Below are 143304 nucleotides of genomic sequence, written 5' to 3'. Positions count from 1 at the left end.
TAGTGCGGTCACTGAACTTGAGCCGGACATCCTAGAGAGTGAAGTCAAGTGGGCCTTAGGAAGCATTAGTAACAACAAAGCTAGCGGAGATGACAGTATTCCAGCCGAGCTATTTAAAATCCTAAAAGATGATGCTATTAAAGTGCTGCATTCAATATGCCAACAAATCTGGAACACTCAACAGTGGCCACAAGACTGGAAAAGGTCAGTTTACATTCCAATTCCAAAGAAGGGCAACGCCAAAGAGTGTTCAAACTACCGCACAATTGCGCTCATTTCACATGCCAGCAAGGTGATGCTCAAAATCCTACAAGCTAGGCTTCAGCAGTATGCGAACCGAGAACTACCGGAAGTACAAGCTGGGTTTAGAAGAGGCAGAGGAACTAGAGATCAAATCGCCAACATTCGCTGCATCATGGAGAAAGCAAGAGAATTCCAGGAAAACGTCTATTTCTGCTTCATTGACTACGCTAAAGCCTTTGATTGTGTGGATCACAACAAACTGTGGCAAATTCTGAAAGTGATGGGAGTACCAGACCACCTTACCCGTCTCCTGAGAAACCTGTACGAGGGTCAAGAAGCAACAGTAAGAACCAGACATGGAACAACCAATTGGTTCAAAATTGGGAAAGGAGTACGACAAGGCTGCATATTGTCACCCTGCTTATTTAACTTATATGCAGAGTACATCATGAGAAATGCCGGGTTGGATGAATCACAGGTCGGAATTAAGATTGCCGGGAGAATTATCAACAACCTCCGATATTCAGACGATACCACCCTAATGGCAGAAAGCGAAGAGGATCTCAAGAGCCTCTTGTTGAGGGTGAAAGAGGAGAGTGCAAAAGCTGGTTTGAAACTCAACATTAAAAAAACTAAGATCATGTCATCTGGCCCTATCACTTCCTGGCATATAGAAGGGGAAGAAATGGAAGCAGTGACAGATTTTACTTTCTTGGGCTCCAAGATCACCGCAGACGGTGACTGTAGCCATGAAATTAAAAGACGCTTGTTCCTTGGGAGGAAAGCTATGGCAAACCTAGACAGCATAGTAAGAAGCAGAGACATCACCTTGCCGACAAAGGTCCATCTAATCAAAGCTATGGTTTTCCCAGTAGTAATGTATGGCTGTGAGAGCTGGACTATAAGGAAGGCTGAGCGCCGAAGAATTGATGCTTTCGAACTGTGGTGCTGGAGAAGACTCTTACGAGTCCCCTGGACTGCAAGGAGGTCAAATCAGTCCATCCTAAAGGAAATCAACCCTGAGTGCTCATTGGAAGGACAGATAATGAAGCTGAAGCTCCAATATTTTGGCCACCTAATGCGAAGAGAAAACTCCCTGGAAAAGACCCTGATGCTGGGAAAGACTGAAGGCAAAAGGAGAAGGGGACGGCAGAGGATGAGATGGCTAGATAGCATCACGGATGCAATGAATATGAACTTGAGCACGCTCCGGGAGAGAGCGCAGGACAGGAAGGCCTGGCGTGCTATGGTCCATGGGGTCACGAAGAGTCGGACACGACTGAACGACTAAACAACAACAACAACAAACTCTTATCAGCTCTAGCCAGCATAGCCAATGGTGAGGGATGATGGGACTTTTAGTTCAACAGTGTCTGAGGGATCACATGTTCTCCATCCCTGTTTTAACATATCCCCTGTGACGCTGACTTTTACTGGCCCAGACTATCTAGATCAGTATCAGCTGCAGATCCAGTCAGCTTTTGAACCTGGAATGGGAAGGGGTACTATTTTGTTCTTTGACAGAAGTTCCAAATGGAGATGCTCAAGTCCATAAAGGAGAGCCTCCGAAGAGGGGACTTCTTAACATCAGTGGACCTGTCAGAGGTCTATCTGCACATCCCCATCTGGCCATCCCACCACAAGTTCCTGCATTTCAGCTATGGAGCAAAGCAATTCCAATTCAAGGCTCTTCCCTTCGGTCCGGCCATGGCTCCAAGGGTGTTCACAAAGGTCCTCCTGGCCCCAGTGGCCCCTCCTGAGGTCAAAGGGAATCTGTCTACGCCCCTATTTGGATGACATCCTGATCTGCTCCCCATCGTGGAAACGGTGCATGCAGGACACCAGCGTCACTTTCAGTCTTGCAGTCCCTGGTGTTCGTCATCAATGAGAAGAAGAGCTCCCTGTCACCCTCACACTCCTTGCTCCACCTAGTCCTCATGGTTTTGAATAAAGGGCGGAATTAAACAGGAACATAGGAAACTGCCTCCTACCAAGGCAGGCCACTGGTCTACCTAGGCCCCCAGAGTCTCAGACAGGAATCTTCCCCAGCCGTATGAGGAGATGCCAGGGATTGAACCCAGGACCTTCTGGATGCGAAACACGTCATCCTCTGGCCCTTCTCCAGTAACCTGTATTCTGCCTCATGTTACCTCAATCACCGTGCTTGTGTTTGGAGCACCTTCGCTATGAGGAATGGCTGGTGAGGAATTGCTATGAGGAACTGCTGGACTCCAACTCCCGTCAGCCCCATGGTGAGGGATGATAGGAGCTGCAGTCCAACAACATCTGGAGGGTCACAGGTTCCCCACCCTGGGGCTAAAGCATTTGGGGCTTTTTTACCAGGAAAAGAAAAGAGAACAGCAAGGAAACATAACAGAGACTTATACAATTAAGCATGGTGTTGGGAAATGGGGTAGAAAGAACATTCTTCCTCTCCTGTGCTACTAGAATTTGGGGTCACACATTGAAATGGATGGGCTGCAAATTCAGGACACACAAAAGGAACTCACGTCTTCACACAGTTATTAGAATAATTGATACTGTAATCTTCAGGCTTCATAACTGATTTAATACTATAGGCTGTCATGAACCTTTCTTAATAGATATATAGAGAGACCTCTCCATTTTATTCTCACAACAACCTGTGAGGTGGGTTAGGTTGAGAGTCAGAGACTGGGCCAAAGTCATCCAGTGAGCTTCCTGGCTGAGCGGGGACTGGAACTCAGGTCTCCTGCCTCCTAGTCCAACACTCTAACCAGTCCACTACACGCCACTGTCTGTCTGTCTGTCTGTCTCTCTCTCTCTCTCTCTCTCTTTCTTTCTTTTCTATACCGCCCAATAGCCGAAGCTCTATTGTTCCCAGTAAACAAGCTTTCAAGATCAAAACATACACTGGGTACATGGATGATTAGTGTATGTTTTGTGTGTTTATAGTAAAGTAAAAAAGAATGTACTCTACCACTGAGCTACAGGGCCCACCCTATGTAACTGGAGCGCCCAATGCCCTAAGACACCAGCATTGTGGGGCAGACAGAACTGGCCCTACCATTAGGCAGAGTGAGGCAATCGCCTCAGGTAGCAGATGCTGGAGAGCAGCAGCAGCAGCAGCCCCCTGGCCCTTCCTCCAGAGCCCCTCGCCATCCAGAGCCCTCTGTTGGGGGACTGAGCTGTGTGTCACATGACATTGTCCTGCACCCCTAAAGCAGCCTGCTCCCCTCAGGTGTGGTGGAGGACATTGTCCTGTCACCATCGCTGAAGTAAAATTCAACTGCCAGCACAGTTTGCTTTTGCGTTGTGGTATTGGGGTGGGGGGCGGGTACCTCATCCCTTACCTCAGGCAGCAAAATGCTGGGGCCAAAATTCAGAGGCGTACGAGCATCCAGTGAAGAGTGGGAGGTGCGGAGGACGTAATTGTCGCCTCTGCTGCAGCTCCCGCTCTGCATTTTTGCTAGATGGGATTTTTCGTCCATCTAGCTGGGGTGCTGTGGAGGGGGGAGGGAAGGATCCTGGAGAGGCCTGGGGATATAGCATAACCTAGCCTCTCCAGTCCCCTCCCTGCCCACAGAAACACCCCCTGTACCCCCTCTCCCAGGTTGTTTTGTAACCTTGGAGATGCCACCAGCATGGTTCTCTCCACACCAGCTGTGAGGGGGAAGGGGAGTGGCGGGGAGTGAGATTCCCAGGTCCAAGGTCGGAGCACTGTCTCCGACCTTGGATCCAGGAACCCAAAAAATCCTATGACTCCCCCACCCCACCCCACCCCCAGATGCTGCCTAGGGACCATAGGATTACTCCCTTAAACATTTGTAACTTTTTCAACATGCATAACAAAACCATCAGCGCAGAGCAATTGACCATACACACTTCGTTATAGTATGCTGACAACACCCAGCTCTATTTCCCTGTGACATCTGAATCGGGAGAGGCCGTGCACATTCTGAACCAGTGACCAGATGCAGTTATAGCTTGGATGAGGGCCAATAAACAGAAGCTGAATCCCAATAAGACAGAGACCCTGTGGGTTGGCAGTTCCGAGTTCTGGAAACTGGGGTGCTTGCCTGTAGTGGATGGGGTTGCTCGCCCTCTGAAAGAGTAGGTCTGTAGTGTGGGGGTGCTCCTGGATCCATCTTTGTCACTGGAGGCCCAGGTGGCCTCAATGGCCTGGAGCGCCCATTACCACCTTCGGTTGGTACACTAAGTACTCCTGTTCCTAACCTAACCACAGTGATCCATGCACTGGAACCTCACAATTAAGACTACTGCAATGCACTCTATGTGGGGCTGCCCTTGTGCGTGGTTCATAAGCTGCAGCTAGTGCAGAATGCCGCAGTGGCTTAGTGGTTAAGACGCTGAACTGCAGACTGGAAGGTGGGCAGGTCAGCAGTTCGAGACCCGAGTGCTGTGTGACGGAGTGAGCTCCTGTCTTCAGTCCCAGCTCCTGCCAACCTAGCAGTTCAAAAGCAAGAAATTGCAAGTAGATAAATAGGTACCGCCTCGGCGGGAAAGGTAACAGCGTTCCATGCACCTCGGTGTTCAGTCATGCCGGCCACATGACCACGGAAGCGTCTTCGGACAGCGCTGGCTCTTCGGCTTAGAAACGGGGATGAGCACCGCACCCTAGAGTCGGACACGACTGGTTGGGGACACCTTTACCTTTTTAGTGCAGAATGCAGCAGCCAGGGTGCTCACTGGGACACCTGTGTTATGTTTATGCCCACATAACACCTGCGCTAAAAGAACCGCACTGGCTGCCTACTTGCTACCAAGCCACGTACAAGGTTATATTATTGTCATACTGTTGCACAAATGTGCCTAAATTCGTTCCCTCTAGGAGGGGCATGCCAATATCCCCATAGAGACACACAGAACTCCGAGATTCAGTCCAACGCAGTTTTATTTGACAGGAGACAAACAGCGCTGTTTGGGTGGATTCTCGTGGCTACTGCCACAAAGGAGAACCACATCCTGGGCGGTTTTGGTACAGCTTATATACACTCTGGTTACATAGCCTGTTGACGTGTCTTATCAAGCGGGGCAGGAAGCGCTCTAGCTGGAACCAGTTCTAGCTGCAGATGTGGTGGCTTCGCAAGGGTGGGGGAACTCCTCTGGCTGTACGTGATACGAGACAGACCGTTGCTGTTGGTGTCATCAAGGCAGTTGATAAGACTATCCTCCCCTGGGACTTTCCACTGTAGGAGGCTGCCTGAAATGGCTGCCACTACTTTAAGATGGTGTCTCTTTGGTTATATCAATACAAAGCCCTAAACAACCTGGGACCAGGATACCGAACAGAGCACTTTCCCTTATACATACCTAGGCGACCTTTAAGATCAGCAGAGGAAGTCTTGCTAGCCATTCCAAAATGAACAGGATGTTGCCATGAAGTACCCAGATGGTAGGCCTTCTCTGTAGCAGCACCCACCATCTGGAAAACCCTCCCTCGTGAAGTTCGGGAAGCAGAAAATGTGACATCTTTTAAACACCTCCTGAAAACACACTTGTTCCCCCAGGCTTTCCCTGGGTTGTAAATTAATTACACCTCTCCATTTGACTGCTCCTTGATTTTTTACTGTAGTTGATAGTGTTTTTAATGCTGTGTTTTACTGTTGTGATTTTAATATTGCATTGAAAGATTATGAACCCCTGAGAGATTTTACTATATTCACTGGTATATAAATACCACACATAAATAATAAAATAGAAGAAAATACACATTACAGAATGGAGTAGGGAACCACAGCAGTTTACCCTAATATTACCCACTGTGCCTGGAGCCCTGTCAAGGAGAAGGCCTCATGGGGACAAATATATGGTGGGAGAGGAGTTAACTTCTTACTGCAAGATTTGAGGTTGTGTTTTTAGTGTTTTATGGCAGGAGGGAATAGGATCTTGCAGGAAGATTTACAATTCAGGCCACCTGGAGGGAGGAGGAGATGTGGGCCATCCCAGGACTGAAGGTGCCAGGCTGGGGGCCTTATCAGAACTCAAGGTCATAAACCAGCTTGGCCTGCCAAAGGGCCAGCACAGCTGGGGAAGTGTGAAAAACTCAGCTCATCCTGTTTGAGGGAAGAGAGAGGGGGCAAAAGAACTAGAATCTGGGCAGTGACTAAATAAAAGAGGCAAACGGCCACCCTTCTTTTGTCCTTTGGTTTTCATTTGGTCTGGGTAGAAGGTGTTGGAACGCTGGCTCTAGCAAAGGATCTTAGCATGAGGTGTGAGTAGCTAGCCCAAGTAGTCTTTTTATTGTTTTATTCTGTGTTGGGTTTCCAAACAAGAAATTGGTACTTGTGGGAATTCTAAATTGTACTTTGTTTTGTTTCTCTTCCCATTTCCTTACCCCTTAACTTGTAAATAAATATCTGCCTCAGACTATTGCTATTCTTTCCTGGGTCAGTGCTAAATTCTGTGGCTGCTGTTTCCTTCCCAAGGTGGGGAGAAGGTTGGGGGTTTCTCTGGGGTCTGGCTGAGCTGGCTGAGAGAGGTGGTGGCAGTGGATCAAGGAGGCTAGTAGAGCCCAGGGGTCCCGCCTTCCCTTACAACCCCCACAAAGGGAGATCCTGCCCAGATATTTAACCTGCGGCTTCCAGGTGGCTCAGCTTCCGTCATAACCGAAATGACTGCATGATACCATCCCCCCCTCGTGCCCTCCACAACATGTTATCCTTCATCCCAGTGTTGTAAAAGAGGGCTATTATGTCTGTGGGCTTACCTCCCTCTGGAGGTTTTGCCTGCAGTGCCCTGTGCCTTCTCTGTCAGTTTTTTCCATAAAAAGTGGGAGTAACTCAGACAGACCAGGTTATTAAGAATACTATCATGTTTTGCCCCTCTGCCATTCCTCTATGCCCCTGAATCTTAAAATTGGGATGTCTACTGTAATTTTCAAGTCATTCAATACGGCGCTGGAGGTCTGACTTGCCTTTTACAATCACCATGTTTAACTTTTTGTTATCCAGGCTGAGGACCAAGGCTTTAGATGCCATATTATCAATGGTGGTAAGTTTAACTGCAAACCCATCTATTTTTTGCTCGAGTGGTTTAATCATCTTGGTCCACCCCTCCCTCAAGCCTTTTACTTGGTTGGCAATCCCCTGGAGGGAGTCAGCCCCAACTTTCCTTCCCTTAGCTGCTTTCCATGCCATTGTCGGCCCTTCCCCTCCTTTCTCAGTTATGCCCCAATCAGCAACCTTTCCCCAAAATAAGAAGTTCCCCTGTCATGGCTGAGAGGGGTCCCCTGTGATATTACTGGCTGGGTCAATCCTGGAGCTCATATTTTTCTTTCTTTGTTTGTTTATTTATTTATTCCATTTCTATACCACCCAATAGCTCTCTGGGCAGTTCACAACAATGAAAAACACAAAATACAACATAAGATGCACTATAAAAGTTTAAAACTGCAGTATAAAAAGTAGTAAAAGTCATATTTTTAGTCCATATAGATCTTTTTGCTGCAGACCGAGTCACAGATCTATGCACCCATTTTGAATTGGTGGAGGCCTGCTCCCTATTCTATGTCTCTAATGTACATTCTGGGTACTTCTAGACAGTCAACTCGTACAGCTACCAATCATATGGCGTTGTGCAGCAATTCCATCTCTCCCTCCTTTGTGTTTTTTGGGGGGGAAAGTTGGAAGAAGCAGTAAGAAAACACGAGAGGGTCACAAGTGGAAGATTTTATGGACATCCCATAAAATGCTGCAAATGAGGCAGGGTGATCGCACAATAGAAGCCTCATCTGGAAACACCCTTAGACCCGTTTCACACGTAATGCTAACCTGTGGTTTATTTAACCTATGGATTGTTGAATTCTGGGGTTGTCATGATGTGAGAATCCGGCTACGCTAACTAACAATGGTTTTTTCACCATGAACAACCCAGAAAGAGAACCTATAATTTGTTGTTGGGTTGTTAACTCTGGATTGTTTAAACCATGCTGTAACAAAAGAGTGAGTGGAGGGAATGATTGACAGCTGACACCAGAATGGAATGTTGGGTAGAGCTAGTGGCAGCTGGAGAATGTCAGCTGGAAGGAGGACAGGGAGAAGTCAGGAAAGGAGGAGCTTAGTTAGCTGGGGAATGCTGGGAGTTGTAGGCCTTTTTTCCATCTAAATATGCATAGGATTGTGCCCTTAGTGAGTGAACAGAATCAAGAGACAGGGAGAGAAACTAATGAAAGTAGGTATGTGGTGTTAGGTTTTTAGAACATTATTATGATTATTTATCCGTTATTGTGTGTTCTGAATGTTGACCAGTTAAATAAATATTTATTCTTTTGAATACTTATGTTCTGGTCTGGGTGAAATTGGAAGACTGGTATATTTCACCCCATGTGCTAAGTATCTAAGGAGGAGAGTCCTATTGCTTTCTCTAAATCAGCAGGTGGTAGCAGCTGGTGTTTTGGGGAGTCCTAGGAAAAATCTGGACTCAGTGATCTCTAGGGGCCAAGGCTTTAAGGGGGACCCCTAGATTACATCACATATGGGTTGTTGTTATGTGTGACCCCAGAACTAGGGTTTGTTCATGGGTTATTTCACCAGGCCACAGAAGTGGCAGGCAAGAGAAGTAAAAAAACCCAACCAGCCTCTTTACATGTCGATACTACAGAGCTGCAAAGGCATTTGGAAGTGGGCAGAGGAGAAGGGAAACAAACAACCCAGGGACTGACAAAACAAACTGCAGTTTGTTCAGTCATCTGCCAGACAAATCCTGGGTAAACCATGGGTTAAATAAACCATGGGTTAGCATTATGTGGGATCCAGGTCTTAGTGAAACATTATTATTTCCCTCCCATATGGATTTCCTGATGTGCCATCCACTTCTTTCTCCAGTGAAAGCTTTCCCCTCACTCCGACCCCTTAAGCTGCATCTGTCTTGCATGAGTTTTCTTATGGGATTTCAAACCAGCCTTCCGACTGAAGCTTTTCTCACACTCCAAACAGCGGAACGGTTTCTCTCCTGTGTGAGTCATCTCGTGTGTGTTCAGCCGACACTTGTAGGGAAAAATTTTGCTGCACTTGGGACATTCATACCAATAGGGTTTGGCGCTGGGTTTTATTTCCTGTTGTTTGTCAAAGAGGGATTGAAGCTGCAACCGCATCCCAGACACAGAGCCATCCATTGGGCTCATCTGGTTTGCAGCCCATCTCCATTTGCAGTGCTGCCCGCTCTGGCCCTTTGAACTGGAGGCCTTCTTCATACTCGCATCCCTTGCGGTTTCGTTTGTTGATCTACGGTGTTGGAGTAAATCAACATATTTATTTTGGATCTCTGCTGGCTCCTCAGACTCACGCTCAGGCTGATCAGTCGCAACCAGCAGATGAACCTTCCCTTGGGATATGCCAGGTCTTCCCGGCTCCATCGTTCCCTGAAGAGAATTCTTGACATTATTTGGCTCTTGATCACCTGTAGGAGGGGAAAAGAGAATCCAGATTTCATCTCTTCTTGGGCCTAGCACAGCCTTCCCCCAACAGCCCTCCAGAGGTTTTTGGACGACATCTCCCAGCATTCCTGACCATTGGTCATGTTGGCTGGGAATTATGGGAGCTGCAGTCCAACATATCTGAGGGTGCCATTTTGGGGAAGGCTGGCCTTCTAGAATCCGAAGAAGGGATAAGGGGGATGAGAAAGAAAAGCTCTCCCCACCCCCATTTAACAGATGTAATTAAGCAGGACCCAGCCAGTCTGAAATTTATATTCAAGCCATAAGGTCTAGAAACATTCTTTTTAAAAAGCTGACTGCATGGAGGAGCCTATGCAAGGACAGACAGCTCCCACTCCAGACTTTTGCCAAATGCACAGAGGTCAGGGGGGAGGAGCCAGCTGGGTGCAAGGATGTTGGGGTGGAAGCAGCCAGGTGTGGGGGCATTGGGGCAGTTGGGTTTGTGGATGTTGGGGGCAGGGCCCTGCTCCACCCTCCACACGAGAAGATGCCTTATACTAAAGATGGGGAACCAGCAGCCCGTGGAGGCTCCCCATCTGGTATGTGGAGGTGGCAGCTGGTGTTTTAGGGAGCCCTGGCAAAGATCTGGAGGGTTGGGCTCTTCCTCAGGACCCTCCCCATCCCCAAGGCATTGCCCTCAGAAGGCTAGTGGGGGCTTGGGGAGGCTAGCAGGGATAGCAATCCCCCCGTTATCTCCAAGCAGTGACTGGAGATAACAGTGGGGATTCCCTGAGCACTGCTCACCCCTCCCAACTGGAAGAGGAAGCAGCGCATGGGAAATCCCCACTGTTGTTATCTCCTATCACTGGTCAGAGATAACAGAGGAGGTTTCCCCTCACTCAGGGCACCACTTGCTATCCCAGTTGGGAGGGGGAGTGGTGTGCTAAGTGCTTTCCTGGATAAGGAGCCGGGTAGAGGGGGGATCCTCCACTTGGTGTGGCTTTGGTGCACCCCAAAAGCCAGCTTCTGTGTGGCCAGTCCACACTCCACACACACCCTTCCTTCAGACAACCCTTCATCTTAAAAGCCCTTACCGAATAGGTTTCCTGAAAAAGCCGCCCTGTCGCCAGAGCCCACGACACGTATCACTTTCTCCGGTTCAGGCATGGAGAAGGCCTGAGGTTTGGGGATCACACGTCCTCCTGGAAGATGATCAGTCACATCGATGAGTGAATTTCTCAAAAATATTATTTGTTCTCTCTATTATTTCTACACTGCTTAATGCCACGGCCATAAAATAGGGTTTTACAGAGCATCATCCTCTGTTTGAAGGACTGTCCCATCAAATTCCAATTTAAAGATAAAGAACCATAAGAACTGTTGCCCATCCACAGTTAGCAGACTGAACAGGCAGCACAGAGGTCATCTTGTCACCCACCAGCATAAGAGGTATTGCATTTCTATTTAAATTATAATTTCTAAATTTGCATTCTATACATATAAATTAGACCCCAAAAAGAAAGAAACATCTCAGGATGCAAAGGTTGTATTTATTGGCTTTCCATAAACAAAATCTTTGCATTCTGAGACGTTTCTCTTTGTTTCAGGTCTACTTTGGATGCTTACCAGCCTTTGCACCCCCTATAATATAAATTAGCATATGCAAAGTTTATGCAAATCACCACCCTCTTTTTTGGTGATTCATTTCCTCTTTTGGGGGCAATTCATAAGTGGCCACCTAACCGTAAAACACCTAACCTCCCACTCCACAGAGCATCATTTCCTTCTCCCAGAAGAGGCAGCTTCCCCAAAAGGAAGACGCTTACCTGAGGAGCAGAAGTCTCCATGATTCTCCTGTGTGACTTCCCAGCACATGGGGCTTGAAATAGGATTTGGCACAGTCTCCAAAGCCTTGTCCAAAGACGCAGTCACATCCGCCAAACCCACAGCTTCCTGAAACAGCAAAAATTCCCCATTCAGACCCAGAGGGCCTTGAACTGGTCTCAAGGCACACACATCCATGTGTTTACATGAACGAATTTAGTGTAGGGGCTTCGGCCTAGTCCTCACTCAGGTGATCAAACCTCTATCTGGGCCAGAGTACTCCAGACTGGCTCTTGTGACTGAATGCTCCTTCAGACAGAAAAGTTCACTGCATACAGAAACCTAGAGTGTCAGGGAGATGGCTAAGCTAGAACCTTGATATGCTGGATTTCTACAGGGAGGGATTTTATTGTTATTTTTAGTATGGAGGAGCACTCCATCAGGCAAGTCCCCACTTGGCACCTGGAATAGTACCACCCAGATTCAGGTGTACAAAAGTTTGGAAGTCCTCCATTCAAAGCTCACCTCAGTCAGCAACTCTGTGCCCCCAGGTGAGGGGCTCTCTCACCTGTAGGGACAATCATGCTGGCCTACCTTACAGGACCATTGTAAGGATTGTAGAGATAATTAATGCAAAAATACTTTGCTAAATATTATTGTGTTCTAAGCGGGGACTTTTGAGACTCTCTGCTCCACTTCCTGCTACAGTCTCTTAGGTCTGCTGAGGCCTCTGTTTTGATTATTCCTAATTGTTACCCCCAGAGCACAGCAAGTGGCATTTTCAATGACTGCCTCACATCTGTGGGACTCCCTTCCCCTTGAAGGTTCACCGGAGCCTGAGGTCAATCCACAAAAGGAGGCAGATCTCCTTATTTTGGCAGCTTTTAAAAAGAAATGTGGGACTTGACTGGAAGTTGTAGTCTGCTTTTATTACAATATGTCTGCCTTTAGACTGGAACTTGCTCCAAGTCCTATGGACGGGGAAGGCTACAAATTTGTTTTGGCTTACAACTTCCATCTGCCCTAGCCAGCATAGCCAATGGTGACGGATAATGGGAGTTAAAGGCCAAAACATCTGGAGGGCCACAAATTGCTCACCCCTGAATTGAAATGACAAAAGGATGGAATTCAAAACACTGTTTTAAGGGAGTAAGTCACCTTGAACACAGTGGGACTTACTTCCAAGCAAACATGCATAGGATTTGTGCTGTAAATATACAATGCAGCAGCTTTTAACTATGGATCACTTACGCTTGAATTAAGTAGTATTTCCATCTTTCCTCCAAGATGGACTGCATAGTTCCCCCCCGCCCACTTGATTCTCACAACACTCCTGTGAGGTAGGTTACGGTGAAAGATAATGGCCCCGTTCACATGTAATGGCAGCAAATTGTGGGTTAATAATTAACCCATTGTTTGCCACAGCATGTACCTGGTGCATGCTGCCGCCATCTTGAATACGCAACCTCTGATTGGCCAGATCGTAAGTTGCTCTGTGACGTCTGAACCCAGACACTATGGGTTAATGGAGGATTAAACAACCCAAAGTTAACCCAACAACAAATTGTCTCCCATCATTCCCTCTATTTCCAATGTTCAGGTGTCAGTGCCGTTGCTTATTTAGCCAAAATATCACCACCTACGCCCCAGTGGGAGGTACTGCAGGCTTGGGGAAACTGCAAGAGGCACGCACACACAAACAAATCTAAGGTGAGGGGAAAGTGCCAAAAATCCCAATGTGACAGTGGCTATGTAACGCTGCCCAATGGTTGGTGGCACAGGGTTGGGGGGAGACTTAAGAAACCGTGTGGGAGGGCAATAGAACGGCATATTGCAGAGGTGGGAATGCAGGCTGGCTGGCTGGCTGGAATACTGAACGGGAGTTCACACTGCAGCATTTTATTGTAGGTCTCTCTTGTAGCCTTCTAAGAACAGTAGCTAAGGGGGCCATCACAAAAAGGGGTGGGGTCCCTCTGGCACCCCCACAATCTCAACTGTGGCTTTTTAATGGTGAGGAAAAGGCACCCTGCAGATTCTCAGAGACACTATTTTCATGTTCCAGGGTTGACAGTTAGCATGGAAAAATAGATTCACATTTAATAGCCAGGACCTGCCCCAAACAAACCCCATCCCATTAGAACTTCACATACCTCAGTCGGCCGTGCGTCAGCCACGTCTTGTCTTTCAGGAGAAAGCATCAGACTGAAGGGCTGTGGAGATGGCATTCCCCTGCCTGCGAGAGAAAGAGAAAGAAGGAAGATTAGTGAGATTTGTCCATCTTCCTATTAATGTCTCTAAATTTTAATATCTCTAAGAACTATTAAATATCTCTAAGCCATGATGTTCTGGAACTTTCTTCTTCGAGAGGTTTCGTTTAGTCTCTTCTGTGCTGCTTTTTCAAAAGCACCGGAAGGCTTTTCGATTCCAGAGGGTCTTTGGATTGTTACAGAATGTCCACAAACCACTTCTTGGTGGGAGGATCCTGATTATGGAACACTCTCGCCTGTGTTAGCCTTATGGCGCTAACATGGTCATCTTTCTGGCACCAGGTTGAAACTTTCCTTTACTCCCAGGCATTTGACAGCATATGATAAGATTTTTAACATGCCTTGAGATTTTTTATTGTTGATTGTGCAAAATTGTCTTATATGTTTGAATGCAGAGTCGGACACGACTGAATGACTGAACAACAAATTATATTGTATTTTTTGGGTTTTAATCTTTGTAAACTGCCCAGAGAGCTTTGGCTATTGGGTAGTATAGAAATATAATAAATGAAATGAAAATGAAATGAAATGAAATAAAACACCCGTGTCCCTGGGTGCCTACCTTAATGTCTTTCTGGTGCCAGGTAAAACCCTTTTTATTTTCCAAGGCCTTTTAATGTATGATAAATGAACACAAAACTGACTCGATGAAAAAGAATAATGGACACAGATCTGACATCATAGAATAGTAGGGTTGGTAGGGGCCTACAAGACCATCGAGTCCAACCCCCTGGCTCAACGCAGGAATCCAAGTCAGAGCATCCCTGACAGAGGGCTATCCAGCTTCATCTTGAATGCCTCCAGTATAGGAGAGCCCACCACCTCCCTAGGTCATTGGTTCCATTGTCGTATTGCTCTAACAGTCAGGATGTTTCTCCTGATGTTCAGCTGGAATCTGGCTTCCTGTAACTTGAGCCCATTATTCCGTGTCCTGCACTCTGGGATGATCGAGAAGAGATCCTGGCCTTCCTCTCTGGGACAACCTTTCAAGTACTTGAAGAGCGCTGTCATATCTCCCCTCAGTCTTCTCTTCTCAAGGCTAAACACACCCAGTTCTTTCAGTCTCTCCTCATAGGGCTTTGTTTCCAGTCCCCTGATCATCTTTGTTACCCTCCTCTGAACCCTCTCCAACTTGTCTGCATCCTTAACGTGCGGTGCCCAGAACTGGACACAGTACTCCAGATGAGGCCTAACCAGTGCTGAGTAGAGGAGAACTAGTACTTCCCGGGATTTGGAAGCTATGCTTCTGATAGAACCAAAGAGACACCATCTTAAAGTATTGGCAGCCATCCGAGGCAGCCTCCTACAGTGGAAAGTCCCAGAGGAAGATAGTCTTATCAACTGCCTTGTTGAAACCAACAGTAACAGTCTGTTTCATATTAGGTACAGCCAGAGGAGCCCCCCCGCCCCCGAGTAGCCGCCACTCCTGCAGCTGGTTAGAACCAGTTCCAGCTAGATCGCTTCCTGCCCAGCTTGCAAGGACAGGTCAGCCATAGAGACATGTCAGCTACGCATGCTTAATGAAGTTCATGAATATTATGTGGCCCACCCTGCATAGCTAATGAGGTCATTATACTGAATGTATATAAGCTGTACCAAAAACATCTAGGGTGTGGTTCTCCTTTGTGGCATTAGCCGCGGGAATCCACCCGAACAGCGCTTTTTGTCTCCTACCAAATAAAACTGCGCTAGACTGAATCTCAGAGTTCTTTGAGTCTCTAAGGGGATATTGGCATACCCCTCCTAGAGGGAACGAACTTAAGCATAATTTGTGCAACAAATGGCGACTCCGCTGGGACTTTTCCTCTAGTCGACCCCTGTGGCCAAACGACCTCCGACGGCAAGGAATGAAGTGCGCACCGGAAGCCTGAATTAGGCTCCGCCATTCCCCTGCTTCTTGGACGTGTGTCGACCGGCGCCGGGGACCCAAGAGGGGAAGTCCCTTTTTGGACACAGAACAAACAGTCCTCTGCTCAGAGGTGACAGGTTGAAGCAGCCGGACGTGGCCACCTCAGACGAGGTAAGAGTGTGTTTCTCTTTTGGAATTAACATTGGAACAGAGGCCAGGAGAGCCATGGGCTCTGCCTCTAGTAAATGTTCTGAGAGCACACCTCTGGGGTGTATGCTTCAACACTGGAAACAGTTTAAGGGTGATTATGGTGTTAAAATGTCTAGAGAAACTTTGGAGAAATTTTGTAACCGCGAGTGCCGTCATGGTTATTGAAATGTAAAATGTCTCAGTGTAAATAATAATTGTCCGCAGAGGTCCCCCGAAGGTTGCAGCTTTGGATGGCCTCTGTCCCCCGTCAGCCCCCGTTATTCCCCCAGCACCCGAGGACCTTTTAGCCCCCCCCCCTTTATATCCCAGCCTCCCACAACCTGTGTCTCAGGAAACTCTGGCCGAGATTCAGGTCAAGAAAAAATTTTGGGAGGATTTTTTGAAAAAGGAACATGAGGAGAGGGAGGCGGCAGCTGCCAAGTCTCGGTTAGAGTCTCTCCAAAGCCACAAATCAGACCCCCCCCCCCCCAACGACCCTGAGGCGGTGCCAAAAACATCTCTCCAAGCTCCCTTAAGGGAAGTCCTTGACTCAAAGGAACACACAGCTTGTGTGTATGTCCCCTTTACTACCAGCGACCTCTATAATTGGAAACATTAAAGCCCTACCTTCTCTGAAGATCCTGGCCAAATGGCTGGCGTCTTTGAGACTATCATTGACACTCACAAGCCCACTTGGCAAGACATGCAGATTGTCATGCGCACCCTACTGACAGCTGAGGAGCGTAGACTAGTAAAAACAAACGCAAGGGAATGTGTTTTTGAGACGGCTCGAGCACAGGGCGAGGACAAAGATAAGATTAGCGGAGCCAAGGCCATCCCTGACACCAACCCTGGGTGGTCACATGGGACTGATGTGGTGCGCAAGCAGCACGCCAGCTATGCTAATCAGCTTGTAAAGGGAATGAGGAAGTGTATTAGAAAGACAGTCAACTTATCCAAACTGTATGAAATAAAGCAGACAAAAGAAGAATCCCCAGCGGGATTCTATGAAAGGTTGTGTGAGGTGTGTTGGAAGTATACTGACCTGGATCCTGAGAACCCCGACAATCGACGGGTTCTGGTGTCCCTATTTGTGGGCCAGTCATATGATGACATAAGAAGAAAATTGCAAAAGGTAGAAGGGGTAATGGGAAAGGGCATTGAAGAGCTTATTGAGATTGCTATGAAAGTCTATGACAGGCGGGAGGGGGGAAGAGAAAGTCGAGGGGGCCAGGCTCCTTGCAATGGCCAAATAGAAGTTAGAATTCCCAAACAACAGGGGTCCAACTACCAGATGGCCTTGTTGACTTATATAGTCAGGGCTCCTGAGGGGAGTCCTGAGTGGTCATGATTCCCAGGTGTAGACCCCTCCGCCTGGGCTGAGAACAAAGGATGGGCCCGGGCAAAGACCGCAGCCCCCCTTGTTTTTACTCTAAAGCCCGGCCATGGCCCTGTCAAGGTCCGCCAGTACCCAATGAAACTGGCTACCTGAAAAGGCCTGAAACCCTTCATTGAGAAATTCAAAGCTTCCGTCTGGCTCCGTGAAGGAACTTCCCCGTACAACACCCCCATTAGAGCACTTGCTTTTCTGTCTTAGACTTGAAGGATGTGTTCTTCTCAATACCCCTCCATGAAACAGCTTAGCCCCTGTTTGCCTTTGAATGGGAAGACCCTGACACCCACCACAAGGCCCAGCTAATGTGGACAGTAGTGCCTCAGGGGCTCACATGCGCTCCTGAGATTTTTGGGTCCCAACTGCAAAGAGACCTGGCCGCCTGGAAGGGGGGCCTCAAAAAAGGTCAGGCCTTACAGTATTGTGACGACCTGTTGATCGCTGCTGAGACCCTGCAAGACTGTGAACGATATACTCGCGAATTGCTCAATTTGCTGGCCACCTGCGGGTACAAAGTCTCTGGCAAAAAGGCGCAACTCGTAAAAGCTGAAGTCACCTTTTTAGGCTATAAAATCTCAAAAGGCCAGCGCTGCCTTGATCATAGCCAAATACAGGCCATTCAAGACTACCCCTCCACGAGCTGCCCGCGTGAATTTCAGGCATTCTTGGGCCTCACTAGATTCTGTCGCTTATGGATTGCAGACTATGGTGGCAAAGCTAAGCCACTCTATGAATCCTTGACAAAAGAAGGGGTACTCAATTGGGCTTGGACCAGGGATATGGAAAGAGCTTAAACGGTCCCTAATGTCTCCCCCGGCCTTGATAATCCCAAATCCTGCCAAGGCCTTCCGCCTCTTTGTGCAGGAGCGAAGGGGGGTGGCGGCAGGTGTGCTTTGCCAGGAGTATGGGCCCTCCCCCTCGCCCTAACTAAAATCTGGAAAACACCCCGCAAAGGGATTAAGTTGTCCCCTTTCGAGCTCATGTTTGGGCGGCCACCCCGAGTTCTGCCCCCGGGACAACGCGAGGGAGCCACTTGGGAAGTGGGAAAGCAAATGTTGCGGGACCATGTTACTGGTTTGCAGTCTGTTTTGTTTCAGTTACCCCACCATGCCGTGGAGTTCCAGTCTTTGCTGCTTGACCAGACCGTCCACCCTTTCTGCTCCAGAGACCAAGTACTGGTCAAAAAGTAAAAAAAGGAGCCCCTGACTGCCAGGTGGGACGGACCCTATACTGTGGCCCTGACTAGCCACACAGCAGTAAAACATTTGGGGTGGGATAGGTGCACTCATCATACTAGGATAAAAAAGTACCCAGACCAGACCTCTGCATCCTGTCCCCAAGGAGACCCGGGGTCCACAAGCAACAACCCTCTGCCCTCCCCGACCGAGGACGCTCGAGGAGGCACAGGGCAAGATTTAGAGACGGCGTGGGACTATCAGGCTCTTGAGGGGCTGAAGGGACTTTTTCGCCGAAAATGAAGTGGCTGTGGGTCCGAGCACTACTTTCCAATGAAGTGGTGGGAGTGGGGCAATCTTGTTGTCAAGAAAGTGGCCAAACAGTTTTCAGAACCTCTTTAGGGGCAGAATATTATAAATCCATGAAGTCTATCACCTGGCTAGGAAAAAGGGTTTTTGAGGTACAACTGATTAAACCTTACACCTACTACACTGGCAGCCAGAAAAACCAGGTACCATTAGGGACCAAGGTCTGCCTCACCAAGGGAGGACAGTAGGGATTAGATCAGTGGAGCCCGCCACAGGTCCATAAAACCATCAAGCAAGTCATACAACAGGCCAGATTAATTACAAAAGCCCCTCCCAAGCTACCCTTAGTGGAAATCCCAGAAATAAAAGACCGCCCCTGGAGAGCCCGGTTAGGGATCCCAATGACAAAAGAAACTGATAATGTATGGCTAGAGTGGGTAAAATACACAGCCAAGTCCTTAAACAAATCCGATTGTTTTGTATGCGCAACCAGAAGATCCGTCGCCAAGGTATTACCTTTTCCCTTAGGATGGGACCAGCCTTCCCTCCATACTTGCATGATCCATCTGTTTCAACATCCCAATGCGTGGGGCGAAGAGAATTGCCAAGATCTCAATAAACTCTAACACCCGCCCCCCCAAAAATAGAAGGTCGCATGCTACCCCCTGTGTCTTCCATGGAGGGATGGAACCACACCGGATGCATCTACCGGTCCCTTTACATCTATTATAATCAGCAAAGGTTTATAAACTATACCCGAGATGCTATAAAGGGATTGGCCGAACAGTTAGATGCCACTAGCCAAATGGCCTGGGAAAATCAGCGTGTTCTTGACATGATGTTAGCAGAAAAAGGAGGAGTATGCGTTATGTTAGGCGGGAGATGCTACACCTTCATCCCCAATAACACTGCCCCTGATGGCATGGTAATGAAGGCATTGCAAGGCCTCACCACCCTATCTGAAGAACTAGCCAAGAATTCAGGAGTTAACAACCCCTTAACTGTCTGGCTGGAAAAATGGTTCAGTAAATGGAGACATTTAGCAGCCTCTATCCTTATCTTGCTTGTAGTGGTAGTCAGAGTTTTGGTACTGTTTGGCTGTTGCATCATCCCCTGCACTAGGGGTCTATCCCAAAGATTAATTGAAGCTGCCTTGTCAAAACAAATGCTTTTGCTTTATGACAAAGTCGAGATGGCTGACTAACGTGTTTAATGCTCGATGAAAGGCTTTTAAGGGGGGATTGATAGAACCAAAGAGGCACCATCTTAAAGTATTGGCAGCCATCCGAGGCAGCCTCCTACAGTGGAAAGTCCCAGAGGAAGACAGTCTTATCAACTGCCTTGTTGACACCAACAGTAACGGTCTGTTTCATATTAGGTACAGCCAGAGGAGCCCCCCCCCCCCCAAAGTAGCCGCCACTCCTGCAGCTGGTTAGAATCAGTTCCAGCTAGATCGCTTCCTGCCCAGCTTGCAAGGACAGGTCAGCCGTAGAGACATGTCAACTATGCATGCTTAATGAAGTTCATGAATATTATGTGGCCCACCCCGCACAGCTAATGAGGTCATTATACTGAATGTATATAAGCTGTACCAAAAACATCTAGGGTGTGGTTCTCCTTTGTGGCGTTAGCCACGAGAATCCACCCGAACAGCGCTGTTTGTCTCCTACCAAATAAAACCGCGTTGGACTGAATCTCAGAGTTCTGTGTGTCTCTAAGGGGATATTGGCATACCCCTCCTAGAGGAAATGAACTTAAGCATAATTTGTGCAACACTTCTATTAATGCAGCACAAAAGAGCATTTGCCTTTTTTGCAGCCAGATCACATTGTTGGCTCATATTCAGCTTGTGAACTACAACAATTCCAAGATCCTTCTCGCTTGTAGTCTTGTTGAGACATGTATCCCCCATCTTGTAACTGTGCATTTGGTTTCTTTTTCCTCGGTGCAGAACTTGGCATTTATCCCTATTAAATTTCATTCTGTTGTTTTCTGCCCAGCGCTCCAGTCTATCCAGATCACTTTGAATTCTGTTTCGGCCTTCCAAGGTATTAGCTATCCCGCCCAATTTTGTGTCATCTGCAAATCCAATCAGCATTCCCTGCACCTCCTCCTCCAAGTCATTAATAAAAATGTTTAAGAGCGCTGGGCCCAGGACTGAGCCCTGTGGTATGTTACTTCTCCCCAGTTTGAGAAGATCCCATTGAAAAGCATTATTTGAGTCCAGTTCTGTAGCCAACTGTGGATCCACTGGATCGTTGTTTCATCTAGCCCACTTTGAGCTAGTTTGCTCGTCAGGATATCATGGGGCACTGTGTCGAAAGCTTTGCTGAAGTTGAGGTATATTATGTCCACAGCATTCCCACAGTCCACAAGGGAGGTTACTTGATCAAAAAATGAGATCAGATTTGTCTGGCAGGATTTGTTCTTCACAAATCCATGTTGGCTTTGAGTAATCACTGCATTGTTTTCAAGGTGCTTCCAGATGGATTGCTTAATCATCTGCTCCAGAATTGTCCCAGGGATTGATGTCAGACTGACTGGTCTGTAGTTCCCAGTTTCCTGTTTTTTACCCTTTTTGAAGATAGGGACAACATTAGCCCTCCTCCAGTCACCTGGCACTTCCCCCGTCCTCCATGATTTCTCAAAGAGAATAGACAGTGGTTCTGAGAGCTCTTCTGCCGGTTCCTTTATTACTCTGGGATGCAGTTCTTCTGGCCCTGGAGATTTGAACTCATTCAAAGTACTTAGGTGTTCCTTGACCATATGCCTATCGATCTCAAGCTGCAATCCTACCCCGTCAGCCTGTACTTCGCCTTTGCCAGGGGGGTCATAGACCCTCTTTTGGGGGAAGACTGAGGCAAAGTAGGAATTGAGCACCTCTGCCTTTTCTTTGTCATCTGTTATCATTTTGCCATCCTTATTTAATAGCTGAGCCACCATTTCTTTCCTCTGTCTTTTACTTTGCATGTAGCTGAAGAAAGCTTTTTTTTTGCTTTTAGCATCCCTTGCTAACCTCAGCTTGTTCTCAGCTTTAGCCTTCCTGATGCCATCCCTGCAATTCTGTACTACCTGCCTGTACTCTTCCTTGTAGCTTGGCCTTCTTTCCACTTCCTATATGTGTACTTTTTTGTTTTCAGGTCATATCTTAGCTTTTTGTGAAGCCACATTGGCTTCTTCGGTTGTCTTCCACCTTTTCTTCTTGTTGGAATTGTTTGTAATTGTGCCTTGAGAATTTCCTTTTTTAAAAATTGTCATCAGAAATGACAATGTTCAGAAACCAGTGGGGAAACATTTCTACCTAAAGGTAATGGAACAAAGAAATTTCTTGAACAAAGGAATTTCAAACCAGATACCAAAGGTGAAATTGCTGAGGTAATCAAGAGATTCAGCTCTATTTTCTGTGTTCTGTATAAGGAGAAAGGTTTTTTCTTTTTAAATCACATTACATCTTTTAACAACTCAGTGACCTTTGTGTTATCACCCCACAAGGTTTTGTGAATGGCAATGATTAAGGTAATTATCATTGCCTGTAGTTTTTGAATTTCATTTCCCCTTGACAACAGTTTGCATAATTCTCTGCCCCCAACTCTCTTTTGTATATAGACCTGTTAATCTGAGGTTAACATCTTATGCATCTGATGCAGAAAACAGTGTCCACAAAACCTTATACCAAATAAATCTGTTAGTTTAAGGTGCCACAAAACTCTGTTAATTTATGTGGTGTTGAAGTGCTGCTTCAGCTCCATTAATTTTTATTCCTGTTTTTAATTATATATCATGCTGAGGAGTTGCGTTACTCTGTTCTGTTTTTAAAGTGGTTTACTAAAACTCTAACTGTGTTTCGTTTGCAGCAATTTTTAATTTGTATGCAACTGTTATTATTTTAACTTTGACTTGTTTTTATCTTGTAAGCTGCCCAGAAAACTTCTGAGGATAAAATACAAATAGAGGGCCATGTGAGCCGCCTTGGGCTCCTTGAGAGAGGGTATAAATGCAATATAATAATAAACAGAGGAAAAAACAGAGGGTATAAATGCAATAAAATAATATTTCTTGTGGAATTTTGGATTCTTTTTTTTCTCATGAACTATCACTGTCCTTATTTACTAGGAGGAGAAGCGTCAGTTTGTTCAACCTTGTATAAGCTAATTATGGGCTCTTATCTCCTTGTATAAGCTAATTAAGGTAGTTATGAGCTCTTATCACCTTGGATAAGGTAAATCAAATTTATGTATGTGCACAGTCAATTTGCCAGGATACAGAGAATAAATTTTTGTATCTCTGGAATTCGTTATAATTGCATTGTTACGGCAGGTCTATGACCTCAAAGCTCCAATGTACAAGTTGCCATTTGCTGTGTTGTCTGTCTTGTTGTTTGGAATTAAAGTTGTTTGGTAGAAGAATAACTGCAGAACTACCCCTTGGTGAACCGGAGGAACACTGGTATTGGCCAACTGCAAAGCTTGCAAGCAAGAATTCTATATTTCTCTTTGGACTAAAGGAACTATCGGTTATATTGTTCTTACGTTAAATAGATTACTTGTGCATTAAAGAACATTTGCTGTATTGTTCTGTATAACCGTGAATCTAACTACTGCAGGGGTAGACCACTTATGGCCCTCTAGCTATGTGGCCTACAGCTCCCATGATCCCCCACCATTGGCTATGTCAGCTAGGGCTGATGGTAGTTGTGGACCAAAACATCTGGAGGGTTGCAAGTCACTCACCACCGAACTAAATACACTGTTGTTCAATTCAAACCTTTGGAAGCTTTACTCCAATGGAGCCCCACAGAACCCACCTAAAAGGATCAGGTGTCATGGAAGGCCAGAGACTCTGGAAAGCTCTTGCCAGCCAGAGGAAATTATGTTTCTAGTAAGTCAATCAGTCCTTACCCATCAAACTGCTTTCTCCCCCGTCCTTCCCCTTGTGATCCTTTTCCTTATGGATCGGTCTCTGAGAGTCACCTGATGAGGCCCCCTCCACCTCCAGCAAGCTCACAGCCGTCTCCTGCAGAGGTCCCTGAAAAAACATTAAAAGGTGCTGAGATGGAAAGAGGTCTGGGAGTATGATTGCTATGGAGCATTTTTTATTTTTTTATTACATTTATATCTCACCTCTTTTCCTCTTGCAAGGAACCCAGGCAGCTTACATGATCCTCCTCCTCTCTAGTGAGGTCAGTTAGCCTGAGAGTCCGTCCCAAAGACACCCAGTAAGCTTCATGGCAAAGTGGGGACTAGAACCCAACTCTCACAAGTCCCAGTCCAATACTCTAACCATAGCACCACACTGGCTCTCACTGGACAGAGGCCTCATTTCTGTCCTTCCTTTCCTCTGAGCAACTCAGGGGCTGGTCTCTCATCCAAGTACTTATTAGGCCCAGTTCTGCTTAGCTTCACCAAAGTTGCCGTATCACATGCCTTCAGGCTATGCCTTGGGCCCCGCTCTGTTCCTCCCTCAGTTCTGTTGCTTTCTGGGCACTTCTGACTCTTGCAAAAGTTCCTCAGGACTTAAAGGCCATGTAGACCTTGGGTACAACTAGGGCTGGCTCCAGGTTTGCGGGACCCCTGGCCTGGGTGCTGTTTGGTGGGGGGCCCTCCTCTGTTGATGGGCAGTGCCAGCAGGCACAACAACACTGGATGGCTGGGCGTGGCTATTTTAATTTCCCATAATGCACCAGTGATGCTGCATTAGGAGCACTGTGGGAAATTAAAATGGCAGCTATAGCCAGCAGCATGAAGTACTGGCCAGGAAAAAAAAATTAAAAAGACACCCGCACCCCCATCCCTCCTAGGAGATGTCAGCGGTGGGCCCCACCAGGGCTTTGGGGCCCCACCAGATACACAGGTTTTCCTTATGCTGGCCCTCCAGATGTTGTTGAATTGCAACTCCCATCAGCCTCAACCAGCATGGCCAATGCTGGGGGATGATGGCAGTTGCAGTTCAACAATATTTGGATGGCCACATGTTCCCCAGCTCCGCTTTACTTAGTATATATCCTGATTAGGGCTGCCAATTTTTATTTTTTACTGGCAGAGATTTGGCAGGCAAAGTTTTCCCCATCCCTTTATCTCTACGCCAGGAAAAATCTTAATTTATAGACACTTCGTTTTTTTGAGGGAGAGAAAGGCCACGTTCGCCTGTCACTTTAAGCCAAAAGATATGGTTTAATACTGCTGGTTCACACAACCCATTCACCCACCTCCCTACCGCATGACACGAATGGTAAACTAACAAAAAAGAGGATAGTTTTTCATGATGTCTGAACTCAGGCTGGAATTATATTTCCGTTCATCCAAACAAACCAAGACTCACAAGAACAACAAACTTTGGTTTTAAGCTGGTGTACAATTCTGGCTTGTTTGGGTGAACAAGCAGCTACCCATTTCCTGGTTAGTAATTTTTGGCTTAAAGTGATGCACGAACGCAGGCACGGCGGCAGAGGCAAAAAGGCACGGGCACACCCCCATGGTGGGTCAAAACAGACATTCCTAGAAAGTCGTATCTAGCAGTGATGTCTTTTTTCCTTTCTTTTTTTTTTTCATGTTTGCTCTAATCTAGGCACAGAGGGCCTGCTCTGGACCTTAAAAGCCCCCCTACTCCCATGCTAGGGTACTAATCCAGATCAGGGACCCTGACCCTACGCTAAGGAAAAATGGAGAGAGAAAACAAGACATGGCTGCTAGAAATGAATTTAAAGTAACATCTGTTTTGGCCCTGAGCCTGTGTGAAGAGAAGTAGACTTCGTCAGAGTTCTTTCCTTTATTCACCTCATCTTCTCAGGCCTGTTTTTCTGAGGTAGATAAGAGGCGAACTTTGACAGACATTTTGGGCTGGTTTGGACTATCCTTTTGGAATGCCTAGCATGTAGCACGGAGACAGAGCTTTCCACCCCTACTGTCCACGTGGGAACGGCAAATCCAAAGACAACTCCCCAACACACACACAAGACCCAATGAACGTAGGCCTCAGTCCTGCAGCAGATACATCAATGTCTGCACGTGTGCATGTATGTGTGTGTGTGAGCCTCCCACAACCAGACGTTTTGGAGTTCAACCCCCATCTTCCACAGCTAACATGACCAACAGTCAGGAACGCTAGGACCTGTAGACCAAAACATTCAGAGGGCACCAGGTTAGGGAAGGTTTAAAGAGCCCTTTGCCCCATGTAATTTTTCTCTATTACATTTCTATACCACCAGATAGCTGGAGCTCTCTGGGCGTTTCATAACAATTAAAACCATAACATGCAAGATAAGATGTCCAATAAAAGTTCAAAACTTGAAAACTGCAATAGAAAATAGAAGTAAAAACCAAAATAAAATCTAGCAGCAATGCAAAGATTTAAAATACAGTAACAGATTTAAAAACAACAGAAACTGGAAGACAAAAAGGCCGAGGTAAATAAGGTCTTCACCTGGCACTGGAAAGAATGTAACACAGGTGCCAGGCGAGCCTCTCTGAGAAGCTCACATGGGCTAGTAAAATGCCTACGTTGAATAAAAAAAGGGTGCCCCTCCCTGGGACAATAGGTTACCCTGAGTGTGGGGAGGCAGGTTTAGTGCCTGTCCCTAATATAGCAAGAAAGACTCACATGGCATCCTTCAGTCTTGGCCTCCGGATGGCCCATCAGGAAGTCCTCCACCAGGGCCACAGCTTGGGAGCAGGTGTCCGGCCCTCCTGCTCGGATCCAGCCCTGGAGTTCCAGCGGCAGGCTGGCCAGGAACTGCTCTAGGATCAGCAGCTCCAGGATCTGCTCCTTGCTGTGTCTCTCCGGCTTCAGCCACTGGTGGCAAAGCTTCTTGAGTTGGCTGTAAACCCTCTGTGGATCTTCAGCCTCCTGGTAGCGGAACTGCCTGAACTGTTGCCGCTGCATTTCCATTTGAATGGCCTCCCTTTGTAAGATGGCGGCCTTCAGCTTCCCGTAGTTCCCCTTGTCTCTGACCTCTAGTCTGCTGTAGACCTCCTGAGCTTCTCTGCTCAGAGCTGGCAGAAGCCGGGCTGCCCACTCTGCTCTGGGCCATCGGAGGGCTTCGGCCACTTGCTCGAAGGAGGCCAGAAAAGCCTTGGTGTTGTCCCACGGTTTGTGTCTCACTGGTGGCAAGTTCCGCTGTCCTGGGCGAGAAGACTGGAGTGTCCTCAGGAGCTCCTGCTGTTGGGCTTCCCAGAACTGTTGCTGCCCTTCAAATTGTTCCCCTTCCAGCTCTCCCGCCATTGCGGATCCCAAATGGTCCATCCTCCATTCAGGCAGAACCAGAGGGGGGACTTCTCTTTGTCCCTCTCCTAATTCAAAGATACCTGCCAGAACTTCCTTCTCCATCTTCAACCCTGCTCTGTAAAAGTGATGTCCCTGTTGGTGGCTTGGATCCTGGCTGAAATCTTGGCTCCTCAAATCCTTGTTCTCCAGAGAAACACAGAAGATGGGGAAAGAGGCTGCTCCTGCCTTTTTGAGCTGACTTCAGGTCAGGTGAAGAAGCTGGCCCTGCCTTGAAGTTAACAGGTCTTCTCCTAGCAGCACAGAACAGCTCAGTGGCCAAACCTGTGAAGCATTTATATATCCAAGGTTATTCCCTGGGGGTAGGGGGTGAGACTCCTGATTTGGACATTGGCTGGCTGGCGGGCTGGCGGGCGGGGGCTCCCATGGGTGGAAGAAGCAGCAGGGAAGAGGTCTTGTAAATGTGATAGGCCACCTCAGATAATTATCTCCATTTCTAAAGACAAATAGAAGTAAATCCAAATTAATTAGGTATTCCTCACTATGCTCCAACCCAAGGATCCCATGACTGACAGCAAAGATATTACACCTTTCTACAAGATTTTCACAATAGCCAGGTGTTGCTGGTGAGCTGGGGTGGAGGAAAGGAAAAAGAAACAGTCCTAGTTACAAAAACAAGGAATCTTGTGACACCTTAAAAACTAACAAATTTATTCTGGCATAAACGTTTAATGGACATTGTTCACTTCATCAGATGCAAGGTTTCCTGCATGATTACATACCCTCCCACAGGCAGAAATACTTGGCTACTTGTAAGCACCCAAGTACTTTTTGCAAACAAACAAACAAAAAACCTCGGGTACTTGTAAGCATCCAAGGACTGATGGTAAAGGGACTAAGCTACCTCCAGGATCAGAGGCAAAAAGAAACAAGAAAAAAAGATGCAAATGAAGTAACTGCACCAAAGATGGGGGGTGGGGGGTGGGAGAATCCTGCTGGATCAAACCGAGGGTCCATCTAGACCAGCATTCTGGTCACACAGTGGCCAACCAGCTGCCCACGGGAAGCCCACAAGCAGGGCATGAGTGCAACAGCACCCTCCCACCCATGTTCCCCAGCAACTGGTATACATAGGGAAAGAAGGTGCATTTGCAATGAAACATGTGAACAGTGGCCAGTAATTTCTGAAGTGCCCCGTCTCCCACATGGCAGTGACTTAGGATGTTCAATTTCTGTGCGTCTTCACCAGCTGTTGCCCAGAAATTCTGGCATGGTGCAAAAAGTCTGGCCACAATCGCAACTCTCTCACCACACTCAGTACAAAAGGAAAAGAATTGTTGTTCTGCTGCCCCAGTCGGGCATTATGTCATTTTGTGATGTTGCCCCCCTAGGCTTTGCATTTACAATTGCTTTAGTTTACCCTTTATGTATCTGTTAGCAACTGATCAGGTGTTAATGCCATGCATTGATTAGTTGTCCCTAGGAGGATTTTCTATCTGGTTTGCACCAGTTCTTCCTCAGTTGGAAGAAACCTCCCTCAGGCCTGGTTCTTTGCTGTTGCTCTGGATTTCAACCTGAAGGCCTGGCTTTATATTGTCTTTTCCCCTGATCTGTCCATTTCATCCTCTCATCTCATCCATCCACCTCATCCATCCCTCATCTTTCCACTACTAAGTATTAATTCAGTTATTAGTTCTTGACTGTTTATGTTATGTTAAATAAAGATGAAGATTTGAGTTATACAAAAATGGATGAGATGTGAGTTTAACTGCCTGGATAAACATACAGCCTGACATCATAGAATCATAGAATAGTAGGGTTGGAAGGGGCCTACAAGGCCATCGAGCCCAACCCCCTCCCCCCACATGTGTTGAGGCTACAACAATCATGTCCTTGCATACTCTTATAGTGGATGAAACATGAACAAGTATGACAATACAGTTAATGCACAGCTAAACATAGCTCAGAATAGGATTGGTACAGCCTAATATGATCCCTGGACTGCTGTTGTCCATTTTCTTTCAACCAGAGACACGAGGCAATGTCAGCTATTCCAGAGATTTATGCTGGGTGGGATTTTGTAAAAACAAAATCTTTCGTACTTCTGAACATTTTTAGTTAAATTTTAAATGCCAAGTTACTTTAAATTGCAATCATTTACTATTAAAATACATTTTCATGTCATTTCTTTAAGTAAATGCATTTAATTATTGAAACAGATTATTAAAAATGCCCTCTCGAATTATTTTAAAGAGCCCTGCCCCACCCATTGAAAATTCCTTTTAAAAAGCGTCAGTTCATCACTTAAGAGCAAGAAGATTACACTGTCAAGTGGGAGATATTGTGTGTGCCCCCCCCCTTTGGTGCAGTTACTTCATTTGTTTTTTTGGGGGGTCCCTCAGGATTGTGCAAATGGGTTCCTACTTTCTCTTAGTATTATTTCCCACCACCCTCCTGGCCCTTCGCAAATGCGCACAAATTGGCTTATGTGGTCTTACATTGTCAATTTCCTTGTATGTTACATGCTTCCCGTGACTGATGAAACATACTAGGAAATTGACAAGGCAAGACCACATACCCAGCTGAATCTGAACTGTTATGCACTTGCGAAAGACCAGGGAGACGGAAGACCCCATTGGTGTACTCTTTTTTTAAAGTGGCAAATGAGTGATGGTCCTTCCAAAGTGCGGATTTGGCAGCAGTGGGAAGGGGAGTCACTGGCAAGGGAGGCCATGTTCTCTAGCAACTGGTGTACATAGGCATACCGCCTCTGATACTGGAGGTGGCTATATGCTATCAGGACTAGTACCCATTGATAGTCTTCTCCTCCATGAATTTGTCTAATCCCCTTTTGAAGCCATCCAAGTTGGTGGCCATCACTACATTTTGTGGAAGTGAATTCTATAGTTTAACTCTGCACTGTGTGAAGAAGCCCTTCCTTTTATCTGTCCTGAATCTCCCACCAATCACCTTCATGGAATTACCCCTTTGGATCCTAGAATTAGGAGAGGGAGAAAAATGTCTCCCTATCCACTTTCTCCACACCACACATAATTTTGTACACCTCTGTCATGTCTCCCCTTACTGCCATTTTTCTAAACTAAACAATCCCAGCTGTTGTTTCTAAACTAAACAATCCAAGCTGTTGTAACTTTCCCTCATAGGTTCAGACATCTCTAAGAGGTGATAATAGAATGAATTGCAAAGCCTCTGAGTTCCCCATGCCATTAAAAGCTCAAATCCTGAAATCATGTCATCTTTAAAGGCCAGCTTTTCCCCCAGTCGGTTGGACAGAAGTCCTATTATTATCATTATCGTTAGCATTTTTACCTTGCCTTTCCTCCAGGGACCCCAGGAAAACATACATGGTGCACCCCCATTTTATCCTCCTGTGAGGTAGGCTAGGCTGAATGATATTGACTGGCCCAAAGCCACCCAGAGAGCTTCGTGTCTGAGTGGGGACTTGGATCTGGGTCTCCCCCAACCTTGTTCCCTCCAGATGTGTTGGACTGCAAATTCCCTCATTCCCAGCCAGAGAGTGATGGCAGTTGCAGTTGGGCAAGGCAGCTCTAACCACCACAGCACCCCTTTACACAATTTTTACCACAGCAAGATCTGATTGAAATAACCATCTTTAATAAAGGTTTAAAAGAACCCAGTCAGAATGAAATTATTTCATACAAGGCTTACCTACATCATTCAGAGCTGCAGCAGCAGAAATCCTTATAGGTGCTTCTACAGAAGTAAGTCCCCTCAAGTTCAATGGGTTTTACTGCCTTAAGCATGCCTTGGAATGCAGCCTAAAACAATTAGCATCACAAAGGATAGGTGTGGGAGATATAAAAGCAGCGGAGAAGACCCTCCTACCAAGTAACAATGGAGAGGAATAATGGGTGCTGATTTGATAATGGAACATTTAGCAGGCAATCGGAGCTGAGCTCAGCTGCCCAGTATTCCCCAGCGCATCAGGCCAGGTTTTTTTTTAATGGTACGGGTTAGGGAAGGTGTCAGCAGTGGCCCTAGCCAGGGCAGTGGGCTCCTGGCCACTACCCAAGCATGCTGGGTTGTGATACCAGCCCTGAGAAGAATGACTGCAACTTTGATCACAGAATGCTTTGCTGGTTTGATCCATTTAAGCCAGGTGTGAGGAACTTGTGGCCCTCCAGAAGCTTTGGCCTACAACTCATAAGAACGTAAGAACAGCCATGCTGGATCAGACCAAGGGTCCATCTAGTCCAGCTGTCTGTTGATACAGTGGCCAACCAGCTGTCAACCAGGGACCCACAAGCAGGGCGTGAGTGCAACAGCACCCTCCCACCCATATTCCCCAGCAACTGGTGTACATAGGCTCACTGCCTCTGGTACTGGAGGTAGCACATAGCCATCAAGACTAATAGCCATTGAACTCCCATCAGCCTAGCTGGCCTAGCCAATGGTGAGGAGAGTTGTAGGCCAAAATATCTGGGGGGTCGCAAGTTGCCCACTCCCAATTTAAATGTACAGCTTAAATCAGCTGGTCAAGACTGTATCTTCCCTCCAAGAAAAGGCATTTGGGCCTTTTTGGTTCAGAAGAATGGCAACTGGAGGAGGGAGAGATACTCAAAATAGAGGTTTATAACCATTAGCATAGTGCAGAAAGATATTGGAGCTGTTCAGATAACACGCTAAACCACTCAGCGGTTGAGTGTGGGTTGTTGTTGAACCATGGGTTAGTGTTGTCTGAATCCAGGACATTTTCCACAGCATGGCTCGTTAATCACCCCGAACCACCCAACAACAATCCATGGGTTCTCAAGGCAGCTTGTCTGAGAAAGATAAGCCACACTGCATGGTTATCAAGCTACCCTGCAGAAAATGTGCTGGATTCAGACAACATGCTAATCCATAGTTCAACAACAACCCACACTCAACCACCGGGTGTGGGTTCTGCGAACCCAGTCAGGGAGAGGTTTCTCTCCCTTTCCCATGTTAGAACTTGGGGGTCATCCAGTGAAGGTGAATGGTGATTCAGGGCAGACAAAAGTATTGGAGAAGGTAACTTGGGTGGCCAGGTGTCCTATTTCAGAGCAGTCCTCTGTTTGAAGGGCTGCCAGAGACTGTCCTCTCTTTGAAGGCCTCTCCTGTCCAATTCCACTTTAAAGAGAATTAAGCATAAGAACTGTTGCCCACAGCAGGCTGAACTGGCAGGCAGGCATGCATGGTAATAGGTTGTTTTAATTTTGTCTGAATGGTTAGTATTTATATTAAAATTTTGGACATAATTTTATTTCAGCCTATTTTGTTTTGGCAATTGTAAGTGATTAAGGACAGAACCAGTTTATTGGTGTTTGAGGCAGGCATACAGGTCATCTGGTCACAGTCTTCCCCGGCTATGATGAAATGTTATTTAAACTGAAATACAATACAATAGCTATTTTGGAATTTGCACCTATACATATAAATTAACATATGCAAATCACTGCCCTTTTTTGTCCTCTTGTTTGATGATGGATTTCCTCTTTTTTGGCAATTCCTAACCTAGTTAGTATTCTGCCACACCCCACTCTCAACTTTCTTATCTTCCCCAATCTTCAGTACAAAAATAGAGAAGACTCTGCTTCTCCCCCTCCCCAAGCAGACACAGAGAGCTTGGAAGACTGATTATTCTCTCTCTCTCTCTCTCTCACACACACACACACACACTACATTTATATCCCACCTTTTCCTTCAAGAAGCCTAAGGCGGTGTACCTGATCCTCCTCTCCTTTACTTCACAACAACCCTGTGAGGTAGGCTAGGCTGAGAGTCAGGGACTGGCCCAAAGTCACCCAGTGAGCTTCATGGCTGAGTGGGGACAAACTTGGGTGTCACTTGCCCCAGTCCAACACTCTAACCACTACTCCACAGTGGCTCTTATAATAAGAGACAAGAGATTGTCTATGGTAAGAAATGGGCTCTAAGCTCAGGGTTGGAGAAGTGCAAAGAGGCTTCTACTGTTTTTTTGGGGGGGAGATGCTAGGGAACTTTGGGGAGCAGAAGGGAGGGGTGTGTGGTGAGCACAAATGAGGGCTGGCTAAGAAGCCAAGCTAATGCCTGAGGGGCCCCTAAGCTCCAGCCATTTATATTCCTAACTGCAAATCTAATTGTCCTCTCTTAAGGTAGAAAAAGAGATTAACACCAAGGAAACATGGGTTGTTCCCAAGATTTATTAGGCGCCTTTCCAAAGAGATCAAGGCAACATAGAAGAATTCCATACAAGAAAAACGGGTACACAAGTAGCACTTAACTCCTTTAAAACTACACAGGATTGATAGACGTCTCCCCCACACTTGTAGGACAGGATATGAGAATATGGGCACGTTCCATTTATCATATGCGGTGATCATGTGTGCAAGTACGATGTTATCGGGGGGGGGGGGCGAGAATCTTCAAAGGTTGGCCATTGGTCATGGGCTCAGATATGATCCATGCTTAGCGCTCTTGGCCATTTCTGACCATTGGCATTATTATTCTGATAAAGGTTTGATCACATACTGGGCTGGATCCAGGTTTAGGTGCATGCAACTGGACTAGTTGAAGCAGAAGTCCCTGCCCCCACCTCCCCATAGCAGCCCCCTGAAAATGCTACAGAGAGGCAGGAGGCCCCGCTGAATGCAGTGGGGGACAATGCTTGAAAATCAGATGGAGGCACTGTCCGTGAGTGGAGCTCTATTCTCTATTAATTGGTAACATCGAAGACGCAGGGGAAAATACACATAATTTGAGAACACTTTGAATTTTCTTGCTGATGTGGATTTCCTGAGGTGGATTTCCTTGCCTGGCTATGTGAGAGCTGCTTCATACCATACATTTTCCTAAACATGTACCTTTTTTTGCATTCACAAGTTTGCAAAACAACTGTACTATGATTCTTTGATATCTAATTACAGTCAGTCTCTTGTTTAATGCTCCGGTTCCCCCCTGTGTGAATTTTCTGATGTTTAACCAATGTATCCTTCCTAGAGAAACTTTTCTCGCACCAAGAACAGTGGTATTTCACTTCTGTATGGATTTTCTCGTGTCGAAGCATATTCTGTCTCTGATAGAAGCCTCTTCCACACTGTGAACATTTGTAGCGTCGATCACCGGTATGGAGTGTTTGATGTCTATTGAGTGACTCTATCTGATTAAAGGTCTTTCCACACTCAAGGCATTCAAATAATCTTTCATGACATTTCTGATGTTTTTTTATTGTACATTTCTTAGTGAAACGTTTCCCACACCTGGGGCATTCGTATCTTTTCTCCCCACTATATTCTTTCTGATGTCTTCTCAACGTACTATTCAAAGCAAAGCTTTCCCCGCGCTCAGAGCAGTCATACAGTCTCTTCTCATGGTGACATGCCTGATGTTTTATAAATGTACTACTGCTAGGAAAATGTTTCTCATCCTCAGAGGATTCGAACTGTTTCTTCCTAGTATGAATTTTCTGATGCTCAATTAACTTATCTTTCCGACTGAACACTTTCTTGCACTCCATACATCCATAGGGTTTTTCTCCTGTGTGAATTCGCTGATGTCTTGCGAGGTGAAACTTGTTCTGGAAGATTCTCCCACACACCTGACACTCAGTTTGCCCAGTATGAATCATCCAATCGTTGGTAAGTCCTGTGAAGCGATATATCCTCTCAGTCTTGGAGGAAAAGAAATGGAGGGCCTTTGTAGGACTTGTGGCATTTTTAAAATGAGTGTGATTTTCTACAAGGCCAGTTGGTTCACTGTATTCCTCTGCTTGTTTCTTTCTCCATGGAGAGGAGGCAGATTCACATTCTTGCTCATGAACCTCAGCCACCACAGAAATGCTGCCTTGGGATATTTCTGGTGATTTATTCTGTCTCTCTCTTTCCATCCCAAGAACGCTCCTCCTTGACTGCACCTGGTTGCCCATGACTTCATCACCTACAAGTTAAGGGGAAAAAGCAGGTTGATGAGGCTTCAATGCAATCTGTTCCCAACCTTGCCAGGAACAGTGGCGAGACAAAATTTATTTTATTATATATTAATTTATTACATTTCTATAACTGCCCAATAGCCAAAGCTCTCTGAGTGGTTTACAAAGATTAAAAACATACAATATACAGAGATTAAAAACCATTTACATAAAAAACACATGAACAATGTACACAAAAGAAACATATATCTAAAAGAACTTCAAACAAACAATCTTAAAAGCAAACAAGCATCACCATAAGACATTCCAGGATAGATTGGAACTTATCACATGCTGCCAAATGCCTGGGAGAAGAGAAAGGTCTTAATCTGGTGCTGAAAATATAACAATGTTGGTGCCAGGCGGGCCTTGTCGGAGAGATCATTCCATGATTTGGGGGCCACCCCACCAAAAGGCCACCCTTTTCATAAACCTTTGCCATAAACCAATAGTAATCTTGAGTTCTTAGTAGAAGTATTGAACCTCTCTTTCAGCCTGGGGGCTGAATTCAATTTTGGAGAAGCTTTGGGGGGCCGCATTCCAGTGATGGCTGAAGGCAAAAGGGATGGGACCCAAAATACTGGGATATTTTTGCTTAAAGCTCCTATTGCCACAAACAAAGGAGAAGTATTTCAACCTGAGGTGGGATCACTCAGGTGGTGGGTGTTACTGGAGGGTGATGGGAGGGAGGGTTGGTAGGGAAAAAAGGACTGTAAGAAAAAGAAATGGAAATTCATGCAACAATGTCCAGGATATGAGAACATTTATTCATGTTTAATCTGTACAACTAGCGGACACTGGTGATTTCTTGATATACTGTTGTTTTGTGATATGAAACTAAAAACTAATAATTATTAAGGAAAAAAAAGAATGGGGGTAAAAAATACACAAACGCTGGGAAACCACCAGACGATTGTCAGTCGGGGGAAAGGGCAGGGAAAGGCAGGGTACAAATTGAATAAATTAGTGTGTGTATGTGTGTATATATGTATGTATGTATATATATATATATATATATGTGTGTGTATATATATATATATATGAATGAATATATATATAAAAGAGGAAGTGTGTCTGTCTGTCACCGTCATGGCACCAAGACTGAAACCTAGACACCTGAAACTTGACATGCATACTAAGGGGATTTTCGGGGTGTGCACCCTGGGGTTATTTTGTTTTTTAAAAGGCAATGCTTTAATTAATGGAGGGAGCAATCCTATGGATGCTAGTCAGCAGCTAGATTTATTTATTAATTAAATTTCTTAATCACCCATCTGGCCAGTCACCCAGCCACTCTGGGTGATGTACAGCAGTACAAACAGTAGATGGCCATAGGATAGGCTGGTTCGCGGAGAACCAACCTCCACCCCCTCCTGTGCTGCCTCGTAGGCAGTGCGGAACAGCCCTGCACTCGGAAGAGGAGTGCCGAGCGGAAAAAACAGGGCGTCCCTGGGGGCGTGTTGGGGTGAGGAAGTTGGAAATGCTGGTATGACACATCCTACATGTTGTCCGGCTGCCACTTCCCGCGCTCTGAGGTCCCACGGCTAGACAGCCGAAATTGGCTGTCTAGCTGTAAATGCAGGGCAGCTGAAGTGCGGAGGGGATGATCCCCTCCATGCTTCTCCTGCCCTGCATTGGATAGGCGGCCGCCTACTCCGATAGGATTACACCCTTAAATGTATCCATGTGGTTGAAGCCTGCAGTAACACCTTTTGCCACTAGGGGCAGACTTCCCTATGCACCACATAGCTTTGCAGTCCATTTATTCCTTTATTATGTATTATTAACATTTATATATTGCCTTATCTACTAAAAAGTCAACAAGGGGGTGTACAACAATTTAAAACAATAAAACCCCGCAACAGTGAAAACAAGAACATTAAACATTGTAAAAACTTTTTTTTTTAAGGCTAAACTCAAAAGCGGTGTCTTTACACTCTTTCTAAAGGCTGTGGGGAGAATCCAACTGAAGTCCTATTTAGAGTAGACCCATTGAAATGAATGGGGCTTAAGTTAGTGATGACTAACTTAAGTCCCATTCATTTCAATGGGTCTGCTCTAAGTAGGACTTCAGTTGGATTCTACCCCAAGAGAGAGGGGGGCAATCGTAATTCTTGAGGGGGCACATTCTATATTTTGGAGACAACACAGGAGAAAGCCCTTTCATGTGTGCCCAACAAATGGGCTTCGGTGGGTAATGGCACCCTGAAAAGGGCCTCTCTTGCAGATCTTAATACTTGGGCAGCTTCAGAGTGAGACAGGCGGTCCCTTAGATAGTCAGGTCCTAAGCCATTTAAGGATTTAAAGCTTAAGACCAACAGCTTGAATTGGGCCCAGAAAGCAACTGGCAACCAGTGAAGGTCTTTCAGGACAGGTATGATATGATCACAGTACCGTACACTGGTTAGCAGTCTAGCTGCTGTATTTTCCACCAATGGAAGCTTCCAGACGTTCTTCAGGAGTAGCCCTACATAAAGCGCATTGCAACAGTCTAAATAGTCTAAAGTTTGAAGCCAGGGAAGATTAGTAGGCTGAGGGACCGAGTTATATGGCTTCTTCTCCTACTGTGGGACAACCCGTTCTCAGGAAAAAGGAGTGGACAGACCCCTCGCTCAGGGGGCTATAGGTGTGTATCATGGCCATGTCTAGGGATGCCAGTGGGTGTGGTACAATGTGTCCAACTCTGACAGCTGTGTAGGTTTGCTTGAAGGATTCGCTGTATCAAACAAAGGGCTATTCCAACGGGTGTGAAGTTGGGTCTGTTTGCTAGTGTATGTGTGTGTATCTCTCTCTCCCAACATGGGTTGATTCTGAATTCTACAGTTAGGAGCTTTTGTTCCTCTCTTATAGCTGTCCACTTTCTCCACACCATGTGTAATTTTATAAATCTCTGTCATGTCCCCTCTGCTTAACTGCTTTCTCCCCTCACCTTGGAGAACCACTGCCATTTATTCATTTTACACACACATGTGTGTGTGTGTGTGTGTGTGTGTATATATATCTTGCTTCCCAACAAAATTTTTGAAATGGTGGACACCATTATAGAAGACAATCTTGACTTAGATGGACCCATGGTCTATAATTCAGCTTAAGGCAGCTTCACATGTGCCTAAATAACAGAGAGGTTCATCACATGAAGCTGAAATCCCACATCCTTACCAGGTCTTTCTGCTTCCGGTTTCTTTGTGAGATTACGATGGGCTCCTTTACACAGGAGGACATGTGATTTGAATTGAAAACGGTCCTTTCTCAGCAATGTTCTATATGGTTCATTATACAGTGCCACCTAGTGGCTGTATTATAGTGCAACGCCATCATTATACACTGCCGATATCTCGCATTAACATTTCTTATCAGCTTATCTCCAATCTTTTAAAAAGCAGGATAAAGCTCAAAATGCGAGGGAGATGTTCTGGAGGTTGATGACGCCATGTAAAGGACCCACAAACTTCTATGAGTGACCAATCACAAGCATGCAATAAAAGCCTTGTGTAGAAATGCTTAGAATAGCTTCAGCTTAAGTCATTCACTAGTGGTACCAGCAGAGAGGGAGTGACTTAGGTACTCAGCACCCGACTACAGTGCCTGGACATTGGGAGATAAATCCAGGGACTATTTCAGACTTCTTACCTGAGTTGCTGGATGGAAATGCCTCTTTGTCCCAGGTGGTGCTCTGGATGAACAACCCTTCTTTTGGTTCCTGCTGGGTGGAGGAGATGCCAAGTGTGGGAATGAGAAGCCCTTCTTGGATACGGAGAGAGAAAAAACAGGCAATCAGATAGACTGAGGCTTTCCCAGTCTCAAATGTGAAATGGCCCCTATTCCTGAACTATTTCCATTCCAGCTGGTCATTATAAGAACTACTAGTTAACTTGAAGAACCAGTGCCAGAATTTGCTTGTTTTCCTCTTTCTTCCCCATCCCCCTTTCCTTTTGCGTTATATCTTTTAGAGTGTTAACCTGAGGGCAGGGATTGTCTTGTTCTATTGATTGTATGCAAGCTGGTCTAGGAGCCTTTTTTGCTGAGGAGCAGGATAAAAATACTCTAAATAAAGACACAAAATAGATAGACAGACAGACATGTGCCTTGTGCAAACTATACCATCTTTTAGGCATCAGGTAAAATCTGTTTTATTTGATAAAGCTTATGATGGGCTCTAATCCTGACTCTGGATTTTAATTGTTCTTTAATCTTCTTTAATACTGCTATTTCAATTGTGTTTAATTTGTATATATTTTTAATTTTATAAGCTACCTTGAACATCAGTTTTGATGAAAAGGTGTGGTATAAATATTTTAAGTAAAACAACAATACATGATTTGGGTGCCAAGCATGTTAACAGGTTATAACCTGGCCCAGGGTTCCCTAACCTGGTGCCCTTCAGATAGTTTGGACTCCAACTCAAAGAATGCTTGACCATTAGCCATGCTGGCTGGGGCTGCTGGGAATTGAAGTAAAAAACATCTGGAGGGCACTAGGTTGGGGAAGGCTGGCCTAGCCTCCCCTTGTGCCAAAGACAGAGGCAAACTTTTCTGTGACCTTCATAGAATCATAGAATAGTAGGGTTGGAAGGGGCCTACAAGGCCATCAATTCCAACCCCCTGCTCAGTGCAGGAATCCAAGTCAGAGCATCTCTGACAGATGGCTGTCCAGCCTCGTCTTGAATGCCTCCAGTGTGGGAGAACCCACCACCTCCCTAGGTAATTGGTTCTGTTGTCGTATTGCTCTAACAGTCAGGAAGTTTTTCCAGATGTTCAGCCGGAATCTGGCTTCCTGTAACTTCAGCCCATTATTCCATGTCCTGCACTCTGGGATGATCGAGAAGAGATCCTGGCCTTCCTCTCTTGGACAACCTTTCAAGTACTTGAAGAGCGCTATCATCTCTCCCCTCAGTCTTCTCTTCTCAAGGCTAAACATGCCCAGTTCTTTCAGTCTCTCTTCATAGGGCTTTGTTTCCAGTCCCCTAATCATCTTTCTTGCCCTCCTCTGAGCCCTCTCCAGTTTGTCTGCATCCTTCTTAAAGTGTGGTGCCCAGAACTGGACACAGTACTCCAGGTGAGGCCTAACCAGTGCTGAGTAGAGGGGAACTAGTACTTCCTGGGATTAGGAAGCTATGCTTCTATTAATGCAGCCCAAAAGAGCATTGGCCTTTTTTGCAGCCACATTACATTGTTGGCTCATATTCAGCTTGTGATCGACAACAGTTCCAAGATCCTTCTCGCTTGTAGTCTTGTTGAGCCACGTATCCCCCATCTTGTAACTGTGCATTTGGTTTCTTTTTCCTAGGTGCAGAACTTGGCCTTTATCCCTATTAAATGTCATTCTGTTGTTTTCTGCTCAGTGCTCTGCCCAGCTGCCCAGATTCAGTCATAATCTTCATAAGCATTGATGCACAATGCATTCTGTGTGGACCTACCCTTGAAGAGTAGATGTTTCAGTGTATTGAGTATAATATTACGCTTGGACCAGGAAGGCCTGAGGTCCAATACCCTCACTACAAAGAAATCATGTCAGACTTTGAAGCTTTGGGAAGGAAACTCAAGAACTTTGGGGCCCAGATAGTTTTCTCATCCATCCTTCCAGTAGTTAGAAGAGGGATAGAAAGGGAAAGAAAAATATTCCGGGTGAATGACTGGCTACGAAGGTGGTGCCGATGAGACAGATTTGGATTCTGGGACCACGGGCTATATACTTCCTGGAAGATGGGCTGTTGGCAAGGGACGGGTTGCACCTCACAAAGGCTGGGAAGAATGTGTTTGGCCACAGCATGAAGAACTTCATCAGGAGGGCTTTAAACTGAATGCTACGGGGAAGGGAGATGTAAAGTTGGGGGTAACAATGGACGAAGGTTCATGCACCACAATGGAGAGAACAGCTCTATTAGCGCCCAATAATAGTCTTCACAAATATGTAGGAAGAAAGCCAGACCATGAAGTACATGGTCTTCGATGTCTATATACTAATGCCCAGCGTATGGGAAACAAAAAAAACAACCTTGAACTCTTAATACAGGAGGGAAATTATAACTTGATAGGTATAAACTGAGACTTGGTGGGATGACTCTCATGACTAGAATACAGCAACTGAAGGATATAACTTGTTCAAAAAGAACAGGAGGAACAGAAAGGGAGGTGGGGTTGCACTATATGTTAAAAATACTTAGCTCTGCACAGAAATACAGGAGGATGAGCTTGGTAGCCCCATCGAGAGCATCTGGGTTAAAATAAATGGAGCAAAGAATAAGAGGAACCTGGTGGTCGGAGTCTACTACCGGCCACCCAATCAAGGAGAAGATGAGGATGAAACTTTTGAAAAGCAAATAGCCAGTGTTTCAAGGAAGCATGATGTAGTAGTAATGGGGGACTTCAATTTCCCCGATATTTGTTGGGAGACAAATTCTGCAAAACATGGCCCCTCCAGGAAATTCCTGACTTGTGTGGCGGATAACTTCCTCCTACAGAAAGTAGAGGAAGGAACTAGAGGATCGGCTATCCTCGACTTGATCCAGCAAAGCATTCTACAAAGTGCCTCATGATATCCTGATGAGCAAACTAGCTCAAAGTGGGCTAGATGAAACAACTATCAGGTGGATCCACAGTTGGCTACAGAATCAGACTCAAAGAATGCTTATCAATGGGATCTTCTTAAACTGGAGAGAGGTAATGAGTGGGGTACCGCAGGGCTCAGTCCTGGGCCCAGTGCTCTTCAACATTTTTATTAATGACTCAGAGGAGGAGGTGCAGGGAATGCTGATCAAATTTGTAGATGACACAAAATTGGGCGGGACAGCTAATACTTTGGAAGACAGAAACAGAATTCAAAGTGATCTGGATAGACTGGAGCGCTGGGCAGAAAACAACAGAATGAAATTTAATAGGGATAAATGCCAAGTTCTGCACCTAGGAAAAAGAAAGCAAATGCACAGTTACAAGATGGGGGATACGTGGCTCAACAGGACTACAAGCGAGAAGGATCTTGGAATTGTTGTCGATCACAAGCTGAATATGAGGCAACAATGTGATGTGGCTGCAAAAAAGGCAAATGCTATTTTGGGCTGCATTAACAGAAGCAACCCCTTCATGGATCACTGCCCTGTTGTGGCGAAGGGGCTTGCGTAACTCAGTGAAGCCGTAAGCTATGCCATGCAGGACCACCCAAGATGGACAGGTCATGGCGGAGAGTTCTGACAAAATGTGGTCCACTGGAGAAGGAAATGGCAACCCACTCCAGTATTCTTGCCAAGAAAACCCCATGGAACGTATCACAAGGCTAAAAGATATGACGCCGGAAGATGGGCCCTTCAGGTCGGAAGGTGTCCAATATACTACTGGGGAAGAGCAGAGGGTATTTCCAAGTAGCGCCAGAAAGAGTGAAGTGGCTGGGCCAAAGCCGAAAGGACACTCAGCTGTGGATGTGTCTGGTGGTGAAAAGAAAGTCCGATGCTGTAAAGAACAATATTGTTTAGGAATCTGGAATGTACGATCAATGAATCAAGGTAAGCTGGAGGTGGTCAAACATGAGATAGCAAGATTGAACATCGACATCTTGGGAATCAGCGAACTAAAATGGACAAGCATGGGCGAATTTAATTCAGGTGACCATTATATCTACTACTGTGGGCAAGAATCCCTTAGAAGAAATGGAGTAGCACTCATGGTCAACAAAAGGGTGGGAAAAGCAGTACTGGGGTACAATCTCAAAAACGATAGATCTCAGTACGAATCCAAGGCAAACCATTCAACATCACAGTAATTCAAGTCTATGCCCCAACCACTGAGGCCGAAGAAGCTGAGGCTGATCGGTTCTATGAAGACCTACAACACCTTCTAGAACTAACACCAAAACAAGATGTCCTCTTCATCATAGGGGACTGGAATGCTAAAGTAGGAAGTCAAGAAATCACCGGGATAACAGGCAAGCATGGCCTTGGTGTACAAAATGAAGCAGGTCAAAGGCTAAGAGTGTTTTGCCAAGAGAACACGCTGATCATAGCAAACACGCTTTTCCAACAGCACAAGAGGCGACTCTACACATGGACATCACCAGATGGTCAATATCGAAATCAGATTGATTATGTCTTTGCAGCCAAAGATGGAGAAGCTCTATACAGTCAGTAAAAACAAGACCTGGAGCTGACTGTGGCTCAGATCATGAGCTGCTCTTGCAAAATTTCGGCTTAAATTGAAGAACGTAGGGAAAACCACTAAACCATTCAGGTATGACCTAAATCATATCCCTTATGAATATACAGTGGAGGTGAGGAATAGATTTCAGGGATTAGACCTGATAGACAGAGTGCCTGAGGAACTATGGACGGAGGTCCGTAACATTGTTCAGGAGGCAGCAACTCAATCCATCCCAAAGAAAAAGAAATGCAAGAAAGCAAAGTGCCTGTCTGAGGAGGCTTTACAAGTAGCTGAGGAAAGAAGGGAAGCGAAAAGCAAGGAAGAAAGGGGAAGATATATCCAACTGAATGCAGAGTTCCAGAGAATAGCAAGGAGAGACAAGAAGGCCTTCTTAAATGGACAGTGCAAAGAAATCGAGGAAAACAATAGAATGGGAAAGACTAGAGATCTTTTCAAGAAAATCGGAGAAATCAAGGGAACGTTTTGTGCAAAGACGGGCATGATAAAGGACAAAGAAGGCAGGGACCAAACAGGAGCAAATAAGATTAAGAAGAGGTGGAAAGAATACACAGTAGAACTATACAGGAAAGATCTGAATGTCCCTGATAGCCATGATAGTGTGGTCACTGAACTTGAGCCGGACATCCTAGAGAGTGAAGTCAAGTGGGCCTTAGGAAGCATTACTAACAACAAAGCTAGCAGAGATGACAGTATTCCAGCTGAGCTATTTGAAATCCTAAAAGATGATGCTGTTAAAGTGCTGCACTCAATATGCCAACACATTTGGAACACTCAACAGTGGCCACAAGACTGGAAAAGGTCAGTTTACATTCCAATTCCAAAGAAGGGCAATGCCAAAGAGTGTTCAAACTACCGTACAATTGCGCTCAAAATCCTACAAGCTAGGCTTCAGCAGTATGCGAACCGAGAACTACCAGAAGTACAAGCTGGGTTTCGAAGAGGCAGAGGAACTAGAGATCAAATCGCCAACATTCGCTGCATCATGGAGAAAGCAAGAGAATTCCAGAAAAACGTCTATTTCTGCTTCATTGACTACGCTAAAGCCTTTGATTGTGTGGATCACAACAAACTCTGGCAAATTCTTAAAGAGATGGGAGTACCAGACCACCTTACCTGTCTCCTGAGAAACCTGTACGAGGGTCAAGAAGCAACAGTAAGAACCAGACATGGAACAACCGATTGGTTCAAAATTGGGAAAGGAGTACGACAAGGCTGCATATTGTTACCCTGCTTATTTAACTTATATGCAGAGTACATCATGAGAAACACCAGGTTGGATGAATCACAGGTCGGAATTAAGATTGCCGGGAGAATTATCAACAGATATTCTCAGATATGCAGACAATACCACCCTAATGGCAGAAAGCGAAGAGGATCTCAAGAGCCTCTTGTTGAGGGTGAAAGTGGAGAGTGCAAAAGCTGGTTTGAAACTCAACATTAAAAAAACTAAGATCTTGGCATCTGGTCCCATCACTTCCTGGTATATAGAGGGGGAAGAAATGGCAGCAGTGACAGATTTTATTTTCTTGGGCTCCCAGATCACCGCAGACGGTGACTGTAGCCATGAAATTAAAAGACGCTTGCTCCTTGGGAGGAAAGCTATGGCAAACCTAGACAGCATAGTAAGAAGCAGAGACATCACCTTGCTGACAAAGGTCTGTATAATCAAAGCTATGGTTTTCCTAGTAGTAATGTATGGCTGTGAGAGCTGGACTATAAGGAAGGCTGAGCGCCGAAGAATCGATGCTTTCGAACTATGGTGCTGGAGAAGACTCTTACGAGTCCCCTGGACTGCAAGGAGGTCAAATCAGTCAATCCTAAAGGAAATCAACCCTGACTGCTCATTGGAAGGACAGATACTGAAACTGAAGCTCCAATATTTTGGCCACCTAATGCAAAGAGAAAACTCCCTGGAAAAGACCCTGATGCTGGGAAAGATTGAAGGCAAAAGGAGAAGGGTACGGCAGAGGATGAGATGGCTAGATAGCATCACCGATGCAATGAATATGAACTTGAGCACACTCCGGGAGACAGCGGAGGACAGGATGGCCTGACATGCTATGGTCCATGGGGTCACGAAGAGTCGGACACGACTTAACGACTGAACAACAACAACAACAATAGAAGCATAGCTTCCAAATCCCGGGAAGTATTAGTTCCCCTCTTGTCAGCACTGGCTGGCCTCATCTGGAATACTGTGTCCAGTTCTGGGCACCAAACTTTAAAAAGGATGCAGACAAGCTGGAGAGGGTTCAGAGGAGGGCAACAAGGATGATCAGTGTGGTGTAGTGGCTAGAGTGCTGGACTGAGAGTCGGGAGATCCGAGTTCTAGTCCCCACTCGGCCATGGAAGCTCACTGGGTGACTTTGGGCCAGTCACACACTCTCAGCCCAACCCACCTCACAGGGTTGTTGTTGTGAGGATAAAATGGATGAGGAGGATTAGGGGGATTATGTACGCTGCTTTGAGTTCCTTGGTGGAAAAAAGGCGGGATATAAATGTAATAAATAAATAAAATAATAAATAAATCAGGGGACTGGAAACAAAGCGCTATGAAGACAGACTGAAAGAACTGGGCATGTTTAGCCTTGAGAAGAGAAGACTGAGGGGAGATATGATAGCACTCTTCAAGAACTTGAAAGGTTGTCACAGAGAGGAAGGCCAGGACCTCTTCTCCATCATCCCGGAATGCAGGACACGGAATAGTGGGCTCAAGTTACAGGAAGCCAGATTCTGGCTGAACATCAGGAAAAACATTCTGACTGTTAGAGCAATACGACAATGGAAACAATGACCTAGGGAGGTGGTGGGCTCTCCCACACTGGAGGCATTCAAGATGAGGCTGGACAGCCCTCTGTCTGGGATGCTCTGACTTGAATTCCTGCATTGAGCAGGGGGTTGGACTCAATGGCCTTGTAAGCCCCTTCCAACTCTACTATTCTACGATCCTGTGACTTAACTATGAAGCTCGCCCTGAACCAGTCACCTTCCCTCAGCCTAACCTGCTTTACAGGATTGTTGTGAGGATAAAATATATGGATGGGAGGGACCATAGACACTGCCCTGAGCTCCTTGGATAAAAATACAACCAATCTATAGAGTAACACATTGAACACCCATCAGTTTTGGGAAGATCCAAGTCTCAGTATTATGATATTCAACAGAGACCATTCAATTTCAGTTACTTAAATGTCACAGTAGGACTGTAAGAAATAGAATGCCTACCTCTAGAGTTGGTGAGCTGATAGTTTCCCTGCTTGACTTCCCAGTACATGGTGGTTTCAGCAGGATTCACTGTAGTCCATTCAACCTTGTCCAAAGACAGGGCCACAGAGTTCAAATTTACAGGCCCCTGGAAAGGAAAGCATTTGTCACACAGACCTTGTTGCTCCGGAAGACATTTTAGAGGCATAACACACATATTTGCTGCGTGTCTCCCCTTTACATCACATCCAGACCTGCTGAGAACAGCCTCAAGATCAGGGGTTGGCAACTTGTGGCCCTCCAGATGTTTTGGCCTACAACTCCATCATTCCTCACCATTGGCCATGCTGGCTAGGGCTGATGGGAGTTGTAGGCCAAAGCATCTGGAGGGCCACAAGCTGCCCATCCCTGCGAGTCTAGATTATTTTACCCATAGCCCAGCTTTGAGCCATAAGGGTGCACAGAGAAGCACACGTTCCGTGCAGGAAGAAAAGGCCTTGAGAGTCCCATCAGGGGCAGACCTAGTTCCCACAGAGGTGGTTACCTTGTGTCTGGGCTGTACCATGTCAGACTGCAGGTGGGGGGAGGGGCTCGCAGGATGGAATGCCTTTCCATATATAACTCCCTGCATGTAGAAAACTAGCACATCAGGGAGAAGGCTGGGCAAGCCTTCTCCCTGATCTGCCCTGATGTGCTAGTTTTCTATGTGCAGGATTGTTTTAATACATGAAGGAACATTCATTCATGTGACCTTGAACCAATCTCTCTCTCTCCCCCTCATGTGTGTGTGTGCGCACGCGCCGCACACACACGCACGGTAGATCAGACAAATCTTTCCTATTTTCTTCATCTAACCTGTCTTGCCCAATTAGGAAATTCTGCAATCAAATGCCTCCAAGAGAATTCTGGAATTCAAAATGAGATTCCAATGGCCTCCTGACCTGTTGCATCTGAGGTGAAGCAGCAATGCCAGGCCAATAGAGATTAATCATTGGCACCCTTTACTGATAAGAAAGGGATCTAGAGAAAGAAGGGCCTCTGCACCGTAAATCAGCATTGCAAAAAGGGTACTCTAAAACAATTAGCTTCATAACAAAGCCAGGCAGGCCATAAATAAATTAACCAGAAAGCTCATCCCAATTCGTAAAATGCAATGGATGTGAAAACAAAACAAGCTCAGAAGACAGGATGCAATCAAGGAAACATTTTGTGTCACAAACACATCTGTAACATGTCAAGGCAGGCTAAAATGTTTGTATAAGAAGTTTTTATGGTCATTTATCTTGATAAGATGCGTTAAAATGTAATAATCTTATTTAGACAAAGATTTAGGGTAGAAGTGCATCCCTAGAATTGTTAGATAAGTAACATAAACAAGTAGGAAAAATAGTTTTAACATGTTTTATAGCATCCAAAAAGCATATAAAAGAGACTCTGTACACAGGACAGCAGGAGCTGCCCTCTTGGATCAGCTCCCCTGATGCATTTGCCTGTAGAATAAGCCTGATGAGCTTGATATTGGTTCTCACTGAGAACTAGCAATTCTATTTGACTCTGCTTAGAAGCCTTGTTTAGAATGATGCTGGGTTTTTCATGTGTTTGAATGTATGCATACATAAGCTTTTGCATTTCATACTGTTATGCTGATACTTTTGTAGTTAAAGACGAAAAGACAAATCTTGTCTGAGAGAGTGTTTCTTAGAAATAAGAATTCTGTATCACCCATATTGAGAGTAAAGTATTAAGCCTGTGCTATGATGGTATCTGGTTTGGTGAGGGTTTTAAATATGTGTGGTTAATCAGGTAGCCCAGGGCAGCCTGCATACTGGTAATGTATTTTGAAAGAACCTCTGAACCAGAGCATATACCACACACATGCAAATCTACCTCACAGGACAATTTTGAGGGGGAGAAAAAAGAAATACAATGGGACAAAATATAATATAACATGGGACAAAATATGCCACACACATGCAAACCTACCTCACAGGATAATTTTGAGGGGGGGGGAAAGAAATATAATGGGGCAAAATACAATATAATATGGGACAAAATATAATATGGGACAAAAATATAATACATAGAGGGAGACAGCATATGGGGGCCATAGGATAATTTGGATTCCTGGATCCGAGGTCGGTAACAGTGCCCTGACCTCAGACCCAGGAGTACGAGCTCCCTGCACCCTCACCCTCCCCGGCATCACGGAGGGAACCGTGCCGGTTACCTCTCCGAAGTCCCAAAGGCAACCTTGGAGAGAAGGGAAACAGGGATGGGACCAGGGTGACGCTGTATGAAGAAACCTCGGGCCTCCCCAGTGTCTTTCCCTCTCCCCCCCTCTGTAGATGGCTGAAAAAGCCCATTTAGCTAAACTGCAGAGCAGAAGGCGAGGTGGAGATTGCCTCCATTGTGCCTCCCGCTCTGCAATGGCTATCCATAAGCCTCTGAGTTCAGAGGCTTACAAGTATCAAGGGCAGCTCTGATAGGACTGAACCCTAAATACGGCAAATTTTCTCACCAGAACTTCATGTCTCTCAGTCAAGCCAGCATCAGCCATTTCCTGCCCCTCAGAGAGAAAAAGTGCCAAACTGGAGTGAGCTGTTATTCCATCTGCTGCTGTGAGGGGGACAGAAGGAGGAGAAGTGATTTTTAGAAATTGGGAAGGGGAAGTACAATTTAGCCATCAACTCACCACAATTCTATCCCACAAGTAAAGCCATAACTCCAATATCTATACATATATTTATAGCATATAAATCACTCCCCCACCATAGTTCTTCTTGCTTGCAATCATCTAACACAAGTTTTTACAATGTGGATCCCCATAGAGACAATACGCCATTCATTGGCTCCTTTGCTCACTTACTGAGACCCACAGATTAATGCAGCCAGTGCTGGCTTCAGATTTTGGGAGGCCCTTGGGCAAAGTGTCCTTAAAATTAAATGTAAAACAGTGGAGTTCAAAGCTTTATTTCAGAAACCACGAAAAGCCATGCAGAATTAGTGTTTTCATTGCCTGCCTAAACGCCATCAGGGATGGGGCTAGTCTTGCTGGGATTTCAGAACTGGGGTGCTGCCACAAAAAAGACCCTGTCTCACATTTGAACAAAGTTGTTTTCACTCTTGGGGGCAATCAACGGCCACTAGTCACGATGGCTATATATGTTACCTCCAGAATCAGAGGCAAGTATGCCTCGGAATACCAGTTGCTTAGAAACTTGAGTAGTATCGCACTCACATCCTGCTGGTGGGCTTCCCAAGGGGCATCTAGTTGGCCACTGTGGGAATCAGGATGGTGGACTAGATAAGCCTTTGGTTTGATCCAGCAGGGCTTCTTCTTTTGATGTTCCCATGATAGGGATCTCACATGGAACGGGATCCACATGTAGAACTCATTGTACCATTGGTGCTACAGTGGATAGTGGAACTACACTGCAACTACAGTGGCAGTGGAATGAAGAGCAAGGCCTCCCTAGGGCCACCCCCCCTTGACCAATCTGGGAACTGGACAGTTTTACTTCTTTACTAGAGAAGGGATCTTGTTTTGCACAGGTTGGAGCAGCCCTTGGTTTGAGAGCTTTTCTACACGAGGCCGTTAATCTGGAGCATCTACTTTCAAAATTGAGATCGGAGCTCTACACAAAGAGCTTTTCCTTTCTTGCTTTTTTGCTACATAACCTGTAGAGGGCACTGTGCTATAGCAGAATAGTGCAATTACACAAGTAGGAAAATACATTTTCTTTTGCTTTCACAAATAATGAGATTTTCTAAAGGAGGCACTTATTGTGTGCTTGTCATTCCCTACTCACAGTTGTTTACAGATACTTTAGACGATATCATGACCCTCCAGTTTTGCATCTGTTTTTAAACAACACTTTCAGTGAGTTTTTTTAGAGCAGGGAAAATGTGGTATTATTTGTGAAAACAGAAAAAATGCTTTTCCCACTTGTGTAAATGCACTATTCTGCTATACCACAGTGCCATATAGAGGTTATTTAGTGGAAAAGCAGGAAAGGAAACACTCTTCATGAAGTGCTCAGAACACAGTTCTGCTACAAAACTGGAAGTAGATACAGTAGATATATAGCATCATATAGAAAACCTCAATACTCCATTTCCCCCACTCTAAAAGAAACCTGGGGAAGTGCTCTTAAAGAACAGAAGTGAAAATGGAGGGTCATGATGTCGTAACCCATAAATAACCGTGAGTACGGTATGATGAGCACACAATAAATGCCTCATATAGGAAAGCTCTGATACAGTGAAGCCTTCAAACAAACCTACACAGCTGTCAGGGTTGGACACATTGTGCCTGCCCCTTCTGAGTGAAGCCACGCTTGCTGGCATCCCTAGGCACAGCCCCTGCCATGATGCACTGCTATAGCCCCCCTGAGGGGCCTGTTCACTCTGTTCTCCTGACGGGGTGCTGCCCCACAGTAGGGGAGAGCGAGAAGCCATTTTAAAAAATTATTTATATTATATTTATATCCTGCCTTTTTTCCTCTTGCAAGGAACCTGAGGGAGGTGACATGCTCCTCCTCTTTTGCATTTTATCCTCACAATAACTCTGTGAGGTGGGTTAGGCTGAGAGCCAGTGACTGGCCCAAAATCACCCAGTGAGCTTCATGGCCGAGTGGGGACTAGAACCTGGAGCACCTGAGTCCCAGTGCAACATTCTAACCACTACACCACAGTGGCTCTCCACATAACTCTGTCTCTCGGACTATTAAACTCGCAGGGGTTCAAACTTTATCAGATGCAAAGGTATGTACTACTTAGGGAAGTCTGCCCCTAGTCACCCCCCACATGGACACATTAAAATCAATTAAAATTAAACAAAATAACTCTGAGGTGCACACCCCTAAGAGCCCCTTAGTGTGCATGCCAAGTTTCAGGTGCCTAGGTTTCACGGCCTTGGCACTACGGCACTGAGACACACATCCTCTCTTATGATAGGTTACATTTATACCCTGCCTTTCCTCCAAGGAGTTGAAGGCAGCATACATGGCTCCCCCCCCCCTTTTTTCCTCACAACAACCCTGTGAAGTAGGTCAGGCTGAGAGATTACGGCATGAGATCAGCCAATGAACGTCATGGCAGAGTGGGCTGTTTGCTATGATGTCTGAACTTTGGGTCATTGAAGGAGAAACAACCCAGAGTTTTAACCCATGGTTTGTTGTTGGGTTAAAACTCTGGGTTCTTTTCTCTTCAACAACCCAGAGTTCTGCGTTCAGATGTAATAGCAAATAACCGAAGAACGGGGTGTTCCTGGGTTGTCTAGCCAAGTGGAAGTGGACGAGTGATCAGGAGCCAGCATGCTTGTTCACTGACACACAGTCACGACTACCCATGGTTTAAACAACCCATGGGTAGTCACGATGTGCGAACTGGTGACTGACTTTCAACCTAACTTCTCTATAACTTCCCTCATGTATCTGATGAACCCAGATGTTTTGTTGCCCACAAAAGCTTATGCCATAATAAATGTGTTGGTGTTTAAGGTGCCACGAGACTCTTAGTTGAATGCAGGTGCAGATGAATGCAGCGACCTCTCTGGAAATTCCCTCATAAGATTGTTGTGAGGAGAAACGGAAGAGGGGAGGGAACACCACATATCCTGCCCTGAAGTCCTTAGAAGAAAAAGGGACTTGTGGGGTGAGGGGAGGAGAGCGAGGGATTTAATAATAAAAGCTGACCTACCTTACAGGAGTGTTGTAAGGATTACTAAAATAATATCTGTGAAACACTTTTAATGCTCTAATACTCCATTACAATGTTACTATTAATAATAACTTAATTGATCCTTACTGATTGGAATGAGACCCTCATTGTCCTTCTGTTCAGCCTTTATATCATTCTGTCTCCAAGTGGTGTCCAGCGGGGCCTCCTCAACTTTCACAGCCACCTCCTGAAATGGTACCTGAAACAGCCATTAACACCCCAGTCAGGCCAGGGGGAGCGAGCTTGAAGCATTCAGTGTTAACGCAGAAGGACTGGTCTAGTGGCCCTGCAGCCCTATGAAGCCTAGATAACTGTATCCACTTTCTAATTTTATTTATACCCTGCCTTTCCGCCAAAAAGAAAAGGCACTCAAGAAGGTGGCTAATCATAAAATCCAGATTAAAAAGAAAATCTTAATTAAAACATAGCATAAAAACAAATACATTAAAATACAATTAAAAACACAACAATGAAAGAAATAGCACCAACCAATTAAACAGCCCTTCAGCAACAGACCAGCTTACATGCCAGAGGCCTATCTGGGCTTGATATACTTTAGAGTAGCCATGAGGGAACCTGTGACACTGCAGGTGTTGTTGCACTAGGACTCTCAGCATCCCTGACCACTGGCCATGCTGGCTGAGGTTGATGGGAGCTGGAGTCCAACCACATCTGGAACGCCGCCAGTTGTCCCCTCCTGCTTTCGACCAGGGACCAAGAAGGGCCCTTTAAACATCACTCCATTCTGGTGGATCCATCCACCACCCTGTGCCCCCCAATGCAGCACTAGGTTGTATCCAAAGTTAATCCTACTTAAAAGTAGACCCATTGAAATGCATGGAACATAAGTTGGTCATTGGGTCTACTCTAAGTAGGACAAACACTAGATACAGCCCATTGATTCTTAAAATCCCATCCCATGAGAGACAGTGTAGTGGTGTGGTTAAAGCATTGGACTGGGCCTGCAGAGATCCAGGTTCTAGTCCCCACTCGGCCATGAAGCTCAGCGGGTGATTTTGGGCCAGTCACTAACTCTCAGCCTAACCTACCTCACAGAGTTGTTGTGAGGATAACACGGAGAGGTGGAGGACCATGTGAGCTGCCTGGGGTTCCTTGCACGAGGAAAACAGGCAGCTAGAAATGTTGTAGTAGTAGTAGTAGTAAATAATAATAATAATAATAATAATAATAATAATATAAATAATAGCTGACAGACCTGTGTGTATATGTGTGTGTGAAGAGTTAACCCATTCCCTGCCTGCCATTTGGGTTTGGGGCATGCATTTTAGTGGGGGCGGGGTCGCTGGAGCGGATAAAAGGCAAGAGGTGAAAAGGTTAACTGCCGCCCCTGTCTTGTGCAACCTTTGTATTTCCAGCTCCCTCCTGCTTGAATTGGCTGTCAGACAAACAAAAGGCCATCAAGCTATCTTTGAAAGCATTTAGGAAATTTCTCACCACTAGGGCTTTCAGTCACAGTTATGGTCTTATCTATTCAGCTGCCCTTAAAACGGATTTTTATTATGTAGATTGCTTCCTGTATTTTATTTGGTGCGATTACACCACCCTGCTTTTCAGGAGGAGGAAGGGCAATTTGAAAACATTTCGAGAGACAAATAGATGAAGAAATAAAGCATGGATTTATCCTTGCTTTCCTAATAATAGTCTTTGCCCCCATTTCTTCCCCAAACTAATTTTTCTTGAGTCACCCCTGCCTGCTCTTGGCCAGGTTCAGATGCAACATTCCGGATCCAATAAACTATGGAAACAAGCAATGAGTTCAAACTCTTATTCCTGGCCCTGGGCTAAGAATCCCCTGGTAGGTGCTACTGCTGACACTTTCCCAGGGCCCTTCATTCTCTCTCTCTCTCTGAAAATCTCTCTGGTCCAGTGCTTTGAGCAGGCTGGCCTGTGAGCGAGTAGCGGCATCTATTTATTTTGATTGATGTATAGACCACTTTCCTGTGTATAAAAAAAGACACCTTGAAGTGGTTTACAACATCAACGTTTAGAATACAAAATGTCCACAGTTAAAACATGGAACATCAGAATACAAAAGTCTCCCTTAAAAAATGTTTACAATGAACAAATAAAAACCATCCTAGTTAAAACACTGAAAATCAGAGAGCTAACCATCGACAAAATGGGCAGCACAGCACTGGGATTGAGCTGCGATATTAGTTTCCCACAATGCCCCTGATGTAGTATAATTCGGGGGGATTGTTGGAAACTTTAATGGTGGCTGGATTAAGCCACCTGGTGCTGCTTGTAGCACTCCTCGGTGCCCGAAACCATTAAGCAAGCCTGAGGGAGGTCTGCCAGATATGGAAGGGGCCCACCAGAGCTCATGTTGTTCAGGCTCTCCTCAGAGCTGGAGCCAGCGTGGTTTCCCCCGCTCCCCTTCCTTCATGTGTACTGTAGAGATGTCCTGGCTTCATGGGCACTCGCTTAGAATAGTAGGGTTGGAAGGGGCCTACAAGGCTTTGCTTATAGGGGCATTTGCTCCCCCTTGATTCCAGTCATGACATCATTCTGAGGGCAGCAACATCAGCTGCAGTGCTGCACCAGCTCCATCTATCCCCACTTTCAGTTTCCAGCCACATGGGCAAGGCTCAGGACAGGACAGGAGGTCATTCCTGTCTTATTAAACACGTATTAAACACAGGGGGGGGGGTGCCCTCGAATTTAACTTATGCCGCAGGAGCACCGGCCTCATGTAAAGCAAAGCAATAGCTGCAGGCAGCAGCATAACCAGGCTCCCCCACACCAAAGTAGCTCCATTCTGAGATTCGCGCCTGTGCACACCTGCCCCGCAGCTACCTCTAGTCTTCAGTTCTTTGCAACATGGGCAGGTGAGGCCCAGCCAGCTGAGGTCAGCAAATTAAACCTGGGGTGGAGATTCTATGGAGCTCAGTTGAGAGTGGCTGCAATGCAAAGGTTTGGACCTAGAAGGGGCAGTGAGGCCAGCTTTCTGGTATCGGGTGGGAGCACCTGCTTTGGAAAGCAACCCTCTCTGACTGTGACTATGGAAATCACTGACTTCCCCTCCCGTTCCACTTGGCACAGGCCCCTGGCTGAGTTAACTTTAATTTGAAGTGAACCAATGAGTGGTTTTCTAGCCCACAGGTGAGGTGAGGTGGAGGGAGAACACAGGAACTTCGCCCATCTGGGAAGGGGGGGGGGTTGCTTGAAAGAACAATCCCTGCTAGTGCCAGAATCACAAGGGAAAATTCACTCCCTATGCATACTGGCTTCTTGTGGCTTAACCCCCCCCCCCACATGCATAGGATTGGGCTGTTAAAGGTGGTATGTGAAAGCAGCATAAAACCCTATGCTTTCACTCCCAAAGGCTGGGAAATTGTTGAAAAAGAACATAAGGGAAAGAGATAGATAACTAACAGTCACATTATGAGGCTAGCCATTCCACATTTAATCCATGCTATTCTCCAGATTCCCAGCTTTCATTTCTTTTAAAAAGCAAGTCTCTACCTCTTGCAGAATTTGAGATAGGAGGCAAAATGTGCAGCCAGTATTCTGCTTATTCATTTTGTGAGAAACTAGTCAGCTCCCACCTTTTATTATTTATTTATTTATTACATTTATATCCCGCCTTTTTTCCTCTTTCAGGCGCCCGAGGTGGTGTACATAATCTTCCTCCTATCTATTTTATCCTCACAACAACAACCCTGTGAGGTAGGTTGGGCTGAGAGGCAGTGACTGGCCCAAAGTCACCCAGTGAGCTTCCATGGCCGAATGGGGACTAGAACCCCAATCTCTTGACTCCCAGTCCAACACTCTAGCCACTACACCACACTGGCTCTCTTTTAGTGTTTTTAGCTAATGAATGAAGTCACAGCAATGGTTAACACACTGTCCAGATGTGTTCATCCTTCTGGGTTTGGGGGCCTTCCCTGTTAGGAAGTAATCGCAGCCTCATAAAAAAAACAATTTAGAAATCCAGGAGTTTCCTGTAGCTGGGTTTGGACAGTAGTATGTCTACAAAAAACAAAAGGGAGCAGAAAAGACAGGCGTTCATGATCTTTCCAGTTCTCGTTAATATTTTTTTCTGAGTTTATAAGCATTTAAAAATGACAATGTATGGAGATAAAGTTCATCATTATTATACCCATATAGCAGGAGGCAGGGCTGTGGCTGAGAAAGTGTGGGTTACACAAGCCCTGCAAAGTAGCCAAGTGTTAATATTCCTATGTTTAGGAGGGTGTGTGTGTTTAAGTAGCATATAACAACTCTGCAGTGTAGTCCAGTGTTAGTGTTTTAGGGAAATGTAGATGGGGCTGTGAAATTTATTGTAGCAGCAGTGCAATTTATTAAGGGCTAGAATGGGTTGTTGCTTTAAGGGCGCAATCCTATGCATGTTTAGACAGAGAAAAGACCTACAACTCTGGGAGTTCTAGGCCTTTTCTCTGTCTAAACATGCATAGGATTGTGTCTTAAGAGAACCTGACATTTTTAGCTCTTGCAGGAGGCCCACGTGGAACCTCTCTAATCTCTCTCTTAGTGTGGCCTTGGAGCTGAGGCAGTGTGCCATGTAGCTCCATGGTGTTTTGTCATGTGTTGTAGAAATAAACCTCCTGTGAACGCACCTGACTCTATTGTGCGTTGCCTGTACAGCAGGGCCTAGCAGTGGACTGCAAGCTGAGCAGTTCACCCCACCCTAATATTAACTGTGCCCTTAAACCAAGGGTGAAGGGGGGCATAGAAAGAAGTGCGGGTTTCAGCTGTGGGTGGGAAGACATTGTCTGGACACCAGGTCTATCCACTGAGAAACAACAGAGGAGTAGACCTGGTATACAACTGTCCCAGAGGCTCTAGCCTGGTGCCCAGCCCGTCTTGCTGCTCAGTCACCACATCTGCCAGAAATTGAGGACCTGTTTTCTGATGCTAGCAGGGCTTTCTAAGAATGAGCAGCCATGCAGGAAATCTACCATTCAAAGAAAATTACGAAATTCCAAAAGAACATAGCTGCAGTTCAAAATTCAAGCAATGCAGAAGTTGTATTGTTCGCTGATGGGAAAAGTGGCTGATAACAGTGTGAACAGTAAAGTGGGTCGTCCAGGCTCCTCTAGGTCCTTGAAACCTGATCAAGCAGACTCTTCTCCTACAGCTAAAGACTCTCTGCACAGAGGCCACTGCCTCTCTCTAGAGCTGCCTCCCCCCCCCCCCGCCCCTGTACCCTTCAGACATTTCGGACTTCAGCCCCAATCACCATGGCCAATGGCATGGGATGCTGAGGTTGCAGTCCAAAACATCTGGGGAGCACCAGGTTGAGGAAGACTGTTCTAGAGAGAGTTCACCAACGTTTCCAAGATGAAGGAAATCATTCTAGGACGAGTCATGTGAAGTTGTCCATGTTATGATAAGAGCAGTAATGCCATAAAATGGCATTGGAGGGGTGTCTCTTCCTAGGTGGGGTGTGTGTCTGTGTTATGCCTCACTCCAAATAAAGTTTTGTTGGAGTTCATGATGCTTCTTGAATAGAACACTCTTCTGCATTAGTGCTGTTCATTTCCCAGGACCTTCTACTACTCTGTGTAGGCTTCTCAATGTCATGGAATGTGATGTTAAGCAACAAAGAGCACACACATGGAAAGTGCACAGGTCTGTTGTGGCAGCGTGTGCTATGTGCATAAATTACAGCCCCAAACTGTTTTGCAACTTTGCCCCCACCCACTGGAAAAATTCCAGCGGATGCCCAAGAGTAGGGCTGGTTGAGCTCCTCACTCACTCCTGTTCCAACAAAGTATACTTTTTTGGACTGGGAACGATACATCGAAACTAGGCCTGTGTCTCTCTTGTGCAGCACCTCCCACACTGCTGGCCTTAGCTCAGTGTTAAATATTTGCTATTTCTGATAACCCAAGCTAGCAGCTCTGCTGATTTGTTGGCTCACGTTTGATCAATTACCTGATACGGGCACTGAAAATTAAGGATGAAAATACTCACCTGCCATTTCCCTGTCTCAGCCTCTTGATGGCTCATCAGGAAATCCTCTGTCAGGGCCACTGTCTGGATGCCATCCTCTGGGCTGCATTCCTGTACCCTGACTTGGATTTCCGGTGGCAGGATGGTCAAGATCTGCTCCAGGATCAGCTGCTCCAGGATCTGCTCCTTGGTGTGTCTCTCCGGCTTCAACCATTGATGACAAAGCTCTTGGAGCTGGCTGTAAACCTTTCGTGGATCCTCAAGTTCCTGGAAGGGGAACTGCCTGAACTGCTGGCGCTGCACCTCTGTTTTGATAGCTTCCCATCGCAAGATGGTGGCCTTCACTTTCCCATAATCCTCTCTATCTCCAGCTCCTAGGCCGCTAACGGCCTGTTTGGCTTCTCCACTCAGAGCAGGAAGGAGCCGGGCCGCCCACTCCTCTCTAGGCCACCGGAAGGCTTCGGCTACTTGCTCGAAGGAGGCCAGAAAGGCCTTGGTATCGCCCAATGGCTCTGCTGGCTGTGGTTTTCCCCATCCCACATGAAGGGAATCCAACACCTTCAGGAACTCCTGCCATTGGGTTACCCAGCTTTGGTGTGGCCCCTCCAATGGTTCCAATTTGGCCTCTTGCCTAGTTGTCGATGATCCTGGGTGCTCCGTCACGGGTCCAAGGCAAATCCCCAAGGGGCCTTTTCCTGCCCCCTGTTCTAGCTCAGAGGCAGCAAGGTTTTGCTTCTCCATGATCACTCCTGGCTACACTCCCTGCTCTAAAATATGGACCTTACGATGGTCCTGATGGGAACTTGGCCCTCTCTGAAACCTTTGCCCTCAAAGTCCTTTTTCTCCCAAGAAACAAAGGGGGGGTCCTGGCGATGCCACCGTTGCCTTCTCAGCTGGCTGTTAGACCAAGTTCAGGAGACTGACCCTGCCACAGGGCCGCTGTAGCTGACAACAGGGCTAAAAAAATTCAGGCCTCCTACAGCTCATCCAGGAGTATCCCCTAGGGATATTCCTGGTTTGCAAGTTTGGGAAGGGTGATCTTTTACCTCAGAGGAAAAGAATGCAATGTGAAAAGCCCAAAATGGGGTGGGGGTTGCAGACTTTGAATGGGCCACTCAAACAGCCCTTCACAAAAGAAATCCTAAGGAAATAGAGGATATAAACTCTAACCATCCTTTGCAAACATAAAAGGATCTCCCTATTTCTCCAATTAGCAGGAATACTATTCCCCCCCCCAACCCTATGCAAATCAGCTTTGCTCCTACAACCTTTTAGCAAGATTCCATAACAATAGATGGTTACTGAAAGGGCAGGGAGCCCTTTCTGAGGAAGCTCCTTTTATTCTCCTTTGCAGTTCACGCTGAGGTGTAAGTGGTGCCCTGGGAGAGACATGTACAGTTTAATCCCATACATGGCTACTCAGAGGTAGACCTGGACTCTGCTAACTGGGGAAGCCATTGTGGCGGGAGTGCCTAGAAGGGTGATTTACTAGGTTAGACTGGTACGCCAGCTGCTGCCCTATCTGGAGAGGACGGACTTTGCCTGTTATCCAAGCGCTGTACAAGGGGGAAACTTTGAAGACAGTTCAGAAACTGCAGCTGGTGCAGAATGCGGCCACCCGAGTGTTGGTAGGGGTGAGGTGATTTGATCATATACCGCCTATACTGCACCAGCTGCACTGGTTATGGTGTATTTCCAAGCCCAATTTAAAGTGATAGTCTTGACCTTTAAGGCCTTAAATGGTTTGGGACCAAATTATTTGAAGGACCGCCTTCACCCATATCAGCCTGCCAGCACCTTAAGATCAGCAAGAGAGGCACTTTTTGTTTGTCCACCTGTGAGAGCAGTTAGGTGGATGACCACATGTGAGGGGGCCTTTTCTGCAGTGGCTCCCACACTTCAGGAATAAGTTGCCGGCGGGGGTCCGCCATGCTCCATCACTGCAGGCTTTTAAGAAGGTCTAGAAAACGTGCTATTTTACTCTGGCCTTCTCTGGATATGATTGCTGTTTGTTGCTATTTTTATTGCTAGGTTTGTTGCTGGTTTCTTTTGCTGTTTTATTGTGTTCTTGCTGTTTTATTTTGTTTTTATTGCTTTCAATATTGTATTGGTTTTATGTGTTTATTGTTGTACACCGCCTTGGGAGAGTTTCTGCCCTGAAAGATGGGCAAGAAATAGTTTAGATAAATAAAAGTAAGCACCATTGACTTTAATGGGATTTACTCCCCAGAAAGAATGCATAGGATAACTGCCTCAATTTATTTACCATGGGTGTAGTGTGAGTGGCTATAGTCCTGGGCAGTGTTTCCCCACATACCCCTATTGACTAGGGACTGTTTTCTGGTGCCTGTCCTGAATGACAACATTCATTGTGGCACCCTAAAGACTAATAATTTAGTTTGGCATAAGCTTTCATTTATTGGAATCCACTTCATCAGGCGCATGAAGTGATATGCTGAGTTACAGGTATATTAGACGTGATGGTGGGGATTTTAAAAAGTGAAGTCAGTGCGAATTAAAATGCAGAAAGTACAGACAGCGATAATTACCTTATTAGGGGTGCAATCCTATGCATGTTTAGACAGAAAAAAAGACCTACAACTCCCAGCATTCCTCCGCCAGCATGGCTGCCTGGGGAATGCTGGGAGCTATAGGTCTTTTTTTTCTGTCTAAACATGCATAGGATTCCACCCTAACAGAGTTAATTTTATTTTATCCCTCACAAAATTTTTACTATATCCCTCACAACCTGTGAGGTAGGTTATTTATTTGTTACATTTATATCTTGTCTTTTCTTCCTAGAAGCCCAAGACAGTGTACATAGGCCTCCTCCTTTCCATTTTATCCTCACAACAACCCTGTGAGGTAGGTTAGGCTGAGAGACAGTGACTGGCCCTAAGTCACCCACTGAGCTTTATGGCCAAGCGGGGACTAGAACCTGGATCTCCTGAGTTCCAACACTCTTGTAGAATTTTGGCAGCTTCCACTTTCATCACTTCTACACAACAAGGAAAGATACAAGATGAGCCCTGCCGTTTCAGGGTCTCAAGCAGTTAAACTTCTAAATGAATGGGTGGGTGGAAGCATCTTTTCTCGACTGCCACTTGCGCATGAACATTAATGTGCTGTGACTTGAAGCCTGACATTTCCCACATCACCACAACCCTGAAGGATATTTTGACTGTTGATAACAGATGGTGGTGAAATTCCATTTTATCAATATATCTTTAACTCAAAGAACCATTGTTCCCTTGGCTTACAAGTCAACAGAGGAAAAAAGAGTATAACCTTCAGCAATGTAACTCTTGATGAGAAGAGGGATATTACAAGTTTGTCCTTATTTTCATATATTAAATCATAGAAACAAAGAGTTGGAAGGGATCTTGGAGATCATCTAGTCCACCCCCTGCTCAATGCAGGCTCTGCAGTGTACGATGCAGCTGCAGCATCCTTGACAGATGGCTGTCCAGCCTCTGCTTAAACACCTCCAGCAAAGAAGACCCCCCCCCCCAGGCTGCCTGCTCCACTGCCCAATGCTGTGTACTGCTAGGACTTTTCTCCTAATGTTTAGCTGAAATCTCCTTCCCTGTGATTCCCACCCATTGGTTCTCGTCCTGCTCTCTGGAGGAGCAATAGAGAACAAGTCTGCTACATCTTCTGCATGACAGCCTTTCAGATATTTAAAGACTGCTCTCATGTCGCCCCTTAATCATCTTTTCTCCAGGCTAAACATACCATAAGAATATAAGAAGAGCCCTGCTGGATCAGACGAAGGTCCATCTAGTCCAGCATTCTGGTCACACAGTGGCTGCCCATGGGAAACCCACAGTGCAACACCACCCTTCCACCCATGTTCCCCAGGAACTGCTGTATATATTTTATTTATCTATTACATATTTATACTGCCCAAGAGCCAAAGCTCTCTGGGTGGATCACAACAACAAGCATTCTGCCTCTGGTATTGGAGGTAGCAAATACCATCATGCATAGTAGCCATTGATAGTCTCCATCCTTTGTCCAGTCCCCTTTTACAGCCGTCCAAATTGGTGGTTGTAGCCACATATTGTGGTCGTGAATTACATAGCTTAACTCTGCGCTGCTGTGTGAAGAAGGACTTCTTTTTATCTGTCCTGAACCCCTCACCAATCAGCTTCATGGTGTAACCCCTTTGGGTTCAAGTATTATGAGAGAGGGAGAAAAATGTCCCCCTGCCCACATTCTCCACACTATGCATAATTTTGTACCCAACTCTTTCAACCATTCCTCATAGGACTTATTTTCCAGAAACTCCCCCCACCGCGTCCTGGTCACCCTCCATCGGACTCGGTCCAACACTGACACAGTTCGTCAAGGTTGGAGGGTGCTGGGACCCTGTATTTCAAGATCCATGTTAAACTTTGTTGTTGTTGTTGTCTTCAGACACTTAAGAGTTAACGTGACCAAGAGCTTGCTCCTAGAGAGGCAAAGAAATCTGAGAAAGGGGGAATTGAATCAGTGTAGCTCCTGCCCCTTCCTGCTGGGGGGGGGGGGACAAACTGGCTTTTGCATTCCTGCAGGGAGAGAGGTGAGTTGGGAAGGAGCCTTTAGACAAAGGGAAAATGGAGTCCAGAGGAAGGAAGAGAAAGAAACTGGAGGAAAGAGATGGCTGGAGGGGAACACCGTATGCAAAGGGGGGGGGGAGAGAATGCATATAAATAATTCAAGGTCCTTCTGTACAGATTAGTTAAAACCAAGGAAACCAGAAGTCCATGCTTCATATCCAGTGTTGCCAACTGACCAAGAAAAAAAAATAGCACCAACCTATGCTTAGTGCGCTTTTTTCCTAATTAGCATTGACCCTTTTGAAAAGAAGTTTTGCTCTGCAGTAATCAGCAGGTGAAGCTTTTCACGGCATGGGAGTGAGATGTGTTCTTCTGCTAATGGCTGCGGATCAGACAGCTGGTAAAAGGACAGCTGCACAGGCTGGTTCTAAAGTTGCCAACCCTATCCAAGTTCTGTGAACTGGCAACAGTCTAGGGTTGCCAGCTTTTCAAGTAGCCCTTGATGCAGTGCCTTGTAACGTCACTCGATCTGCCGGATCTGACAAAGAAAGCTTTTTCATCACACAGCGGTCTCCTGCATTTCTTAATTCCTGTGTGAAGCAAGCTGCTGTTAAAGGTGGAGGTACAGAGGCTGGTTAAAAGTTGGCAATCCTATGTAACTAGCTTACATTTAGTTCGGCCAACTACTGTTTAAAATGCTGGATGGAGGCTTTTGAGCTGCACAGAGTTACACCCAGTGAACCAGCTGGTAGTATACAGGGGCTTATGAAAAATGACAGGTGGTGTTTTAAAAAGGCATCCTTCTTCCCAGAGGGCTTTCCTGGCAAGAATTTGGCAAGCTAAGAGAACTGAAAGGAGGAGCTGCTTGGTTCTTGTTCTTTGGGTCAGTGGCTAGAGCAGCGTTCCCCATCCCAGTGATGTTGGACTACAGCTCACATCATCCCTGACCAGCCTTGAGCCCCAGCACCTGAGCCTCAGCAAAGTCTAAAAAGCCTTTCCCCCAAATTTCTGCCATGTTGGACACAGCAAAATATATTCTGCAGCTGCTTCAAGGTGCTTCGATCTAGTGTTGCTTCATATCTTTCACTCCTGGGATTAAAATCCGATACCACAGGCCTTGAGCCCTAACACAGATGATAAGATCTGGTGACAGAGGTGAGGGGGAAGGGAGCGCCATTCCTGACAAAATCATTTTTAGTATGCGATACAAGATGGCTGGCCTGGTGATGCAAGTGGTGGGTTGTCTTTACGTGTAAACCAGGCTGTTATCTGTAATCCTTACAACAACCTTGTGAAGTGGAATTATTATTATTATCTCTCTCTTGCAGTTTGGGAACAAACTGAAGCTGAGAAAAAAAAGAGAGGCTAGTGAGCTCCTTATGGAAACCAGATTTAAACAGAGGACTTTGGGTCCCTGGATCAGTCTCACTCAGCAACTACACTGTTATTCAGTTTATTTACCACCCTTCCCCTTCAGGCAGATTAGAGCAGTACATGGGATTGTCCCATTTTCCTCCCAACATCCCTGTGAGGTAGGCTAGTCTGATTCTAGCCCAAGGCCATCCAGTAGGTTTCATGGCTGATTAGGGGCTTGAACCCAAATCTCCCCTTTCTGAGGCTCTAATGCCAATAAATCACAGTTAATGATAACCAGAACACACAGACTACTGGGCACATACATAATAAACTAACAAAATATATGTAATTGACATCCTACCTTTCCACCAAAAATGGCACTCAAGGCAGCTAAGTTCAGTTTCGTGCACTCCTGATACATTTTCCTTCTCCCGTCCAATCCTTTTTTGTGTCACGTCTTTTGGATTGTGAGCCTGAGGGCAGAGGCTGTCTCGTTATGAATTTTTGTAAGCTGCTCTGGGAGCCTTATTGGCTGAAGAGCGGGGTAAAAATACCATAAGAGTGCAGTGTTTAGACAGAAAAACATCTGACAACTCCCAGCATTCCCCAGCCAGCCATGCTTTTTTCTGTGTAAACATGCATAGAAAATGTGGATAGGGAGACATTTTTCTCTCTCCCATAGTACTAGAACCCAAAGGGGTCATCCCATAAAGCTGGTTGGTTGAATACTCGGGACAGATAAAAGGAAGGACTTCTTCACACAGTGCAGAGTTAAACTATGGAATCCACTTCCACAAGGTTTAAGGTTAAGTGTACAAAGCCCTAAACAACTTGGGACCAGGATACCTGATAGAGCGCCTTCTCCCTTACCAACCTACCTGATCACTGAGGTCATGCTTCTGGTGGTTCCACATGGACCTCTTGAAACTGTTCTTTTCCATGAAGCCTTCCTTGGTTAATCAGCCTTGGTTTTATTGGCACTTTGCTTTTTAAAGAATAATTTTAATATCATGTTTCATTCTTTTTATCTTTTGTTAATTTTATCTCTTGTGGTTCGCTGCTCTGGAATCTGTTTAGATGTGGAGCGGTATACAAATGTTGGAAAGAAAGAAAGAAAGGTGTAATGATGACCACCAATTTGAATGGCTTTAAAAGGGGGTTAGACAAATTCTTGGAGGAAAAGGCTACCAATGACTATTAGTCCTGATGGCTCTATGCCACCTCCAGTATCAGAGGCAATATGCCTATGTACACCAGTTGCTGGGGAACATGGGCAGGAGGGTGCTGTGACACTCATGTCCTGCTTGTGGGTTTCTCGTGGGCAGTTGGTTGGCCACTGTGTGAATAGAATGCTGGACTAGATGGACCTTTGGTTTGATCCAGCAGGGCTTTTCTCATGTTCTTATATTCATAGGATTGCGCCCTGAGTAAATTAAAAATAAAATACACTCTCCTTAGTGACTGTATTCTGTCTGCCACTTAACAAGTAACAACATTGTGAATAAGATCATTGAGGAGACACCCCTCCCCTGCAAAGAAGGAGGCAGTGGGCCAGATGAAACATTTGTGACCTTTCCCCAAAGAGTCCAGGGTGAAGCTTCCTTTGAAAACAGACAGACACCTGAGATGAGTCAAAAGGAACAATTGTGGAAGACCCACGCAGGAGATGGAGATCTTCTCTTTGACCCAACTGTAGTTAAAGATGAAGATGACCTTGTGAACTTTGGCCAAACTGAAGACCACCAAGGTGAGAGAAATTCCACGGGTGTCACTTAGGTTTAGGAAACCAAGAGACTGCAAACTTCCAACCTTCATGTAGTCCTTCCTGTATTCACATAACAATAATGAATCATAATAGTTGTTGGAGTTATCATCATCAACATAGTTATTAATGTGCCTAAACATTTTTAGGCACTGTGCATATATTTTCAAATGGCACAAGCCTGTCATCAGGCTTACGGTCTAAAAAGACACAATACCGAAGGAAAAAGGTATGATGAGGGAAGAGGAAAACAAGCAAACTCTGGTCATACAATTGAGTTGGGTGAGTCATCAAAGGTCATCTAGTCCAAACCCATGCCAAAGCAGGAAATCTGCTGTTAGAGCATCCCTGATAGGTGGTTGCCCAGCCTTGGAAGGTTTGAGAAGAGGCCAGCCCTCTGCCCTGTTGGTGAAAAGAGACTGCTCTGGTTGGTATTACTGCTCTTTGAACTAAAGCTGGGTGGTGGTGTATTTTTTTTTTTATTATTATTCTGCCTTTCTGCCAAATGCAGTGGTCAAGGCAGTTAACTAAGAAAAAGCAATGATAGTCATGTTTTATTTTATTTATTTATTTCATTTCTATAACTCCCAATAGCCAAAGCTCTATCTGTTGGCCTTAAGTAAAATTCTAAAACCTATATTAGTGTCATACATTTATTAGGCCAAGCAAAAGTTCACTAAAAACTGGGCAAGCTTTTAAGATCTCCAGATCTCTTCATCAGGAAAGGCCCCTTCCCCTCCCCTCCCATTCCATCTTGAGACTCTGAACATGCAGACAGTAGGGCTGTTCGCACAGCACGTATGCTGCGGCATGTACGGGGTGCGTGTGGCCACCACTTTCAATATGCAGTGCCCTCTTGGAGGTTGTTGTGTTGCGTGAACCTAGTCAGCGTGGGTTATGCGAGGGTTAAACAACCCTCGTATAACCCATGGTCTGCTTTAGGGTTATGCGAGGATTGTTTAACCCTCGCATAACCCACTCTCCTTGGGTTTGCACAACATGACAACCCCCGAGCAGGGCTTGCACATACAAAATGGTGCCTGTGGGCACCGTGGCTCTTTGTAGATTAAATTTCCCCTCTCCCATATTCCACCTCCCCCAACTGCTTTTTATATCATCTACTTGATGAAGAGATACGGAGATTTTGAAGCTTGCACATTTTTGTGGTCTTTTGCTTGGCCTAATGAAGGTAATACATGAGTATTGGTTTGGGGATTTAACAATAATAAAATACAGTTCTACAATGAAATCTTAATTCAAACAAATACATTAAAAACACAATTAAAAATACAACAATAGAAGAAATAATCACCCAACTAATTAAAAAACCCTTCAGCAGCAGACCAGCTAACATGCTTTTTCACACGGTGCAGTGCTGAATTATGGAATTTGCTGCCACGAGATGTGAGGGCCACCGACTCAGGTGGCTTTCAAAGGGGATAAGACCAGGGGTAGGGAGCCTATGACCTTTCAGATGTTGGTGGACTCCAACTCCCATCATCCCAGAGTGCAGGACATGGAATAATGGGCTCAAATTAGAGGAAGCCAGATTCCGGCTGAACATCAGGAAAAACATCAGGACTCTTAGAGCAATACAACAATGGAACCAATTACCCAGGGAAGTGGTGGGCTCTCCCACACTGGAGGCATTCAGGGGGTTGGACTCCATGGTCTCATAAGCCCTTCCAACCCCACTATTCTATGAGACTTATGATCCCTTACCATTGGCCAGGCTGGCAGAGGTTGATGGGAATTGGAGTCCAACAACATCTGGAAGGTCACAGGTTCTCCAACCCTGCATTAGACTATTTCATGGAAGATCAGGCTATTTTTTTATTTGTTTGTTTTGTTATATTTATATCCCACCAGTTGCTGGGGAACATGAGTGCGGGGGCCACTGTTTTGTTTGTTATTTGTTCGTTACATTTATATCCTGCGTTTTCCTCCAAGGAGCCCAAGGGGGCAAACATGGTCCTTCTCCTCTCTATTTTTATCCTCACAACAACCCTGTGAGGCCTGGCTGAGAGTCAGTAACTGGCCCAAAGTCACCCAGTGAGCTTCATGGCCGAGTGGGGACTAGAACCCGGATCTCCTGAGTCCCAGGCCAACAGTCTAACCGCTACAACACGCTGCCTCTCAATAATGGCTGATGCTAATGATACCTGCAGGATCAGAGGCAGCGTGCTTCTGAATACCATTTGCTAGGGAGCAACTGGAGAGGGCAACGGCCCTCACGCCCTGCTTCCAGGCTCTGCATAGGTATGTGGTTGGCCACTGCGGAAACCAGGATGCTGGACTAAGTTGGCCTTTGGTCTGATATGGTGGGGCTGATCCTATGTTCTGCAGAGATGCTGGCTTGGTAGGTGCTGTGGCTCAGTGACGCAGGGGCTCTGCACGTAGCATGTCTCAGGTGTAATCCCTGGTATCGTCTCCACCTAAATGGAGTCCAAGTAGGAGGGCAGGGAGGCAGCTCTCCCTGGAGCTTCACTGTCAGTCAGCAAAGATGCATTTGATAGATCAAGGGGTAGAACCTCAGATGTAGGCTCCCAATCCATTCTCCCTGGGGTCTCCACAGGATCATGCCCATGCCCCCTACCCCCACCCCCTATCTCCCAACCACTGACCATTTGGTGGACCCCCAGCTTTTGTGCAGGTTTTCCCCCATTCCAAAAGGTCGAAATGCCTGAAACGTTTAAATGTTAAAAAGGCTTAGTTATGGGTAGGAAGAGCTTTAAGCTAAAGCCCTGCCCCTTTGCCTCTGGCCCCACCCACTACTGGAATGCAACCCCTGAGAACTTCTCTGAAATGGAATTCGGCCCTCAGGCTGAAAGAGGTTCAGCACCCCTGAGATAGATGGACCAAAGACTTGACCATATTCAGGGCAGCTTAACATGTTTACTTTGACATCTCTTCTTATCCCATCAGGGAAGGGGTATGCGGTTGAGAAAGAAGATGAAGGTCATTCATGGGAAGCCACCAAGGAAAGGGAACTCCATGTAACCAAGGGAACAGCTGAAGGGAATGTTTCCCAAAGCCCTGGGCAGACAGAACTTGTTGAAAGTCCCCATGGCCCAAGGAAGCAACAGGAAACCTGCTTGGAGAAGAGCACAGGTAAATCCATTCCTGCTTGGGAAAGCAAAATCCCAGGCCAGGAGGGAATGTCAGAAGATCAGAGCCGAGAGACATTGAATGTATTGGGGGACAAGTCAGGACTGCCTTCATGTCACAGAGTCCAAGCTGAGGAGAAAATATACCAATGCTTATACTGTGGGAAATCCTTCAACGCCCACTTTAAACTTATTAGGCATCACAGAATCCATACTGGAGAGAAACCATATAAATGCTTGGATTGTGGCAAGAGCTTTGACCAGAAAGGAAACCTTATTGCACATGCAAGAATCCACACAGGAGAAAAACCATATGCATGCTCAGATTGTGGGAAAAGCTTCAGCCACAAAGGAAGCCTAGTTCTGCATGTGAGAATCCACACAGGAGAGAAACCCTACAAATGCCCAGATTGTGGGAAAAGCTTTAGCCGGTCAGGTTCCCTTAAAGAACATGAGAAAACCCACACAGGAGAGAGACCATACACCTGCTTAGACTGTGGGAGAAGCTTCCGGAAAATTTCTGAGCTTACAACACATCACAGGTTTCACACGGGAGAGAAGCCATATAAATGCTCGGACTGTGAGAAATCCTTCAGCACAAGCTCTAATCTTATTGCCCATCAGAGGACTCATACAGGGGAGAAACCATATAAATGCTTTGATTGTGGGAAAAGATTCAGTCAGGCTGGAAACCTTAAAGAACATGAGAGAACCCACACTGGGGAGAAGCCATATAAATGCCCAGACTGTGGGAAAAGCTTCAGGCAAATTTCTTACTTTATTAAGCACCACCAAACGCACCTTGCCAATGAAGGTATGCATGTGGAAGAGAAACCGTATAAATGCTCCGATTGTGGGAAAGGTTTTGGTGAGAAAGCAAGCCTTGGCAGACATCAGAGAATCCACACAGGGGAGAAGCCATTTAAATGCATGGACTGTGGGAAAAGCTTCTGTCTAAAATCAAACCTTGTCGTCCACATGAGAATCCACACTGGAGAGAAACCATATAAATGCTCAGAGTGTGGGAAGAGCTTCAATCAGACTTCAAGTCTTCATAATCACGAGAGAACCCACAAAGGGGAGGAACCATATAAATGCTTAGAGTGTGAGAAAAGCTTCAACAGACCATCACAACTTAAGGCGCATGAGAGAACCCACACTGGAGAGAAACCGTATCAGTGCTCAGAGTGTGGAAAAGGCTTCATTTATAACCATCACCTTGTTAGACACCGGAGAAATCACACAGGAGAGAGACCATACAAATGTTTTGAATGTGGAAAAGGCTTTAGTCTCAAATCAACACTTATTAAACATCAGGGGATCCACACAGAAGAGAAAACATAGAAATGTTTCAGGTAAGCTTTGAGCCTAATGTATATGTGAGAACCCATACAGATGTCAGAAATCAACCTCAAGAGCAGGTCTTGAATCTGGGACCTGAGTATTGCCAGGTGGATCTACGTGGCAACATCCCACTCTGGCAAAAGGATTTGGACTAGGCCTACATTTGGTCAGATCCAGGAGGACTCTTTTTGTGTTCTTAATAAAGTGGCCAGATAGAGAAGGAAGAAAAGACTTTACTTCTGTGGAGCATAAGAATATCATTCCTTCTATTTCTGATGTTCAGGCTGTGCATGCTGTTGCTTCTGCAGGCAAACACCAGCCACACACAAGAAGTTGGTATTAGTAGGCCTGGGGGTTTGCAGAAGTACAAACAATCTTTAGGGAAAAAATCAACCCCCAAACAGCCTACTGAGGACTGAGCATGCTCAGTAGCCATGGAAAAATTGAGGAGGGGGTGAACAGAAAACTGGGGAGGGAGGGGGAATGGAATGCAGTGGCTGGAATCCTGAGTAGCAGCACTCCATGCTGCAACGTTTTGGGTAGTATCCAGTGTTAGTTCTATGTAGAGTTAAAGGTAAAGGTGTCCCCAACCAGTCGTGTCTGACTCTAGGGTGCGGTGCTCAGCCCCGTTTCTAAGCCGAAGAGCCAGCGGTGTCCGAAGACGCTTCCGTGGTCATGTGGCCGGCATGACTGAACACCAAGGTGCACGGAACGCTGTTACCTTTCCCACCGAGGTGGCACCTATTTATCTACTTGCAATTTCGTGCTTTCGAACTGCTAGGTTGGCAGGAGCTGGGACTGAAGACGGGAGCTCACTCCGTCACGCGGCACTCGGGTCTCGAACTGCTGTCCTGCCGACCTTCCGGTCTGCAGTTCAGCGTCTTAACCACTAAGCCACTGCGGCCCTCTCTATGTAGAGTAGACCCATTGAAATGAATGGGAAAAGTTAGTGACAACTAACTTATATCCCAGTTATTTTTTTTACAGTATTTATATACCGCTCCACATCAGATGATTTCGGAGTGGTGAACAACTGAGGTAAAGGAATAAAACGCCAGGTTAAAACAGTTAAAACATTTTTTAAAAAGACAAATTCCAAGAAGGTCGAATTTAATAAACCGCAGCTGGTCATGCAAGGAAGGCCTCTCGAAATTACAATGTCTTCAGGAGGCCCCATAAGGAGCACAACATTGTTGCCTGCCTGACCTCAAAAGGCAGGGAATTCCACAGGAAGGGGGCCACCACGCTGAAGGCTCTTTTCCTGGTGGACTCCAGCCAGGCCCTGGGTCTATGTGGAACCACCAGGGACATGCGCTCTGATGACCTCAGTGACCAGGCAGGTTGGTAAGGGAGACCCATTTCAAGGAGTCTATGTAGGACTAACATTGGGTACTACCCTTTGTTTTAGGTCTCACTTGTTTTATTCATTTTGATTTTGGGGGGGCTCTTTGAGCAGTCTTGATTTTTTTTTAGAATCATCCATAGTGTGTATTAAGTAAACAAAAGCATTGTTCCAAATTATGTGATGTATTTGATAATTTCCGTGTCCTAATCTGTAAGGTCCAACTAACACAGGAGTGTGGCACCTCAGGGCCAGGGGCCAAATCCCTCTTTCCGTGGGTCCCAATCTGACCTTCCAGAGCTCCTCAGAAGGCCACGCCCCTTCCGGTTGCCCCACCCCTTTCCCCCAAACCACCGATCGTTCGGTGGTTTCCCGGCTTTTGTGCATTTTCCCCCCATTCTAAAATGTCGAAATGCCTCTCCTAAGGCTGATTTCCTGGCAGGAAAAGCCTTAAGCTACAATATGTTTGGGGGTACTTTTTTTTAATGTTGGCCCTACCCCCTTTTGTCTTTGGCCCTGCCCAGCACTGGAATGTGGCCCCCGAGAGCATATCCGAAATGGGATTCAGCCCTTGGGCTGAAAGAGGTTCTGAACCCCTGAACTAACAGAACTGTAATGAACTTTGAACATACAAAGCTGCCTAGATACTGGGTCAGACCACAGGTCCATCTAGCTGAATATTGTCTCCAAGGTCTTGAACTGACTCTTTCTTAGTACTGTACTGTACTTGAAATAATTTTTAGGTGGTGATATGAAGAGTTGGATGTGGGACCTTCTGCATGTAAAGGGGTGTTCTGGTACTGAGCCGTGGCCTTTCCCCTTTTAGAGGTGTGGTAATGCCACCAACGTTTCCGAGAATGTCTTCGGACTTGGGTGTGCCAGCTGTTGGACAAAGGAAGTATTTATTTGGGGAAAAGGGACTAGATAAAATTGACTTAGAGGGAAATCCTGTGGCCCCTGGACAGCATGTGGGGGGCCATAGGATAGTTCAGATTCCTAGATCCGAGAGCAGAGACAGTGCTCTGACCTCGGACTCAAGAATCCAAACTCCCTGCCCCTGCACCCTCACACTCATAGCCAGTGTGGAGAGAACGGCGCTGGCTGCCTCTCCAAGGTCAGAAAGTGATCTCGGAGAGGAGGGAAAGGGGACAGTTCTGTGGGTGGGGAGGGGAGGGGACTGCAAAAGTGGAGATATGAGCCCTCCCCAGGCTCCTTCCCTCCCCCTCCGCAGAGCCTTTGCTAGATGGGCAAAAACGCCAGTCTAGCAAAATGCAGAGTGGCATCCTTCTCTGCATCTTATGCATCCTATGCCAGTCAGCCTCCGAGGTCAGAGGCTGATGGGCATCCAGATGGGATTGCTCCCTTAGGATTGGTTAAGATGTGCAGCTCCACGTCCTAGAGCTTGTCTGTACATTACACTTTTCTCATGTGTTTCAGTTCGGGTGGTTTTTGTTTTGTTTCAGCCACCATTGAAATGAAGCCTCCGTAACTGCAACTGCTTTCACTCATTATTCCCTTGTGACCTTTTGCCTCTCTTCCCTGCTCCCCCTCCTTCTGTTCTCTTCTGCATTGTCAAGATTTAGACTGTATGATCCTCAGGGCAGGGACTTGTGTCCCCTGCCACCCTCCCTCCAGTTCCCTCACTTACATTACTCTGTAAAGTGTTCTGTACTTTGATGGTGCTATATAAATAATAGTAATCATGCCAGTATTGTCTGGGTGTTTCATGTGCTGTTTTGCTTCTTTGCTGTGATTATTATCAAGGTGACTTCTGCCTTATTGCTGTCATGGCATTGCATTAGCAGTGTGATAACTACAGAAACCTGAAGAAGGAGCTTTGCTGCAGAAGGAAAAGCCTGTTTGCTCCCCCATCCTAAATGCAGCAGCTCTCCCCATGTCCCACAGAATACAAAGGATGTGAAATTGATTGGACCAGCTGATCTAGTAAATTTTGTTGTTGTTCGGTTGTTCAGTCGTGTCTGACTCTTCGTGACCCCATGGACCACAGCACGCCAGGCCTTCCTGTCCTCCGCTCTCTCCTGGAGTGTGCTCAAGTTCATATTCATTGCATCGGTGATGCTATCTAGCCATCTCATCCTCTGCTGTCCCCTTCTCCTTTTGCCTTCAATCTTTCCCAGCATCAGGGTCTTTTCCAGGGAGTTTTCTCTTCGCATTAGGTGGCCAAAATATTTGAGCTTCAGCTTCAGTATCTGTCCTTCCAATGAGCACTCCGGGTTGATTTCCTTTAGGATGGACTGATTTGACCTCCTTGCAGTCCAGGGGACTCGTAAGAGTCTTCTCCGCCACCACAGTTCGAAAGCATTGATTCTTCGGCGCTCAGCCTTCCTTATAGTCCAGCTCTCACAGCCATAAGCACAAAAACTAGTTGGGCAAAACAAACACTGGTTAAGTTAGTGTCTAAACAAAGTCCACCAGATCTCCCAAATACTAATATATAAGTGTTCATATATTCACTCAGCAACATTGACTCCATTGCTGACTGCAGCATATGAGGACAACTTGCATATGTGAATGAGGCAGCGCAACTCAAACACAACAGGTAAACGTTTCACAGCAGTTCATGTCATTTCATGCACTTTATAGTTTTCAATGGAGTCACTTCACACATTCCATTGGCAAGACGGAAGTGATGAGAAATCAGTTTCCAGAGGGTAGCCGACCATGTTAGTCTATTGCAGCAAAAACAACAAAGTGTGTCAACCAGCCTTTGGAATATACTATACTCTGCCAAGACAGCAGCTTAGTTCACACTGAGGTGGGTAACCCTGTGTCGGGACTGTATCCTCAGACTAGCCGCCGGAACCCACCACTGAACGCCCCTCCACACAAAAACAAATCCCTGCTCGTGGCCAATTCGCACGCCTCCCCTAAGGCATTGTTCCTGGCACACAAAAAGCCACTCCTAGATGCCCCAAGCTTTCTGAATTTCGGCAGCATAATTTAGGGCAGAGGAGTCCTTTTGTTGCTGCCATTATGAACCAACAGAGGATGCTTTGTAGGGTTACACTCCTGCACCCCAGTCCTGAGAGGGGAGAACTTGCAGGGGCTTCAACGCTTAGGCAGACTTCAGTTTCCCAGAAGGAGGGCACTGGATGCTTGTGGTGTTTCTTTAACTTGCCCAAAAGACTGCACTGGAGGAAATCCTCAGTCTCTTCGTACTCCGCAGAACTGACTGGTAAGGGATCTCTGGAGGTCATACAGACTGACCCCAAGCACATAACAGTATGTAGAAGGCCCTGCACGTCTCCACTCCGAAGGACTGTAGTAGAGCTGTGGGGACTCCTCTCTGCAGAGGGCTGGGAGAACCTGCTACCAGCTACAGCAGACAATATGGGCTAGATCAGGGGTTCCAGTGGGGACCTTGCCCAGAGTTTCCCTTGTTAGCTCAAGCACTAGCAAGGGAAAGCCTGGAATTTCCCTTGCCAGCACTAATGAGGGCAAGGGGGAGTGTGCATCTGTTTGCGTGGGGGGCAGGATGGGGAGACTTGTCCTATGTGGCAACATCCCACTTTGGTAAAAGGATTGAACTAAACATACATTCAGTTTTTAAAGGCAAAACTGAAGTACTTTGGCCACATAATGAGAAGACAGGATACCCTGGAGAAGATGCTGATGCTAGGGAGAGTGGAAGGCAAAAGGAAGAGGGGCCGACCAAGGGCAAGATGGATGGATGATTTTCTGGAGGTGACGGACTCGGCCTTGGGGGAGCTGGGGGTGGCGACGGCCGACAGGAAGCTCTGGCGTGGGCTGGTCCATGAAGTCATGAAGAGTTGGAAGCGACTGAGCGAATAAACAACAACAGACATACATTTGGTAAGATCCAGGAGGACTGTTTTTAAGGGGTTTTACAGGGGGTTTTGTTGCCTTCCTTTCCTTATGTTCCATTACACAAGGTGGCGCTGTGGTATAGCGAAATTGTGTAATTACCCTAGGCTTTATCCCGCCATTCACAAATACTACCTGACTTTGTGGTTAGAAAAACTCACGCTAAAATGGTTGAAAAGCACGGGAAAGGCCCTGGAGGAGGATGACGACGTTGTGTAAAGGACCCATAAACTACCATAAGTGAGGAATCGCGAGCGCACAATAAATGTCTTGTGTGGAAAGGCTCACCAAATAATTCCAGCAATCAATTAATGAATCCATCTCAGGGGCCTGTCTTTGACTGTCTATTCTGGATGATTTGATGAAATGCAGAACAGTATAGTAGGAACTTACTGGGACATCTCCTGTACCCATTCATCTCTTACAGCTTCCTAGTGTTTGGGGACATTCCCCAGAAGGGCTGGCTTGGATAATAGGAATGAGTCAAGGTGCAATGTTTAGTCAATTACACCAGTGTGGTGCCCATCTCTCTTGGCACCCACCCGGTTCTCTGCCCCTCCCATTTTTTAAACTGGGAAGCTGGCATGTTGCAAAGCCAAGTGCTGCCCTCCAGCATCATCTTTGGTTGGATTCAAAAGAGTGCTTTTCTGTTTTGGAACTCCGACCTCTGCTATGTACTTAGGTTCTTGGGCAAGCCACTTTTCTTCTAACCTTACCAGTTGACTTCTGGAAAATGAGTGTTTTGTGACTGGCCATGCCCACCAGGGCAGCCATTTTACAAACGGGCACCCCCCCCATGGCAGCCCTTTTGTGAGCGCCCATGACAACTCTCAAAATTCCAAATGTGCCCACCAACCCAAAGATGTTGGGACCCATCTAATAGCTTAGACTTAAATGATTGAAAACATTTTAATGGTCAAAAAAGCGTCCCTGCTTAATCAGTCAACAGATTTCAAAGTCAGGTTTCCTATTAATGCAAATACTTCTAAAAAAACTGCAGGTGGCATACTCCGTCTTAAGAGATGCGTTCCCTCTTGCGAGAGTGAGAGGGGAGAAGTCTCTTCTAAGATGTCTGTATCATTTAAGAACAAAGCCACGCCTTTCTTTAGAATGATTGGTCTTTCTCAGATGCAAATTTAGTCAGTTCACAAAACATGTACAATGATAGATCATAGAACTGGAAGGGACCCTGGAGGTCAACTAGTCCTATCCTCTGCTCAGTGCAGGATCTCCAATGCAAGATGCAACTACACCATTCCTGACAGATAGCCATCCAGTCTCTGCTGAACTACCTCCAGAGAAGAAGAACCCACCATCCAGGGTGGCCATCTCTTCCCCTGGCTAAATGAAATTTAGCTGAAATCCGCTTCCTTGGAATTTCCACCCATTGCTTCAAGCACTATTCTCTAGAGCTGGGACAGGCAACCTGGTGCCCTCCAGATGCCTTGGACTACAAGTCCCATAATCTTTGGTCATTTGCTGTGCTGGCTGGAGCTGAGGGGAACTGTAGTCCAAAACACCTGGAGGGTGCCAGTTGGCTTGCCCCTGTTTTAGAGCAAGGGAGAACAAGTCTAACAGGCCTCCAGATAACTGAAGACTGCTATAAGGTCTCTCCTTAATCTTCTCCAGGGTTTTTAAAAATAAGGTAAAAGCCCTCGTAATTACAGTGTCTTTCTTGTGGCATTTCTTGCTCTTAATAATAACTGCAGTCTGCACAGGGGACGGGGACCCTCCTATTTAGTGTGGATTTGTCTTTATTTTTTAAATCGCTATACCACTTTTCTGAAAGTAATTGCATTGCTCTTTCCTACCTTAACTTTTAAGCAGAGAGTTGTTTTGTAGTGCTTCTGCTTATCCGTATGACCCAATATGTAGCAAATACAGAGTGGCCCAAAAGTAGGTATACAGTTGTTTAGAATGTTGATGGGAGGGGGAGAGAATTTTCAGTCTTCCAGTGCTGCTTTAGAATCCACTTTCTTTGTTCTTGACTCAAGTTCGCTGCCATCATTCACAATATCAGTAAAAAAAAATAACTAAACAACTGTATACCTACTTAAGGGCCTCACTCCCCTCACTCCCTACACTTAACTGATTTAACTGTCACTCCCTGTCACTCACTCTTCCCAACTGTCATTCGGACTCCACCCACACATCTTCTACTCACACATCCTCTCCCCCTCCCATCAACATTCCAAACAACTGTATACCTACTTCTGGGCCACTCTGTATAGTTAACCCACTGCCAGCAGTTCATAAAAGCAGTGATCAGGGAAACTGCTTTACTTTGGCATGATCCCTTGACTTAAAGTGGGTCATACACTAATGGAGACTAAGAGCTTCTCCACACTGGGCTTTTTATCCCGCAACCTTGCTGGGACTTCTGCTTCTGGATTCTTTGTGAGTTTAAGATCAACTCCTTCACACACGCTTCCTCTTTTGCGGGGTGGGGGAAGCTGCAAGTTCTAGATGTTTCATTATAAAGCCACTAGATTGCGCTGTGGTTATAGCGCAACTCTCTCTTTTCACGGACAAACTCAATTTGTTCTTTTTAATTACTTAATTACCTCTGTTTCAAATAAAGCCACAGAAATGGTCAGAAAGCACAGGAGAGGCGTTGGAGGTTGACAACGCCATGTAAAGGACCCTCAAAATTCCATGAGTAACCCGTATCAATAGTAGGGTAAAAGCCCCGTGTGAAGAAGCCCTAAAAGTTGGACTTTTGGAGAGCAGAAAAACATTCAGAATGGGGAAAAGGTAGGAGGAGGAGAACTTAGGAGGGGTATCTGGGGACCCACAACAGAAGACAAAATGGAGTGACTGATTTGAGGGCTTGGCTCCTCTCTTGTGCTATAGATTCTTTCAGCCCAAGGGGCAAATTCTGTTTCAGAGAAGCTCTCCGGGGCCACATTTTAGTTGTCGCTGAGGCCAAAGGCAAAATGGACAAGCTAGAATACCCAAAGTGCCAGCATATTTACACTTAAAGCTCTTATTGCCTGTAGCTAAGCCTTAGGAGAGGCATTTCAACCTTTTAGGATGGGGGGAAAAACAGCTGGAAAACCACCAAATGAAGGGTGAAGGGGTGTGGCCAGGAAAAGGGGTGTGGCCATTGGGGAATGCTGTGGGGCCAGATTTGATCCACAGGCCCGAGGTTCCCCACGCCTGGGCTATATGAAGACGACCAGCAGCAGGACGCACCTTGTTGTTGTTCAGTCGTTCAGTCGTGTCCGACTCTTCGTGACCCCATGGACCATAGCACACCAGGCCTTCCTGTCCTGCGCTCTCTCCCGGAGCGTGCTCAAGTTCATATTCATTGCATCGGAAATGCTATCTAGCCATCTCATCCTCTGCTGTCCCCTTCTCCTTTTGCCTTCAGTTTTTCCCAGCATCAGGGTCTTTTCCAGGGAGTTTTCTCTTTGCATTAGGTGGCCAAAATATTGGAGCTTCAGCTTCAGTATGTGTCCTTCCAATGAGCAGTCAGGGTTGATTTCCTTTAGGATGGACTGATTTGACCTCCTTGCAGTCCAGGGGACTCGTAAGAGTCTTCTCCAGCACCACAGTTCGAAAGCATCAATTCTTCGGCGCTCAGCCTTCCTTATAGTCCAGCTCTCACAGCCATACATTACTACTGGGAAAACCATAGCTTTGATTAGACGGACCTTTGTCGGCAAGGTGATGTCTCTGCTTCTTACTATGCTGTCTAGGTTTGCCATAGCTTTCCTCCCAAGGAGCAAGCGTCTTTTAATTTCATGGCTACAGTCACTGTCTGCGGTGATCTTGGAGCCCAAGAAAATAAAATCTGTCACTGCTTCCATTTCTTTCCGTTCTATATGCCAGGAAGTGATGGGGCCAGATGCCATGATCTTAGTTTTTTTAATGTTGAGTTTCAAACCAGCTTTTGCACTCTCCACTTTCACCCTCAACAAGAGGCTGTTTAGATCCTCTTCACTTTCTGCCATTAGGGTGGTATCGTCTGCGTATCTGAGGTTGTTGATAATTCTCCCAGCAATCTTAATTCCGACCTGTGATTCATCCAACCTGGTGTTTCTCATGATGTACTCTGCATATAAATTAAATAAGCAGGGCGACAATATACAGCCTTGTCGTACTCCTTTCCCAGTTTTGAACCAATCGGTTGTTCCATGTCCGGTTCTTACTGTTGCTTCTTGACCCTTGTACAGGTTTCTCAGGAGACAGGTAAGGTGGTCTGGTAACCCCATCTCTTTCAGAATTTGCCAGAGTTTGTTGTGATCCACACAATCAAAGGCTTTAGCGTAGTCAATGAAGCAGAAATAGACGTTTTTCTGGAATTCTCTTGCTTTCTCCATGACCCAGCGAATGTTGGCGATTTGATCTCTAGTTCCTCTGCCTCTTCGGAACCCAGCTTGTACTTCCGGTAGTTCTCGGTTCGCATACTGCTGAAGCCAGCTAAAATCATGTAGGATTTTGAGCATCACCTTGCTGGCATGTGAAATGAGCGCAATGGTGCGGTAGTTTGAACACTCTTTGGCATTGCCCTTCTTTGGAATTGGAATGTAAACTGACCTTTTCCAGTCTTGTGGCCACTGTTGAGTGTTCCAAATGTGTTGGCATATTGAGTGCAGCATTTTAACAGCATCATCTTTTAGGATTTTAAATAGCTCAGCTGGAATACTGTCATCTCCGCTAGCTTTGTTGTTAGTAATGCTTCCTAATGCCCACTTGACTTCACTCTCGAGGATGTCCAGCTCAAGTTCAGTGACCGCACTATCATGGCTATCAGGGACATTAATGGCAGGAGGTCCTTGGCAGCCTCTTTCAGTCTAATCAAGTAGCCAAGTCCAGACACAGACAAAGGGATTCTTTTCAAAGCTTTATTCCTTTTACAACTTAACAACTCTACTATCAGTGACTAGCTATGAGCAGCAGAGTACCTATGCCCTGAGTTGGAACAGTTGGTCCCCGTTTGAAGGAGAATCACTGGCAGACCCTGAACTTATGGGCTAGGGAGAGTCCCTCCCCTTTTCCCTTGGATCCTCTGGGTGCTTGCGCGCCAACCAGGCACTACGCCTCCTTTCCACGCCCTCCATTTGGCGCCGCTCCCTGCATCGGCGTCGCGCATCCAGCAAGCCCTCTTCCCGCGCTGTCTCACTCCCGGGATCGCTATCTATGTCAGGAATGCTGGTGGGAGGAATCTCTGCCAGCTGTTGGCCCTGGGAGGGATGAGCTTGCTCCTCTCCCACGAGTGGCTGCTCCACCTCAGAATCAGAACAACTCTGGGATTCTATGGGCTCAGTGTCCACCCTGACATCTAAGATCTTTCCAGTATAGTTTTTCTGTGTATTCTTTCCACCTCTCCTTAATCTCATCTGCTTCTGTTAAGTCCCTGCCTTCTTTGTCCTTTATCATGCCCATCTTTGCACAAAACGTTCCCTTGAGATCTCCGATTTTCTTGAAAAGATCTCTAGTCTTTCCCATTCTATTGTTTTCCTCCATTTCTTTGCATTGTTCATTTAAGAAGTCTCTCCTTGCTATTCTCTGGAAATCTGCATTCAGTTGGATATATCTTCCCCTTTCTCCCTTGCTTTTCGCTTCCCTTCTTTCCTCAGCTACTTGTAAGCCTCATCAGACAGCCACTTTGCTTTCTTGCATTTCTTCTTCTTTGGGATGGATTTAGTTGCTGCCTCCTGAACAATGTTACGGACCTCCATCCATAGTTCCTCAGGCACTTTGTCTATCAGGTCTAATCCCTTAAATCTATTTGTCACCTCCACTGGATATTCATAAGGGATATGATTTAGGTCATACCTGAATGGTTTAGTGGTTTTCCCTACGTTCTTCAATTTAAGCTGAAATTTTGCAAGAAGCAGCTCATGACCGGAGCCACAGTCAGCTCCAGGTCTTGTTTTTACTGACTGTATGGAGCGTCTCCATCTTTGGCTGCAAAGTACATAATCAATCTGATATCGATATTGACCATCTGGTGATGTCCATGTGTAGAGTCGCCTCTTGTGCTGTTGGAAAAGAGTGTTTGCTATGATCAGCGTGTTCTCTTGGCAAAACACTCTTAGCCTTTGACCTGCTTCATTTTGTACACCAAGGCCATGCTTGCCTGTTATCCCAGTGATTTCTTGACTTCCTACTTTAGCATTCCAGTCCCCTATGATGAAGAGGACATCTTGTTTTGGTGTTAGTTCTAGAAGGTGTTGTAGGTCTTCATAGAACCGATCAACCTCAGCTTCTTCGGCATCAGTGGTTGGGGCATAGACTTGAATTACTGTGATGTTGAATGGTTTGCCTTGGATTCATACTGAGATAATTCTATCATTTTTGAGATTGTACCCCAGTAATGCTTTTCCCACCCTTTTATTGATTATGAGTGCTACTCCATTTCTTCTAAGGGATTCTTGCCCACAGTAGTAGATATGATGGTCACCTGAATTAAATTCGCCCATGCCTGTCCATTTGAGTTCACTGATTCCCAAGATGTCGATGTTCAGTCTTGCCATCTCATGTTTGACTACCTCCAGCTTACCTTGATTCATTGTCCTTACATTCCACGTTCCTGAACAATATTGTTCTTTACAGCATCGGACTTTCTTTTCACCACCAGACACATCCACAGCTGAGTGGCCTTTCGGCTTTGGCCCAGCCACTTCACTCTTTCTGGCGCTACTTGGAAATTCCCTCTGCTCTTCCCCAGTAGTATATTGGACACCTTCCGACCTGAGGGCTCATCTTCCGGCGTCATATCTTTTAGCCTTGTGATACGTTCCATGGGGTTTTCTTGGCAAGAATACTGGAGTGGGTTGCCATTTCCTTCTCCAGTGGACCACATTTTGTCAGAACTCTCCGCCATGACCTGTCCGTCTTTGGTGGCCCTGTATGGCATAGCTTATAGCTTCACTGAGTTATGCAAGTCCCTTCGCAAAAACAAGGCCCCCAAATTAGGGATGATCGACAGAAGGAATTAGAGGTGATAAAGGAGGTGTGAGTATCTTGGCCAAAGGTCTCCATAAACTTAATGTGGCTTCCTAAATGAGGTTCTTTGTGTTGGCCATGGGTACTTCCATAGCTTTCATAAATGCTTTCATAAATGGAAGAGCCTCACAGTGAGGAATGTTCCACGGTATCTCCATTTTCACCCACGGGACCGAGACATTGCCTTTGATAATGGGAATCAGCTTCAAGATACAATTTGAAGTTAGGAACAGACCAACGGCCTTTTCTCTGTTGTCTATACCAGTGGTCTCCAAACTGGGGTGCACAAGATGATCCACTGGGGTGCGCGAGCTGCCTGATAATTGAGCAGCCTCCCACTGCCCCGGCGAGCTGCCACGGTGTGCAATGATGGCTGTGGCAGAGGCAGCAGCATGGGACAGGAGCCGAGAGGGAAGCGCCATGGCGTTTCGTTCTCAGCTCCAGTCCTATCCTGCCTCTGCCGCAGCCACCGAGAGCAACTGTGCCAGTCTGTGCCAGGTGCAGCAGAGGAAGGTGCAGTTGCCTGCTTGGCCTGGCACCAGAACAGCTGCCATCCTGCAGAAGGAGAGCAGGAAGGAGATTAACCCTTCCCACTCTCCTTTGGCAGAAGGAAGCAGAGAAGGAAGCGCGCTTTCCTCTCAGCTTCCATCCTGCCGAAGGAGAGCGGCCAAGCCATCAGTTGGCCAAGGAGCAGGGGCTGCCACACCTGTCCAGCTCTGCACAGGGAGTGTGGTTGGTGACCAGAGCAGGCAGGAGCCTGGCCAAGCGCGCCTTTCCCCTCCTTGCAAGGCGACGGTGGTGCCCTCACTCGATCCTTTGCTTTCAGCATATTGATTTATGGATTATATTATCTAGTCTTAACTAAACTAACCCTCACCAAATGGACAATAATACATATTTTTAGTGAGAGCAAGAAGGGTTTTTGTACCGTTAATAAAATAAATAAAAGATCATTTAAAAATAGTTTATTTCATCTTTATCTCATCCTTTTTTAATTTCCATTTTTTGTATGTTTTATAATGTACATAATATATTAGTACGGGAGTACATGTATATAATTTATAAATAAATATACATATATTGGGGGTGCATGCTCAATATTTTTTTACTGACGGGGTGCACAATCAAAAAAGCTTGGAGATCACTGGTCTATACATTGCCCCTTTAGAAAGCCTGTTCCTTTCCTGCCATTCCTTTATATAACTCTCTTAAGGTGGTTTGGGGACCATTTGAAATAAAAACAACAACTTTGGCAATATCATTTCGACTGAAGCTATCCAACCCAACAGGGTCAGCTTCAGTTTTCTCAATTATGTAATTTGGGTTTAATAGTTGCAATTACTGGGTTATAACTTCTGTTGACCAGCTGGTGAATATCTTTAGTGATAAGCACATACCAGTATCTCAAGGAAGAGAGCTGAAGAATCACATTAAACTTATTCTGAATAATCTGTAGGGTTCCTTAGGCACATTTACACACAGCAATGCTGATTTACTATAGATGATTTGGAGCCCCTAGCAATTCTGGAAAATGGACAGTTTTTCAGTAAGAGCTGGCATAGACTTCTCCACATTTCATAGAATCATATAGTAGAGATGGAAGGGGCCTAAAGACCATTGAGTCCAGGCCCCTGCTCAATGCAGGAATCCAAGTCACAGCATCTCTGACAGATGGCTGTCCAGCCTCATCTTGAATGCCTCCAGTGTGGGAGGGCCAACCACCTCCCTAGGCATAACTTGACAGGCATAACTTTATGTCATCAGCAAAGAGGTTTTCCAAGTATTCCTGATCCCAGAGTTTAACCCCTTTGACTCTGGCATCCTAAGATCATCTGGCCAAGGGCTCTATTGTGACAGCAAATGAGACAGGAGACAGTGGACTATTGGAGTAGATGCCAGTCTGTCAGACTGAATTACATCCTCCAAATTCTGATAAAGTTGCCCAATTGCTGCCAACCCCCCCCCCCCGTTTATATCGCAATGGTCATAACTCAAGAATATAAGGCTGTTCCAAATGATTGAAGACCTTAAAGGAATCTACTGACAAAAAGAAAATTTGTGTTTTAGCATGGGTGTCATGGTGTACTAGATTTAACCTTTTACATCTTGGAGTCCCTATATGTCTCCCAGGTATGAAATCCATTTGATCAGAATGGACATATTCACCAATAAATGAGTTCAGACATTTGGTCATTATGGCTGTAAAGATTTTTGCATTCTGGCTAAGGTGCAAGATCAGGCTATATGACCTGTTGTGGACCTTTCCCTTGCTTATGAAGTAGTATCATCCTGTCCTTCCTCCATGTATCTGGCAACTCGTGTTCCACTAGAATATCATTTACCTGGCTTAACAGGTATTTAAAATGTGGCATAATGTCATTGCAAAAGTTTTTAAAAATCCCCTTGTGAACCCATCCATCCCCTGTGGCTTTCCTGGTTTAACTTTCATTATAGCCTCTTTAATCTCCTGATCAGAGATTGGTCGGTCTAGATACACAATGTGAGGGTCTACTTGAGACAGCCAAGCCACTGTTAAGGAAATATCCAGGGCAGGTTAGGTTGAACAGTCAGAAATTTATTAAAGCACATCATGGCCATGGGAGAGACAGACAAAACTCTGTCTCTCCTAAAAAAAAGAAAACAGGATGCATTTATACAGGCTGAAAGTTGGAGAACAAAGAAAACACACTACGCATGCTCAGAAACCAATTAGTCCGCAGTAACAGCTTTATCAGCACAGCTGCATTATTACTCTTACTTCTTATCTTTAGGGATGAGTTACTTTGGTGGACAGGAATTTCCTGCTTATGAGCAAGTTACAATTACCTTCTCATGGTCAGACACATACGCATTCTCTAAATCCCATCAGGCACCTCGCCTGAACCACACTACTTACAAGGCCTAGTCAGGGCTACCGTCACAATCTCCCCTTTGAGCCTATGAGGCTCACTATCTATATTTGTATTGTTATCAGTTGTTCAATCTCTTTCTCTCTCTCTTTCTCTTCTTTTCACATTTCTCTTTGCATTCTCCTGACCATCTGGTGCAGTTCAGCTTTATGTATAGTTTTTGTATGGAATTTGATACAACATTTAATCAAAGTAATAATCACATGGAGCAAAACAATACAAACAACAATTATGCTTATTACATTGCATATCTTGCTAGGTGGCTGTTTCTGGTAAATCTAGGTAATAGGGTTTAATCATTTTAGTCTGATTTAGCGAGATTTGGATCATTGGTGTGCTTCTGTGGGCATGGACTGGCATACGGCTGCAGATCTAGCAGTTGAATATATTTAAGTCCAGTTGGATCTTGTTCACTACTTTCAGGAAAATGTTCTTTGTTTTCATATAACAAAGATGCCAAGCAGCAGCAGGATGCAGGTGGGCCACATCATGAGAATGTGCCTCTGGTGGATGCTGAGACAACTATTTCTTCACTAACAGGCGCTAGACTCACTGCTAGGCTTATGCTCACCTCACCAGCAAGTGCTTGGCTCACTACTGGTCCTTTAGAGGTGGCTATTTTGTAATCCAGAGGAGGCCAAAGTGCCAAAAGTCTAAGAAGATCACACACAATAGCAGGAAAAAGGGCAACAAGCCAGTTCCATGGTGGCAACCAGAGATGTTATTCTCTTTCCGGGTCCAAAATGACTCAGAGGGCTGATGAACTTTGTGTTAGGGCACATCTACCATTGTCTGGTCCTAGGGCACGTCGTCTCTAGAGAGCAACACTTTCTTGAGGAGGGATGCGGGGATCCAGGTAGGCTGTTTTTGTAGCTTCACAGCGGTGTGGGTGGTCAACAGCACCTGATGGGGTTGTTTCCAGTGAGGCTTAAGGGAAGACTTCTTCTGATGGACTTTCATGTACACTCAGTCTCTAGGCTAAAGGTTGTGACACTGTATTGTAGGAACGTCTGGAAGCGCTTTTTAACCTGTGAATGGAAAGCCTTCACATATTTCGCTAATCCTTGGCAATAGTTCAACACAGTCTCATCACTCAAATGCAAGTTAGTAAGATGTTCTTTAATAGGTGCTGAAGATGGGAGTCTCATGGGCTTCTTTATAAGGATCTCATGGACACTGAGCACAGTTTGTCGGTGTGAATAGCACGTTATGTTTATCAGGGCCAAAGATAGCGCACCTGGCCATTTAAGTCCAGTTTCAGCACAGATTTTGGCTAATTTGTTCTTGAAGACTCCATTCTTTTCTCTCTTTTTTTCCCACCAGCCCTGCTGGCTGGGGATGGTAGGGGCACTGGTTGAATTTGCTGTTGAATTTGCAGAGCATTGTACAACACAACTACTAATACATATTTAAAAGAACAACATTTCTTCATCTGAATGAAATCTGTATGTGAAAAGAAAGTTTACACATCTCTTAACTCCCAGTGCAGTCACTCTGGTTTTTAGGTCAGTGACAGGGCGCCGCACTTCAGGGCTGGTTATCTGAGCAAATGATGCACCTTCTTTCTCCTAGACGAGAACAGATAACAGGCTAATTCACTCAGGATTTTATAGAGCAAGTCTCAGTTAGAAAACTGTCAGAAAGTACACACGCTGCTGGCCCCCCTTTCTCTTTTGGCAGCAAAATAATTTTCTCACAGTACTTAAAGAAGCACTCCTAATCAGTTAGAAGGTACACAGTATGAAGAGCAAGTACGGTGCCTTGTTTTCGTTTCGGTTATTAACAAACTCTAAAATAATGAAAATTGCCAACTTTCTAGCAAATCATCGTACTTGTGCTATTTATTACTGCATTATTACTGCATATGATTCTTGGCAAATTCACACCTGACTTTCTGTTATTTTTCTGAAGCCAAATCTAATACACTCCCCCCTTGAATTCTCACAGATTCTATATGCAGTTGTTTATTAAACAATTAAAACAAATCATAAAATCATTGAGCTTGCTAGGCTACATACAAAGACATACAACGCAAGAAAATAACCGTAACTAATATAATAAGGGGATAAGGCACAACACACAGGGTTTCAAATCCACTGTTACCTCAGTGTACAAACATATCCCACCAGTGCCTTTCAATAAAAGTTTACACTTGCTAGGCCCTTCCAACCCTCCTATTCTATGATTCTATGAAACTTACTAGGCTACATACAGAGTAAAAAGACAAAGCAAGAAAATAACAATAACCACTACAATGGGATAAAGCATAATACATAGGAATTTAAATCCACTGTTAGCTCAGTGTACAAATGTTTCCCACCAGTGACTTTCAATAAAAGTTTACACTTGCTTAGACCACTTTAAAAATCTCATTCCCATCTCGACAGCATCACTTTAGTACATACAGCATCCCTCAACAAACATTCAGCTGAGCTTGCATTTTCTTCTTTGTGAAGCAACACTTACTGGTACACACAGAAGGTTGGGCCTAAGCTACGATATATGTTCAGACACATTAGCTACCTCAGCCAACACTCACTCTCTATTGCTGGTCACACACAGTCATTGCCTCTCGATTTTTACATGGGAGAAGCTGCTGGTATTGTAGCTTATAGGTGGCCTATAGCAGCAGTCCCCAACCTTTTTGGCACCAGGGACTGGTTTCATGGAAGACCATTTTTCCACAGACTGGGGGGGGATGGTTTTGCTGTCGGACTTCCAGCCGCTGGGATGCAAATGGCGTCCGCTACGCAGACGCCATTTGCATCCCTGTTCTTTGCAGTAATAGGCTACGTAAAGATTTACGTAGCCTATTACTTGCATCCCAGCAGCTGGAAGTCCGCCAGCAGCTGGAGCCGGCCGGCAGTTCCGCGACTTGCCGCAGAGCGGAGCCGGCTGGGGCCAGTGAGGATTCCAGGGGGGAGGGACGGATCGCCTCCCCCGCCCCGCGGACCCAAGGTAAGGGGGTTTCGCACACCCCTATGGCCTGGTTCCTAACAGGTCATGGCCCGGGGGTTGGGGACCCCCGGCCTATAGGTCAATCTGTCCAGCAGACCCAAAGGACAGGCATTTGATGACTAGGAGGAGTAAAAAGCTCCCACTCCCACATGGCAGGAACAATAGGCACAAATACAGATATAAAGACATTTTCTCTGAAAGCAAAAACGAAGTTACTGAGTACATTAAACATATTATTCACATTTATGCATCTTGCTTGATTTAAATCAATGTGGCACCTTCACCCCTTAGGGGAATGACTCAATCGATTCTACCCTTCTTATCTGCTACTACAAGGTGGAGGAGGGCCACGGGCGCTATGAGGCGGCCATCCGGGGAGCGCCACAAATGGTCAGTGTACTGAGAACAGCCAGTTAGTCTCCACTTTTCTTTTTCAACATTTGGGCCTGATTTTGGAGTTGTGCAACATCTTCAGAAGTTGTCATGGGAGACTGGTTTACTGCTGAAAGGAATAAGGCAGTAGCCTTAGCGAGGGCAGAAAGTTCTGCTACTTGAGCAGAAGTACAGTTAGGCAAAATACTGTGTTCTAAGTGCAGGCAGCGTATCTCTTCAGCATTTCTTTGTCAAGACCCATCTACAAAATATACGTAATCTACATTAATCAGTGGCTCATCTGACAAGTCTGGACGTGGCTTTGCTAGATGCTCAGCCACTTCTAAACAATCATAAGGGATACTTCCAGAAGGATCAGGCAGCAAAGAAGCAGGATTTAGAGTGGAACAACATTGCACTGTAATACGACTGCTAGAGAGGAGCAAAATTTCATACCTGAAGAGGCATGATTGAGATAGGTGCACAGTCTTTGTTTTAAGTAGAAGAGCTGCCACTGAGTGAGGTACACAAAGAGTTAAAGGAGAACATAACCATATTTTCAGAAGCTTGAACCAGGAGGGCAGAAGCTGCAGAATCAAGGAAAGTACCATAATATGTTACTAGTAGTTCTTATTTCCATGCTTTTAGGTAAGCACACTAAGAGCACAAGAATGTTTTTTTCATAACAGAAGAGAGTGAACGGAATAATTAGGAAGCCCAAGTTGTTTTAGAACAAGGCTTGTTTTGGAGCAGTGGAAGCAGATTCAGCTTCGGAAGACCAGGGAAGTGGCTCAGGAATATTTAAATATACACCGTCAGGGAACAAAGATAGCGCAACCAAGTTTACACAAAAGGTCTCTGGTCAATAGAAAGAAACAGGTGTTGATGAAGTTTCAAGCCTCTCAGCTGTCTTAGAAGTTTTGAGGAGGAGGGAGAAGCAGCTCAGAGGTGTGAAGTGTTTCCATCCGCTAGCTAGGCCAGCGAGGACACTTATTTTTCTAATGCTCAACTTGGCTACAGAAAAGTGGCAGCAATGCTAGAATATTTTTTTCCAAAAACGTCTTTAGATGATCCATGTAGTCTGCTGTAGTTTCACTTTTGTTTTGTTTACAATTGATCTTTTGTTTCGCCTAATCAGTTTTCTGCAAATATCAGGGATTATTCCTAGGCGTCTGATGCACGCTTGGTAAGATCAGCTGGTTCTTGATTTGGCCACTTTGCTTGCTCCTTTAATCTAGTGCGCACTTCTTGGGACAAAATAACTTGCATGACTTGGTTCATGCCAGCCCAATTAGGATTTTAAAAAGTGATCACTGTTTGCAATTCTTCTCAAAATTTCTGTGGCTTTTCTGATGTTTCAAAATTTGACCTGGTCTTTCGGTTTTTCTTGGGAGTTCTTAAGACTCCAATCCCCAGGACTTAGGTGACCTTTCTGACATCTCAACATAGCAATCAAAGAATGCATTCTCATTGATGCTGTGCCACCTTGGACTCTGAGATTCCAAGGCTCCCTTTAAATGCACAATTCTGTCCAAATCAAGCGTCCCAACCAAGGGAAATTGTTTGAACAGGTCGAGTTCCATTTGTCCAAAACTTGCAAGTGTTAGGTCCATAATTCCTGTACATATACATTGAAGGCATCCCTTTTGGGGCTGCAGAATTTCTTTGGAAGAATCTGACCCTGTCCTCAATTCACACAGGAGCACGCAGGAAAACAATCAGGAGGTCTCCACAGGTTGTGAGAAATGAAAGGTGCTGCCAAATTCCAAGGTACAGTCAGAGACTGACTCTCACTGAACTGGAGGCACAATCAGTAACTCACGATCAATGGAACTCATACCATGGCAGGGAGTGAAGGAAAGGTCAGGTCACTCATTGCAATCTCCATTCATTCAGGAATGATTTATTCAGGAGGTTCGTGCCTTGCTGGCCAGCTCATTCCATGGAGAGAAGGAGGAAAACTCACTCACACAAGGTTCCCATGACTATAATTTGCCCTGGTCCATTTTACCTCAATTCACACAAGGCAACTCTCATTCACCTGACGCCATATCCCATGAACCTCTGTAACCCCCCTCCCCCCAAAAAACTTACCAAGTGCTTAAATTACTGTCTCTTTAAAGGTGGTATCCTGTCAGCCAAGGCAGAATCATCCCATGGGCAGCCTCTCACTGAGTCCCAGACTTAGAGATTTTAAAAGGTCTCTTACCTTGGTGCACACTTCTGGGATGTTCAGTGAATGGCAATACAAATTGGTTTGATTCTCCTCAGCATTTGGGATCCGAGTCATGGCACAAAATTGTTAAGGAAATATCCAAGGCAGGTTAGGTTGAACAGTCAGAAATGTATTAAAGCACATCACAGCCATGGGAGAGACAGAAACTCTGTCTCTCCTAAAAAAAAGAAAACAGGATGCGTTTAGACAGACTGAATGTTGGAGAACAAAGAAAACACACTACACATGCTCAGAAACAAATTAGTACACAGTAACAGTCTTCTCTGTGGTGGCCCCCACTCTGTGGAACTCCCTCCCTAGGGAACTCCGCCACGCCCCTCTTTAATGAGCTTCTGCCATGCATTAAAAACGTGGTTGTTCAGGCAGGCATTTGGGGTGGGTTAGGGTATTTTTTAGAAATATGGTGTTTTTACTGTAGAATTTTATTGTTTTAAACTGTTCTATTATATACTTTGTACATCGCCCAGAGTGGCTGGGTGACTAGCCAGATGGGCAATTAATAAATTTAATTAAAAAAAATAAAAATACAATTATCAGCACAGCTGCATTATTACTCTTACTTCTTATCTTTAGGGATGAGTTGCTTTTAAGGATGATGGATAGGAATGTCCTGCTTATGAGCAAGTTACAATTGCCTTCTCATGGTCAGACATATACGCATTCTCTAAATCCCATCAGGCACCTTGCTTGGACCAAACTATGCACAAGGCCTAGTCAGGCCTACCTTCACACCACCAAGAGAGTTATCACATTCCCCTCCTCCTCATTTTCAGCCAGGCCGTGGGTACAGATATTCCGGCATCTACTCCAGTTTTCCAAATCCTCCACTGTTTGGACAAATAATTTCCCTGCAGCATCTTGGTTGCATTTTAAAGTCCCTTAATTTATTGACTCCAGCTAAAGTGAAGCTCCATGGCCAAGTTAGTGGTGCCTTCAATTTCTGACAGTTGTGAAGACATGCTGGTCAATTTCAGGTCTAACCAGTGAAGCGCCTTTGACCAAATTTCCCATAATTCACTGCAAGGTTGCTGGAGTAGCACCAATATATTCTTGTCTTCCTGTGGAGCGAGGCCACCCTTGGAGTCCTAGGGGGCCTGGATGGGCCTGGTGCCACATTTGTTACACTCATCCTGCTAGATGAGAGGGGTGTATCAGGGGTTTCCTTTGGAGGGAAATAGTTCTTTGTATCTCTTTCAGTGACCTAGTCAAGTCTCCCTTTCTTTCCACTTTGCAATTTCTCAAAACGAAATGAATTACATCTGCATTATGAGTCACTAAAGGTATATAAATGATAGGTGGAAGTGAGAGCAAGAAACTTATGTGTCCATCTTTGATCAATCGCAAGCCCCCCCTCACGCCGTCTGGTTTTGACTCTAGAGCCTCCACTGTCAGCAATTCACCACTCAATGTCCTGGCACAGATGATCTCCAGAATGTTAAGGATCACCACAAGATTCTTGTGGTGAAGAATCTTGTGGGGTTGGACTCGATGGTCTTATAGGCCCCTTCCAACCCTACTATTCTGTGATTCCCACGGGCTGGTACTTGGAGAAACACTTTCGTCTTGGCCTAAGAGGTCCAGTTGTGTGGGATTGAGTGCTGGGATAAAATCCTGGAATCCTCATGCACAGGTATCCTAAAGCACCTTTGATGTATTTCTCCATGGAATCCCCTAACAGCTTAGCTAGGCTGAGCAAAATGGGTCCCAGTATTTGCCACAAACACCATACCACCCACACTGTCCAGTAAAGGACATTCAAGCTCGAAAGCAACAACAAATGGGTCCTGCAACAGGTGTGCTGGGGAAAATCACAATGTGGTAGAGAATGAATATTTTTCTTTCATACACCCAACCCATTCTACTCAGGTGATGGAAATCTCAGTGTAGTGGGGAATTATTTTTTTTCTCCTCATTCATCATGGTGCAGCTCAAAATACAGAAGAAACTTGAACTCTCATGCAATTCAGTTCTGCCCTAGTGTCACAAAAAACAGCGTAAGGATGGTAAGATTTTCTAGAACAGGGCTCCTTCTCATTGTTTAACCCCTCCTTCCAGCGACTGATATAAGCTACAAACAGGCTTGTGTCAACGCACAAGAGGATTCATCCAGCGTTACAGTACGTCTCAGATGTTTCATAAGGCAATACAGGACCAGGACAAGGCGAGGCACCTTTACTGGTCCCAGGTCCTCCATCCTCCCCATCTGGCTTTGGGCCTGAAAGACCAAGAAAAGTGTGGGTGCATGGAAGGTAAGTTGTAAGAAAGCACAATTTGTGACATTACAGAACATCATCACTGATCATGGGCAGATCAGGTAAGGCATGAGCCTCAGATTCCAACCTTCTGGCTCTGTGGAGCTTGAACTAACGTGTGAAAGGCTTAACCCTGGTCTTAAAAGCCAAGTTTATTGATCACTGAAGAGGCAGTGTGATGTAGACGGGGACTTGGGGGATCCGGGTTCTAGTTGCCACTCAGCCATGAAGCACAATGGGTGACTTTAGGCCAGTCACTGACTCTCAGCCTACCCTACCTCATAGGGTTGTTGTGAGGATAATATAGAGAGGAGGAGGAATATGTGAGCCACCTTGGGTTTCTTGCGAGAGGAAAAAAGGATATAAATATAATAATAGTAATAAAAATACTGGCTGAAGCTACACAAATTGGAAGCTAAGGAGGACACCTGAACAGACATGCCCTGTGATCGGTGATGATGTTGTGCAGTGTCGCTCTGAAGGATCGGCGGGGCTCGCTGTCTCTTACCCAGAATCCAGCAGTCCCATCACAGCATTGCCAGGGCGCGCCTCACCCTTCCAGATGCTGGGCTCAAGGGGAGCGGCTATGCCAGGGCAGCGGCAAGCAGCGGCAGTGCGAAGGAATAGTGACGCCAGCCCGCACGTGCTCAAGGCTTATGCTGATCACTGTGATAAGATTCACCGGGGGGGGGGGCGGGGGAAGCGGGCAGACACTGGATAAAAAGTGGGAGAAAGCGATAGAGAGGGAGGAGGTGGAGAAGAGACGTGGAGACAAACAGACAGCAGGAGCGAGAGCTGCAAGCCAGGAGCAAGAAACAGCGTCTTACCTGGGAGATGTCAAACTCCGCTCCTCAGGGGCTGCCTGCTCTACTGGGGAGAGAAGACGTCTACCCCTCTTCCTCCATTGCCCCTTTAAGAGCAAGCTCCAAAAAGGCTGCCCTGGACTTTCCTGCTCAAGACGGGAGGAGTCAGCGTTTTCCCCAGGAAAGGTACTGGGATATGACAGCAGAGAAAGACCGAGCAGCTGTGAGCGCTGCATTTGGCAGAGACAAACTCTGGGGGGATTTTGTGTCTGCCAGGCATCAGTCCTTGCCGTAGGTGAAGGTGGAGAGAATTCTCCTAATGAATGAGCCAATTGGTTTATGTTCTGTTTGAAGACTACCAGTGTTGTAACTAGGAGAATCTTTCTTATTAAACTTTGGAGTTCAAGCATATTTCTAGCTGCTGTGTCTCTGATGGAGTGAATGAGCCAAGGAGGCTTTGAGGTGCCTTTGCCCCCAGACCTGCTCACAGTCACAAATTGTGCTTGCTACAAATTAGCAACCGCCCTCCTGCCAAATGCAGCACAATACTTTCAGGCCCAAATTCAGATGGGGAGATTCAAGGAAGTAGCAAAGATGCCCCATGTTGTCCCTGTCCTGTGTTGTCTTATGAAGCATTGGAACCTTAGAGTTCTGCTAGAGGAGTCCTCCTGTGAGTTGGCCCAGGCCTGCTTGTGTAGATCAGTGGCGGTTATATAGGAACATCGAGTGTTGTCTGACCTCGTGAAGTCACATTTCATAACTGCTGCACATAGAATCCACTAGATTTCCTCTGCAACACAAAGTACGTCTGAAAACAGCAGTAAACTGGCAGCATTGTAGCTTTAGAATGATACAGAGCATGCATGACATAACTTTGACGGCAGTTGCTGCCATAGACTTTAATGGGGCAGGAAACCCTTAACAACTCTTGACTCACTGCTTCACACCTCACCAAACCCATGAAGTTTACCCTTCCACAGTAAGCTTGAATAAAATTCATCAATTTTCACCAAAGACGGGCAGAAATATATGGTCAAAAAGTGGAGTTTTGCCATTTCTCTCATATGTGACTACTTTGATGTTGAGTGAAATGTTTCTTGTGACTGAAACCCATTCCACACTCCAAGCATTTATATGCTTTCTCACCTGTGTGAGTTCTTTGATGAGAAGTGAGGGTTCCCTTGTGACTGAAGCTGTTTCCACACTCCAGACATTGATATGGTTTCTCCCCTGTGTGAGTTCTTTGGTGAGAAGTGAGATTTGTCTTCTGACGGAAACTCTTTTCACACTCCAAACAATGATATGGTTTCTCCCCTGTGTGAGTTCTTTGATGAGAACTGAGAAGTTTCTTCAGACTAAAGCTCTTTCCACACTGCATACACTGATATGGTTTCTCCCCTGTGTGAGTTCTTTGATGTTCAGTGAGAGAGTACTTGCGAGTGAAGCTTTTTTCACACTCCAAGCATTTATATGGTTTCTCCCCTGTATGAGTTCTTTTATGAGAACTGAGGTACTTCCTCTGACTGAAGCTCTTTCCACACTCCAAGCATTTATATGGTTTCTCTCCTGTATGAGTTCTTTGATGACAAGTGAGATTTCCTTTCTTACTGAAGCTCTTTCCACACTCCAAACAATTATATGGTTTCTCACCTGTGTGAGTTCTGTGATGCTGAATGAGACATAGCTTCAGACCAAAGCTTTTTTCACACTCCAAGCATTTATATGGTTTTTCACCTGTGTGGGTTCTTTGATGACAAGTGAGATATTTCCTCTCACCGAAGCTCTTTCCACACTCCAAACAATGATATGGTTTCTCCTTTGTGTGAGTTCTTTGATGATGAGTGAGAGTTATCTTGTGATTGAAGCTCTTTCCACACTCAGAACATTGGTATGGTTTCTCCCCTGTGTGAGTTCTTTGGTGACAAGTGAGATCTAACTTTTGTCTGAAGCTCTTTCCACATTCCAGACATTTATATGGTCTCTTCAATGTGTGCATTTTGCGATGAGCTTTAACATTAGATTCACATTTGAACATTTTCCTACCCACATGTAACTTATTATTTTCCGATGTTTTATGTATTTTTTCTTGGATTGTGAGATCATGGTAGCCATTGCCCTGAGGAGCAAAGGAATTCTTCCTCATATTGACATTTACTTCAGCTTTCCTTCTCTGCTGTTTGCTATTTTTATATTTGTCTCTTTTCGGTGATGTCCCACGTGGTTCTCTCTTATTCTCCCCTTCCCACCTGTCTCCGTCTGGAATGTAGACAAGAAATTGGTAAAAGCCCGAGTTAGCAATAGAACCTCAAATAACTGACCCCCCTCAGTTAATGATTTCGAAAAAAGGAAGAACTGAAAAGAGTTTGATGGGGTGTTGTTCTTACCATGTGTGTAACTGCTTCTATTGACTGCCATTAGCTGACTACTGGAGTTGTACAATACATTTGATTGAGCCCTTTCAGACCTGGGTTCAGCTTTCAGCTGAGAAGTGAAATGCTCTGAGTATTCTCTCAGCCCAGCCTACCTCACAGATATGCAATCAGGCTGCTTGTCAGTAGGGCAGGTACTGCAGACTCTAATGAAATTTGGCAACTGTGGAAATGGTTCCTTTTACAAATCTTTGCTTGTGCCAAGGCGGGAAAAGTAAGGACAAAATCATCTTACCAGATAGCCCTACAGGTCACTTATGTAAGGTCAGATCTGGCATTACCAAGTCAATCAAAACTGCACATATTCAGAAAATGTTCAAATTTGCGGTGGGCAAATGCTAACGCAACCATACATGCATAGGCCAGTCCTGCAGGGATCTCCCCAAGATGCGAAAAATACCAGCTCAGGTGCTAGACCAGGAATTGCTTAGCCTTTCAGAAAAGAGACACCCTCGAATAGCTGCAACCTCAGCACCTCTGTCAATGGGCACCTATCCCAAATCGGCCACTTTTACTTTTTACGTGGCTCTGGCAAGAAGTTGTCCAAACCCCATCGTTTCAGACCACCACAACAGCTCCATTCACCCTATTTGGACCAGTTCCACTGTGGGATCACACTACTGAAACTATCTTGGTCTCCTGGGCAGCCCACCGCGGGCAGATTCCATCCGCTTTTCAGAACATGGCAAAATCTGGAGTTCTGTTGCGCACAGACAGACAGAAGCAGATCTCTTTCCCCTCCCTCCACCTCAGCTAAGGAGCATGAAATCTGGGTATCAGGGTGTCTATGTGTGAGGAGGGAGACTAAGGGAGAATCAGCTGGCTTTTGGTTCTGTAAACTAACTGCATTTTGCAGTGCTGGCTGCCTCTTGAGAAACCTCCCTCTCTGGCTTCAGCACAGCTGATATCAGGTTCTGGGATTCTATGATGTTGCCGTTCTATATTTGTATTTGCTGCAGCTCTCAATGTTTCCTGACAATTTGAGTACTGGGTACTGGTTGTTGTTTTGATGTTGTTGTAGTTTTCTAATATTTTATACCGTTGTCTCACCAGTATTAGCTCCTCTGTGGATTGTTATTTAATGGAAAGGCAGGATTATAAATGTTTTAATAAATAAAAATAGTCAGATCCTGGAAGACTGGAAGAAGTGATCTGGAGGTGCTGAAACACAGAATCAAACTCCACTTGGTCCCTGCAGGGCAGGCCTTCAACTATGCTGTGAAAATGGGCCTGTTCTGAGCTGCCTTTTCTTAATCAGTGTTTTGATGCTGCTGGTTTTTGAGACTCTGAGCTGTGCGAATGTGTCTTGTGAACATTTTTGTGGTATGTCTGAGGTCTGTGTATTTAAGCTGCTGTCATAAAATAGTGTTTAATCATTTATTTATTTAGTATATTTCTATACCACCCAATAGCCAAAGCTCTCTGGGTGGTTCACAAAAATTAGTAGTTTTAATAAAACATGTAACTTCTTTTCTTTTTGAATACTGCCTTCTGAGGGCTGTGTACTAAAAGGCAGCCTCAAAATGCTCCATAAATGAATTAATACAGGATATCTGCCCAAAATGGTAATATTATCTTCCTCCTCATGATTCAATTTGGAACACGATATTATCATTAAGTAGGCAAATAAGGAGCCTTACCGAGAGAGGCCACGATCTCATAGTTCTCCTCCATGGTTTGTCTGTGCAGGGCTCTCTGGTCAGGATCCAGCAGTGCCCACTCCTCCACCGTGAAGCACACAGCAACCTCCTCAAATGTCACCAGAGCCTGGAAGAATAAAGAAAATGTTTCCTTCAAAGGATAACATAAAGTGAGGTGGCCGGGCCTTATCCTGCAGGACTGAAACCTCCTTGCTGTGAAAGCCAGTTGATGGGGGAACAGGAGCAAGAAACAGCTGTGGCCCTCCTGTCCTGCTTGTGGGCTTCCCAGGAGGCATCTGGTTAGACATTGTGAGAACTAGGATGCTAGACTAGGTGGGCCTTTGGTCCCATCCAGCAGGGCTCTCCATAGGATCATAGCTTTACCAAAAGCAAACAGAAGGAGAGCGATGTATTCTGGCCCTGGGAGGTGAGCAGGGGACGGAAGCACCCAGGCTGCTCCCTGCCTGTCTCCCCAGTGAACCTTCTGCCTACCTGATATGGTTCCACTCCGTCACAAAGGAAAAGAGATGGTGGAGTACCCATTGCCAGCGTCGTTCCAGCCCCTGTGGGAGACAAAGATGATGGGAACTCAGTAGCGGATATTTGTCTCAGAGATTGAAATTACCATCCTAAACTCCTCAGAAGTATGCCCCTTGGAACATAATAGGACTTATTTCTCAGTCAAATGCACAGAATTGCATCTGAAGTGATGCAAGTCAAAGTACACCTGGGCATTACAAGAAGTCTTATGTTTCATTTGCATTTTGAGAGCTCAGTTTGGTAAAAATGCATATTTCCCCATCTGGGCTCCTGACCACAGATCAGACTCTTGGTTTCCTTTATAAAGTCTCCAAGTGTTGAAAATTAAATATAGTTTTGGTTTGTGGAAAAAGCTGGAGACAAGAAGAACAAAGGAGAACATAAAAACAGACCAAAGATCTCTTACATTCCCCGGAGAGCGAGACCAGGGAGCTGTCTTCACGAGTGATTTACTAAGAAGTTAGAGCAGTCTGAGTTCGTTTGCGGCAGATGACATCGTCACCAATCTGCTGCTAACCAGCCTTCCCTCTTGAAAAGCCACATTTTCTGAAACTCTTTTTACTCCAACATTTTTACTGAAAGCGGCTCCCTGGCGGCTTTACCACAGTGTGCCATGTCCCCGCAGCATTAAGTCCTTGTTGTGCCTCTGTGACCTGGCAGTGACATTGTCAAGGCGGTGAGATGCCGTTTGCTCTTGTTTCCCCAATCAAAGTTGTTTTTCCCATATCCTTCCCTTCTATGCATGTGTACTTGGAAGTAAGAAATAAATCTGTGCATGTTTACCTGTAAGTAAGAAGTAAATCTCGCTCCCCCACAGTGAATCTTTAACATATTCCAATGCTGGATGGGACTCGCTGTAAAGCATTCCCCTTCTGTGTGTGTTTACTCAGAAGTAGGAAATAAATCTCACTCCCCTGCAGTGAATCTTTAACAGATCTCAATGTATAGGGAGCCACAGTAAATCGCTGAAGTGTTAAACATGTAAAGGGTTAAAAGTGTACTTTATTAAACTCGTCCTAAAGCGCTCTTTTGGTTCTCCATGAAATCACTATCTCAATGCTGTGTTTCTTTGATGTTCTGTAGTTTCTCTGTTGTTACGTAAAGTTGTGGTAGCGATCATTCGAGATCATGGGAGCTTGTCATCTCATTGTGAGCAGGGACAAGGAGAAGGGGGGTACAAAGGGGGCTTGGAAGCAAGAATTCCCTGGCGGAGTGCTGGAATGGGGCAAAATTGAGAGGCTGGGCTGCTTTCATGAGAAGCCTTCAGATGCTGTACTCCAGAATTGGGGCTTTTGGCTTCTCAAGGCAAAAGTGCGGACATTGGGGAAAAGGGGGGTGGGGAGATAATATAGCAGCTGAAGGAGGCCTTCAGAATTGTAAATTAGTTGCTCTCCAGTCATAATAACATAGTAGCAAAGGGGAGCCGGGGGGGGGGGGGGGGCAAACAAGCCTCTCTCATTCATTGAGCAGCCCCTGCTAGTCTGATGACATTCAGTTCTGCTTCCCCTACCCCACCAGGAACTATGTTCCTTTCAAGCGCTGTGTGACTCCTGAAAATCAGATTTTAATGGTACTGTACACTTGGCTTCTCTTGCTTCGTGTGTCACTGATGGACCAAAGCTGATTCCATGAAAATCTGGGTAATACTCCAATGCACTTCTCATTCTGTTCTCATGAAGATCCAGCCCCCACCCCCCCGGATGAAATATAGCCATCCCCAAATTAATCCTTACCCTGCAAGGCAGCATGTCCGTCACCCTCCTGCCTAATCGCCCTTTGTGGGGGGCTCTGTTTGGGGTCTGAAGGAACCTTCTCTGCAGCAGGGAAGTCAGGTCCTACGTCTGCAAACAGATTCTTTACCTGAAAGAGCAATAAACATCCAAGACATGTAATGAGGAGGAGGATTAGAAAAGGAATGAGACAGTCAAAAATGTTTGAGGTGAGATATGGGACATCTCTCCTTGGGTGATTTCCAGAATGGGTTGGGCAGTTAGTAGAGAGTTTTAGTATGTCCCCTATGATATTACATGTGTATATCTATATATTAATACAGAGCATGAATTTTTGTTCACTCCATTTTGACCCCTAAATATTATCTGATCGAGTTTGGAATAGTCTCAAATTAAAGCTGCTGATACCTAGATTTGCAGAAAAATAATCGCAGCCCCAAAAATAAATTGACAGCTTCACAATTATTTATTTATTATTAAATTTATTAATCGCCCATCTGGCTGGTCACCCAGCCACTCTGGGCGATGTACAACGTACAATAAAACAGTTTAAAACAATAAAATTCTACAATAAAAACGTTTTCTAAAATACCCTAACCCACCCCAAATGCCTGCCTGAACAACCACGTTTTTAATGCACGACAGAAGCTCATTAAAGAGGGGGCATGGCGGAATTCCCTAGGGAAGGAGTTCCACAGAGTGGGGGCCACCACAGAAAAGGCCCTCTCCCTCGTCCCCACCAGTCTAGCTGTTCTGGCTGATGGGACAGGGAGGCCATCCGAGGCTGATCTTGTTAAGCGGCCTGTCTGGTGCTGCTGGAGGCGCTCCTTAAGATAGGCTGGGCCGCAGCCATATAGGGTTTTAAAGGTCAGAACCAACACCTTGAATTTGGCCCGGAAAACAACTGGTAACCAGTACAACTCCTTCAGCACTGGAGTGATGTGATCTCGCCGGTGGCTGCCTTTAATCAGGTGAGCCGCCACATTCTGTACCAGCTGCAGCTTCCGAACCGTCTTCAAGGGTAACCCCACGTACAGCGCATTACAGTAGTCTAAACGAGAGGAGACCAGGGCATGTACTACCGATGGGAGCAGATGGTCAGGAAGGAAGGGGCGCAGCTGCCGTATCAGATGGAGTTGATACAGCGCTGTCCGGCTCACAGCTGACACCTGAGCCTCCATGGACAGCTGGGAGTCCAAAATGACCCCCAGGCTGCGGACCTGGTCTTTCAAGGGTAGCCGTACCGCATTCAACACCAGGTCAACATCCCCCAGCCTCCTCTTGTCCCCCACCAAAAGTACCTCGGTCTTGTCAGGGTTCAGCTTCAGCTTATTCCTCCCCATCCAGCCACTCACCGTCTCCAGACATTTAGACAGGGATTCTACGGCCAACCTTGGTGAAGATTTGAACGAGAGGTAGAGCTGCGTGTCATCCGCATATTGATGACACTGCACCCCAAACCTCCTGATGATAGCCCCCAGCGGCTTCACATACATGCTAAATAGCATCGGGGAGAGGATGGAACCCTGTGGGTGTCTCCAACGCCCAACCCCTCCAGGCGGTCCAGGAGGATACCGTGGTCAACGGTATCAAAAGCCGCTGAGAGGTTGAGGAGAACAAGGAAGGAGCATTCGCCCCTATCTGGAGCCCTCCTCATATCATCTACCAAGGCTACCAAGGCGAACAAGGCCGTTTCTGTCCCATGTCCAAGCCTGAAGCCCGACTGAAATGGGTCTAGATAATCAGTTTCTTCCAAGTGTTAGAGTTTATAATAATTTAACAAATTGTTAAATTAACAAATTAACAATTAACAAATTGTTAAAGTTTATAATAATTTGTATCATGGAGCTGAACAGGTACACAATACACAATCGCATGCATTCACTATTGATGTCTAAAACTGGGGAAAAATAATTACAACTAATTTTCATGAACGGAATGTTGATAACTACATGTTAGTTTTTAATTTAGACTTCTCAGTTCTCACTGTACTGGGATTCAATTAGCTTGCGATGCCGAACTACGTATCCTCCACCATTGCTAATGCTCCCCACCGTTGCGATTGCAGGTCGTGCTCCGTGCGAACAGGAATATTCTTGAGAAAGGCTGGGGGTCTGTACTCCACTGAGTACATAGCCTGGTACCTCCCAATTGTAACTACGATGCCGTACTTAACACTAGTACGGGTGGTGTGGGAGACCTTTTTGCTGTTGAGGTCCATGCTACCTCAATCAAAACCTGTTGCAGGGTTTCCCCCCACCACATTCCAACAGTGGACGGGGCCAGAGCTAAAAGTGGGTGGGGCCAGAGCAAAAATGGGTGGTGCTACAGAAGTAACTCTTAATTTTGTCCAGGGTGCAACAGGGGGGAAAAAAGGCATTGCCATGCAAGATAGCATCACCGATGCAATGAATATGGACTTGAGCATGCTCCAGGAGAGAGCGCAGGACAGGAAGGCCTGGCATGCTATGGTCCATGGGGTCACGAAGAGTCGGACACGACTGAACAACAAATTCTCCTTCCCCAACATGTGTGAGCCCCGCTTTGTAGTTGGAAGGAATCAATAACTGTAGTTGGAGTAAATAATATCGGTAACCTGCAGTGGGGCCAATGAAGGGGTGTGGCCTTGGAAGAGCCTGAAGGTCTGGATTGGGAGGCCTGGAGGTCCATATTTGGCTCATGGGCCAGAGGTTCTGCACCCCTAGCTCTACTGCATGCTACAGGATGTATGCCCATGGTGTTGAACCTCTTTCAGCCCAAGGGCTGAATTCCCTTTCGGAGAAGCTCTTCAAGTGGCAGACAGAGCCAAAGGCAAAGGGGAGGGTCCCCAAATACCAGCCTATTGTAGCTTAAAGCTCTTAACTGCCGGTCACTAAGCCTTAGGAGAAGCATTTCGACCTTTCAGACTGGGGAGAAAACTCCACAAAAGCTGGGAAGCCACCAAACAATCAGTGATCGGGGGGGGGGTGCCCCCAGCTCTGTATTGTATTAAAGTATAAGAAATGTATATGTGGGTGGAGAGATCTGCTAGCCAGGTCTGCTGTAGCTGGATCCTCACAGTCTGAGATGAACTAGTAGCGACTTTCCTTTGGGCGGGAGTTTTTCTTTACCTTTCGGCCCAATCAGCAAAGAAGCAGGAGGTTCAGGAGACCTGGGAGAGAAGACTGTTTTTTACCAGGCCTCGCCCCTCTTTATCCAGCATCCACCAATAATTCCCCACTGGACCTAACCTTCATTTGTGACAACCTCCTTATTTCCTGTGGACTGTGAGTTGTTGTTTCTCTGTTGTTCCATTGAAAGAGACTGTTCAATAAAGAACTGTTTGTTGGATTTAAAGAGAGGCTTGAGTTAAACTGGTTTATTTATTTATTTTTATTTATTTATTTACAATATTTATATACCACTCCTCATCAGAAGATTTCGGAGCGGTGAACAACATGATAAGAATAAAACAATGATTAAAAGAGTTTAAAAAGTTAAAACATTTTTAAAAAAGGCAAATCCCAATGAAGTGGAGTTCAACAAACCACGGCTGGTCATACAAGGAAGGCCTCTTGAAAGAACGTCTTCAGGAGGCGCCGGAAAGAACACAGTGTTGGCACCTGCCTGACCTCTAAAGGCAGGGAATTCCACAGGAAGGGGGCCACCACACTGAAGGCTCTTCTCCTGGTGGACTCCAACCGGGCCATAGGTCCATGTGGAACCACCAGGAACATGCCCTCTGATGACCTCAGTGACCGGGCAGGTTGGTAAGGAAGGAGGCGCTCTCTCAGGTATCCTGGTCCCAAGTTGTTTAGGGCTTTGTACACTAGTACTGATACCTTAAACCTAGCCCAGTAGCGAATAGGCAGCCAGTGCAGTTCCCTCAGCAAAGGAGTTACACGCTGAAAAGGGGCAGCTCCCGACAACAACTGAGCTGCTGCATTCTGCACTAGCTGCAGCTTCCGGACCAGCCTTAAGGGCAGCCCCACATAGAGCGCATTGCAGTAATCCAGTCTTGAGGTTACTAATGCCTGTACCACCGTGGTCAAGCTATCCCTGTCCAGGAGAGGCTGTAGCTGGCGAACGAGCCAATGCTGGTAAAAGGCACTCTAAGCTGCCGCGACCACTTGGGCCTCCAGTGACAATGATGGATCTAGGAGTACCCCCAGACTACAGTCCTTATCTTTCAGAGGGAGTGCAACCCCATCCAGAACAGGCAATGAGCCTATCTTCCGGACCCAGGAACCACTCACCCACAGGGCTTCCGTCTTGCCAGGATTCAGCTTCAGTTTATTGGCCCTCATCCAGCCCATTACTGAGTCTAGGCACTGATTCAGGACTTGCACAGCCTCTCTTGATTCAGATGGCACAGGGAGACAGAGCTGCGTGTCATCAGCATACTGATGGCATTTAGCTCCAAATCCCCTAATGAACGCTCCCAGCGGCTTCATATAGACGTTAAACAACATTGAGGACAGGATGGTACCCTGCAGCACCCCATAGCTCAATTGCCAAGGAACCAAGGAATAGTCACCCAATGTTACTGTCTGAAATCGGCCCCATAGGTAGGACCGGAACCAATGTAGCACAGTGCCTCCAATACCCATCCCATGCAGTCGATCCAGGAGGATATCATGGTCAATGGTATCAAAAGCCGATGAGAGATCGAGCAGAATTAACAGGGTTGCACTCCCCCTGTCCCTCTCTCGATGAAGGTCATCCATCAGGGCGACCAAGGCTGATTCAGTCCCATAACCAGAACGAAACCCAGACTGAAATGGGTCTAGATAATCAGTATCCTCCAAGAGTGCCTGCAATTGGTTCGCCACAACCCTCTCAAGTACCTTCCCTAGAAAAGGGGTGTTTGTGCCTGGGCGGTAGTTGTCTAATACCGTTGGGTCCAGGGTGGGCTTCTTCAGGAGTGGCCGCACTACTGCCTCCTTAAGGACAGCAGGGACCACCCCTTCCCGTAGGGAGGTATTTATCACTCCCTGGACCCACCCCATCATATCCCTTCAGCTAGCTTTTATTAGCCAGGAGGGACAGGGATCAAGAGGGCACATGGTCGGTCGCATTATTGCAAGCATCTTGCCCACATCATCAGGCCATAACAACTGGAACTGATCCCACAAAATCGGGCAGATGGTGGCATCAGACACCTCGACTGGTACTGCACTAACAACAGCATCAAGGTTGCTGCGGAGACAAGTGATTTTGTCCTCAAAGTGCGATGCAAAAAGGTCACAGCGGGTCCTCGATGGGGCCAGGGCTCCATTTACTGGGGAAGATGTTAACAACTGCCGGACCACCTGGAAGAACTCCGCTGGACGGCTACTTGAGGACGCAATGGAGGCAGCAAAATAAACCTTCTTTGCTGCCCGCACTGCCACGCAATAGGCACGATTATGCACTCTAGAGCATGCTTGGTCATCTTCGAGACTTCGAGTCTTGCACCATTTGCGCTCCAGCCGATGTCCAGCCTGTTTCATTGACCGCAGATCCCCAGTATACCAGGGAGTAGAACGGGCTCCACAGTGCCAGAGAGGGCACTCAGGTGCGATCAAGTTGATGGACCTCTGCATCTCACTGTTCCACAGTGAGGCTAGGGCCTCGGCTGGATCACCAGCTCTCTCCACTGGAAAATCCCCAACAGCATTCAGAAATCCATTGGATTCCATCAGTCTCCTAGGGCAGACTATCCGAATAGGTCCCCCACCCCCGCGGGAGGAGAGTAATGCTGTAAGTTCAAATCTCACCAGGAAATGGTCTGACCATAACAATGGGGATACTTGGAGCTCCCCAATCTTCAGACTACCCATCTCAAAAGTTCGAGCAAAAACCAAATCAAGGGTGTGCCCTGCTTCATATGTTGGGCCAATGACATACTGAGAGAGCCCCATGGTTGTCATGTAGGCCATGAAGTCTTGAGCTGGAACTCTGGAGACAGCCTCAGCATGGAAGTTGAAGTCACCCAGAACCGTCCTGGGTTCCTCCAACACCACACTTGCGACTGCCTCCGCCAGCTCAGTCAGGGAGGATGCTGGGCAGCAGGGTGGGCGGTACACCAGCAGCATCCCCAATCTGTCTCTATGGCCCAACACCAGGTGCAACCCCTCAAGGCCCGCTCCAAGCTGGAGTGGTCTCCTGGTGATAGAGATGGAAGTTCTATGAACCACAGCAACTCCCCCCGCCCCCCGGCCCTCCAACCTATGTTGGTGCTACACTGAGTACCCAGGTGGGCAGAGCTGAGTCAGGTTGACTCCACCCAGCTCACCCACCCAAGTCTCAGTGATACATGCCAGGTCGGCCCTCTCATCCACGATTAAATCTCACCTGCTGCTCTTCCGGCTTCCTGTCCTCTGCCTGGCTCAGGAGGAAGCCTTCTGCCAGGGCCACCGCCTGGGAACTGGTCTCCGCTCCACACTCTCTCACCCAGCTCGCCATCTCCACGGGCAGGACAGTCAGGAACTGCTCCAGGATCACAAGGTCCAGGATTTGGTTTTTCGTGTGTCGCTCTGGCTTCAGCCACCGACGGGAAAGAGTGTGGAGATGGTTGCAAACCTCTCGGGGCCCCTCAGCCTCCTGGTAGCGGAACTCCCTGAAATGCTGGAGCTGCACGTCTGAGCTGACCATGTCCTCATCCAGGACCTTCTGGACCTTTCTTTCCCAGAATTCTGTTCTGCTCCCAGTCTTCACAGCATCAGGGCCTCTTCCTGCTTCAGGGCCAGCTGAGACTTTCTCAGCCATCTTTGATCCGTGTTCCAAGGAAGCCTCCAAGTGGGCAAAAGAAACTCTTCCTTCTTCTGTATCTGGGCAAAGATTGCCAAATGAGCCAGTGCTATTAAGGGTCTGTAAAAGAAAGACATGGTTCTGTTCAGGAATTAATCATGTCAGGGCAAGATGAGACATGCAGGACTCCAGCTAGCAACTAGGTCTTATCCTAGAAGGAAAGGCAGACAAATTCCAGGACTCAAAGAGTTGTTTGAACAAGAGCCTAGCATGGGTTATTTAACCCACAATGAGGCTGCAGTCCGTGCGAACACACTGTGCGGCCGCCATTCTGAATAACCCTGCTCAGGGGTTGTCATGTCATGCAATCCAGTGAGCGGGGATTACGTGAGGGTTAAACAACTCTCTCATAATCCATGGTCTGCATAACACTACAACCTTGAATGGGAGTTCCATATGCAACCTAGTGCCCACGGGCATAGCAGCTCGTCATCCAAATCAGGTCACTGAGAAACTAGAGACCTGAGGCTGCCCCTTTGCCTGAGAGACACAGACCAAAGTCTTTCATTTGCTTGACAGTCAGAAGATGCAACCCCCCCCACACACATACACACAGGTCCATCTCTAAACGTTCCTCCCCCACAAGCAAACTCCCCCTCTCCATCTTCCATTGAGGCCCTGCCCATTCCTCATCCAAAGCCCCCAGACACAACCCTTCCCCATGACACCTTCCGCTGCTGTCATGTTCTCCTTAAGCCTCTCTTACACAAAACTCCCTCAAAGTGTTTAAATTAGTCTTGTCACCCATAAATTCTGCTGAACACATAGTTTTTAAAATTAGACATATTTTGTTTTATATTAAATACCCTTTTAAAAATCCTCAGCATCTGATTCTCCCTGATTTTCTGAGGCAGAGGCTCCATTCCTATCCATCACAGCTAAGAACTGGAAGAACGACAATCTACTAATCTTAGAACTTTGGTATGGCCACCTATGGGCAGTCATCCTAGCTGAAAGACTCACTAGCTAAATTAAGGAATTATCAGAAAACAGGACTCAAGACACTTTTGCCAGCTCTTGGTTCTGTTTCCTAGGCTACGTTAGAAAGGAAATAAAATAACAAAACCCACCGAATATGCATGACGCTCTCTGGAAATACTCTTTTAGATGAATAAACTTGATCTACTTTCAATCATTGATGAAACATATATTGTCTCTGATTTGCTGTAAATTGCCCCTCATGTTTGTTAGTTTGTTCATTTGCGTAGGTATTATTCTTAAAATTTAATTTAAAAACATCACATCTAAGAGCTGCCTAACTGGAACAGGTTAAAAGTCCAAACAAGACAATGTCCTGCTTTTGATGAGACCACAAGCTTTATGCCCCACAGCAAATGGGATTGACTGGTTTTGCTCTGTTGATCTTTTTTTCCAATCTCTTCTTTTCTGTATAGGCTTTTTAGTGCCTTTCCCCCCCATTTTTCTCTCTCCTTAATAATAAGAACAATAATAGTTATTGTCTTGCTTGAATGGACTCCCCTCCAAGCATTTCTCTGTCCTGCATCACAAATTCATGCAACAAAAGTCTGGCCTGAGAAATTTTGCTGCCTGTAGGAAATGCTCCCCCCCCCCGCCGCCCCAAACTCGGCCAACATGGCACTGGAGGCAAAACAACAAAAACCCCTCTACAAGCACTTCTCCCCCTGCCTGGCAACAAAAATACAGTAAGGCTCAATTAAATAAGAAGCATTTTATGCCTTTTCTGGTCCTGAAATCAGCTGTCTGAGGCAGCTGCCTCACTCTGCCCAGAGGGAGGGCCTGCTGCACCTGTGTGTACTGGGGGTGAGGGGTGGGGATCAGCTCATCTCCCTCAGCCCAGCTTTGGTTTCTTCTGAGAGTCCAGTCAAGGGGGGAACCTGGGGGCATCTCAGCCACATGCGGAAATGCACCACAGGACCCATGTAGGCGGAGGGGGGAAACTGTGCCCGGTTAAGGAGAACAATGATGTCCATCAGTGCGCCGTAGTATAATCAATGAATCGGCCTGATTGACTGACTCAACACTGCAGTTCTTTTTTAACACCCCCCCCCCCCATCAAAGAGGCCCAAGAAGATGAAACAAAGAGGCTCTCAAAACTTCTGGGCGAATCCTACATTTTATCAAGTGCTCCGGCCACCTCCCTATGGGGTGAAATAGGGGGAGGGTCCAGCTTGCGCTTCTCAGCCCCTCCAATCAGCGGACCCCTCCTCCATCTTTGCTCTATATCGAATTTGGGCATCTCCCCCCCCCTCCTCACCCTCCTGCACTCCATGCCCCACCCCTCCCCTGCAGCCCAGGGACCCCCTTCGCCCCAGTGCACAAGGCAGGGGTCTCACCCGCTTCCACACAGGAGGCACCGACGCAGCACCCGGAGGAAGCTCAAAGACCTCTTTTCTCTGGACCAAGAAGGAGGGACAGGAAGGGGCTTGGGGGGGGAGCATTTCCTGTGGAGGACAGAACCCCTCCCTTCCTCCCCAATTCAGTTCAGTTCATTTAACCGTTAGAAGGCCAAACTATAAAATCCCCTTTCTCGACCTCTGGAAGCAGGGGGAAGGACTCATCATGCGCTCAGCCGGTGTGTGTTTTGTTTTTGCTTGCAAAACGTTGCTTTCTGTTTAAAGGGTGTTCTTGCCAGGAGGCTCAAAAGGCCACAGGAGCTTCCAGAAGTCAGCCCAAGCCTCTGAAACCAAAAGGAGTGCGGGTGGGGAAACTACAGTGCAATCTTATATGCATCTACTCAGATGTAAGCCCCATTGAGTTCAATGGAGCTTACTCCCAGGTCAGTGTATAGCAGCCTTCCCCAACCCAGTGCCCTCCAGGTCTTTTGGATATCATCCAGCACCACTGACCATGCTAGCCTGTGCTGATGGGAGTTGCAATCCCAAACGACTGGAGGGCAGCAAATTGAGGAGGTTTGTGTACAGGAAGGTTTGTGTACAGCCCTTGTTCTTATGGGAAATAAGAACTACAAGCAGGCAAGGGCAGTGTTGTTGGAGAACTTGGGAAAGAAGGAACTAGAAAGTTAGAAAGGGTTTCTGGCTCCCAATTGTTTCACAGAGAGAGAGAGAGAGAGAGAGAGAGAGAGAAGGTTGCAGTATTATGCACACATACTTGCCAGATTTATACAAGTCTGTGGTGTGACCACCCTTAGCTTAGAGGTGAGTAAGGGGAGACATGATAGAGGTGTAGTAAATTATGCACGTTGTGAAGAAAGTGAATAGGGAGACATTTTTCTCCCTCTGTCATAATGCAAGAATCTGAAGTCATCTCATGAAGCAGAATGGTGGGAGATTCAAGACAGATAAAAGGAAGTATTTCCTGGCAGCACATGTAAGACTATGTAATTCACTAGCACTAAAAGGCCACCAATTTGGATGGCTTTATAAGGGATTAGACAAATTCATGGAGGATAAGGCTGTCAATGGCTACTAGTCCTGATGACTACATGCTGCCTAAAGAATCAAAGCAGTATGCCTCTGTAAAGCAGTTTGTTGTTGTTTATTTGTGCATTCGCTTCCAACTCTTCGTGACTTTATGGACCAGCCCACGCCAGAGCTTCCTGTCAGCCATCACCACCCCCAGCTCGCCTAAGGTTGAGTCCATCACCTCCAGAATGTCATCCATCCATCTTGCCCTTGGTCGGCCCCTCTTCCTTTTGCCTTCCACTTGCCCTGTCTTCTCATTATGTGGCCGAAGTACTTCAGTTTTGCCTTTAATATCATTCCCTCAAGTGAGCAGTCTGACTTTATTTCCTGGAGTATGGACTGGTTTGATCTTCTTGCAGTCCAAGGCACTCTCAGAATTTTCCTCTAGCACCACCATTCAAAAGCATCTATCTTCCTTCCTTACGGTCCAGCTCCCACAGCCATAGGTTACTATGGGGAATACCATTGCTTTAATTATGTGGACCTTTGTTGTCAGTGTGATGTCTCTGCTCTTAACTATTTTATCAAGATTTGTCATTGCTCTCCTCCCAAGAAGTCAACGTCTTCTGATTTCCTGGCTGCAGTCAGCGTTTGCAGTAATCTTTGCGCCTAGAAATACAAAGTTTGTCACTGCCTCCATGTTTTCTCCCTCTATTTGCCAGTTATCAATCAAGCTGGTTGCCATAATCTTGGTTTTTTTGAGGTTTAACTGCAACCCAGCTTTTGCACTTTCTTCTTTCACCTTCGTCATAAGGTTCCTTAGCTCCTCCTCGCTTTCAGCCATCAAAGTGATATCATCTGTGTATCTGAGATTGTTAATGTTTCTTCCAGCGATTTTAACTCCAGCCTTGGATTCATCAAGCCCAGCACGTCGCAGAATGTGTTCTGCGTACAGATTGAATAGGTAGGGTGAGAGTATACAACTCTGCCGTACTCCTTTCCCAATCTTAAACCAGTCCGTTGTTCCATGGTCCATTCTTACCGTTGCTTCTTGTTCAGTCGTGTCCGACTCTTCGTGACCCTATGGACCATAGCACGCCAGGCCTTCCTGTCCTGCGCTCTCTCCCGGAGTGTGCTCAAGTTCATATTCATTGATGCTATCTATCCATCTCATCCTCTGCCATCCCCTTCTCCTTTTGCCTTCAGTCTTTCCCAGCATCACGGTCTTTTCCAGAGAGTTTTCTCTTCGCATTAGGTGGCCAAAATATTTGAGCTTCAGCTTCAGGATCTGTCCTTCCAATGAGCACTCAGGGTTGATTTCCTTTAAGATGGACTGATTTGACCTCCTTGCAGTCCAGGGGACTCGTAAGAGTCTTCTCCAGCACCACACCCTTGCTTACCGTTACTACTTGGTCTTACTTGGTCTTACTTGGTCTTACTGTTGCTACTTGGTCATTATACAGATTCCTCAGGAGGCAGACAAGATGACTTGGTATCCCATACCACCAAGAACTTGCCACAATTTGTTATGATCCACACAGTCAAAGGCTTTAGAAGAGTCAATAAAACAGAAATAGATGTTTTTCTGAAACTCCCTGGCTTTCTCCATTATCCAGCGGATATTGGCAATTTGGTCTCTAGTTCCTCTGCCTTTTCTAAACCCAGCTTGTACATCTGGCAATTCTCGTTCCATGAATTGCTGGAGTCTACCTTGCAAGATCTTGAGCATTACCTTACTGGCATGTGAAATAAGTGCCACTGTTCGATAGTTTGAGCATTCTTTAGTGTTTCCCTTTTTTGGTATGAGGATATAAGTTGATTTTTTCCAATCTGCTGGCCATTCTTGTGTTTTCCAAATTTGCTGGCATATGGCATGCATCACCTTGACAGCATCATCTTGCAAGATTTTAAACAGTTCAGCTGGGATACCATCATCTCCTGCTGCATTGTTATTAGCAATGCTTCTTAAGGCCCATTCAATCTCACTCTTCAGGAAGTCTGGCTCTAACTCAATGACCACACCGTCAAATCTATCCCCGATATTATCCTTCCTATACAGATCTTCCATATATTCTTGCCACCTTTTCTTGATCTCTTCTGCTTCTGTTAGGTCCTTGCCATCTTTGTTTTTGATCATACCCGTTTTTGCCTGGAATTTACCTCCGATGTTTCTAATTTTCTGGAAGAGGTCTCTTGTCCTTCCTGTTCTATTATCTTCTTCCACTTCCGTGCACTGCTTGTTTAAAAATAATTGCTTATCTCTTCTGGCTCATCTCTGGAATTTTGCATTTAATTGGGCATATCTCCCCCTATCACTATTGCCTTTTGCTTTCCTTCTTTCTTGGGCTACTTCCAGTGTCTCAGCAGACAGCCATCTTGCCTTCTTGGTTTTCTTTTTCTTTGGGACGTTTTTGTTGCCGCCTCCTGAACAATGTTGTGAACTTCTGTCCATAGTTCTTCCGGGACCCTATCTACTAAATCTAGTCCCTTAAACCTATTCTTCACCTCCACTGCATATTCATGAGGAATATTCGTGAGCTCATATCTAACTGATCTGTGGGTCTTCCCTATTCTCTTTAGCCTGATTCTAAATTGTGCAATAAGAAGTTTGTGATCTGAACTACAGTCAGCTCCAGGTCTTGTTTTTACCGACTGTATAGATGTCCGCCACCTTTGGCTACAGAGGATGTAGTCAATCTGATTTTGGTGTCGACCGTCTGGTGAAGTCCATGTATAAAGTTGTCTTTTAGGTTGTTGGAAGAGAGTGTTTGTTATGCACAGTGAGTTGTCTTGGCAAAATTCTATCAGCCTATGTCCCGCTTCATTTTGTTCTCCCAGACCAGGCTTGCCTGTAATTCCAGGTGTTGTTTGCCTACCCACCTTAGCATTCCAGTCTCCTGTAATGAAAATAACATCTCTTTTTGGTGTATTATCTAGTAGTAGTAGTGATCCTCATAGAACTGATCTACTTCTGCTTCTTCAGCATCTGTGGCTGGGGCGTATATTTGGATCACTGTGATGTTGGGTGGCTAGTTATCCACAGCAATAAGCCACCCTGCCTGGGTTCCCACAACACTATGGACTGTACTGTTGAGAGTAATGATGCAAATCCATCTGGCACATGAATGGGGGGAGCGGAAATAAGCCACTGTGGCTTAGTTCCCCTCTGTGATCATGTGAACGAGGTCAAAGGGTCAGGAGACCCTGCTGAATATGGTGAGCTGTGGTGTGGAGGGGATAGGGGATCCTTACATCTCTACAGCTGCAGCCTTTCTTCCACAGGTGCATCTTCCAGATCAGCCAAAGCCCTGCCTTCTTCTGCCAGCAAGCTGGTAAATGTGGGGTGACTTCAATCTTCAAATAAGCGTCCCAAATCCAGGTCAAGCAGGGTGGATTCAACACCGTCCTGCTCTTGAGCCAATTCTGTAAGAATGTTTCTTTCCAGATTGATGACCACCTCTGCCAGGGGTCCTCCGGTAAGACCAAGAGACTGCAGCACCACCTGGTCTAGATCTATAAAACTGTGCCAGGTGTGCTGCTGCATGGCACTTTTTGGAGTAACTAGCAAATTGCACAACCACATCCCAAGGCTGGTCTGCAGTGTTGCATCTTGGGACCAAAGTGTAATGTGCCTGTCAACATTTGTGTTGCTGATGGGCAGCTCAGGGTCAACTTCAGCCAGCCAAGCCTCCAACAGAGTTATCACATTCCCCTCCTCAATTTCAGCCAGGCTGCAGGTACAGATATTCTGGCATCTACTACAGTTTTTCAAATCCTCCACCGTATCCTGCAGCATCTTGGTTGCATTTTTAAGTCCATCAATTTGTTGATTCCAGCTAAGGCTAAGCTCCATGGCCGATTTAGCTGTGGCTTCCATTTCTGACAGCTGCAAAGACATCCTGACCAATTTCAGGTCTAACTGATGAAGTGCCATGGAGCAATCTTCCTGCGTTTCACAGAAAATAGAGAAATAGTTCTTTAAATCTTTTTCTGGGGCCCAATCAAGGCTCTGCTTCATTCTGCTTTGCAATTTCTCAAAAAGAAATTGATTACATCTGCCATGAGTAGGTATAAGTATATAAATGATGGGTAGGAGTGGGAGCAAGAAACTAACACATCCATCTTGGGTCTATTGCAATCCGTGACCTCCTACGCTGACCAGTTTTGACCCTAGAACCTCCATCATCTGCAATCTGGCACTCTACATCCTGGCACAGATGTTTCCCAGAATGTTAACAATCACCACAAGATTCCCACAGGACTGTAATTTTGGATTGGGTGCTGGAATAAAATCATGGAATCCTAATGCAGAATATCTTTTGATATTTATTTATTTATTTATTTATAACATTTGTATCCCGCCCAATATCATTAATATCTCAGGGCAGCGTACAGATAAAACCAATTTAAACAGTGTAAAACAAATAATTTAAATAGCTAAAAATATACTAAATCATGCTGGCTGGGGGATGCTGGGAGTTGTAGGTCTTTTCTCTGTCTAAACATACATAGGATTGTGCCCTAAGCTAGCTAATACCAATTTAAAATCTAAAACAATAAAACAGTCAAAACACTGTACAAACTCGGGGAATCCAATTAGCCCTCAAAGGATTTGGTAAAAAGCCATGTTTTAACTTGATGCCAAAATGAAACCAGTGTCTGTGCCAATTGGGCCTCCAAGGGGAGTATATCCCACAGCCAGGATTCCACAGCAGAATGCATTTCTTCATTTGATGTATTTCTTCATGGAATCTCCCAGCTGCTTAAACAGATTGGGCTGGGCAATATGGATCCCAATATTTGTCACAAACTACACCTTACCACCCACCCTGTTTCATTCAGGAATTTCAACTTTGAAAGCAACCACAAATCGTACCTGCAGCTCATATATTATGTTTTAATATACCTATCAAACAACAGTATGAACTTCAAAAGATATCTGGTCTCTCTCTACATCGTTCTGGAATTCAATATTTGGGAGTTATAATAACTAAAAATCCAAATCAAATAATACAAGGAAACTATAAACATATAACCAATTGGATAAGAAACAAATTAAAGCTTGGGAAAAACTCAAACTTTCAATATTAGGAAGAATAGCATCGGTAAAAATGACTATATTACCAACATTTCTGTTCCTATTTCAAACTATACCAATTATGCCCAGAGTATCTAAATTCTCATTCTGGCAAAAAATGATAGAACATTTCATATGGGAAGGGAGAAAAAAAATCGAGATTCACCAAAATGACTATGTGCAATGCAACAGACAGAGCTGGCTTAGCAATACCACATTTAAAATCATATTGAGGGGATCAGGGCGGTGGTGAACGCCTCCCTTGAGGAGGGAGTGATGCCATCAGCCCTCAAGGAGGCAGTGATAAGACCGCTCTTAAAGAAGCCCTCCTTGGATCCCCAAGTTCTGAACAACTTTCGCCCAGTCTCAAATCTGCCATTTTGGGGCAAGGTGATTGAGCGGGTGGTGGCGGTGCAGTTGAAGGCACACTTGGAAGAAACTGATTATCTAGACCCATTTCAGTCGGGCTTCAGGCTTGGGCATGGGACAGAAATGGCCTTGGTCGCCTTGGTAGCCTTGGTAGATGATATGAGGAGGGCTCCAGATAGGGGCGAATGCTCCTTCCTTGTTCTCCTCAACCTCTCAGCGGATTTTGATACCGTTGACCACGGTATCCTCCTGGACCGCCTGGAGGGGTTGGGCGTTGGAGACACCGTATTGCGGTGGTTCCGGTCCTTCCTCTCTGGCAGGTATCACAGGGTAGCACTGGGAGAGGAGGTTTCGGACCCATGGCTACTTACTTGTGGGGTGCCACAGGGTTCCATCCTCTCCCCGATGCTATTTAGCATGTATGTGAAGCCACTGGGGGCTATCATCAGGAGGTTTGGGGTGCAGTGTCATCAATATGCGGATGACACGCAGCTCTACCTCTCATTCAAATCTTCACCAAGGTTGGCCATAGAATCCCTGTCTAAATGTCTGGAGATGGTGAGTGGCTGGATGGGGAGGAATAAGCTGAAGCTGAACCGAGGTACTTTTGGTGGGAGACAAGAGGAGGCTGGGGGATGTTAACCTGGTGTTGAATGGGGTACGGCTACCCTTGAAAGACCAGGTCCGCAGCCTGGGGGTCATTTTGGACTCCCAGCTGTCCATGGAGGCTCAGGTGTCAGCTGTGAGCCGGACAGCGCTGTATCAACTCCATCTGATACGGCAGCTGCGCCCCTTCCTTCCCGACCATCTGCTCCCATCGGTAGTACATGCCTTGGTCTCCTCTCGTTTAGACTAATGCGCTCTACGTGGGGTTACCCCTGAAGACGGTTCGGAAGCTGCAGCTGGTACAGAACGCGGCGGCTCGCCTGATTAAAGGCAGCCGCCGGCAAGATCACATCACTCCAGTACTGAAGGAGTTGCACTGGTTACCAGTTGTTTTCCGGGCCAAATTCAAGGTGTTGGTTTTGACCTTTAAAACCCTATATGGTTGCGGCCCAGCCTATCTTAAGGAGCACCTCCAGCAGCACCAGACAGGCCGCTTAACAAGATCAGCCTCGGATGGCCTTCTCTCTGTCCCATCAGCCAGGACAGCTAGACTGGTGGGGACGAGGGAGAGGGCCTTTTCTGTGGTGGCCCCCACTCTGTGGAACTCCCTCCCTAGGGAACTCCGTCATGCCCCCTCTTTAATGAGCCTCCGTCGTGCATTAAAAACGTAGTTGTTCAGGCAGGCATTTGGGGTGGGTTAGGGTATTTTAGAAAATGTTTTTATTGTAGAATTTTATTGTTTTAAACTGTTTTATTGTATGTTGTACATCGCCCAGAGTGGCTGGGTGACCAGCCAGATGGGCGATTAATAAATTTAATAATAAATAAATAAATAAAATAAATAAAAATATTTTGTGGCTTTTCAAATCAAGCAGTTGGTACACATAATAAGAGGAGACACACATATACAATGGGTAAGCATGGAACTGCATGAAACTCCACGCCTTTGGAATAATGTTTTTTAAAGTGAGAAGTACAAAAGAGTTGCAAAAAATTAAAAACCCTTTTCTTGCAAATACTCTGAAAGCTTGGAAATATTGGATTAAAGAATGTATCCCGCGTCCATCACCAATTAGGCCAATCTTATACCACCCCACCCCTTCATGGATCACTGCCTTGTTGTGGCGAAGGGGCTTGCGTAACTCAGTGAAGCCATAAGCTATGCCGTGCAGGGCCACCCAAGACGGACAGGTCATGGCAGAGAGTTCTGACAAAATGTGGTCCACTGGAGAAGGAAATGGCAACCCACTCCAGTATTCTTGCCAAGAAAACCCCATGGAACGTATCACAAGGCTAAAAGAGATGACGCCGGAAGATGAGCCCCTCAGGTCGGAAGGTGTCCAATATGCTACTGGGGAAGAGCAGAGGGTATTTCCAAGTAGCGCCAGAAAGAGTGAAGCGGCTGGGCCAAACCCGAAAGGACACTCAGCTGTGGATGTGTCTGGCGGTGAAAAGAAAATCCGATGCTGTAAAGAACAATATTGTTTAGGAACCTGGAATGTCAGATCAATGAATCAAGGTAAGCTGGAGGTGGTTAAACATGAGATGGCAAGATTGAACATCGACATCTTGGGAGTCAGCGAACTCAAATGGACAGGCATGGGCGAATTTAATTCAGGTGACCATCATATCTACTATTGTGGGCAAGAATCCCTTAGAAGAAATGGAGTAGCACTCATAGTCAACAAAAGGGTGGGAAAAGCAGTACTGGGGTACAATCTTAAAAATGATAGAATGATCTCAGTACGAATCCAAGGCAAACCATTCAACATCACAGTAATTCAAGTCTATGCCCCAACCACTGAGGCCGAAGAAGGTGAGGTTGATCGGTTCTATGAAGACCTACAACACCTTCTAGAACTAACACCAAAAAAAGATGTCCTCTTCATCATAGGGGATTGGAATGCTAAAGTAGGAAGTCAAGAAATCACCGGGATAACAGGCAGGCATGGCCTTGGTGTACAAAATGAAGCAGGACAAAAGCTAATAGAGTTTTGCCAAGAGAACATGCTGATCATAGCAAACACTCTTTTCCAACAGCACAAGAGGCGACTCTACACATGGACGTCACCAGATGGTCAATATCGAAATCAGATTGATTATGTCCTTTGCAGCCAAAGATGGAGAAGCTCCATACAGTCAGTAAAAACAAGACCTGGAGCTGACTGTGGCTCAGATCATGAGCTGCTTCTTGCAAAATTTCGGCTTAAAATGAAGAACGTAGGGAAAGCCACTAAAACTTTCAGGTATGACCTAAATCATATCCCTGATGAATATACAGTGGAGGTGAGGAATAGATTTCAGGGATTAGACCTGATAGACAGAGTGCCTGAGGAACTATGGACGGAGGTCCGTAACATTGTTCAGGAGGCAGCAACGAAATCCGTCCCAAAGAAAAAGAAATGCAAGAAAGCCAAGTGGCTGTCTGATGAGGCTTTACAAGTAGCTCACGAAAGAAGGGAGGCGAAAAGCAAGGGAGAAAGGGGAAGATATACCCAACTGAATGCAGAGTTCCAGAGAATAGCAAGGAGAGACAAGAAGGCCTTCTTAAATGAACAATGCAAAGAAATCGAGGAAAACAACAGAATGGGAAAGACTAGAGATCTCTTCAAGAAAATTGGAGATCTCAAGGGAACGTTTTGTGCAAAGACGGGCATGATAAAGGACAAAGAAGGCAGGGACCCAACAGAAGCAGATGAGATTAAGAAGAGGTGGCATGAATACACAGAAGAACTATACAGGAAAGATTTGAATGTCCCTGATAGCCATGATAGTGCGGTCACTGAACTTGAGCCGGACATCCTAGAGAGTGAAGTCAAGTGGGCCTTAGGAAGCATTACTAACAACAAAGCTAGCGGAGATGACAGTATTCCAGCCGAGCTATTTAAAATCCTAAAAGATGATGCTGTTAAAGTGCTGCATTCAATATGCCAACAAATCTGGAACACTCAACAGTGGCCACAAGACTGGAAAAGGTCAGTTTACATTCCAATTCCAAAGAAGGGCAACGCCAAAGAGTGTTCAAACTACCGCACAATTGCGCTCATTTCACATGCCAGCAAGGTGATGCTCAAAATCCTACAAGCTAGGCTTCAGCAGTATGCGAACCGAGAACTACCGGAAGTACAAGCTGGGTTTAGAAGAGGCAGAGGAACTAGAGATCAAATCGCCAACATTCGCTGCATCATGGAGAAAGCAAGAGAATTCCAGAAAAACATCTATTTCTGCTTCATTGACTACGCTAAAGCCTTTGATTGTGTGGATCACAACAAACTGTGGCAAATTCTTAAAGTGATGGGAGTACCAGACCACCTTACCTGTCTCCTGAGAAACCTGTACGAGGGTCAAGAAGCAACAGTAAGAACCAGACATGGAACAACCGATTGGTTCAAAATTGGGAAAGGAGTACGACAAGGCTGCATATTGTCACCCTGCTTATTTAACTTATATGCAGAGTACATCATGAGAAATGCCGGGTTGGATGAATCAGAGGTCGGAATTAAGATTGCCGGGAGAATTATCAACAACCTCCGATATGCAGACGATACCACCCTAATGGCAGAAAGCGAAGAGGATCTCAAGAGCCTCTTGTTGAGGGTGAAAGAGGAGAGTGCAAAAGCTGGTTTGAAACTCAACATTAAAAAAACGAAGATCATGGCATCTGGCCCTATCACTTCCTGGCATATAGAAGGGGAAGAAATGGAAGCAGTGACAGATTTTACTTTCTTGGGCTCCAAGATCACCGCAGACGGTGACTGTAGCCATGAAATTAAAAGACGCTTGCTCCTTGGGAGGAAAGCTATGGCAAACCTAGACAGCATAGTAAGAAGCAGAGACATCACCTTGCCGACAAAGGTCCGTCTAATCAAAGCTATGGTTTTCCCAGTAGTAATGTATGGCTGTGAGAGCTGGACTATAAGGAAGGCTGAGCGCCGAAGAATTGATGCTTTCGAACTGTGGTGCTGGAGAAGACTCTTACGAGTCCCCTGGACTGCAAGGAGGTCAAATCAGTCCATCCTAAAGGAAATCAACCCTGACTGCTCATTTGAAGGACAGATAATGAAGCTGAAGCTCCAATATTTTGGCCACCTAATGCGAAGAGAAAACTCCCTGGAAAAGACCCTGATGAAAGACTGAAGGCAAAAGGAGAAGGGGACGGCAGAGGATGAGATGGCTAGATAGCATCACGGATGCAATGAATATGAACTTGAGCACGCTCCGGGAGAGAGCGCAGGACAGGAAGGCCTGGCGTGCTATGGTCCATGGGGTCACGAAGAGTCGGACACGACTGAACGACTGAACAACAACAACAATACCACCCCAAATTTTATTTTATGGAAAAAATAAAACAGTTTGAAAGTTAGGAAAATAAGCAAATACTAAGAATAATGGACTTGTTTACAAAAGGAAAGCTTATTGATATAGTTCATTTAATAGAAAAAATACAAGATCTTAAACATAATTGGTTCCAAGAATTTCAAATCATTTCATTTGCTAACATGATACTAAAGAAGGTCCTCCTAGAACATTAGCATTATTTGAAGGTTTATGCATAGCAAAGACAAATGAAACAAAAAACAAGCATCCAAACTATATAAACAGATTATAGAAGCACAATTTAATAAACAAATTGGTGTCAAATTAATATTGGAAGACAACCTAGATACTGTAATATCTGAAAATAACTAGAACAAGATATGGTCCTCTCCCACATATAAAATTATCTCAGCACAAATAAAAGAAAATATACTGAAAACGATTTATAGGTGGCACTGGTATCCTGTTGGACTCAACAGAATCAATACAAAAATATCTCTACTTTGCTGGAGAATATGTGGAGAAAAGAGTGCCCTATTGCACTTATGGCTAAAATGCCCCAAAGTAAATCATTTTTGGAAAGTTGTAGTTGATTTGATAGATGTAACAACTAATCAAAAGATCACTGTGTGGCAAATTGCTATTATTACATGTTTTTCAAAAGGATAATTAATCCCTGCTGCATAAGACTTAATTACCATTTTACTTGTTGCTGCAAAGATGGAAATAGCTACAAAATGGAAATACTTGGAAAACCTAACTATAGGTGGTTGGATCAACAGAATATGGAAGACTGCAGGAAGAGATAAGTTAACAAATAGATCTAGAGCAACAAGAGGAATAAATGAGAATGACACCTTTGAAACTATGACACAACTTTATTACCTTTGCAAACAAAACAGACTCTCCATACGGACCTCCAGAGCATCTAAAGAAGTTCTGGATAAATCCCTTTTAATATATCAAAGACATCACTGATATACCGGATCCCAAATCTGGGTGAATGAATTTTACTGGGTTTTTTGTGATGATTTGTTATTACTGTAACATATGTGTACTTTTAATAAAATGTTACACACACCTACACACATACACACACATAGTATTACTCCAGCAGTACGGTAAAGCTCAGATGTTTCATAAGGCAACACAGGACCAGGACAAGGTGAGGCACCTTTGCTGGTCCCAGGCACTCCATCCTTCCATCTGGATCTGGGTCTGAAAGACCAAAGAAAAGTGTGGGTGCCCGGAAGGTAGGTTGTAAGAAAACACAATTTGTGACATTGCACATCATCACTGATCATGGGGCAGATCAGTTAAGGCATGAGCCTCAGATTTCAATTTTCTCACGGTGTAGAGCTCGAACTAACATGAGAAAAGATTAACTCTGGTCTTAAACCGCCAGGTTTATTGATCACGGAAGAGGCAGTGTGGTGCAGTGGTTGGAATGCTGGACTGGAACTTGGGAGATCAGGGTTCTAGTTTCCACTCGGCCATGAAGCTCATTAGATGACTTTGGGCCAGTGACTGACTCAGCTTAACTTACCTTACAGGGTGTTGTAAGGAAAATATGGGGGGTGGGGGAGGACTATGTAAGCCACTTTGGGTTCCCTGCAAAAGGAAAAAAAAGGTAGGATATAAATGTAATAATAATAATTAAACGTTGGCTGAAGCTATACAAACTGGAAGGAAAAGGATGTTGTGAAACGTCAAAAATTATGCTTGATTACAAATTAGCACCCACCCACCCCCACCAAATGAATGCACAATCCTTTCAGGCCCAAAGTCAGATGGAGAGGTTCAAGTGCCTGAAAACAGCAAAGATGCCTTAGAATTTTGCTAGAGATGTGAGTTGACCCATGCCTGCTTGTTGCGTAGATCAGTAGCTGTCATGTAGGAACATGTAGTGTTGTCTGACCCCATGAAGTCACATTTCATAACTAAAGGAATAGGCATTGCACATAGATTCCACTAGATTTCCTCTGCAGCACAGAATCCATCTGAAAAGAGTGAGTACCAGCAGCACTGTAGTTATGCACAATGTATCTTTGACAGCAGTTGCTGCCATACTTTAATGGGGCAGGAAAACTTTAATAACTTTTGATTCGCTGCTTAGAATCTCACTAAACCAGTGAAAGGCTCCCTTCCGCAGTAAGCCCAAAGCAAATGCATCTGTTTTCATGAAAGTTCGATGAAAATATATGAGCTTCTCAAAAACTGGAATTTTACCATTTCTCCCATGTGTGATTTCTTTGATGTCAAGTGAGATGTTTCTTCTGACTGACGCTTTTTCCACACTCCAGGCATTTATATGGTTTCTCCCCTGTCTGAGTTCTTTGATGAGAAGTGAGGGTTCCCTTATGCCTGAAGCTTTTTCCACACTCCAGACAATGATAGGGTTACTCCCCTGTGTGGGTTCCTTGATGTTCAGTGAGAATACTGCTGACTGAAGCTTTTTCCACACTCCAAACAATGATATGGTTTCTCCTCTACATGCATTCTTTGATGCTGAGTGAATTATTTCCAGACTGAAGCTCTTTCCACATTCCAAACAATGATATGGTTTCTCCCCTGTGTGTTCTTTGATGTTTAGTGAGAGAGTACTTCTGACTGAAGCTTTTTTCACATTCCAAGCATTTATATAGTTTCTCCCCTGTGTGAGTTCTTTGATGCTGAGTGAGATGTTCCTTCTCCCTGAAGCTGTTACCACACTCCAAACAATGATATGGTTTCTCCCCTGTGTGAGTTCTTTGATGAGAAGTGAGGGCTCCCTTATGCCTGAAGTTCTTTCCACAATCCAAACAATGATATGGTTTCCCCTTTGTGTGGGTTATGTGATGCAAAGTGAGGGTTCCCTTATGACTGAAGCTTTTGCCACACTCCAAACAATGATATGGCTTCTCCCCTGTGTGAGTTCTTTGATGAGAAGTGAGATTTTTCTTCTCACTAAAGCTCTTTCCACATTTCAGACATTTATATAGTTTCTACAATGTGTTAATTTTGCAATGATCTTTAATATTAGATTCAGAATTGTGAGTTTTCCTACATGTCTTGAACCCATTCTTTTCCTGTCTTATGTATTTTTTCTTGGATTGTGATATCATGGTAGCCATTGCCCTGAGAAACAAAGGAATGATTCCTCATATTCTGATGTACTTGAGTTTTCTTTCTCTGCTGTTTGCTGTTTATGCATTTGTCTCTTTTCAGTGACAACCCACATGGTTCTCTCTTTTCCTTCCCTTCCGATCTGTCATGCCCTGGAATGTAGAGAAGAAATTGGTAAAAGCCCGAGTTAGCATTAAAACAACTAATTGAGCCCCGTAATAATTTTTGTAAAAAGGAAGAACTGAAAAGACTTCAATGGGATGCAGTTCTTGTTGGGAGTACTGCATCCTTGTCTGCAAGTTATTGGAATGGGGCAGTGTTGCATGTAGTTAGTTCATGGGAATTTTGACCACAGCTAGCTTTAAGATCTCTATAGTGTACAGTGTGGTTTCCTGAGATTTCTTCCTTTGGCTCCTTCCCTTCCTTCCTCCCCACTCTCTCTCTGATTTCCACATGTGTTTACTCTCTCGCTCCTGCCAGTGTAATGGATCACAAAATCGATTGCACAAATTCCTTTTGAAACTCTATGCTGTACTGGCATTGTATATGCAAGAATACTTGTGAGTAAATCTGTTTTCTTTCCTTCATTCACAAAGGATGTGGTCTCCTTTATTATTCTAAGCTAGCCCGTGTGCATGTGGGACTGGTAAATGCTCATTCTGTTTTGCCTTTTGTTTTTACTCTGCTAATTGCCTAACAGGAGGCATCATTACTAAATAATCCTGTCCGTTCTTACCATGTGTTTAATTGTCTCTGTTGACTCCCCTTAACTGACTGTTGGTGTGGTAAAATTCATTGGATTGGGACCATGGAGGCCTGGGTTCAGCTTTCAGCTAAGAAATGATACCTACTTTTGTTTCTGGGCCAGTTACACTCTCTTGGCCTAGTCTACGTCACAGACTTGACCTAGTCTCTTGGCCTAGTCTACGTCACAGACTTGCTATCAGGCTGCTCGTCATTAGAGCAGGAAATGCAGGCCCCATGAAATTTGGCAACCATGGACTTTATTCCCTTCACAAGGAGGGAACAGTAATGGCAAAGTCATTTTACCTGATAGTCCTACAGGCTACTTACATAAATTCAGATCTAGCATTACCAAGATAATCAAAAGCTGTTGGACCGGTACTATCCTGGGTCCATGCTACTGAACCCTCCTTGGTCTCCTGGCCTACCCACGATTGGCAGGATTCCACCTGCTTTTCAGAGTGTGGCAAACCCTGGAGTTCTGTTGCACTGAGACAGAGAGAAGCCATTCTCTTTCCCATCACTCCACGGCAGCTAAGGAGAATGTAATCTGGGTGTCAGTGTGTGAAGAGAGAGTGAGGTTTGAGAGAAAGAGACTAACAGCTGGGTATAGGTTCTGTAAAATGACCGCATTTTGGGGGACTGGCTGCTGGGATTCTATAATAGGTCAGTTCTATGTTTTCATTTCTTGCGGCTCTTAATGTTTTGTGACGATTTGTTAACCGGATGCTGACTGTTGTTTTGATTGGTATTTGATGCTGTTGTGGTTTTCTAATCTTCTGTACTGATTTCTCACTAGCATTTGCTCCTGTGTGGATTGTTGTTTAATGGAGAGGCAGGATTATAAATGTTTTTGTAAATAAAAATAGACAAATCCTGGTAGATAGGGATGTGGAGGTGCTGAAATATGCAATCAAACTCCACAGGGCCCCTGCAGGGCAGGGCTTCATCTATGCCTTGAAAATGTGCCTGTTCTGCCTTTTCTTAATCAGTGTTTTGATGCTGCTGGGTTTTGAGGCTCTGAGCTGTGTGAATGTGTCTTGTGGAAATGATTATGTTATGTTTGAGGCCTCTGTCTTTAAGCCATTGTCATAACATAGTGTTTAATCCACTGGTTTTTATTATAACTTAACGTAACTTCTTTTCTTTGTGAACACTGCCTTCTGAGGACTGCATGCTAAAAGGCAGCCTCAAAATGCTAAATAAATGAACAACACAGGATATCTCCCCAAAATGGTGATATTCTCTTGATATCATCATGATTCAATTTCGAACCCGATACTGTTATTAAGCAGCCAAATAGCAAACCTTACAGAGAGAGGCCATGATCCCACAATTCTCCTCCATGATTTGCCTGTGCAGGGCTCTCTGGTCAGGATCCAGCAGTGTCCACTCCTCTTCCGTGAAGCACACAGCAACCTCCTCAAAAGTCACCAGGCCCTGGAAGAAAAAAGAAAGTGCTTCCTTCTCGAGGATCACTTAAAGTGAGGTGGCTGGGGATTACAAAGCAGGACTGAAACTTGCTTGCTGTGAAAAGCAGTTGCTGGGGGAACAAAAGCAAGAAACGGCTGTGGCCTTCCTGTCCTGTTTGAGGCTTCCCAAGAGGCATCTGGTCAGCCACTGTGAGAAACAGGATGCTGGAGTAGACGGGCCTTTAGTCCCATCCAGCAGGGCTTTCCTTAGGATCTCCTTAGTTCTGCCAGAAGGAAACAGAAGGAGAGAGATATATTCTGGCCCTAGGAGGTGAGTAGGGGATGGAGGCACCCAGGTTGCTCCCTACCTGTGTTCCCAGTGATCCTTCTCCCTACCTGATCCGGTTCCACTCCACCACAAAGAAGAAGAGATAGCTCAGTACACATTCCAGGCATTGTTGCTGCCCCTGCAAAAGGCAAAGATGATGGGAAGACAGTAGCATATGCTAGTCCCAGAGACTGACATTACCCTCCTAAACTCCTGGGACATAAGCTCTTGGACCTCAAAAAGACTTAATTCCCAGTCAGATGCACAGAATTGCACCTGCAGTGATGCAAGTCTAAGTACGCTTGGGTGTTACAAGATGTCTTGTCTTTAGTTTCCATTTTAACAGTTCAGTTGGGTAAAAATGCATATTTCCCCATTTGGACTCTTGGCCACAAATCAAACTGTTGATTTCCATGTATAAAGTCTTCAAATGTTGAAATTTAAACATAGTTTTGGATCGTGGAATAGGCTGGAGACAATCATCTTCAACAGAAAAAAAAAATCAGGATAGGGGACATAAAAGGAGCCCAAGGATCTCTTACATTCTCCAGGTTGAAATTCAGCCACCTCAAATGAATCCTTACTCAGCATGGTGGCATGTCTGTCCCCCTCCTGCCTGATCCCCCTTTGTGAGGGTCTCTGTCTGGTGTCTGATGGATCCTTCTCAGCTGCAGGGAAATCAGGTCCCACTTCTGCAAACAGACTCTGTGCCTGGAAGAGCAATGAAGATACAAGAGATGGAATGAGTAAGGATTAGAAAATGAATGAAAGAGGTAAAAATGATGAGGTATGGGACATCTTTCCTTGGGAGATTTCTAGAATGGGTTGGCCAATTAGTACAGAGTTTTAGGATACCCTCCCTCACATTCTTGTCCTTTTGGATGAAATGCTCTCACCTGCTGCTCTTCCTGCTTCTCCTCTTCTGCCTGGCTCAGGAGGAAGCCTTCTGCTAGGGCCACCGCCTGGGCCCTGGTCTCCGCTCCACATTCTCTCACTCAGCTCACCATCTCCCCTGGCAGGATGGTCAGGAACTGCTCCAGGATCACCAGATCCAAGATTTCTTTATTAGTGTGTCACTCTGGCTTCAGCCACCGGCAAGAAAGATTATGGAGTTGGTTGCAAACCTCTCGGGGGCCCTCAGTCTCCTGGTAGCAGAACTGCCTGAAACACTGGAGCTGCACATCTGAGCTGACCATGTCCTCACCCACAACCTTCTGGACCATTCTTTCCTAGAATTCCCCTCTGCTCTCGGTCTTCACGGTATTAGGGCCTCTTCCTGCTTCTGGGCCAGCTGAGTTTTGCTCGGCCATCTTTAATCCATGTTCCAAAGAAGCCTCCAAGTGGGCAAAAGAAACTCTTCCTTCTTCTGTATCTGGGCAAAGATTGCCAAACGAGCCAGTGCTATTAAAAGTCTGTAAAGGAAAGACATGGTTCTGTTCAGGAATTATTATGAAGCATGCACGACTCCAGCTACAACTTGGTCTTGCCCCCAAATTAAAGGCAGATAAATGCCAGGACTCAAAGGGGCTGTTCGCACAACAGCCGACCGTGGGTTATTTAGCCCACAATGAGGCTGTGGTATGTGTGAACGCACCATACAGTCACCATTTTGAATATGCAACCTATGCAATCTGGGTTGTCGTGCACTCACCCTCTCATTCATCTGCATGGAATTCTGTTCATTTCCCTGTATGCAATTCCTGGTTGACTATGGCTACCAGGCTAGTACTTCAAGCCAACCCTGTCGATATCCCACCTTTCCTCCTCTAAGGAGCCAACCGTGGGGCCCACAGCTCTTCCTAGTCACAGCAGGAGCCATCTTGGAGCCAATATGGCTGACAGCTGAGCCTGAGGGAAACCTTGTCATGTTGGGGCTAAAAGGCCTGACCCTAATCAGTGCTTGCAGTTACTGGATTAAACACAACCTTGAATTGCTGGTTCTTAGTTGGTCTGGTACACTCTGACAGAAATGTTTTGAAATATAGCAGACCTTCTGTGTAGAAAACAGATAAACATGTTGTCCTTGGCTTCTAGGCTGAAATGTTTAAGAGGGGGTGGGATGGAGGCAGTGATACATGATCTGTAGCACAGCCTTGTGCTGGCTTTTTTTGTGTGCAACTTGGGAGATAAAATTTAAGTTCGCTTATACCTAAATATTTCCGACTCTCTGAGAGGAAAAGAGAAAGGCAGAGAGAAGAATGGAGAAAGCTAATGTCTGGCATCCTCTCAGACACCTGCTTCTAAATCCCTCAGGAGAGAGGAGGAAGGAGAGACAGGGAGAGAGAGTGGGACAGGAATTTATAAAGGATTGTTACCTTCCTCCACGTTGTCTCAAACCATGTATATACTTATCTTTGTAAGTAAATGTTCTTTGTTTTTTATGTACATGAATTTGGAATCCTATTATATCTATGAGGCTTCAGAGTAAACTAGAAGTGACCCTCTTTGGGGCAGAAAAGAATATTTTATTGTTATATGTTATCATCCCATTTCTATCCCTCCCTTTCTCCACTTGCAAGGAACCCAAGGGGACAGCATGGCCCTCCTCCTCCTCTTCTCCATTTTATCTTTGCAACAACCCTGTGAGGTACGGTATGCTGTGAGTCCGTGACTGGCCTAGACTCACACAGTGATTTCCTGGCTGATTGGGGACTAGAACCCAGATCTCCTGAGTCCCAGCCCAACACTCTAACTACGGCACCACACTGCCTCTGCTTGATTCCTGGGTAGCAGGCCTTAAGCACTGACAGTCTGGACCTTCCCCCAAAAGCATTAAAATGCCTCATGCACACTCCATCCATTTTCTTCTTAAAACAAGCCACTGAGGTATCTTAAGGCTGAGAGATAGTGGCTGGCCTAAGGTCACCCAGGAAGCTTTGTGGGGGCTTGAACCTGGGCCTACTGGCTGCTGTTCCAACATCCTAACCCCACACTGCCAAACTAGCGAGGCAGAGCAACTTAACAACACAAAGAACCTCTTGTCACTTCCCTCCAACACTTTTCCAAGCCCTTCCATGTCTCTCCAAAAATACAACTGCAGAACTGGGGGAAAATGCTGATGCTAATGACTGTAGTAATATGGCCTAGAAACTGGAGATATTCTTCCTGGTCAGGGAAACAGTCAAATTCTCCCTGTTTTCCCTTCAATTCTTCGAAGCAATTCAGTATTTGGGCGGCGAGGGGAAGCAGCTTGCATGGGTTTCTAATTTTTTTTTTGGCAAGCAATCACTAATTGTCGAATTTCTGGAACTACCGCTTAGTACTTACGAAAGGAAAAGTAACAAATTTATGTTGTTATAAGATACATTATGAACACGTATTCAGGGAAAAGGGGGCTTCCTTCAGAAAATGGAAGTCTTGCTAAGGGAGGAAAACAAAAGGGAACACAAGCTTGCACAATGGCAATGCAAGCAGACAATAAGAGGTGCAAGAAAATATTTTGAAGAGCATATCACTAACAACATCAAGGCCAAGAATAAAGAATTCTTTAAATATATCAGAAGCAGAAAACCAGCTAGGCAGGCAGTTGGACCACTGGATGACAATGGAGTTAAAGGAGTACTGAAGAAGGACAACGAGATTGCAGAGAAGCTGAATGAATTCTTTGCCTCGGTCTTCACTGCAGAAGGTATAGTACAGATACCTGTGCCTGAACTGGTGTTTCAGGAAGGGAGCCTGAGGAACTGAGGCAAACAGTGGTGACAAAAGATGAAGTTCTCAACCTTATTGATAAATTGAAAGCAAATCTCCGGGCCGGGATGGCATCCATCCCAAAGTTCTCAAAGAACTTAAATATGAAATTGCTGATCTTCTAACCAAAATATGCAACATGGCCCTAAGATCAGCCTCTGTACCAGAGGACTGGAAGATGGTCAATGTAACACCAATTTTTTAAAAGAGATTCAGGAGGGATCTGGGAAATTACAGGGTGGTTAGCTTAACGTCTGTTCTGGGTAAATTAGAATCATAGAATCATAGAATAGAGTTGGAAGGGGCCTACAAGGCCATCGAGTCCAAACCCCCTGCTCAGTGCAGGAATCCAGGTCAGAGCATCCCTGACAGATGGCTGTCCAGCCTCATCTTGAACGCCCCCAGTGTGGAGGAGCCAACTACCTCCCTAGGTAATTGGTTCCATTGTCGTATTGCTCTAACAGTCAGGAAGTTTTTCCTGATGTTCAGCCGGAATCTGGCTTCCTGTCACTTGAGCCCATTATTCCATGTCCTGCACTCTGGGATGATGGAGGAATGATCCTGGCCTTCCTCTCTGTGATAACCTTTCAAGTACTTGAAGAGCGATATCATATCTCCCCTCAGTCTTCTCTTCTCAAGGCTAAACATGCCCAGTTCTTTCAGTCTCTCTTCACAGGGCTTTGTTTCCAGTCCCCTGATCATCTTTGTTGCCCTCCTCTGAACCCTCTCCAGTTTGTCTGCATCCTTCTTAAAGTGTGGTGCCCAGAACTGGACACAGTACTCCAGATGAGGCCTAACCAGTGGTGAGTAGAGGGGAACTAGTAGTTCCCAGGGTTTGGAAGCTATGCTTCTATTAATGCAGCCCAAAATAGCATTTGCCTTTTTTGCAGCCACATCACATTGTTAGCTCATATTCAGCTTGTGATCGACAACAATTCCAAGATCCTTCTCGCTTGTAGTGTTGTTGAGCTAGGTATCCCCCATCTGGTAACTGTGCATTCGGTTTCTTTTTCCTAGGTGCAGAACTTGGCATTTCTCCCTGTTAAATGTCATTCTGTTGTTTTCTGCCCAGCGCTCCAGTCTATCCAGATCACTTTGAATTTTGTTTCTGTCTTCCAAAGTATTAGCTATCCTGCCCAATTTTGTGTCATCTGCAAATTTGATCAGCATTCCCTGCACCTCCTCCTCCAAGTCATTAATAAAAATGTTGAAGAGCACTGGGTCCAGGACTGAGCCCTGTGGTACCCCAATTGTTTGAAAGCATTATTAAAGATAAAATTAGTAAGCATATAGAAGGACAAGCCGTGCTGAGAAAGAATCAACATGGCTTCCGCAAAGGTAAATCCTGTCTCACTAAGCTTTTAGAGTTCTTTTTAGAGTTTTAGAGTGTGTCAATAAACATGTAGACAAGTGTGATCCAGTGGACATTGTTCACTTGGACTTCCAAAAGGCTTTTGACAAAATCCCTCACCAAAGACTCCTGAGCAAGCTTAGCAGTAATGGAATAAGAGGCAAGGATCAGTAACTCGTTAAAGAACAGAAAGCAGAGAGTAGGAATAAATGGTACATTTTCCCAAAGGAAGGAAGTAAACAGTGGGGTCCCACAGGGATCTGTATTGGCACCAATGCTTTTCAACTTGTTTATAAATGAGCTGGAATCAGGACTGAGCAGTGAAGTGGCCATGTTTGCCGATTACACCAAATTATTTAGGGTGATTAAAACAAAAAAGGATTGTGAGGAGCTCTAAAAGGATCTCTCCAAACTGGAAGAATGGGCATCCAAATGGCATATGGGGTTCAGTGTAAGCAAGTGTAAAGTGATGCACGTTGGGGCAAAAATCCCAACGTCAAGTATAACCTGATGGGATCTGAGCTAGCAGTGACCGACCAAGAAAGAGATCTTGGGGTTATGGCGGACTGCTCGATGAAAATGTCAGTCCAGTGTGCGGCCACTGTAAAAAAGGAAAACTCCATGTTAGGCATAATTAGAAAAGGAATTGAGAATAAAACTGCCAATATCATACTGCCTTTATAGAAATCTATGGTGCGACCACATTTGGAATACTGTGTATAGTTCTGGTCACCATACCTAAAAAAAGACAGTGTAGCGCTGGAAAAGTGCAGAAAAGGGCAACTAAAATGATCAAGGGGCTGGAGCATCTCTCCTATGAGGGAAGGTCACGACAGCTGGGATTGTTTCGCTTGGAAAAAAGCAGGCTAAGGGGAAATATGATAGAAGTGTCCAAAATTAGGCTTGGTGTGGAGAATGTGGATAAGGAGACATTTCTCTCTCTCTCTCTCTCTCTCTCTCTCTCTCTCTCTCTCTCAAAATACTAAAACACAATGGGGTCATCCCATGAAGCTGATTGGTCAGGACAGATAACAAGAACAGCTTCTTCACATAGTGAAGAGTTAAACTGTGGAATTCACTACCGTGAGATGTAGTAATGGCCACCAATTTGGATGGGTTTAGCAGCGGGGTAGATAAATTCCTGGGGGTGAAGGCTATCAAATAGAAATGCAATACCTTTCACACTAGTGGGTGACCAGGTGACCTGTGTGTTGCCTGTTCAGCCTGCTAACTATGGATGGTCAACAGTTCTTATGGTTCTTTATCTTTAAATTGGAATTTGACTGGACAGTCCTTCAGATAGAGGATGATGCTCTGTAAAACTCTATTTTATGGCAGTAGCATTAAGCAGTGTAGAAATAATAGAGAGAACAAATAATATTTTGAGACTTCCAGACTTAATTCACTCACTGATGTGACTGATCATCCTCCAGGAGGACTCGGGATCCCCAAACCTCAGGCCTTCTCCATGCCTGAACCAGATAAAATGATACACGTCATGGGCTCTGGTGATAGGGTGGCTTTTTCAGGAAACCTATTCGGTAAGGGCTTTTAAGATGAAGGGTTTTCTGAAGGAAGGGTGTGTGTGGAGTGTGGACTGGCCATAGAGATGCCGGCTTTTGGGGTGCAATGGTGTCCCATCATATGTATTTAGGCAGCTTTCCCCAACCGGTTGCCCTCCAGATGTGTTGGACTTCAACTCCTATCACCTCCCAGCCAGTATGAGGAAAGCCCTTGTGCACCAAAGCCACACCAAATGGAGGATCACCCCTCCACCTGGCTCCTTGGCCAGGAAAGCACTTAGCACACCACTCCCCCTCCCAATTGGAATGGTGAGTGGTGCCCTAAGCAAGGGGAAACCTCCTCTGTTATCTCTGACCAGTGATAGGAGATAACAGCGGGGATTTCCCATGTGCTGCTTCCTCTTCCAGTTGGGAGGGGTGAGCAGTGCCCACTGTTATCTTCAGTCACTGCTTGGAGATAATGGGGGATTGCTATCCCTGCTAGCCTCCCCAAGCCCCCACTAGCCTTCTGAGGGCAATGCCTTGGGGATGGGGAGGGTCCTGAGGAAGAGCCCAACCCTCCAGGTTTTTCCCAGGCCTCCCTAAAACACCAGCTACCACCTCCACATACCTCATGGGGAGCCTCCATGGACTGCTGGTTCCCCATCTTTAGTATAAGGCATCTTCTCGTGTGGAGGGTGGAGCAGGGCCCTGCCCCCAACATCCACAAACCCAACTGGCTCTACCCCAATGCCCCCACACCTGGCTGCTTCCACCCCAATATCCTTGTGCCCAACTGGTTCCTCCCCTCTGACCTCTGTGCATTTGGCAAAAGTCTGGAGTGGGAGCTGTCTGTCCTTGCATAGGCTCCTCCATGCAGTCAGCTTTTTAAAAAGAATGTTTCTAGACCTTATGGCTTGAATATAAATTTCAGACTGGCTGGGTCCTGCTTAATTACATCTGTTAAATGGGGGTGGGGGGAGCTGTTCTTTCTCATCCTCCTTATCCCTTCTTCTGATTATAGAAGGCCAGCCTTCCCCCAAACAGCACCCCCAGATATGTTGGACTGCAGCTCCCATAATTCCCAGCCAACATGGCCAATTGTCAGGAATGCTGGGAGATGTCGTCCAAAAACCTCTGGAGGGCTGTTGGGGGAAGGCTGTGCTAGGCCCAGGGAGAGATGAAATCTGGATTCTCTTTTCCCCACTTACAGGTGATCAAGAGCCAAATAATGTCAAGAATTCTCTTCAGGGAACGATGGAGCTGGGAAGACCTGGCATATCCCAAGGGAAGGTTCATCTGCTGGTAGCAACTGATCAGCATGAGCGCGAGTCTGAGGAGCCAGCAGAGATCCAAAATAAATATGTTGATTTACTCCAGCACCGTAGATCAACAAACGAAACCGCAAGGGATGCGAGTATGAAGAAGGCCTCCAGTTCAAAGGGCCAGAGCGGGCAGCACCGCAAATGGAGATAGGCTGCAAACCAGATGAGCCCAATGGATGGCTCTGTGTTTGGGATGCGGTTGCAGCTTCAATCCCTCTTTGACAAACAACAGGAAATAAAACCCAGCGCCAAACCCTATTGGTATTGTAGCAGCCATGTCAGAGATCAGACTAAGTAGACTCATGTTCTCGCTGAGCTGGCATGATTTAGCAAGAACAGCAATGTGGAAATTCCCTAACTTATTAACAGGACGAGGTCTCTCTGACTCTGGCATAGCATGTTCCAGTCCTCTGCTTGGCTTGCATATTACTTGGCTACATATCAAGGTCTTGTTCTTTGCTAATCATGCCCTATGACCCATTTTCATAGACCACGCAGCTAGAAACAGTGAGAGAAGGGGTGGGGGGAAACTGCTTGTTGTCATGTCTATAAAAGCTATGTGTTAATGTACCTCAGGGCTTTTGGCTCTTTAGAAGAGATTCCAGCCTTAAGCCCGCGCATTAAATAAAAAAGAATCTCCTTTTCCTTCACTCCGTGGTCTCTCTGACTCTGATTTCTGCTACATAAATGGTGCCGTGACTCAGATGTGGCAGGCTCTGAGCCAGACAGGTGGCATTTGCCTGCTCTTAATCGCCGCACCAGGAAGACGAGCTCAGCGCACGCCTCCCTTTCTTGGCGCCATCGACCTTTTTGTTGGATGAACGGGAGAAAGCCTGCGCTGGGACCGCCCGAACGGCAGCGAGCAGCAAGAGAACCTTAGGAAGCGGAGGAAGGAACTTGAGCCCTGCCTGTATCGCAGCTGCAATTGAGTTGAAACCCACATTGGAAGCCTTCAGGAGAAAGGCAAGTATATGGAGTAAAAGAGGGCCCCGCCTTTAGGGAGAAAGGCCACTGGGCAGAAAAAAAGAGGGCCCCGCCTTATGAAGAAGGTCAGTGTTGGCATACGTATGCAAAAGAACCTACTCCTTGCGGGTAGAAGGGGGGCCTGATCACACCCCCGAGCGGGCGCCAATACTCAGCACAGCCAGTACTCAGCAGGAAGCTGAGGAAGCTGGGGAAGCCGCTTTCTGCTCTGGTAAAAAAAGTGGGGAAAATGGGTGGCAGGGACATATGAATGCAGTGGAGAGATTGATGATTGTGTGAGTGGCTACTGCGGTTTCTGACACATACCGTTGACCGTCCGGGTGCCCAGGCCAGTAGCAAAGTGCGTGATGTGTAAAATCCTCTTGTGTCGGCCAGTGAGACCCCTTACTCACTGACCAATTCCCATTCCCTAATTGTGTCTGTCTTCAATTTAGGAGGGAGGCTATGGGTGGTGGGGGAAGCAAACCTTGCACCCCCTTGGGATGTATGCTAGCAAATTTTAAGAAAGGTTTTAGTGGAGATTATGGGGACCCCCCCATGAATCCTCAACGGTTGTGGACTTTGTGTGAAATAGAGTGGCCGTCTTTTGGTGTAGGATGGCCTACTGAAGGCTCTTTGGAGCCCAGCAAAATCAGCCGTGTATATGCCGTTGTGGTTGGGAAACCTGGGCATCCCGACCAATTTCCCTACATAGACTCGTGGGATTCTATAGTCCGCGCTTCTCCTCCATGGCTAAAGAAATGCCTAGAATCCCAGGCCAAAGTTTTGGTGCTCAGAAAAGAAAAATTGGCCAAGAAATTACAACCAGTGTTAGAAGCCCCGTGTGAGGATCTGGCAGAGCTAACGGCGTTTCCACCTGCTTATGCCCCGCTTCCACCACGGGCCCATGTTACTGTAAGACCGCCCCATTGAGATTTAGATCCGGTGGCTCCTGAGCCCATGCCATCCCCCCTCCACAGAGGCATTGCCCCTCACCTTGATTTAGAACTGTCACCATCAGTTTCAAGCCCCACCAGCAGTAATTCGCCGATTTCAGCTACGGTTCTCAACTGCCAGATATTACCTGCCGAGACTTCCATCTCTACGAGATCAGGAGGTTCCCCCCTTACACCTCAATCAGCATTAATAAGGGAAACTGAAGAATTGAAGTGTTGGGCAGAAGATTTAGTAAAATCGGCGGTGACCCTTAGAAAGATGTGTTCCCACAAAAAAGAGGAGGCGAGCTCGTCTACTGCTCATCAGTCAGGGAGTGAAGCCCAGCCTCTGTTTCCTCTGAGGCAGGTAACTCAGATGGTTCACAACCTGGATCCCGAGGCGGAAGAGCATTATATCCCCGTCCAAGCTTACACCTATGCACCCTTTACAACTTCAGACTTATTGAATTGGAAAACCCATTATGCCTCATATACCACAAAGCCTCACGAGCTGGTGGAGCTATGCTCCAGCATTATGGCCTAGCACATGCCTAACTGGCAGGATTGCCAACAGCTGCTCTTGACGTTGTTCACCACAGAGGAAAGGCGACGAATCCATCAACAAGTGGAACGTATCGCCTTAGAAAGAGCCCCAGAAAATCATGTAAATCCCCAAGGATAGATAAGAGAGAGAGTGCCCTTAGAAAATCCCAATTGGGATCCCAACACACCAGCAGGATTAGAACGCATCACCCAGTACCAAACCTTGCTGTTACAAGCCATGAGAGTGGGAATGAAAAAGTCTATTAACATTACAAAAGTCTCTGAAGTGCTGCAAGGTGCGACTGAGGCCCCTGGAGAATATTTGGAACGTCTCCTGGATGCATATCGCCAGTACACCCCCCTTGACCCAGAAGCCCAAGAGAACATGAAAGTGGTTAATATGGCCTTTGTAGCTCAGAGTTATAAGGACATCCGAAGAAAGCTACAGAAATTGAATGGTATTGCAGGGAAGAATTTGACAGAATTATTAGAAGTCGCTCAGAAGGTGTACGTGAATTGGGACCAAGAAGAAAAGAAAGAGAAGGAGAAGAGAATGGTTAGAAAAGCGGAACTGCTCGCTGCAGCACTAGTAGGGCCGCAAGGTGGAAGACAGGGCAGAGGCAGAGGGCAAAGAGGACGTGGACGGGGGAAAGAGAGAGGAGGAAGAAGAGAATTTTTGAGAAGGAATCAGTGTGCCCAGTGTGGACAAGATGGGCATTGGTGGCGTGAATGTCCAAATGGAACCAACCAGACGTACCAGGAAGAAAATCGAGGGGGCTACCACGGACGAGGGAGGGGACAGCCATGTTGGCAACCGAATAACTGGCAGATGCAAAGAGAATCAACTGAAAGATATGAAATAAATCCCTTCACGGGAATGGCCGCAACAGAAAATCTCGAATAGGACAGACCGGGCCCCTTTAATCTTGGCCCCGGGGAGCCCTTGGTCACTGCCACTGTGGGGGGCCGAAATATTGATTTCATGATTGACACTGGAGCAGCTTCATCAGTGGTGACCTACCCAGTTGCTCCCCTCACCCATCAAAATGTGCGGGTGGTAGGGGCAACTGGTGTGGTAGAAGAAAAGTGTTTGCTGCAGCAGAAGACTTGTCGGCTCAGGAGCCACATAGTAGAACATCAGTTCTTATATCTGCCTGAGTGTCCAATGCCAATGTTAGGACGTGATTTGTTGTCAAAACTAAGAGCCCAAATATCCTTTGAAGAAGGTGGAACAACTGCTGTTGCCTTCCAAAGGCCCCAGGAAGGCAAGCTTCTATCACTCACCTATCCAAGGTACAAGAAGTACAAGAAGAGGAGTGGAAGCTACATTGGACCATGCCAGTACTCGATGAAGAGCCATGGCAGGCTTTCCATGTGCCTGGGGTGTGGGCTGAAGATAATCCGCCAGGAATGGCAAGATGTGTGCCCCCTGTTGTAGTTGAATTAAAACCAGGAGCAATACCAGTGCATGTGCGACAGTACCCACTGCCGCGACGAGCGGTGCTAGGAATTCAGAAGCACCTAGACCGTCTGTTACAATATGGTATCCTCCGAGAATGTCAGTCTCCATGGAATACACCCCCCTTACCAATCAAAAAACCTGGCACAGAAGAGTATCGTCCAGTGCAAGACCTGAGGCTAGTCAACCAAGCAACCGTAACTATACATCCGGTGGTCCCGAACCCATATGTCTTGTTAGGGTTGATTCCATCTGAAGCTACCCACTTTACCACCCTGGACTTAAAAGATGCCTTCTTCTGCATCTGACTGGCGCCTAAGAGCCAAGCTATCTTCGCCTTTCAATGGGAAGATCAATTAACTGGGAGGAAAACTCAACTAACCTGGTCCCATCTTCCCCAAGGTTTCAAGAACTCCCCCACCTTGTTTGGGGCAGCCCTAAGTCAAGACCTTCAAAATTTTCACTCCGAACCGGGGAAAAGAGTTTTGTTGCAGTGCGTAGATGATTTGCTCCTGGCAGCATCGTCAAGACTTGAATGCTGGCAAAGCACCCAGGAACTGCTACAACTCCTGTGGGAACGGGGATACAAGGTATCTCGGAAAAAGGCGCAACTATGCAAAACCCAGGTACGATATCTAGGGTTTATAGTGTCTCAACATCAGCGAGAATTGGGTCCTGAACGGAAAGAGACTGTGTGTGCCCTGCCTGAGCCAACCACTAGGAGGCAGGTGCGGGAGTTCCTTGGGGCCGCCGGGTTTTGCAGAATTTGGATTCCCAACTTTGCTGTAATGAGTAAGCCTCTGTATGAAGCTACTAAAGGTCCAGAAGCAGCTCCATTTCAGTGGGAAGAGCCACAAAGACAGGCTTTCATGAACATCAAAAAAGCGCTACTCCAAGCGCCAGCTCTAGGACTTCCTGATGTGGCTAAGCCTTTTCTGTTGTATGTGCATGAGCAAGACAATGTAGCCGTAGGAGTGCTGACACAGCAACTTGGATCATGGCAGCGACCTGTTGCATATTTATCCAAGCAATTAGATGTAGTTGCCAGAGGCTGGCCAGCATGCCTGAAAGCCATTGCAGCAACAGCCCTCCTGGTTAAAGAAGCAAATAAATTGTCGATGGGACAAGAGCTAACCGTCCGGGTTCCACATGCGGTACTCACGCTAATAGAGTATAAAGGAAATTATTGGTTCACCAATGAGCGCATGACCCAGTACCAAGCTATGCTCTGTGAAAACCCGCGTATCAAGTTAGAGGTGTCTTCCAACTTAAATCCAGCCGCGCTGCTGCCAATAGAGCCAGGAGGTCAGCCTGAGCACAATTGTATTGAAACTATGGATGAAGTTTACTCCAGCCGTCCAGACTTGCGCGATAGCCCATGGCCTCACCCAGATGTCACCTACTTTACTGATGGAAGTAGTTTTGTCCAAGATGGGAAAAAGGTATGCCGGCTATGCAGAAGTACCTAAGACAAGATCATCGAGGCCAACCCTCTGTCTGTAGGAACCTCAGCCCAAAAGGCAGAGTTAATTGCCCTCATTCAAGCCTTAACGCTGGCTGCTGGACTCACGGTCAATATTTACACGGACTCTAAGTACGCCTTCACCACCCTCCATGCCCATGGAGCATTATACCGTGAGAAAGGATTAATAAACTCAGCAGGACAAGGTATCAAAAATATAACAGAAATATCATCTCTGTTAGATGTCGTGTGGCACCCGTGTGGCACACGGCAGTAATACATTGTTGAGGCATCAAAAGGGAACTAGTGATGTGGCAAAAGGCAATCGATGGGCAGATCAAGTGGCAAAGCAAGTTGCCTTCAGAGGCGAGCAAAATAAAGAAAAAGAAGAGATGACAGTCTCAGAAGCCCCGTTGTTCCAGGTTAACTTGACAGATGTGTGTCCAACCTATACTCCGGAAGAAGATCAAATGGCTGTTGAGACCCTGCAAGCTAAGAAGATAGCCCAGAAGTGGTGTGAACTGCCAGATGGACGGATCTATGTGCCACAGCGGCTAGCTTGGAGTATTGTACAGACTGCACATAAAGCTACCCATCAAGGTAAGAGCGCCCTGGCGGCACTACTACAAAAGCAGGTCTACATCAATGGAATACACAGTTACGCCAATTCTGCGTCTGTGCGATGCATAGAATGTTCCAGAAATAACCCCAGACAAGGAAAGGGACCCCCGCCAGGAATTCAGCAACATGGCACTCTCCCTTTTGAGGCCCTGGTTGTTGACTTTACCGACATGCCGAGAGCAGGACCTTATCGCCATCTATTAGTTTTTGTGTGTTCTTATACAAGATGGGTAGAGGCCTATCCCACCCGAACTGAGAAAGCACGAGAAGTTATAAAAGCCTTAATGAAGGACTTAATCCCAAGACATGTGTAGCAGCCATATCGGGGATCAGACTAAGTAGCCTCATGCAGTCTCATGCTTCATGTTCTTGCTGAGCTCTTTCTCCCTTGAATATATTGTTGTAAGCTGACGAGACACAGGAATTCCTTATCTTGTCAAAGGTCATACGATTGTATATCTTGTTCTCTGCTGTTCTCTTCTGTTCTCTCCTTATCATGGCTACCCTATAACCCAGTTCTTGTATTATAAACAGTAGTGCTAGGAGAGGAAATGTTGAGGATTGCAACCCCACGCGGGAGGGGGAGGAGGAGCCGTTTCATATGCGTCACAGTGTCTGTAAAACGAATGTGCTAATGTAAATCGGGGCTTCTGGCTCTTTGGAAACGATTCCAGCCTTAAGCCCGCGCGTTAAATAAATAATCTCTTTTTCCTTCACTCCATGGTCTCTCTGACTCTGGGTTCTGCAACATAAATGGTGCCGTGACTCGGATGTGGCAGGCTCTGAGCCAGACAGGTGGCAGTTGCCTGCTCTTGATCGCCGCACCGGGAAGACGAGCTCAGCGCATGCCTCCCTTTCTTGGCGCCACCGACCTTTTTGTCGAGTGAATGGGAGAAAGCCTGCACCGGGATCGCCCAAACGGCAGCGAGCGGCAAGAGAACCTTGGGAAGCGGAGGAAGGAACTTGAGCCCTGCCTGTATTGCAGCTGCAATTGAGTTGAAACCCACATTGGAAGCCTTCAGGAAAAAGGCAAGTATATGGGAAAAAGAGGGCCCCGCCTTTAGGGAGAAAGGCCACTGGGCAGAAAAAAAGAGGGCCCCGCCTTATGAAGAAGGTCAGTGTTGGTGGTATACGTATACAAAAGAACCTACTCCTTGCAAGTAGAAGGGGGGCCTGATCACACCCCCGAGTGGGCGCCAGTACCCAGCACGCCAGTACTCAGTAGGAAGCTGAGGAAGCTGGGGAAGCCGTTTTCCGCTCTGGTAAAAAGTGGGAAAAGTGGGTGGCAGGGACATATGGATGCAGTGGAGAGATTGATGATTGTGTGAGTGGCTACTGCGGTTTCTGACTCATACCGTTGACCGTCCGGGTGCCCAGGCCAGTAGCAAAGTGCGTGGTGTGTAAAATCCTCTTGTGTCGGCCAGTGAGACCCCTTACTCACTGACCAATTCCCATTCCCTAATTGTGTCTGTCTTCAATTTAGGAGGGAGGCTATGGGTGGTAGGGGAAGCAAACCTTGCACCCCCTTGAGATGTATGTCAAACAAAGAAGGAAAAAGGTTTTTTTTAAAAAAGATTCAGAATAGAGAGAGAAAACAGCAAAAAGCTCAAGGTCGAGCTGAGAAGAAAAAAAGAACAAGATCTGAGGCTGTTAATTAGAAAAATGTTGCAAGACAGTCTGGCTTTTAACAAAGCGTGAGAGTGTAAGGCCGAAGAAGTAGCTGTTAGCCTAGCGCGCCAAGAGAGGGGGGGAGGAAAATTGCCCACAACGTTCTGAGTTGTGCAACATCATCACCTCGCCTAATTGAGATGAAATCCCTAAGAAATGGAAACTGAAAAGGAAGACCCAGAAGATGAAGGCAAAATAGAAAATAAAGGTGAAGAATCAGCCCCCAGAGCACAGGCTAGACCCCTCTTCGAGTGAAAAGTGTGCCATAAGACTGTCCCAAAGCAGAATGAAGCGGAGAGACCACGTTGAAGATCTCTGTCAAGGTAACCGTGTTTAGCTTTGAACTGTGTTAGAATTGCATAGAGCCTGTAGCTACTGACCATCGGCTATATGATTTCTGAAGAGCGTAACCATTAAGCTTTTGCCGTGGGATTCCCTGCAATGAAGAAATCTCACTGATTTAAGTGTCCAGTGTTACACTGCCTAAGTGTGTGTGCTGAAGAGACCGAGAAACCAGACAGCATGTTCCTGGCCAAGCCAAAATCACGCCACTACCATGCTCCTGAAAGCTGCAATAAACTGTGTAAGCTGAGAGACCCAACCTGATTGAGAAGAAAAAAAGATATTGGAGCAACTGTCTTAAAAAACAATGAGATCTGTGTAGCTGGCTGGCTGACGCTGTCAGTGATGTTACAACTTTAAATTAAAACTGTTTTCCTGTTTGAGACCCCAGCGAAGAAAGCTGATTTGTTGCCCCTGCCAAAGCAAGAATTTGGCTGCCCTGTACCTCATCATGTCCTGTTTTGAGCTTGGGATTTACAAATACAAACAAACTGAGAAGCTTGCCTTTGAAGTCCTGCAAATCACCCCACCGCCTCCCCGAAGATTAATGGCTGCCTGAAAAATGCAAGTATAAAGCTATGCCCATCACCCCCCAGCGTCCTGAGTTTCGGCACTCAGTGTTTCAGTGCTTTCGTGTACCAGGTTAGAAGAGAGAAAAAAAAGAGTAAGTTTTTAAAATGTCTGTGAGAACCTGACAGAAGTAGAATAAAATTTACAGAAGAGTTGCCCAGGTTAAAGCGTCACGGCTAGAGAGCTGAGCTGTGCCGCTCTGTTTAGACAGAGGCCTTGCTAAAAAGTTAAAGGCCCTTGTCTGTCAGAAGGGGTGTAGGGCCACACTTTCCCTTTTTAAACTGATGCAAAAGTGGAGAGCCTTTGCTGAAAACATCGCATCTTCATTGCCCAGAGCCTTCTCTGTTTGCCTCCATCATTGTCTGGGCTTTTTAGAGACACTCTGCACATGAACTAAAATTTTAAATTGTCAAAGACTTGCCATGGACAGTGCTGTGAAGCTTTTGATAAACTTGAACTCTCATCGCTGTGGACCGTGTGTCTGTGTTTGTAGTCAGCTCAGTGTACAGCAGGCTGAGTTTGATCTATGACTTTTAGATTTCCTTCTGCCAAAACTCATGCAGCATAGAGTTGCCGATGCAAAAATGGTGACCTAGAACTCTTTGCATGTGTGGGTATGCCCGTCCCTTGAGTTTAATGGGCCCTGAGCTTTCAGCCAGAAGAGCAGTATGATTGCTGGATCTGCTCCATCATGCCTTACCATGCAAAAAGTGTTTTCCATTCATTGTGTTAAATTGCAGAAAAAGTTTGTTGTGTATATTTTATGATTTCTTAGATATCATAAAATATATGTGATATTTGCAGATTAGTGTTAGTCGCAACTCCAAATGATACTAAGTGTGGTTCCCAATGGATGACAAGGAGAAAAGACAAA

The 143304-nt window shown here is 45.9% G+C and overlaps 4 protein-coding genes and 1 pseudogene across 5 annotated transcripts; 1 reads left to right on the top strand and 4 right to left on the bottom strand.

The window, feature by feature from the left end:
* Window positions 1-5119: 5119 nt before the first annotated feature.
* On the bottom strand, window positions 5120-16510 carry LOC146355959 (uncharacterized). The gene is made up of 5 exons (XM_084831065.1): window positions 16376-16510; window positions 13594-13676; window positions 11446-11572; window positions 10714-10821; window positions 5120-9642 (listed from the first exon to the last, which is right to left on the bottom strand). Exons 2-5 carry the CDS (start codon window positions 13666-13668, stop codon window positions 9083-9085), a joined length of 870 nt encoding a protein of 289 aa, XP_084687191.1. The 5' UTR covers window positions 13669-13676; window positions 16376-16510; the 3' UTR covers window positions 5120-9082.
* A 17230-nt stretch (window positions 16511-33740) lies between these two features.
* LOC146355957 (uncharacterized) lies at window positions 33741-109133 on the bottom strand. The gene is made up of 8 exons (XM_084829988.1): window positions 109013-109133; window positions 106242-106757; window positions 99930-100056; window positions 98149-98219; window positions 97657-97783; window positions 94668-95843; window positions 34267-34378; window positions 33741-34098 (listed from the first exon to the last, which is right to left on the bottom strand). The coding sequence occupies exons 1-8, from the start codon at window positions 109115-109117 to the stop codon at window positions 33741-33743; spliced, it is 2592 nt and encodes an 863-aa protein (XP_084686114.1). The 5' UTR covers window positions 109118-109133.
* Window positions 34374-72962, top strand: LOC146355958 (uncharacterized). 2 transcript variants are annotated; one of them, XM_084830922.1, is made up of 3 exons: window positions 34374-34461; window positions 65283-65446; window positions 68387-72962. In XM_084830922.1, the coding sequence occupies exons 2-3, from the start codon at window positions 65326-65328 to the stop codon at window positions 69910-69912; spliced, it is 1647 nt and encodes a 548-aa protein (XP_084687048.1). In that variant the 5' UTR covers window positions 34374-34461; window positions 65283-65325; the 3' UTR covers window positions 69913-72962. The 2 variants fall into 2 exon arrangements, with proteins under 2 accessions (XP_084687048.1, XP_084687049.1); XM_084830923.1 differs by lacking the exon at window positions 34374-34461 and adding an exon at window positions 62327-62366.
* Window positions 109134-121271: 12138 nt separating the features above from the next.
* LOC146355955 (uncharacterized) lies at window positions 121272-127411 on the bottom strand. Its single transcript, XM_084831133.1, has 5 exons — window positions 126896-127411; window positions 126542-126710; window positions 126068-126138; window positions 125573-125699; window positions 121272-123667 (listed from the first exon to the last, which is right to left on the bottom strand). Exons 2-5 carry the CDS (start codon window positions 126588-126590, stop codon window positions 123453-123455), a joined length of 462 nt encoding a protein of 153 aa, XP_084687259.1. The 5' UTR covers window positions 126591-126710; window positions 126896-127411; the 3' UTR covers window positions 121272-123452.
* LOC146355956 (uncharacterized) lies at window positions 122669-123388 on the bottom strand (annotated as a pseudogene).
* Window positions 127412-143304: the final 15893 nt, after the last annotated feature.

This window comes from Heloderma suspectum, chromosome 2, assembly GCF_057233095.1.
Source record: "Heloderma suspectum isolate Gila_16-S chromosome 2, 16-S_ref, whole genome shotgun sequence".
NCBI classification, from domain to species: Eukaryota; Metazoa; Chordata; class Lepidosauria; order Squamata; family Helodermatidae; genus Heloderma; species Heloderma suspectum.
The sequence above is the reverse complement of the archived record's forward strand: the minus strand, read 5'-3'. Positions and strand labels throughout refer to the sequence as shown.

What these genes read in the sequence shown, in the direction of transcription:
- LOC146355959 (XM_084831065.1), bottom strand. Translation starts at nt 13,668, where the DNA reads ATGCCATCTCCACAGCCCTTCAGTCTGATGCTTTCTCCTGAAAGACAA. An exon ending in CTGACGCACGGCCGACTGAG is followed by an intron (nt 11,573 to 13,593) that starts GTATGTGAAGTT and finishes TTGCTGTTTCAG; the next exon opens with GAAGCTGTGGGTTTGGCGGA. An exon ending in TGGAGACTTCTGCTCCTCAG is followed by an intron (nt 10,822 to 11,445) that starts GTAAGCGTCTTC and finishes ATCATCTTCCAG; the next exon opens with GAGGACGTGTGATCCCCAAA.
- LOC146355958 (XM_084830922.1), top strand. Translation starts at nt 65,326, where the DNA reads ATGAGTCAAAAGGAACAATTGTGGAAGACCCACGCAGGAGATGGAGAT. An exon ending in CCAAACTGAAGACCACCAAG is followed by an intron (nt 65,447 to 68,386) that starts GTGAGAGAAATT and finishes TTATCCCATCAG; the next exon opens with GGAAGGGGTATGCGGTTGAG.
- LOC146355957 (XM_084829988.1), bottom strand. Translation starts at nt 109,117, where the DNA reads ATGCTCCCCCCCCAAGCCCCTTCCTGTCCCTCCTTCTTGGTCCAGAGA. An exon ending in GGAAGCCGGAAGAGCAGCAG is followed by an intron (nt 100,057 to 106,241) that starts GTGAGATTTAAT and finishes TTGCTCTTTCAG; the next exon opens with GTAAAGAATCTGTTTGCAGA. An exon ending in TGAGATCGTGGCCTCTCTCG is followed by an intron (nt 95,844 to 97,656) that starts GTAAGGCTCCTT and finishes TCTACATTCCAG; the next exon opens with ACGGAGACAGGTGGGAAGGG.
- LOC146355955 (XM_084831133.1), bottom strand. Translation starts at nt 126,590, where the DNA reads ATGCTGAGTAAGGATTCATTTGAGGTGGCTGAATTTCAACCTGGAGAA. An exon ending in TGAATTTCAACCTGGAGAAT is followed by an intron (nt 126,139 to 126,541) that starts GTAAGAGATCCT and finishes TGCCTTTTGCAG; the next exon opens with GGGCAGCAACAATGCCTGGA. An exon ending in GTGGAGTGGAACCGGATCAG is followed by an intron (nt 125,700 to 126,067) that starts GTAGGGAGAAGG and finishes TTTTTCTTCCAG; the next exon opens with GGCCTGGTGACTTTTGAGGA.